This window comes from Osmerus eperlanus, chromosome 2, assembly GCF_963692335.1.
Source record: "Osmerus eperlanus chromosome 2, fOsmEpe2.1, whole genome shotgun sequence".
NCBI classification, from domain to species: Eukaryota; Metazoa; Chordata; class Actinopteri; order Osmeriformes; family Osmeridae; genus Osmerus; species Osmerus eperlanus.
In genome coordinates, this window is record NC_085019.1 from 12,080,452 (window position 1) to 12,224,630 (window position 144,179).

General features: G+C 41.4%; 2 protein-coding genes and 1 long non-coding RNA gene across 4 annotated transcripts; 1 reads left to right on the forward strand and 2 right to left on the reverse strand.

Moving 5' to 3' along the window:
* Positions 1–10,105: 10,105 nt before the first annotated feature.
* Positions 10,106–82,041, reverse strand: ift70 (intraflagellar transport 70). Of its 2 annotated transcripts, none has more exons than XM_062452596.1 (19): positions 81,852–82,041; positions 81,322–81,387; positions 53,680–53,889; positions 53,455–53,511; positions 51,150–51,285; positions 50,817–50,921; positions 50,442–50,570; positions 34,410–34,459; positions 34,046–34,198; positions 29,603–29,668; positions 29,378–29,431; positions 29,086–29,151; positions 27,283–27,359; positions 26,913–27,123; positions 13,458–13,529; positions 11,649–11,752; positions 11,323–11,401; positions 10,723–10,852; positions 10,106–10,576 (listed from the first exon to the last, which is right to left on the reverse strand). In XM_062452596.1, exons 1-19 carry the CDS (start codon positions 81,903–81,905, stop codon positions 10,440–10,442), a joined length of 1,956 nt encoding a protein of 651 aa, XP_062308580.1. In that variant the 5' UTR covers positions 81,906–82,041; the 3' UTR covers positions 10,106–10,439. The 2 variants fall into 2 exon arrangements, with proteins under 2 accessions (XP_062308580.1, XP_062308590.1); XM_062452606.1 differs by having other exon boundaries at positions 27,283–27,353; positions 81,852–82,040.
* Positions 82,042–91,708: 9,667 nt separating this feature from the next.
* LOC134037840 (uncharacterized) lies at positions 91,709–92,878 on the forward strand. The gene is made up of 2 exons (XR_009932591.1): positions 91,709–91,843; positions 92,551–92,878. It is a non-coding gene; the product is annotated as an uncharacterized LOC134037840 (long non-coding RNA).
* A 9,654-nt stretch (positions 92,879–102,532) lies between these two features.
* Positions 102,533–116,928, reverse strand: fbxl16 (F-box and leucine-rich repeat protein 16). Its single transcript, XM_062452912.1, has 7 exons — positions 116,546–116,928; positions 114,400–115,102; positions 112,292–112,534; positions 111,345–111,610; positions 108,315–108,399; positions 106,962–107,025; positions 102,533–103,133 (listed from the first exon to the last, which is right to left on the reverse strand). The coding sequence occupies exons 1-7, from the start codon at positions 116,635–116,637 to the stop codon at positions 102,985–102,987; spliced, it is 1,602 nt and encodes a 533-aa protein (XP_062308896.1). The 5' UTR covers positions 116,638–116,928; the 3' UTR covers positions 102,533–102,984.
* Positions 116,929–144,179: the final 27,251 nt, after the last annotated feature.

Below are 144,179 nucleotides of genomic sequence, written 5' to 3' on the forward strand. Positions count from 1 at the left end.
TTGCATAATGTTCATTGAGAGGCGTTTATCCTCTGATACATGAGCATGTAAGCTACATCATCATATGACTCGGATGACGTTTCATACGTTGTCTTGACATCTTCCCAACAGCACATTGTGACCTGAGTGTCATCTGCTAGATACCAAGTTCCATCCTTTCGTACATATGCTGTGTAATGTCCACAGTAGTGAGTACCACGGTGAGCTACAACTGCGTATAACTCGTAGCCAGCGTCAACAGTCCCTTCCGATTCTTTTGTGATACATTTGAAATCCAGAGTTTCAGGGAAAGTAAACCGTTTATTTATTTTAACAATGTTAGCAGTGTCACTGCCAATGTTTATAACCCGGTTGATCCTCACACACACAACCGTGTGTGTGTGAGGATCACACACACTGTCACTACATTACTTGTTATTTCAATCTGACTGTGGCTGTCGCAGTTTTTGCAATGGTAGTCACACGTTGTTTGTGTGTTATCAAAGTGTTGTTCGATGTATTCCTGTAGTTTGTCTGGGAGGGTTTCTTCGATCGACACAGGGATTGTGTTTGACTTACTGGTTACAGACTTGACTGTGTTACAATGAAGACAGCGAAGACGATCCTCATTCTTAATGGTCCACAATTCCCCTATATTTTGAGCATATCTATCCACTAGAGCATTGATGATGCATTTGAAGACAACGTCCGAGTCGACAAAAGATACTCCGCTGTAAGATGCCATCGCGTCTACAAGAAGGCTTGGGTCGCATGGAAACTTGTTGTCTTTGCCCATGTTGAGGATGAGACTCTTTAACATTCTAGCTACTCTATTAGGACGTCGATAGTCCTGATCATCAACTTGTTGAATAAGATTCTGTAAGTCACGTGTAGCGTAGAGCACTTGAACAACACTGTTGACACTACAATAACTCCCAGAATTAATCTAGTTGCGCATATTTGAAGATACACAGACTTCTTTCCAGCAGTAGAAGCAGTGATCGTACTAGAGCAATGACACAGACTGTAATTGGGTGTGCTTTGCCTTCGGCAAGGGCACAACCTTTGTTCTCTCATATATATATTATTATTATTATTTTTATTTCTTTTTGCCCCTCTAAAACTCAGTCAATATTTGGCCTACATACACAACCTAGGTGTCAAAAGTTTCATCTTGGTAGCCATTGAGTTGCTTCTATTGGGATTTACGTTCCGTTGCATGGTTTAGGCTCAAGTTAAGTTTTTGTGGCGAAAAGTGAAGCTAACGGTGGCTAACTTGCTAGCCACAGTCACAGACGTTACTAACGTCACTAACGTCACGAAAACACGCGTGACTACCTTTGGCAGAACATTCGTTTCGCATACGAGAAGGGAAAAACTTAAAAGGACGTTTAAATCATAGAGATTAGGTCAATTTTTACACCGGTCTGCCAAATGTATTCGTTGATTCAGCTATGAGGCTGCCTCTTGCAGGGGAAATGAGAAGACATCATATTTCATTCTACACTTAACTCGTATTTTGAGTTGTAAATGAGCAGCAAAAAAAAGATGCCTTTAAATCTATGTAATCTTTGTAAATAATAAGTAGGCCCTATGCATTTTTATATAAAACATACAGAAATATCAGTTGTAAAAATGTCATTAAAAAACGGACCCCTGTGCAACCGACGCAAGCAAGCACACCCTACAATTTCCCCAGAAATTGTACCCTCTCTAGTTATTATTTTTATTTTTTAAATTTATTTTTGCCCCCCTAAAGCTCAGTCAATATTTGGCCTACATAGACAACCTAGGTGTCAAAAGTTTCGTCTTGGTAGCGATTGAGTTGCTTCTATTGGGATTTACGTTCCGTTGCATGGTTTAGGCTCAAGTTAAGTTTTTGTGGCGAAAAGTGAAGCTAACGGTGGCTAATTTGCTAGCCACAGTCACTGACGTTACTAACGTCACTACGTCACTAACGTCACGAAAACACGCGTGACTACCTTTGGCAGAACATTCGTTTCGCATCTGTTAACTTGGGGGATAGCTAGGCTAACTATAGCTTTACTGCAAGGCAGCTGCAGAAACGCCACAAGCAAAGAGGCCAGGGTGATAACTATTTACTCATTTTACTTTGTGATGTGTAACGTACAATATAAGCTGATATTATTAAGGAAGTACATCTACTTTCGGAAACAGTAGTCTACTATTTCACTGAAGTATTAGCATCATGACATTAGCCCGTGTTTCCCGGGCAACACATACTACAGTGGTCTATGATGTATCTGTTTTCAATCGTTAAAATAAACATTCCTCACATATACATTTTCGTTGTAGGATTTATTCTGACATTAGTAAACGATTTGTTGGTGAAATTACCATTACCTGTGGTTTCAAACCAGTGTAGCTCACTGCAACGCTGTAGCTTACGCGAGACACACTACAAAAACATCTACAGTACACAGCTGTTTAGGAAGTCAAACGGCGACAGAACATGTTTGGCACTCCCCTTACTTAAATCAAAAGTCTATCTAACTACTAACCTGAACTTCATTGCCACAGCCTAAACGTTGTCAATCTGTTCATGAAAATAATTAATTTCAGCCTAAACCGTACAACGGAACGTTAAATCCAATTCAACCAACGCAATCGCTACCAAGACGAACACAGCAGTAGTCTAGTACTGTACCGTAGTAGTACAATTTACCGGGGCAGCTTCTCCACACAGGGCTATATTGCATTTTGCGTTGTTACTGACAATGATCGCTACCAGTGAGCTTTTTATGAATGAGCGATTTTCCACTAAATAAATGTCAAGCTTATTTACGTTTTGGGGGGCATATTTTCAGTTAGCAGATGGTACTGTTTGAATCGCGAATCCATCTTCTACTGCCGGGTAACGTCGTAGAATAATCTTCAAAGGGGGTTCTTTATTAATGAATGAATGCAATGAGTAGGCTAAATGCCTGAAAATATCATGAGAAGGGAAAAACTTAAAATGACGTTTAAATTATAGAGATTAGGTCAATTTTTACACCGGTCTGCCAAATTTATTCGTTTTGATTCAACGATGAGGCTGCCTCTTGCAGGGGAAATGAGAAGACATCTATTTCATTCTACACCTCACTCGTATTTTCAGTTGTAAATGAGCAGCAAAAAAAATGCTTTTAAATCTATGTAATCTTTATAAATAATAAGTATGCATTTTTATATAAAATATACAGAAATATCAGTTGTAAAAATGTCATTCAAAAACGGACCCCTGTGCAACCGACGCAAGCAAGCACACCTTACAATTTCCCCAGAAATTGTACCCTCTCTAGTTGTAAGAGTTGTGTGTAAAGAGTACGAGATGTCAAATTCAATATATGTGATATACATTTAATAGTCTGTTAGACTGAAAGTCGCAACGCTCTGGAAGAGCGCTCTAAGAGATGTCACTCCTCCCTGTGTGTTCAATAGAACCATGAGAATTTTCATCCTGTAGTATTCTACAGTCAACTCATCTACAGGCCCGTGTCTCTTAAGCTTTGCGTACATTATTACAGGGGCCCACTTTGACATACTCTGCGATACTGCGTTGTGTGTGAAATAACTGACATTGTCATCAGCTAACCTAGATTGTGGCAATCGATCTACATCGACAACCCTGGATAGTGTCGAGTTATTGAGAGTCACCTTTGTGAACCCCTGTGTGCAATCCAGTGTAGTCACTTCAAGTCTCGATGATCCAAATACTTTGACTCTCATCCGTAAAACTATGTTTCTAACCACTTTACTCAGCTTGATGTCCCCCACACATTTCGTCGTCTGGTCGCATCTGAAAGTCTTCGGCTCCCCATACACTAGCACCTTGGCAGCGCTCCTAGTATGCGGGGATTCCTCCTCACCTATGCATGTCAGCCAGTTAGACATGTCAGAGGAATAATCCCGTAACGTGAAAACGTTACCATCTAGAGTTGAAATGCACGGCATTACCCTTTCGCCAAAGTCTATGTTGCTCAACCACTCTATAGATGTGGTCAGCACATGCAAAGCTGACTTTCTGTCATTCAAACCACTCAGCCATTTACACAGATTCTAGCTGGGTAGGTGCTTTGTCACCATACTAGTACAGAGACGAACCAAGCTCCTACAGTCTTTACCAAACAGGGAAGATTGGGACTTGCTGAAATTCTTACTCAGGTAAGAGACAATGTCAATCATCACAGCTCCTTTGCTAATGATGACATCCTTCCATTCTGTCATGTGAGTTGGCAATAACTTCATATCTAAGGAAACCTTGAGTGTGAGAAAGACTTGTAGCATAAAGGCGTATACAGAGTTAGGCGAGTCCACCTTGGTCCAGTCGGTTACAAACTTGCAGCCTTCGAACAACTGAGCATATTGGAAGATGAACATCTCATTCCGGCCAGAGCACTTACATAATTCATCTCTGGGACCGGCAAATATAAGAGGGTAGATTTGGGTCAAGGTCTGTGAATAAACAACCACGTTGTCTTTGAAACGTATCACCTTCTCATCCTGACTTTTGAGAATAACCATAGTTGTATCTAGCTCCCCCTCGATCCTTTTACTGGGTGACGTAAAATCACGTCACACTGCGGATTGGACACCATCAGCCTGATGGTGTCCAGAGCTGACTCTCAAACTCCCCTCCTCTGGATATTCTACGCAAATCTCCGATGCCATCTTCGAACACCCAACCTCGACTGGGTCATCAGTGTCACCAGCCTTGCGTTTGTTATACTTGCTATTGTCTGAATCTTTGAGTTGTTGTACATTCTTTGATCGCTTACTGCTGCTGGAAGGGTCCGCTGTTTTGTTATACTTGCTATTGTAAACATATTCAAGATCTTTGGCCTTTTTCGAGTACCAGTTGTGAGGCTGGATGAAATCAGGAGGTAACCTAATGAAATCTATACCGTAATATGCCTTGATGTCAGATCTTATCACTTCAACGGGGAACCCCGCATGGGATCTCTCCGTTATCAGGTTAGTGAGTCCATCAGGGATACAGTCGTCGGCAACTATGATATCGGTTGGTCTATACCCCCCCCCACCTGCACAGACAACGGAATCCGTTTTGACGGTAGATAAGCGGCGCTGACATCTTGATTCAAATGCTGGTATCTAGTGAGGTTGAGTAGTTCTGAAGGAGACAACCTCTCTTGAGGGAAAAGTGTAATGCACAACACTCCCATATCGACAAATGGTTTGTCCTTTACGGTGCAGCCCATTTGAAAGAGCTTTTCCGCTATCATCTGCATGGTGGGTCTGCTGTCTTTGTGTTTTACGTGGATGATGCGGGCGTTTATAGCTTTCATATAATCCATTTCGAACGTTTCATCATTCTCTGGGTCATAAACCCCGACCAAGTTGGACACATTTTCAGCGTATGTTTTTTTACAATAGCTTTCTTCTGACCCCTTGTATTCTACCATTTACATTTACATTTAGTCATTTAGCAGACGCTCTTATCCAGAGCGACTTACAGTAAGTACAGGGACATTCCCCCCGAGGCAAGTAGGGTGAAGTGACAACGTCATTTTGCACGGCCGGGAATCGAACTGGCAACCTTCTGATTACTAGCCTGATTCCCTAACTGCTCAGCCACCCGACCTCTACCAATGGCCAGCCACTGTGTAACTCCAACATCACGCAGTACTAGCTGAACATGTCACTCCCAGTAGCAGAGTTCAAGCACCAGAGCACCTCTGGGGCCATGTTAGTACGGTTAACCCGCGGTTAATCTGGGATAGAGAAATTACAAGCCGTGCCAAAGTCGCTAATTTTGAAAGTGAAGGGAATGGGTGTTTGACCCGGCTGGTAAAAAAAACAATACGTTTCTGTGGGTGAAATCCCTGTGCTGGATGGTTCTAGATCTCAAGTAAGCCAGCCCTCGAAGAGTGTCGAGTTCAACCGCTGGTATGACAGAGGTGTCATTCATACGCCACATGAATTCCTGCAGCGAAAAGAGGGCTTGTTCCATGATTAACATGGCTCGACCTCCCAACTGATAACCCGGAATTTCACACCAAAAGCCTCCGAATGTGCGCAGGACGTTGGGATCTTTCATTGAGACGCCAATCATAACCTCTTCCATCTGGGAAGCGATGTGCGCGTAGCCATTGAATTCTTTGTCTATGAATGGAATGCTCCAGTTCACCATTTCTGGAAAGAGATTGGTTTTTGCAACAAGGTCATTGTCAATTTTAACAGTCACCCCTAAGCCTCCGCGGCCCAACATGTCAAAGTCACATTTCGACCCATGGGCTCTACCGACATCAGCGTATATTTTCCACGGATCAGCTTTTGCAGTTGACTTTAAAGGTTCCCAGTTTCTCCCAAAGTTGTCCATCGTCACAATTGGTATCCTGGGGCTGGTCGTCTTGTAATTCGATGGTAAGAAGCCATCTATCACTGGATGCGACTGCTGAGAAAGTGGACGGATCCGCAGAGAAGGACATTTTGTGAAGGTAGGAAATATGAGTGTGTGGATTCTTGGTTATTGCCCGTGTTTGTCCTAGCAGTTTACCCAACTCCTGCGTGTACGGAACCACTGGATTACAGTTGATTACCAAAAACAACACAAGGGAGTTGTACTTAGAGGCCTCAATTGTCTTGGCATAGTCTTGTTTTACATATACAACTAGATAATCTTGTCCTAGGACCTGAGGTTCATCAGAGATACTAACCACTCCAACGTTTGTGAGATTACACTGGTTGACAATCCTATTAAACCATTACGCTATCTTCGTTGTGGCTGAAGGTGCCATCGCTGGGTTTTATTCCAAGCCAGTCTAGCTCACCTGCCACGTTGCTGTAACACAAGGTCTTGACGTGATAGAGATTGTAACGTTCTACCAGTTCTAGCAACCTTTCGGCGTTGCTCCGGGTTCGATTCTTCAGCTGAGACATTCCCGATCGGACTTCAAGACTATTGGCATGCCGTAATTGTCTCTAGTACATCTGGGTAGTAAATAGAAGATGAACGGTTTAGTTCGCAGGGATATTGTGTTCTCTGAACACGCTTCAATGCCACTGTTCGAATGTCTGATAGTTGCAGGTGCTCCGGCTAGGGGGTTGCTTCAAGATGCCACATTCAAAGACCGTACCACGCTCCAGACGACCTTACAGGTTTTGCGAGATATGTGGCAAAGAGCCGATATGATGTATACAGGGTTCTAAATGAACACCCGCCAACCCGCCAAATGTGGGTTAAAATTCATTTTGGCGGGTGTTAATGAAAACTCACTAGCCCGTTTGGCCGGTGATACATGAGGCATTACATGAATGATACATAAGGCTATGTTCTCGGCATGGTTCTCGGTCATTTATCCCCCTGGCAGTACTTCCTAAGTTTCCCATGAACACTGTGCCGTAATGCTACGTGATAACGTTTTATACGCCCATTGGCTGCGCGCAGTTGAAGTGAAACCGGCGCGAGAAACCGTGGAAACGAACGGAGCGTCCACCAGAAAACACAAGGAAGAAGTAAAACGAAGCATAGCGGATCATAGGAGGTAATAAGAGCTAGCTAGAGTAGTAAAGTAAAGTAAAAAGTTAACTTAATGCGGCGGTGGTTAGGATAAACTTCTGGGGGCGAGAAGAGGAACGAGGCAGGGGATGAGGATTTTGATAGCACTAGAGAAACGAAGAAAAGAAAATGTAATGCCAAATGGCTGACGTGTCGGGAATGGCTTGTGTTTGACAATTAAAATGTTGTCATGTTTTGTAAGGATTGCCGCATGTAGTCTACGCATAAGAAAAATGATGTTGCTTACTGACACAGTCTTCTGTAATTTAAATACACTGTTCTTAATAAAGAGTATATTAGGTCAGTTTAATTAATGCCTGCTTAGGACAAAATGTTACTGTAAATGCATGGGCAGGAGTCAATCTCATGGGGTTTCATGGACGTTTTAGCCATTTACAATAAATCGTGTCCTTACTTAGTCACGTGTTGGTGATTTCACATACCCTCGCATCATACTTCTGTGCTTCATTTTACTTCATTTTCTGTGTTTTTCATGCCAACAATGTTAATAAAATTATCAAATGCATTCAGTGAAACTCATAATTGTTCTTATTTTCACCGGAAAGAATTTGTCTAGTGGAAATTCTGATTGCTGATTGACTGATTCTGATTGGCTCTGGGTATATACATCCAGGGTTCTAAATTAACTTTTTTGATCACCAGATCTGGAATCTCTCCACCGTATGGAATGTATTAGCATAACATCTAACGAAATACCCATCCTTGATCAGATAATATTAGATGTCCGTAAACTCTCCAGATACTACATATATCTATTGTTCCGTTACTGCATGAGCTCCGCGGGACCTACGATCTACAACTATCGGGGTTTCACGATTAACCAGCTCATCAGCGAGAAGTCAAGAATATCACAGCTCCCTTAGTGGATATACCTGGAAGCTGGCTAGAGACTAAAGTGTGCACAAACTGCCCTTCGGCTCCACCTATCCCAAAAGGTAACTCAATTAATGACTTTCCCAATTTTGCACCCCAGCAGCCAGCTCAGAGACAACCCCAATCTGTAGAGAACCATCTACATCTACCACACCAGCTTCCACGTCAAACAACGACAGAGGTCAGGGATTACCACAGAGGGGGGTATGTCAAGCAACAGGATGTATGTATCCCGTTGCAACGCAACACCAACCATACAGCCAGCGGGCGTCACAATTTAAACACTTAAGTAAACCTACGTCAAACAATGTAACCTTTAAAGGGTGTTACAATTCTGACATTGACTGCGAGGACCAGTGTTGATATTGTAAACATATATAGCATACTAACATTGTGTGTACCAATGGAGCATTCTCTAAAACGTACATCTTTGAATTTGTCTAACCCCAATTGCTGACTGGACACGGCTGGGCACTTGACCTCAGTTGGACACTAGACCACAAACGTTTTACGGAATATATAACATGCCATTAACACTTTCCACATTACAAAACCATATGTAACAATGGCAACAGGGAGGGGGTTCAGACACGAGTCAAAGTCACCCCTTGAAAACTTAGCCCTCAGCAAGCGCAGTAGATACATGGAATGTGCCGTGTGTTTAGAAGTGGTATTCGATAAAGCCAATCCCAAGGACTGCGTATTTGGCCTTCTACCCAACTGCAACCACTGTTTTTGTGTGGCGTGTATTCGCGCGTGGAGGAACGGCAAACCCCCTTCACAAAATTTGAAAGCGTGCCCAGTCTTTGCAGTGTCAACGTAACAATAAACATTTGGTCCCGTCAAAGGAGAGCAATTACAGAACGAACAGGAGACAACCAAAATTAAACCGAAAGGCCAGTACTTAGACTAGGCCTATCAAACAAACTCCGAACTAAATGGACCTTGCTAAAACGTACCTTATTTTACCCACAGCCTGTATTCGGGGCCAGGCCTTTATTTGTCCGTATCGACCACGCCCCCGGCTACTATTTGAAGCCTGGCCTCTAATTGAATCCCGGTCTTTATTTGATGATTAGGCTATTCACATTTTTTGGTGTTCCTTTTTCTTATTGTTGCAGTGGATATAACAATTATACATTGATATGTGGATATAATAGTTCAAACCTTTCAAAGTGCCAATACATGAATCTGTATAAGCCCGGCATGAGGTGTGTAGCCACACAGTGCTTGTTTAAAGCTGTCATAACCGGGTTCATAGGAAGATTAGATAGATACTTAGGAACTTCAGGAACTTCAAGCAAGGCGCAAAGTCTGCGTGGTTGACACACCTCTTAATTGCCCACTGTGCGTTCCATAGTAAACAGTAGACTGTTGCAGATGAAACGTATCGAGTTGACAAACAAAACCCAAATGCAGATAAATACACTGCACTCCTACACGCATGTCTTAGAAACAAGACTGTTCTACTCAACATATCGTTGCTGGAACTTTTAATTAGCGTAAAATTAATTAGTTATTTTCTGGTTGAAAGGTTGATAATCAGAAAATGTTCAGCAAAAAAGAATTACAGAATTTGTCATGTATCATGTTTTGTTTTCAATTTGCAAAGTCACATTTGTGCCTACTGAATGCAACCCTCTTCCATTTCTGTAACTTGGGACTACTAAAAAGCAATACCTGCATATTATTTGATAGATGAAGACATAAGACTATCGTGTACATACATTTTTTATTCTGTAGAAAAACAACATAAAAAAACAACAATGGTTTGTATTATTACCGGTTTGAACATGTTTTAAATAACTATTTGCCAAAACGATCCCAACTAAACTAACAAGTACCTAAACTATACAAGTGCATGAGAGAAGTCAAAGCAACTATCAGAACCTCCCTAGACATTTACTGATATGGACTGGGAAGAGAAATGTCAAGGTCCATTGTGGTAGTTGTCTTCTATTGAAGATCATAAAGAATTTTTAGTTTGTACATCCCAAATTCTATCCATGCCTTGGTATAATGACATCATTCATTTCATTCCATTTGATTACTGGTTCCATCCAATAACCTCATAGAACAAAGCCTTGAGCAGGCGTGACTCGTAGGTGACCGTGTTCTTGCCAATGTGCACGTGGTCCTCCTCCAAGGGCTGCTCGATCATCGCTGGCTCATTTTTACCATACACTGCAGAAGCAAAGAGAGTCAGGTATAGAGATGAGGAAAGCGAGAGAATGTGAGGGAAACACTTCATTCTCAAGAGGACGGTTGTGGAAATGGAAAAAGGCTTTGCCTTTGGTGAAAAGTCTATGTGTGTGTAAGCAAGGTCGTACCTTCGCAGTGCTCCAGGAACTGAATACCCTCCTGCACGACAGAGTCCCTCAGCATAATCATGTGCTTGGCCATGTTCTCCAACAGGGAGAGGAAACAGCGCTTGGCATAGAACCATGTGTCTGTACCCAGCTTGACACCCCAGAGTGAAGAACCAGTTAGCGAAGGGGAAGAAAGTGAAGTTCATGGACTGGGTTCTCAAACAGTCTGCTTGATCTTATTCACACAGTTTACCACTGAGAAATAATTCCCTTTCATAGACAATTCAATTGGTTTGAATGTGCTAACTCCAACCACCGGCTACCTTGGCTGAAAAACTAAATGCACCCTTGACAACGATGAGAACCAAGGGGGACCCAGGTGGCCTGGTGACAAACGTGTTAGTTGTGGGTTAACTTCCTGTAGTTTAAAATCCCAATATAAAATCCCACAATTGTGATTAACACACAAGTCCTGACACTATTTTTATACCCTCCCCCACAATCCAGTGCGTTTCTTCTGCACAGTGCTCTTTTAATTCCACAGCAGGTTTCTGAAATAATGGTTCAGACCATGAGTTATACTGACACCTCTGATAGTCAACTATAAACAAGATGTCCAACCTTCTTGTTGTAGGGCTCCAGGCTCTTGATCACGCGGGTGATGCCAAAGTCATAGTTTCCCTTGGCACAATACAAGGTCCTGGGAAATAAACGTGGATTTAAGATGGCAGGCCACGGCTGTAGTATGTTCTATTTGGGACTGCATAGTTGGGGGTGACTTACAAGGTGTAGGGGTAAGGATAACCAAAGTGTACACATATCAGAACTACTGTACCTATCTCAGCTATAGGTGGGGTTCCCAGTGTCTGCTGTGGTCGACTTTGAAATGAGGAGGCTTTGATGATGCTTCATCTTCGTCAAAACAGCCAACATGTCAAAGCACTTACCCGATCACAAGGTTGACTATGCAGAGGTGGAAGACCTTCTTGTCTGGGTCATCATAGGAGATCTGCTCCTCCTCTTTCTCGATCTTCCTCATCAGTTCTTCTGCCTGAGGTGATTGGGCAAATTTTTTTACAGTGTGTACATCTAACTCGCATGCCCCTGTCCTGGTTAGTGTTTACACAGCCCTCAAGCACTTAAGCAGAAATAAAAGTGCATGCATGTCAGCGGAGGCCAGGCCCGGGGTGGGTAATCGGGAGAATCGGGAGAGTTCCCGGTGGGCCGCTTCACTTTTGGGCCGGTGAGCCGCTTCACTTTTGGGCCGGTCGAGGATTTTTTTTTGTTGACATTTATCACGTTAGTCTATCTTCTCTTAAAGTAGGCTACACACGTTCCGCATTCTGACACCGCAGCATCTGCATGGGTTGTACCATGTGAGGGAGTTCTCCCCTCCCAAATAGAGTTGGTTGGGTCCATAGCCCGTCTTTTCCAAAAAGTTTTCTCAGATAGGCTACCGATAGCTGGGCCGGGAGGCCCTACCTTAACGATACGCGTCAGGGGGGATGGATGGGAGCAGGGCCGGAGTGATGGCATCACTAGACAAGGTTTTACCAATTGAAAAACGTCTATGTTTATTTTACATAAAGCTCAAAAAACTATTTTGCGCTCAAATAATGGCCAACATTTTTTGCTCGCGCGATGTGCGCGCTCGCATTAAGTGTGGAAGTCCCTTGCATCACATCAAACCAATACGTCCTAGGTCTAAGCCCCGAATGGGCTAAGCCCCGAATGTTTACAACGTCTCAAAAATTGTATCAATATAAAAAATATGATCCCTTTCTGTAATCATGATACCCCCCAGAAAAGTTCACTGCACCCCCAGTCAAAGCAGGCTGCATCCGGCACTGTTTGGTATACAAAAAAAAGTGGGCCGGTCTTGGGCCTGAAACTCCCGGGCTGAAAAGTGGCCCCACTCCGGCCCTGGCGGAGGCTGGTGACCCAAAAAAATTGAGGAGGACAAGAGAAAAAACAACCATGTTTGTAGCAATAACCCAACTAGCAACCTAATGCAAATGTACAATTTGCAGATGGCTGAGCGGTTAGGGAATCGGGCTATTAATTAGAAGGTTTCCAGTTTGATTCCAGGCAGTGCAAAAGTACCTTGTCCTTGGGCAAGGCACTTCACTTGGGGGAATGTCCCTGTACTTACTGTAATTCGCTCTGGATAATAGCGTCTGCTAAATGACTAAAATGTAAATGTAAAATTTACTATTTACCTAGGGTAACGTAATACATCTGAAGTGTATCCCCATCTTCCATAACTCTAAGTAGCAAATATAATATCATCATACTGAATAGAAAAAATGGGCCAGGTGAACGAGAGGGAAAGATGCATCTAATCACTGCCGGCATGGGAATGAAGTGAACAACACATTTTACCCTCATAACACCCTCTGTTTAAAAAAAGGAAAAACAAGATACAGATAATAACTTAATTAAATTCACCCATACACACCAGCCCATGAGCCCATATCAAGGTTCAAACTTGGGCCCTCTGACCTACAGTACGAACGCGACGACCACCTCTGTAAACATCACTTTCAGCCAGCTACGCCACCGAAAAGCTAGCTCTTTGAAGGAGAGGGTGTACGGTATTTATACTGAGGGGTAAGTTTAGAAAATTCAATTCAGTTAGACATGCACACAAACTAACGTTTACAGGTTGTAATGCTGATACAGCATGCACACACCCACAGAGGTGTACAGGTACTGTGCTACGTGTACACACACACACGTGACTTTTACAAATGTACCTCTTCATTCTGGCTGGTCATGATGTAGGATACACAAAGGTTTGCCAGGACCACAGCACTAACATTTAGGATCTGTAACAGAAAAGAGCAAGTCAATAAATTAGATTGAAGCAACAACATTCAACAGCTTACTGTGGAGGTGTGATAGATAATGACTGTAAACGGCACTCCAATTTGTGCAAAACGAAAACCTCTCATGCAAAAGACTTTGAAAGATCAGGGCTGCGTTTACAGATAACGATTGATCTTAGTTATTAAGTGTTCTCTACGAGCAAAATAACAATTGATCGTTATATTTTACATGAATTTCCCAAACATGCTCTTAACAAGAACGGACATACCTGTCTCTTAAGAAAAACTTAAGAAGCTTTCTGGATGCAGAAATGTTATTGTTCTGTCGCAATTTCAATACTTTTGTTAAATAAACTTTAACCAAAATAATTTATTATTCACGGTACACAAAAACGATTATTTACTGTTGGTACAGAAAACATTTGACATTTATCATAATTATTGGGTGTGCTTTGCCTTCGGCAAGGGCAAAACCTTTGTTCTCTCACTTATATATTATTTATTATTGTAGCATTCTCACTATTGTTTTCCTGTTTCTCCTTATTATTGTTGGAATGCTGCTTCAGCATTCCAAGTATTGTTCTTTGAATCTTTATTCAACTTATTTTTATTATTGTTGGAATGCTGCTTCAGCATTCCAAGTATTGTTCTTTGAATCTTTATTGTTGGAATGCTGCTTCAATGCTGCAATATTCATAATATTTTTAACATGGGTTTCCAATGGAGTTTTCTTTCAAATCCTCTCAAGCTTCTTTAAACTTCTTCAACTTCCAAATCCTTCTTCTTCCTCAATCTTTCAGCTAGAGCCACCATTTAAACTTTAAAATGTTGACAAAACCCTAAACTATTTTTAAATAATTCAGCTTTTTGATATCTATTCAACTTTTTTCAATATCACTGATTATGTTTCATGACTTTTTCAAACCGTACGTGAAACCCAAGAGTGCAGACTGAAACGCTTAGAGTGGAGGCCTGAGCTTCGGATGTCGTTGAAAAAATATTTCTAGTTTGCCAGCATTGCCACAATTTTCGCTCTTCATGCTTCATTTTTGGATCAATAGATAGCTAATTTTGTGCTGGTCGTAGACAGTTGTCTGTTGAATCCAACAGACGTACACATTTGTTCAGAGCCCCACGAAAGCGAGACAAAGTCCAACTCTCGCCCCATAGAGACCAATGCAAATCTGGTGACAAAATCGTCAGAGAAAGCAAAAAGAACAAGATTTTGAAACTGCCGGTAGAGTCGTATTTCTGACCGCACAGACATATAAAGGACATCTCTGGTTTCGGCAGAGTCTTGGGTCTCGGAAAATATCTAGGTTAACTTGTTTGAGGTGTGGATTCTAGCTACATTTCTGTTCTCTGCCCTCAGCGCGTTAGCAATCATAGCTGCACCATCACCGTGGCAACGACAGACACGCACCACTCAGTCTCTCACACAGGTGATTTGTATTAGCTGATTAGTGGAGTCACAAGACAGAGCTATTCAGTCAACTCGTCTCATTAAAAGACTAAGAGCACTATAATTTCAGCTACTAAAATGAATATACTACTTCTACTACTTCTACAGTTTAACAGTTCAGCTTTCAGCTTCTCCCGCATTGTAGGCTATTTAAGCTCTTAGCTTTGTTAGATGATGCAGTTCAGCTTCCACACTGCCTCTTGAAATTCTACTATTTCTTCGATTGCTTCACACCGAGGTGAAATCAGTTTCATATTCGAGATTCAACAGACATTCATATTCGTACCTCCGTTCAGGCTCCGTGTCATATTTAGGGACCGGGGTAAAAGAGTTGACAGTCCGAATGTTTCTTCAATATCTTTGTCAAAATCCAACATACAAACTTCAAACTTGTTGCACATTCTTCTACTACTGACTGACCAATTTGTACAACCTTTGGTTTGGTGATAATGTTGATTATTGATTAACCCATAGCCAATAAATCAATAAAAACACTAATATTTCAGTATTTCCTCAATATCTTTGTCAAAAATGAACATAGAAACTTCAGACCAGTTTCACATTATTCTACTCCTAGCTGACCAAGTTGTCCAAGCTTTAGTTTGGTGATAAAGTTGATTATTGATTAACCCATAGCCAACTTTATCACCAAACCAAAGCTTGGGCAACTTGGTCAGCTAGTAGTAGAAGAATGTGCAACAAGTTTGAAGTTTCTATGTTCATTTTTGACAAAGATATTGAGAAAATACTGAAATATTGGTGTTTTTATTGGCTATGGGTTAATCAATAATCAACTTTATCACCAAACCAACGGTTGGACAACTTGGTCTGCTAGGAGTAGAAGAATGTGAAACAGGTCTGAAGTTTCTGTGGTCATTTCTGACAAAGATATTGATGAAATATTGGAAAATGTGTGTTTTTCTTGATTTATTGGCTATAGGTTAATCAATAATTAACTTTATCACCAAACCAAAGCTTGGACAACTTGGTCTGCTAGTATTAGAAGAATGTGGAACAAGTTTGAAGTTTCTGTCGTCATTGTTGACAAAGATATTGAGGAAATACCTAAATATTGGTGTTTTTATTGATTTATTGGCTATGGATTAATCAATAATCAACTTGGTCACCAAACCAAAGCTTGGACAACTTGGTCTGCTAGTATTAGAAGAATGTGCAACAAGTTTGAAGTTTCTATGTTCATTTTTGACAAAGATATTGAGGAAACAGAAATATTGGTATTTTTATTGATTTATTGGCTATGGGTTAATCAGTAATCAACTTTATCACCAAACCAAAGCTTGGACAACTTGGTCAGCTAGTAGTAGAATAATGTGAAACAGGTCTGACGTTTCTGTGGTCATTAATGACAAAGATATTGAGGAAACACTGAAATATTGGTGTTTTTATTGATTTATTGGCTATAGGTTAATCAACAATCAACTTTATCACCAAACCAAAGCTTGGACAACTTGGTCTGCTAGTATCAGAAAAATGTGCAACAAGGTTGAAGTTTCTATGTTCATTTTTGACAAAGATATTGAGGAAACACTGAAATGTGTTTATTGATTTATTGGCTATGGGTTAATTAATAATCAACTTTATCACCAAAACAAAGCTTGGACCACTTGGCCTGCTAGTATTAGAAGAATGTGCAACAAGTTTAAAGTTTCTATGTTCATTTTGTACAAAGATATTGAGGAAATACAGAAATATTGGTGTTTTTATTGACTTATTGGCTATGGGTTAATCAATAATCAACTTGGTCACCAAACCAAAGCTTGGACAACTTGGTCTGCTAGTATTAGAAGAATGTGTAACAAGTTTGAAGTTTCTATGTTCATTTTTGACAAAGATATTGAGGAAACACTGATTTATTGGCTATGGGTTAATCAATAATCAACTTTATCACCAAACCAAAGCTTGGACAACTTGGTCAGCTAGTAGTTGAATAATGTGCAACAAGTTTGAAGTTTCTATGTTCATTTTTGACAAATATATTGAGAAAATACAGAAATATTGGTGTTGTTATTGATTTATTGGCTATGGGTTAATCAATAATCAACATTATCACCAAACCAAAGGTTGGACAAATTGGTCAGTCAGTAGTAGAAGAATGTGCAACAAGTTTGAAGTTTGTATGGTCGATTTTGACAAAGATATTGAAGAAACATTCTGACTGTCTACTCTTTTACCCCGGTCCCTAAATATTACGCGGAGCCTGAACGGAGGTACGAATATGAATGTCTGTTGAATCTCGAATATGAAACTGATTTCACCTCGGTTTGCTTCACAACGTTCAAACTTATTCTCCCGCATTGTATTTAAGCACTTAGCTTTGTTAGATGATGCAGTTTAGCTTCCACACTGCCTCTTTTGTGTGACTCACACATTTTTGAAATTCATTTCAGCTTTCAGCTTGCGGGTATTTTCTAATTCTGTAGCCTCTGTCAATAACTGTCTCTGGAGTGGGGGGTGGGGGCTTCATATCCAACAAATTACACCCCTGAACTTTTAAAACAGATCTAATGGCCTACTACAATTGTAAATATCCTATGGCTTCTTCTCCAATTGGGCCTCGATACACTGCCATCTAATATTTTCTGCCCATTCTGCACAGTTTTAAGGGACTTTCCACACCAGCACCCTTTGCCCAGTTCCCCTATTCTGCCCTACTACAAGTGTTTTCCAACACCAGTTACAATCAACCCTGGGCAGGGGCGGCGGCAGAGAATTTTTAATGCAGGTGTTGAGGGGGTGCTAGCAGTCACAGAGCCAGAGGGGTGGCCGGGGTGGCACTGGACCCCCGTGATATCGGACTGGCCCAGGTGCCACCCCAAAATGTAATACGCTATCCCTGGCAATTGGATGCTGATTGACATTAATTTATCTTGTTAAAAGAAGCGTTTCTTTTGACATCTGGCAGCGCATTTTTTCAATCAAGAATATTTCCACAGTTCACCAGTCAAATCACTACGCCAGCGTAGGGGTGTCACGATACCAAAAATTCAGTAGTCGGTGCCAATACCAGTAAAATAACACGATTCTCGATGCTGATTTCGATACCACGTAAAAAAAATCTTTTTTTAAGATTCCATGTACTTGAACTTCTTTATTAACCCGTAAAGGAGTAGCGTCGCACATATGTGATCGTTCGAATGCGGGTCTCACATATGCGATTTCGAACATTCCAACTGAATATTTTCCGATTGACAAAAACTATGCGACAAACGCTTTAGTATGGCTTCAAAATGTACAAATGAGAAGGCTAATTCAACCAATCCGTCCGACTCCGTCTGTCCGTAACGGAGTCTGAGAAGTATAATTCGGCATTAACAAGTAACACTAGCATGGTAGTAGAATTGCTACGAGTATTATGCTAGCTAATTTAGCCAGGAAGCTAACGAAAGCTAGCTAGCTACTGTACCGTTTCGGATAAAAATAAACGACTTGCGCTGTGTGGACCGTCGGAAATATTTAGAACTCGCACGTCTAAAATACTACGGTGCTTAAAAAAAATGGGCATCGTCGGTGTTTTGACATTTTAGAACCGGAAGGTATCGGTAGTATCGGTTCTCGTGACATCCCTACGCCAGCGTCTGATACAGCGCCAGCGACGGAAGACAAGAGCATCATATTACAGTTATCGTTTTAAGGTTTAGCATTGGGGTTGAGGCTTCCTGAACAAAATGTTATGAAAGTTGAGTTGCTGGGCCGCAGAGCCCTAGAAAAAGATGCATATTGGCAATTTGGTTCCATAACAGATTCAGATAAGAGAAATTTATCTGTTTTTGTTTAGCACTTAGCACTACCTTAGTAGCTAACAGCGCAGTTCCTACTGTGGTGTAGTTGATTGAATTTCGTTTTTTTAATTTTCATTTATATAGCACACTTTTAAAACAACAACAGTATCATTTAGCCATTTGAAATCTATTGCAATGACCTGACTAGGTCAGAAAGGAACAATCGTCCAGGCATAAGATGAGGTTCCAGAATTGACGTTTATTAACCACAGGGTACACAGGCTACTAGTAAGCCAAACAGCTGGTTGGCCCTAGCCCACGCCAAATGAAAGAAAGGTAGCCCACAAAACAATAGTGACCGTCTCTTGTGAAACCCAGACGTAACAGAAAGATCAGACGCTAAACCTGGTCTTAACTTTGAATGCGCCAACCCCCCTCCATGCCCCATCGCCAACCACCAGGATGCCCGACATCCGAACATTCCGAGCATTCCCGTGATTGGCACACAGCAGGTTGATTGGTATGTCGGACCCCGCGAACACTACTGGTAAACAACCAACTAACAGCCTAACATATAACACACGTCTTTCTGTGTGGGGGCCACACTATTTTTGTACTTTAACTGCTAAGATTCCTTGATGAGATGCCTTATCAATCTATTAACGTTACAAAAGATTAACACTGCAGTCAGATAGCTACCCTGTTTGCTATTGTATAATGCCTGTTTTAAATACGTATTTCAGAGTAGGGCTAGCCATGATCTAGTAACTTAAAGGCTGGTAGTTGATTGAAGATAATAATGGGGATATGTTTAAGATTGAGATTGGACTCAAATGTGGGTAATTGGATGTGTAGGCCATTAAAAGAAAGGGTGAGATAGCAGACTTCTTCAAAAAGCTAAGCAAACAGGATCAGGTGGAAATAGACCCCAGTCCTTGCACCACCCCAAGACCTCAGAGTATATATTCATGAAAACAGAGTGACCAAAGTCTCTCTAGTTTGTGAGTAGCCTACAGTACAGTGTGTAAGAAAGAAAAGAGTTGCAATTCAGATGTACAAACACAGTGTATTCATAGTAAATGTAGAATTTGAGTAAAGTAACCCTAGTGGACCATACTAGGCCACATTGAAGAACTCAGGCTTAAGTGAATTTGAATTTCTATTTCTCATCAGCAATCATATTAATAATTTACACTGCTTAGATGCCAGGCTAAGGTTACCATATATAAAAGTCTGGTTCCGATGTAAACACCAGGGGCCTCATGTATAAAAGATTGCACAGCTTACCAGAAGATGGCGTACGGCCAAAACTTGAAAAGTACCTACGCACAGAAATATGTATAAAACCATTTGTACGCCAGGTCCTGCGCTCCTTTCCTTTATAAATCACAATCAACGTGAGATTGACCGCACGTGAACGAGCCACTGACCCCGCCTTGCCTCCTCCCATAAATGAATATGCAGATTGACTATAAATGAGCTCCTGAGGTCATTTCTTTGTCTGAAACAGGAGCTAAAAACCAAGGAGTGAGCGAGGGGCTCGTGGGAATTTTCTTTACTCAAAGTTGTCCTGAGGGCAGAAACGTTTGTGATTGGTCTAATCTGACAACCAATCGCAAGAGAGAATTGCAGAGGCAATTTTCTGTTTTCAGGGCAGGGAGTCAACTGTCTCCTCTGGTCTCAGGGCAGGTTGTCTGAGGGCAGGTGAATCCCTCCTGGTCTCAGGGCAGGTTGTCTGAGGGCAGGTGAATCCCTCCTGGTCTCAGGGCAGGTTGTCTGAGGACAGGTGAATCTCTCCTGGTCTCAGGGCAGGGCAGGAACTTTTTGGAATTACTGAATCTCGTCCTTAACAGTCCATACTGCATTCTTAGTTTGACAAAAAGCATTTTTGTGTTTGTTCAGGGATGTTGGATTATACCCCTGTGGTATTTTCTAAGCAATGGGAATCCTAAGTGAAACAACTATAAATGTAGATATAACAGCAAAACAAGAAAGAAATTAACAATAATACATAAACAACAACATTTTTTGCAGAGAAGTAGGAAAAGTACTTGCCCAGACTATATTACAATATGAAAGATAAGGAAAAATGAAACTGTAATAAAGAATAAGGAGACAGTTTGCAGAGACAAGGTGTCTCCGTATGATTCCAATAGATTTGTTTATTTTTCTACTAACACAGTCAATATGTTTCCTCCAACTTAAAATGTCATCAATAATAATTCCGAAAAATATTGTAGATGACACTTGAGGCATCTCAAGAGATTGAATTTTAATTTTAGTTAAATCCTTTGAGTAAGATTTTTTATCGGAAAAGGGCCTTTTGACACATTGGACAAATCATTAATATAAATTAGAAATAATAATGGTCCAAGAATGGACCCCTGTGGAACCCCACATATTAGTCTAGCTTTGTTTGAATGACAACCTTTAACACAAACAAACTGTCTTCTGTTGGCGACATACCTTTTTAACAATTTGTATACAATGTCATGGAATCCATATTTATGAAGCTTTTCTAATAGAATGTTATGGTTTACTGTGTCGAAGGCTTTAGAAAGGTCTATGAAAATACTGCACATAAATTCATTATTGTTAAGTGCAGAAATAACCTTATCAACAAGGTAAAGTAAAGCCATATATGTTTAATGAAACCATACTTTTGCTTGTAAAGAATTGAATTAGACTATATGAAACATAATCCTTTTTTGTACGATTTTTTCTAGTATTTTTGAAAAACAAGGCAATATAGATATGGGTCTATACTTATTGAAACAACATGGGTTTTCAGCTTTCAACAAAGGAATAACTGTCAATTTTTTAATCTTCTGAAAACACCTGTTTTCAAAGACAAGGTGAAGATGTGAACAAGTGGCTGCAGTATTGACTGTTTCACCTATTTGACAAGAAATGCAAAAATGTTGCCATGGCCAGCCGAAGATGTTTTGAGATAATCAATTATATCACTTATTTCTTGAATATCTGGGGGTGTAAAGTTAGAAATAATGGGGACATTTGTTGGAATAAAATCCAGTGGATTGGCATGACAAGTTGGAATATTGTCAGCTAAATCCTGACCAACGTTCACAAAGAATTCATAACATTTTTGAGCGATATCAACCGGTTCGTCAAGAGAATTGTCACCATCCAAAAAGACTGAAGGAAACTCATTGGTAGTATTTTCTCTTTGCAGCACCTGATTTATTACTTTCCACATATTTTTTATATCATTTGAACACTTCAGAAATGTTTCACTGAAATATTTCTTTTTTGCAGATATAATGGTATGGGTATAATTCTTTCTACAGGATTTATATGCACCGTGAGTAAGAGGAGTAGGAGTTGAATGATATACAGATGTACAGTTTCTTTTTTTTTTTTTTCAGTAGCTTAAGTAAATGTATTGTGAACCAGGGCTTACTAACTTGACAGTTTTTCTTGGTGGAACTAGAAATTGTAAAACACTCATTGAAACTAAGGTTAATAACTTTCATAAACTTCTGATATGCCAAATCAGCGTTATTTGTCTTCCCATGAAATACTGTTAAGAATATCTTTAAATTTAGAAATATTGGATTTGCTCATAATTCTTTTCTGCATAATTTTCTTAGAATGTTTAGCTCTCTTAATCTTGATTACAGAGTAGTGAAAAATGGGAAAATGATCAGACAAGTCGGAATACAAGACTCCAGATTTGGGCCGAATCCCAATACTCTGTCTTCCCCCTACCCCTTAAGGCCGAATTATACTACTCCGACTCCGTTACGGACAGACGGATGGAGTCGGACGGACTCGTTGAATTTATAGCACTCCGAAGGCTGTGGGTGCTGAAAACAATTAACCGCCAGATGAGTAGGTGGCGCTGCACTGCGATGCTAGCTAGATTATCGAAAAGTCGGAGCAAATTTACAAATGAGCCGTTTCATCAATAAAATAAGCACATTTTCAGCAACTACACTGCCCATTTCTCGTCACATTTTAATCCAGATGCTGATTTACATGTACTGTTTAGCTGAAATATGAATTGTAAAATCTTACAGCAATGTCGGTCAAAGGATTCTGTTTGTCTTGTTGGTCACGGCAACCCCGCCCCCGCCCCTGACGCAAGCGGTTCTTAATACGGACCAATCACAGCCAAGGGGTATCCGTAAAATGACGGACGGACAGACGGATAGTCAGGAAAATCAGGAGGTGCACGTAGAGCTCTCCGAGGGGCTCGGAGAGGGCGTTCCACGTCGGAGAGGGCTTTCCCTGTGTCCGTGTCCGTGAAAACGGAGTAGTATAAATCGGCCTTTACCCCTAGCCCTTAGTTTTGCGCGTTCCCGTGAGAGTAAGTGGTGTCCCAATACTGTTTTTGATCGAGGGCTAGGGCTAAGACGAAGGGGTATACACCCCTTAAAACCAAGTGAGCTCGGGAGCTTATTTGAAACCAAGCAGTATGTGAATACTGCGCTACCTGCAACAAAGGCGGACAGATCATCCAGAGAGTCTCATACATGTAATATTTTCGGCTTAAATAATTGATAAAAAAATTATGACAGTGTTGTTTTGTGCTCAGTCCTGTACATATGTATTTGCAACAATGTTCTTAATTGAAACGTTTTTTTAAATCGCTAGTTTGCTACACTAACGTTACATTGCTGATTTGCACAACAGTCCCGCATTTCTCTGATTAGCCTTGAATGGACTCCATGCATGTCTACAGTTTTAATTAAACTCCATTAGCAGCGAATTTCAAAATAATTTTGTTTGATATCAGTGCATAACACTACTTGCTTTGGAGACATCGACGTAACCAAGTGGTGTCTCATTTCATAGGGCTATGTAGCCCTTACCCCTCAGTTTCGACACAAGGGCTAGGGGTAAACTAAGGGCTAGGGGTAAGGGGTAGGGGTAAGACAGAGTATTGGGATTCGGCCTTGCTTCCTTCACTCAGAGAATTGGTTAAGATGTTATCAATCAAAGTCACTGAATTTTCTGTAACTCGTGTTGCTGTATGAATAAGGGAAAAAGTAACTACAATAAAGAATATTAAGAAAATCTCCCGTAGGAGTATGTAGTCGATTTTTTAGAAGGTTTATATTAAAATCGCCTAAAATGTAACAAAGTTTATCCTCATTGTCTATCAAGTCAAGAGAACAGCCCAGACTGTCCCCCCACACACATCCCTTGTGGTGTGGGGGGTTTGAGTTGTCAGCACCTGCCTGGTCGTCGGTCGGCCAACGCTGGACCTGGTCGCGAGTCTCCCGGTCCTGTCCTACATCTATAAAGTTGAACAATGGATTTTGGTGTTTCAAAACCCATCAACACTGTATGACTATGTTTAGCCTGTGTTCTGCTCCTCTCTCTCACCAACCGTCTCTGGAGGAGGGGATCCCTCTCTGAATTGCTCCTCCCAAGGTTTCTTCCATTTTTTCTCCTGTTGAGGGTTTTTCTGGGAGTTTTTCCTTGTCTTCCCTGAGGGTTTAGGTTGGTTGAGGGGCAGTTCTATGGGCGTATGTGAAGCCCTCTGTGACATGCTTGCGTGTAAAAAGGGCTATACAAATAAATTTGATTTGTCATTGAAAACTTTAATGACAGAGTCAGGTGGGCGATAAATAGCACCAACAATAACATTCTTTCCACCAGAGAGCTCCAAAAAAACAGATTCCACCTCATCCCTCTCTGACTTCAAAGTGAGATAATCCCTCATTTTGAAATCATAGTCACTATGAATAAACAGAGATACTTCACCTCCAGGTCTATTACCTCTCACATGGTGAACTGAGTTGCATTTTGGTATTTTAAAGAAGTCTCTTGAGCCATGTTTCTGACAGGGCAATAACTGAAAAATTGTGCTTCAGTAAGTATAAATAATGAATTAATTTGTCATAATTGCTAGGCAGACTTCTTATATTCAGATGAAAAGTAGAGAATGTATTCCGTGGCAGAGAAACACATAAATCATTAAACTGAGTTGCATCCTAAAAACTACAGAGGTTAGATATATCAAGTGATGAAATTTTTTAAAATCTGGGTCAACATCAAAATTATAGGAGTCACTGGTAAAGGGATCAAAATGTGTAAAGGTCTGGCCCTCCAGATCAGATGTGTTGTAGACCATAGTGTATGTAAAGAATCATGTATACAGATACAACAAAATCTAAAAAAGAACTTAATACATTCCTATGTTGGAGACTAAGGAGCCGGACTCTGAACAATGCGTTGTTGATGTGGGTTTTGAGTAGGTGGATGGACAATAAGTTTATCGTATCTCAAATAATGTCACCTTTCTCTCTCGAGCTGCCTTCATTGCTGGGAGTACATATACCTTCAGCATGCACTGCTTCAAAAATGCACCCTCTGAAAACAACTTTGAAGCTCAGGCAATTTCTTCAGCCACAATAAAGCTAGCTTTCACTGCTGCGTCATTTTTAGCTGTAGCTTTTGTGAACATATTCTGCAGCGATTGCAGTCCGCCTTTTAATTCTTTGACAATCTGCTGTTTTTCTTGGAGACTAAATTTGGCATATTTATTTCCATGTTTGGTGTCAAAATGCCGACGGAGATTGTACTCTTTAACGACCGACATCGCTTCATAACACAAAATACAGTTTTTTCTCCTTGAAGCACAAATTTGAATTCGCTTTCCCATCTTTCTTGAAACTGCCTTCCATCTGCATCAACTTTTCTTTTCCTGGACATTTTGATATCAAAAGTAGATATTTATCAACTCCTTTTGCTGGGAAATTGCTGTTAAACACTGCTATCTAGAGGCGGGATGTCGTCACTTTGCCGTAACAATCGAAATGCATTGTGAGAGATGTAGTTTATGGTCAATGCACACTGTAAATACACCATTTAAGCTCCTGCATAAAATGATGTGGCGGGCCACATTTGGCCCGCGGGCCTTGAGTTTGACATGTGATCTACGCCATCGGTTTTCAAACGGGGGGGGGGGGGGGGTACGCAAACTCTCTTCAGGGGGTATGCGCAAAAAAATCCGTAAGGGCGCACAATGCATTGTATTTACTATAATTTGGCAATCTAATACATATTTAATCTCTCTGTTCTATAAACTTCAGATGAGTTGATGATTGTTTCAATTGCGTGCTGACGACCAATGTTCAGTGCACACATGTCAAATTTACATATTCAATTGGCCCTGTTTTTAAACAGAAGTCATATTTAAATATGTTACAAACAACTGGGCAGGCCGACTTGGTGAAAGTCTAATCCCTCCTCCGTGTTTGTACCAGCCAATTGTGAAGTCGGGTTTTTGCAATTTCCTGATTGTTTAATTTCAAAATACATGACCAATTAAAAGCCAAAGTTCTGCCTTGCAGACACATTTTTACGATTATTTTACAAGCCGCTATGCACTGTATGCCTGATGTGAAAGATGAAGAGTTGTGTACGTGGTGGACTATACTATTTCGAATGGGGTAGGCAGATTATAAAGTTTGAAAACCCCTACGCAAACATAGCAAGCAATCTTCCGCAATATATGCAAACATCGCAAGCAATCTTCCGCATCCTTGTAAAAGGTATTGGACAGATGGAGTAGAGCATCATTTTCGGGCTTTACCCTTTGGTTTTATAAGGTTCAACGTTTAGCCTACAAAGACTTAAATGTCTTTGTAGAATTTGGCATGAAAGAGTGTAGCCATGCAAGCAAAGATGCCAGGTTGGTTAGAATTGTGAAATGTTTATTGTAGGCCAACAGAATCGAGTATTCACCCGTGTAATAATTAATCTAGCTCAATAAAAATATTGAACTAAGTTTTCTTGTGATCCCATAAACGTACTGTTGAAAGCTACATATTAGCTCTTTTTCCGTGGCACACTGCAAAAGTTGGAAAAATTATACTCATGTGACACACCACCACATCCAAATCCGTCCGAGTGCAGTAGACTAGCCAACATTTTTTTTAAAGAAAAATGAATATATCGTCATTTACACCGTTACCATCCTTGCTTAAAAATTATATTGTGATATAAATGTTAGGCCATACTGCCCAGCCTCATTACAGCTTTTGTATTTCTTTAGAAGTAACTTAAGTATTAGATTATGGGTCAAGTCCTCATATAGCCTAGCATGATAACTAGAAACATTGACTGGGTTGGTTAAAGGCTACAGAGGTAGTGACCAATGGCAGGTTAATTGATCGTTCTCTCCCGAAATGGCTGCCGTCAACTCACGTTGTTGTAGTGTTTCTTGACGATGGGCTCGTAGAAGCCGATGGCCTCTTTATACTTGTTCTCCTGCATGAAGAGCACGTGGGCCACGTTAAGATTCCATGTGTCGTGCTCGTTGCAGAACTCCACCGATTTACGGAAGATCTTCTCCACCACGTGGTAGTTCTCCCTGTTCCAGTAGATCTTGGCCTGAGCCATGAGGACTGGGATATACCTGCAGATGTGCACATTAACACAAACATTTGCTCAATGTACCGTGAATCAGAAAGAAGAGTAGGCAAAACAAGTCAGCCATGCTAATGTAACATTAGTATGTGTACGCTAACACAAGTTTTAGTTTGCAACAAACTAACAGCTTCGTTTTTCTACTCACTTCTCCAATATCTCGTCATAGTCTTGCAGAACCTTTTTTAAGGCTTCATCGTCACGAGCTAGCCGGGCTTCCTGCACCTTAGAATATTTTTTTAAATAACAATCAGGGCCGGATGAAACCTAATGCTTTTTTAAACATAGCCCGAAATGTTTCATCTTTGATGTTTCCATGTGTGTACTACCGTATTTCTTCGAATATACGCAGCGGCATTTATTACACAATGATAATTTTGGGTGCAGCGTTTATTCGAGGGTGGCATTTAATTAGTAAGAGATTTAGAGAATTGCAGCTGCGGTGCGGCCATAGACAAACAAAGAATAGACAAGGAGGTCAAACACAAAGCATAGTATAAAATGAAGCCGCGCGTGTCTACATTGTGTAGAAATCTGAAGCAGCATGCCGAAACGTTCTTACACTTTAGCTTTCAAACAGAAAGCTGTGCAGAAAGCACTCACCAGCAGCAACAGATCTGTGGCACGCGAACTTGGGGTTGATGAAAGGCGAATTCGCCAGTGGTGACATTAGCTACCTCGCTATATTGTAGGCTACAATTGTCGAAATTACATTATAATAATGTATAATTTGTTTTCAACCAATGTCATAATTTTGAATTATATAATTGCATTCAGAATAATTAACCCTTGTGCTGCCTTCGGGTCACATGACCCAAAGGTTCATAACGAACCATCGTTGTGTTTACCCAATTTTACCCAATACAAAAACAAATAAAAATAAGGTCTTAGACAGCCATACGGTTAAAAGAAAATGCTTCACTTTGTTTTTGTATGCGGTAAAGTTGTCGCAATACGAAGGTGGGTCACAACTCTTACCAAATAAAGTCACTTAACCCTTGTGTTACCTAGAACCCGAAGATAACACAAGGGTTAAGTGACTTTATTTTGAAGGCCTTTTGGAACGCTTGTAAGTGAGAGAGTCGACAAGCTAACAGCAAGCGAAGCACGGACAATTTAATGCTCCGATAAAAGTTTATGGTTGTTATCGGATGTTAGCGATCTAAGGAAACTATTATTATTATTATTAACTAAACTCTATTCCCTTGTGTACAGCATGCAGCCAACGAGGTATGTTGTTTTGTGTCTGTATTTTACATTGGTGAACGTTATTTATATGCTGCGCATGTCATTGTATGTTCATATTAAGCTAATGTGGTATTTATTTACTTGTTATACTGTGGGTTTAGTTTCACGGTGGATTTGGAGAAGAAGCTTCAAAGCTGTAGCAAGAAAGCCATTTGTGTCTGCCAGTGCTTCGAGGGAATTATAAAACACTTGTGATTTACTTGTGTGATAAATACTGTGTTTTAATTTAACCAATTAGATAAGCGTTTTCAGATTTTTTTGGTGCGGCGTTTAATCGAGGGCAACGTTTATTTGAGGGCGGCGTTTAATCGAAGAAATACGGTATTTGTCTAAAATCACTGCTAATGGGAATCCAAACACAAAAAGTCACTTTGAACTTGTCTACAGTTACAGGAGGCAAATGCTCCCAAAACACATACTGGAAAAAACTTTTTTTATTTTTTTGAAATGCATGCTCAGAACACATTTGGCATCCCCATCCTCCATAGTAAAATCTTATGAGACTTCAAATACGCCAAGAAGTTTTCTTACCATAGAACATAGTATGCTTGAGTAGGAGCTATTGAGAACAAATCTTCATTGCGAACACTGCCATCATGCACACAGCAAGATTCTTATTGGTGACTTAAAAATTCATTTTGGAGCTAAGGTATCCCTTATAATAATGAGTGTGTCTAGCCAGAAAAAGATGGAAAAATTTAACCTGTTTTCCGAGCTTGCGCAATTGTTCTGTGAGCTTGGCGTTCATCTCGTCAAACTTCCTAAAGGCCTGTATTGGTTAAACACAAGAGAAGCACATGTGATTCTTAAATGGAGAATGATTCTCAAGTATAATCAAATTGAATGGCTTTAAATTTCTTGACAGAAAATACACAGTTCTTGTCGGATAAAACTAGCCCCAAATTGCCTATGAATGAATGGCATTGGGACGAAAAAAACATAAACATAAACTTGTGTGTCTGTTTTAGTGTGTCATGTGTGTGTGTGTGTATTACCTCTTCTGGGGCTGTCTGGCAGGTCAACATGGCGTCTAAAAACTCATACAAATACTGAAATGACAAACAATACACCATATGAACCATCTATTAACACAGACTTTCTTGCTCCATCCAATACCACTAAGAAGTGAAGGGTGAAAAATTAAGAATTGTTTGAGGAAAACTAAGGTTAGATATTAAAAAAGGAAGAATGATCAAATACAAGATAGGTGTACTTCATACCGGTGAGAGGAACTTGTAGGTGAGGTGAGGGTTTTCGGCCAGCACATCGGCAGCTAAGTCAAAGTACTAATAGAGGGAGGGATGAAGAAAGAACAGGGGGGTAAGAGAGAAATAGGCACAGGGAGAACACAGAGAACCCAACAGAGACAGTAATACAATTTTAACTAGAGAGGGTACAATTTCTGGGAAAATTGGGTGCTTGCTTGCGTCGGTTGCACAGGGGTCCGTTTTTGAATGACATTTTTACAACTGATATTTCTGTATATTTTATATAAAAATGCATACTTATTATTTATAAAGATTACATAGATAAAAAAAAAAAAAAATGTGATGCTCATTTACAACTGAAAATACGAGTGAAGTGTCGAATGAAACGGATATCTTCTCATTTCCCCTGCAAGAGGCAGCCTCATCGTTGAATCAAAACGAATACATTTGGCCGGTGTACAAATTGACCTAATCTCTATGACTTAAACGTCCTTTTAAGTTTTTACCTTCTCGTGATATTTTCAGGCATTTAGCCTACTCATTGCATTCATTCATTAATAAGCAACACCCTTTGAAGATTATTCTACGACGTTACCGGCAGTAGAAGATGGAATCGCGATTCAAACAGTACCATCTGCTAACTGAAAATATGCCCCCCCAAAACGTAAATAAGCTTGACATTTATTTAGTGGAAAATCGTTCATTCATAAAAAGCTCACTGGTAGCGATCATTGTCAGTAACAACGCAAAATGCGATATAGCCCTGTGTGAAGCTGCCCCGGTAAATTGTACTACAGTACAGTACTAGACTACTGCTGTGTTCGTCTTGGTAGCGATTGCGTTGGTTGGATTGGATTTAACATTCCGTTGTACGGTTTAGGCTGAAATGAATTATTTTCATGAACAGATTGACAAAGTTCAGGCTGTGGCAATGATGTTCAGGTTAGTAGTTAGACTTTTGATTTAAGTAAGGGGAGTGCCGAACATGTTCTGTCGCCGTTTGACTTCCTAAACAGCTGTGTAGATGTTTTTGTAGTGTCTCGCGTAGGCTACAGCATTGCAGTGAGCTACACTGGTTTGCCACAGGTAATGATAATTTCACCCACAAATCGTTTACTTGTAATCTAATGTCATAATAAATCCTACAACGAAAATGTATTTGTGAGGAATGTTTATTTCAACGATTGACAACAGATGCATCATAGTATGTGTTGCCCGGGCAACAGAGGCTAATGTCATGATCCTAATACTTCAGTGAAATAGTAGACTACTGTTTCTGAAAGTAGATGTACTTCCTTAATAATATCAGCTTATATTGTACATTACACATCACAATTGTGTGTCATATCACAAAGTAAAATTTGTAAATAGTTATCACCCTGGCCTCTTTGCTTGTGGTGTTTCTGCAGCTGCCTTGCAGTAAAGCAGTTATCTTAGCTATCTCCCAGAAGTTAACAAGCTGCTAAACTAATGTTGTGCTAGAGGTAGTCACGCGAGTTTTCGTGACGTTAGTGACGTAAGTAGCGTCATTGACTGTGGCTAGCAAGTTAGCCACTGTTAGCTTCACTTTTCGCCACAAAAACTTAATTTCTACTTAAACCGTGCAACGGAACGTAAATACAAATACAAGCAACTCAATCGCTACCAAGACAAAACTTTTGACATCGACGTTGTCTATGTAGTCCAAATATTGACGAAGACTTAGGGTTGTGAAGAGAAACAATAATAATAATAATATATATGTGAGAGAACAAAGGTTGTGCCCTTCCCGAAGGCAAAGCACACCCAATTAAAACTCACACTGGTGCCAAAAGCACAAGGCCACTCCGCCAGTGATCCTTTAAACTCCAATGCCACAGGGAGAGGGCAAAGCCCACTGCAAATCTCTAGCTCACAGCATGGGCTCTCGTAACAACTTGGTAAAACAGCATGCAGCAATACTATGTGGGACACCCCACTATCTCAATAATGGTGGATTCCAACATGACAATGCAAGCCACTTCAAACATCTGTAAAGGTCATGGAAATACAATCTGGGTCACGATCATACACAATCAACACAACGTGTTCACGTTAGAGAAGGTGGAGTCGGAGGCTGATGGAGGATCAGATTCGATTTCCCTGGGGGAGGTCACTGAGGTAGTCAAACAACTCCACAGTGGCAAAGCCCCGAGAATTGATGAGATCTGACCAGAAATGCTGAAAGCTTTGGATGTGGAGGGGGTGTCGTGGATGACAAGTAGGGTTGGGTATCGTTTGGATTTTTACGATTTCGATGCCGAACCGGTACTTTTAAAACGATTACGATTCTTGAAAAAGTGAAATGACATCAAAGAAAGGCTCTTTTATATATTTTTTTTTTATTGAAAATTATTTAATTGAACAATATATTAACTTTTTAAAGTAGCCTACTTAAATATATAATAAGTATTCAAACTTTATCAGTTCTTATGCAGAAAAATGACCATATTTGCTTTCTCTTGCAAGATACAACACCTCTCCTGACTTTTGACATGTACTGCACAGGAGCAAACTCTCTCAGGTGGTGTCAAAGAGGCCTGTACACACACGTATGAGTTTGAAAGGGCAGACAAATTGGGGAGGTTGTCCCGGGACCAGGGACTGATGTCCGCAAGCTGTCGAACACGGTGCATCCCTCTGCTTTAAGAAGTATCCCGTGTGTCGCCGCATGTTTCAATACATTTGACGTGCTTCCCCCTTTGCACGTAATCGTTTTGAAACATTTGTTGCATTTTGTGATGTCCGAATCCTTGGCTGTGAAATACTCGACCACCTCGCTTTAGGCATTTTAAATGCATTAAAAGTTAGCTAGCTAATGATAGACCAGTGTAATATGTTTACTAGCGATCACATGCAGTGAATGGTTAATATGCTTTTACGTCCGTTTTGGTGAGCCCAGAGGGAAAATATGGCATTTTAAAAGTAGCCTACATTTAAGGTAGCTAGCTAATGGTAGACTACAGAGAAAGTGTGATATTTTTACGTCCGTTTTGGAGCGACAGAGGGAAAATATTTCAGTCGACACATTAAGTGGAACCGAAATGAGGAACCGAAATTTGAGTTCTAATCTGGTCCGATTCCTACCAGTTGCGTAGGAACCGGGTTTCGGTACCCAACCCTAATGACATGCCTCTTCAACATCGCATGGAAGTCTGGGACAGCGCCTAAGGAGTGGCAGAATGGGGTGATGGTTCCCCATTTTAAAAAGGGCGACCAGAGAGTGTGTGCCAACTAAAGGGGTATCACACTTCTCAGCCTCCCTGGTAAAGTTTACTGTAAGGTGCTGGAGAGGAGGGTTCGGACGATTGTCGAACATCGGATTGAAGAGGAACAATGCAGGTTCCGCTCTGGTCGTGGAACGACGGACCAGATCTTCACTCTCGCAAGGATCCTGGATGGGGCCTGGGAGTATGCCCATCTGGTCTACATGTGTTTTGTGGATTGGAAGGAGTATAACCGGGTCCGCCGGGAGATATTGTGGGAGGTGCTGCGGGAGTACGGGGTGAGGGGGGCCCTTCTTAAGGCAATCCAATCCCTGTACACCCAAAGCAAGAGCTGTGTTGTCTCGGCACAAAGTCAAATTCGTTCCATGTGGGGGTTGGTCTGCGCCAGGGCTGTGCTTTGTCACCAATCCTGTTTGTGATATTCATAGACAGGATATCGAGGCGTAGTCAGGGTGGGGAAGGGTTGCGGTTCGGTGGGCTGGGGATTTCATCAATGCTTTTTGCAGATGATCTGGTCTTCCTGTCATCATCCGTCTGTGACCGCTGGCACTAACTGGATCGTTTCGCAGTCGAGTGTGAGGCGGATGGGATGAGGATCAGCACCTCTAAATCTGAGGCCATGGTTTTCAGCAGGAAACCGATGGAGTGCTTACTCCGGGTAGGGAATGAGTGTTTACCCCAAGTGAAGGGGTTCAAGTACCTCAGGGTCTTGTTCGCGAGTGAGGGGGAAATGGAGTGTGAGGTTGGCCGGAGAATCGGGGCAGAATTGCATTCGCTCTATCGCACCGTTGTCACGAAAAGAGAGCAAAGCCGGAAGCCAAAGCACTTGATCTACCGGTCAATTTTCGTTCCTACCCTCACCTATGGTCATGAAAGTTGGGTCATGACCGAAAGAACGAGGTCGCGAGTACAAGCGGCTGAAATAGGTTTCCTCGGGAGGGCGGGCATCGTCCTTAGAGATAGGGTGAGGAGTTCAGTCATCTGTGAGGAGCTCGGAGTAGAGCCGCTGCTCCTTTGCGTCGGAAGGAGCCAGTTGAGGTGGATTGGGCACCTGGTAAGGATGCCCCCTGGGCGCCTCCCTAGGGAGGTGGATGGAGGTGTGTCCATCCATCGTCAACCGCAGATAAGCGGTTGACGATGGATAGACGGATGAATGGACGTTAGAGAAGTACACAGAGCAACAGTTAAAGTCCCATTAGAGTATGGCTACCTCATATCGGCAGTAGAGCAGCAGCAGGTTTCCAAAGGTGACAGGGGGAAAAGGGATTTGCTGCAGCAGGAAGGCCAGCTTCTCAAAGCCCTCTGACGGCTTCTTATCCATGTTCATCAGAGCCTGGTTGTGCAGGGTCACCGGGTCCAGCTCCTGTCCATACACACAGACATGTTCTATCTAACACACACTATATACAGAATACTTATACATGCTTGCATGCGTGTAGCACTGGCGTATCGAAGGGGTGGCAGAGAATTACTTGCCACGTAGTAGGATAGCATCTTGCTGTATTAAAAAACACACACCTAAGGCTGAGGAGGATAGAGAAATGGGCGAGGTCGCGCACACACACACACGGTACCTCGTCTGATCTGGGGGGCATGTCCGTCAATGCTTCTTGCGCGCCGTCATCTGGAGAGATTTCAATATCAGGACAAAGTCAGAGTCACGTTCAAAGTCAGACCGTGTTATTTGGTCAATCATAGTCTGTATATACTTTGCTTTATACAGCAGTGTTTCCCGCACAGACTAATTCTTGGCGGTGCATCACAGAATCAACACCGGCCGCCACGTATTGCGTTTCGTTATAATTTTTAACATTTTGTTATGCTATTTAAAACATGCAGCGTATTCGTTCAGCTGCATTTCCTTTCTCTGCTCTCCCTGTCTCTCGGTCACTCATGCGTCTCTCTCACGCACACACACACAGTCACAACGTCAGCACACGTTAGCAAAGACACATAGATCCGCCATTCTCGACTGACAGCGATATCAGCGAGCCCTCAGCATTAGTACCATAGCTAAAAGTCTAGGAAAGTTGAGGTTACTTTTCGCTAGGTACAGATGAACATGTCTTTATCTGCTAGACAAGTGGGTTCCTCTTCGTTCTTTTGGTGAGCAATCTCACATGCCCTTCTTACCGGCGTCATGGAGCCGACCAGCTAAATAGTTATTTAGCACTAGCGTTGCTACCTGCATATACCTACAGCTGGCAGCTCCATTTTTCTCTTAGATTCAGACCTAGCCCCGGTAAATTGTAAAGCTAGCTAACTAGAGAGCGTATAGTGTCTTGCTGAGTGAACACTGGGACCGCCATATTGACTGCGAGTAATCAAGGCTGTTATTTATATTGTGTTTAGCTAAAACTTGTCTCACGGGTAGAGCTTAGGGGCAGCAGTTAGATAACTAGTATATACTGGTCAAAGAGTAGCTAGCCAGTGAGTCAGTTTCGGTTTCAGGGTACTCGAGCCGCCTTTTGTTTGACAGTAATTGGGGGCGTTGTATCTGGGCATTAGCATATTTAAGGCGCCTAGCACTGCAGAGGCAGCCTCGTCTGGCAGACTCGGCGCACGAAGACTCGGTCGAACAAAGACAGGGAGTCTACCTGCGGGAGTCGTCCGAGGATGGCCAAAGAGGCGGATCACCTCTTCTGATAAGCATCACCCTATTTATATTCTATTCTACCTAGAACATATTCATAGCTAGCATGTGTTTCCTTAGAATTCCTGTTCATTACACTACCCGTAGACGTAAATATGTCACAAAGTATATACGGTCAACTTCTAACCTTCACTACCTATCCAGATCTTCTCCACCTGTCCTCTCTCTTTCTGTAGGGCTCTGGAACTGCCAGTCTGCTGTGAACAAGGCAGACTTCATACATACGCCCTTGCGCTGACAGAGACATGGATCCGCCCAGAGAACACTGCAACTCCAGCTGCTCTCTCCGTCTCTCCGGGCGGGGTGGTGGGACAGGTTTGCTTCTTTCCCCACATATTAAATACACATCCACACCACTCTATGTTACTGCCAAATCATTTGAACACCATTATGTGATGCTAACTGATCCTATCAAAGCATGCTTAATTGTTCTTTATCGCCCACCAGGACCGCTAGCCGGCTTTGTGGAGGAGCTGGACATGCTCCTCAGCATCCTCCCGGATGAAGGAACCCCGCTGATAATCCTCGGGGACTTCAACATCCACCTCCAAGGAACGCAGGCCGTCGACTTCTTGTCTCTCCTGACCTCCTTCGACCTGACGCTGCTGAGCACACCGGCGATCCACAAGGCAGGCAAACAGCTAGACCTCATCCTGACACGTAACTGTATCACTGACTTAACCTCTGTAACCCCACTGCACATTTCTGATCACTACTTTATCCAATTCTCTGTCTCTCTCCCTCCAACTCCTCCTACCTCCCCTCCCCTCGTAATTTTCCGGCGGAACCTCCGCTCCCTATCCCCCTCCCATTTCTCCTCTATTGTAACAGCCTCCCTCCCATTGATGAGTTCTCGTCCCACCCCACTAACACTGCCACCAACACCCTATTAACCACTTTAATTGCATCACTTGACTCTCTCTGTCCCGTCAACCAGGCCTGCACGATCTTCTCCCTCCTGCCCGTGGCTTACGGATGTTATTCGTGAAGAACGGTCTACCCTTCGGGCAGCTGAGAGGAGATGGCACAAGTCCAAAGACGGTCTGGACCTTGATAAGTACCACTCCCTCCTTAAATCCTTCTCTTCTCACATAACTGGTGCTAAAACCCACTACTTTCTGAACAAAATTTACTCTGCTTCAAACCCCCACAAACCTTTCTCTACCTTCTCCACCCTTCTTAACCCACCTCCCCCACCCCCCCCCTCCACCCTGACAGCAGACGACTTCCCCTCTGCCTTCAAACAGGCCAGTTACCCCTCTACTCAAAACACCCTCCCTTAACCCTGCCGTCCTCCAGAACTACAGACCAGTATCATTGTTACCCTTCTTTTCAAAAACAATTGAACGTGCTGTATCTAACCAACTGTCAAACTTTCTCTCTCAGAACAACCTGCTTGACCCCAACCAATCGGGCTTCAAGACTGGCCACTCCACAGAGACTGCCCTCCAGTCTGCCAGAGCGGCTTCAAGGTCGTCCGTCATCATTCTGCTGGACCTTTCTGCAGCGTTTGATACGGTTAACCACCAGATCCTGCTCCCCAGACTTTCTGAGATGGGCATCACTGGCACTGCACTCCAGTGGATCTCATCCTACCTGTCGGGAAGATCCTACCAGGTCTCCTGGGGAGGCAAACTGTCAGGCCCTCGCCAGCTCTCCACTGGTGTCCCACAGGGCTCCGTCCTTGGACCCCTCCTCTTCTCTCTGTACACCACCTCACTTGGACCAATCATCACCTCCCATGGCTTCACCTACCACTGCTACGCTGACGACACGCAGCTGTACCTGTCGTTCCCCCCGACCGATCCGGAGATTTCAGCTAGGATTGAGGCCTGCCTCACAGACATCTCCACCTGGATGACCAAGCACCACCTCCAGCTGAACCTCGCCAAAACAGAACTTATCATCATCCCAGCCAAACCCTCCATCTCCCATGATCTCTCAATCACCCTGGGATTGGCGACGGTGACCCCTTCATCCTCTGCCAGGAACCTTGGGGTTACCATGGATGACGAGCTCTCCCTCACAGCCCACATTGCTGCAGTCTCCCGGTCGTGTAGATTCACCCTCTACAACATCCAGAAGATCAGGAGATACCTGTCTGAGCACTCCACCCAGCTGCTAGTCCAAGCACTTGTCCTCTCCAAGTTGGACTACTGCAACTCGCTGCTCGCCGGTCACCCAGCATGCGCAACCCGCCCTTCAGAGGATTCAGAACGCAGCGGCCCGCCTGGTCTACAATCTACCCAGACGCTCCCATGTTACCCCGCTCCTCATCTCCCTCCACTGGCTACCCATCATGGCCCGCATCAGATTCAAGACCCTGGTACTGACCTTCCGAGCAGTGAACGGGACTGCACCCGACTACATCAAGTCTTTCCTGCAGCCTTACACCCCCACCCGCCACCTACGGTCTTCTTCAGACAACCGCCTGGTGGTCCCACCGCTCAAGAGCGCCCGGTCCCAACACAAGCTTTTCTGCTGTCTGGCCCCCCAGTGGTGGAACCAACTCCCCACCTCCATCAGAGACACTGACTGTCTCCCCACCTTCAAGAAAAGGCTCAAGACGCACTTGTTCCGGGAGTACAACGGTACTTAGGACTGGTTTGCTGGACCCAATGTTAGTTTCCTCAAGGATCACAATGACTCTTGCTTAGACTCTTGCTTGTAACAGCTGCTGTGAAACGATAGCATTCAAAAACATTCCCCACTGTGACGTCCCAACGGGGCTCCATCTTTTTTTGCTCTTTGTCACGCCCCGACATTTACCTACAGACCAGCCCACCGGTGTTCTGGCCCAGGCCAGGAACATAGGCTAAATGGAGGTTGCGTAGATCTCAGACACTAGTTTATCTGCGCGTGGCTCTGTGTAGCCTACTTCCACGGGAATTGAAAGAAGAAAGTTTTCCAAGTTTTTCTAAGGATATTGAAAATGGACCACGGTCGTCCAGGCTGTACAGGGAATGCTGACAGTCATAGTCTTCCCACGGAACCAAACACTCGACGGGCATGCCTGATGTTTGTCTATGAGAAGATCCCTGTGAAGTTCGACACTCATTTATTCATTTGCTCGAACCATTTCACCAAAGACAGTTTGAATGAAAATCTTGGACAATTTATAGAAGGATTTGCTAAGCCGCTGTTGCTGAAAAGAGGTGCTGTTCCAACAGTGCTGTATGATTTTGTCGCTAACAGTTAGCCTATTAGCAATGCTAACGTTTGCTGTATCCAGCATAGGTAGAATTCTGTTTCTAAACACATCAACACACCTTACTTAGCAAATTACTCTAGCTGTAGTCGGCATTAGAAGGAAAGCTTCCGAAAAATACCCAGAAAACGAATAGCAGTCTACCCTATTGCTAACGCCTGTCTCGATTATCTATTTGAAAGAACTGGAGAAAGGCAGGTGCTAGATACAGGATACGTTAGCATTGCTAATAACGGTTACCGACAAAATCATACTACAGCTTGCGGTTGTGATGAACATAAGGTCGGAACGCACCTCTTTTCAGCAACAGCTTCATAGCAAATCCTGCTTTACATTGTCCCAGGTTTTCAAACCCGTCCATGGTGAAATGGTTCGCGCTAATGTGTCGAGGGTCGACCTGCACAGGAATCTTCTACGCTACGGTATAGACAAACATCAGCCATGCCTGTCTAGTCAATGTTAGCTAGACTCTAGCTCATCTGCTTTTTATTAACGCTGATTTGCAAGGAATGCTAGATTGTAGGGAGTCAGGTGGCTGAGCGGTTAGAGAATCGGGCTAGTCACCAGGTTCGATTCCCGGCCATGCCACATGACGTTGTGTCCTTGGGCAAGGCACTTCACCCTACTTGCCTCGGGGGAATGTCCCTGTACTTACTGTAAGTCGCTCTGGATAAGAGCGTCTGCTAAATGACTAAATGTAAATGTAGATAGCGAAAATATCTAGACTGTAGGCATGTAAACTAGTTTAGCTTGCTTACTCAAGAGCATAGGTAGAATGTTAGATGATTTATCCTAGTTTATTGGCAATGGGGCTAACGTTATATCATGTTCCTGACTGTGTCTCATTCAAATAAATAACCCGTGTTGTCATGTACATCTACAATTCAAGGTGCATGTTTGTCCAGATCTATTTTTCAGCAAGATAGCTAGAGCTAACTGAAGGTGAGTTGAATCACGATAGTTTGTTTGCTAAGCTGTAGTGCTAACGTTACCCACCTAAGGCGATCCTGTTTGCTTCCACAACAGAAGTGGAAACAACTAACAATCATTTGAAATTTTATGTAGTCAATCTGAACCTTTTCGAAGCCGTTCGGAAGCGACAAAAGGACCACCTTTTGGTGGTCCAGCCATTCTGGACCACCATCCGGCGACTCAGGAGGGGGAAGCAGTGCACTGTCAACGCTGTATATGGTGGGGATGGTGCGCTGCTGACCTCGATGGGGGACGTCCTGGATCGGTGGAAGGAATACTTTGAAGACCTCCTTAATCCCACCAACACGCGTTCCGACGTGGAGGCAGAGTCTGGGGACATTGGGGGGGGCCCTTCTATCTCTGGGGCTGAGGTCGCCGAGGTGGTTGAAAAGCTCCGCGGTGGCAAGGCCCCTGGGGTGGATGAGGTCCGCCCGGAGTTCCTTAAGGCTCTGGATGTTGTAGGGCTGTCTTGGTTGGCACGACTCTGCAACATCGCGTGGACATCAGGGACAGTGCCTCTGGACTGGCAGACCGGGGTGGTGGTTCCCCTCTTTAAAAAGGGGGACCGGAGGGTGTGCTCCAACTTTAGGGGGATCACACTCCTCAGCCTCCCTGGGAAAGTCTATTCAGGGGTGCTGGAGAGGAGGGTCCGTCGGATTGTCGAACCTTGGATTCAGGAGGAGCAATGTGGTTTTCGTCCTGGCCGTGGAACTGTGGACCAGCTCTATACCCTCGGCAGGGTTCTGGAGGGTGCATGGGAGTTCGCCCAACCAGTCTACACATGTTTTGTGGATTTGGAAAAGGCGTTCGACCGTGTCCCTCGGGGGCTCATGTGGGGGGTGCTCCGGGAGTACGGGGTACCGGACTCCCTGATCGGGGCTGTTCGGTCCCTGTACGACCGGTGCCAGAGTTTGGTCCGCATTGCCGGTAGTAAGTCGAACTTGTTCCCGGTGAGGGTTGGACTCCGCCAGGGCTGCCCTTTGTCACCGATTCTGTTCATAACTTATATGGACAGAATTTCTAGGCGCAGCCAGGGCGTTGAGGGGGTCCGGTTTGGGGACCTCAGGATCGGGTCGCTGCTTTTTGCGGATGATGTGGTCCTGTTGGCTCTCTCACTGGAGCGGTTCGCAACCGAATGCGAAGCGGCTGGGATGGGAATCAGCACCTCCAAATCTGAGGCCATGGTTATCGACCGGAAAAAGGTGGAGTGCAATCTCCGGGTCGGGGAGGAGATCTTGTCCCAAGCGGAGGAGTTCAAGTATCTCGGGGTCTTGTTCACGAGTGAGGGAAGGATGGAGCGCGAGATCGACAGGCGGATCGGTGCGGCGTCCGCAGTGATGCGGGCTCTGCATCGGTCCGTTGTGGTGAAGAAGGAGCTGAGTCGAAAGGCGAAGCTCTCTATTTACCAGTCGATCTACGTTCCTACCCTCACCTATGGTCACGAACTGTGGGTAGTGACCGAAAGAACGAGATCGCGAATACAAGCGGCCGAAATGAGTTTTCTCCGCAGGGTGTCCGGGCTCTCCCTTAGAGATAGGGTGAGAAGCTCGGTCATCCGGGAGGGGCTCAGAGTAGAACCGCTGCTCCTCCGCGTCGAGAGGGGCCAGTTGAGGTGGCTCGGGCATCTGATAAGGATGCCTCCTGGACGCCTCCCTGGTGAGGTGTTCTGGGCACGTCCCACTGGGAAGAGGCCCCGGGGAAGACCCAGGACACGCTGGAGGGACTATGTCTCTCGGCTGGCCTGGGAACGCCTCGGGGTCCCCCAGGAAGAGCTGGTGGAAGTGGCCGGGGAGAGGAAAGTCTGGGCCTCCCTGCTTAGGTTGCTGCCCCCGCGACCCGACCCCCGGACAAGCGGAAGATGATGGATGGATGGATGTAGTCAATCTGTTGAAAAACGTGTTGTGTAGACACAATAGATTTATTTGTTTGTTTTTATTTCAAGTCTCCACCTTCGTTGTTTCAGTGAGTGCTGTGGCCGTGTTGCGTCTTTGCTCCGCAGCTTCACTCTTTGTAAACCAACCAATCAGCGCGCAGGTCATCTATATATTCATGAGCATACCATAAAAGGAGAAAACCTAGCCTTTTTTCCCGGGAAAATTTCACTGGATGTATAAGGGGGCATAGAACAGCACCTGGGGCATTTTCAGCTCAACCAATATTACCTACCCTATTCGGAGACCTTAAGGAACAGTGTGAAATACCCAAAAAACCCGGTCAATCGCCCCTTTAAATTGTTGTACTCGCTGTGAAATATTTTTTACCGTTGCTTGCTTTTCTACAGGTACACTTGCACTTATAGCTATTCATGTTGTTTAATTGTAACTTGTTTAACTACATGCTCTTATGGTTCTTCCCTTTGGCACTTATTTTGGTTGTTCACAATACGTGCTTCATGTTTTGGATACCCGCAATGTTTTTGGGGCTATCTTGTTGTTATTATCAGTGATCTATGCACTTTGTAAAGCTCTCTCTTGGAAGTCGCTTTGGATAAAAGCGTCTGCTAAATTAATAAATGTAACTACTACACTTCTGTAGTAGTGCAGTAACTACTACACCCCACAATTTCCCCAGAAATATTTTCAGATTTCAACCAGTGCTGCTCAAGCAGACAGGGTCAGGGAGAGAAAGAGATAGATTCGTTAGGCATTGAAGAAAGAGTAGGAGAGGAGGACCGCATCCAACATGCTGCTGTGAGAGAGCCAGCTGAAGCAACGGGTGAGGTGGACAAACAGATGTAGAAACAGGCAGGTAAGAAAGCAGGTCTCAGGATAAGGGAACTCATTTATATTCTTCCGTTTCTGGCAGATATGACTTGAATGGGGTGTGAATTTTGTAAAGAGTGTTAAATGTGTGTATTTTGGGTTGGGCGTGTGATTTATTTTTTATTAATATTATTTAATATAATAAAGTTCTGTGTAACAAATTATTAACGAAGGAATCAAGGCCGTAGCCATGGAGTTAACATTGGGGGGGACGAATTACTTTTTTTTTTTTTTTTTTTTTTTTTTTTTTACATGACAGTGTGCGTGGTTGCCTGTCGTAGCGTAGGACATTTCTATATTTTTTTATATTTTTATATCAATATATTGGGGGGGACATTTTGACCAGATTTGAATATTGGGGGAAATTTATATTATGATTACGGCCTTGGGTCCGTGTACTTTGCGGCCAATGGATTTTCGTTTTGAAATAAGAAAACCAAAATCGGGAAACGAGCTGTTTCCCGACTACCATTTAGAAATAGGAAAACAAAAAACGGAAAACGACCCATTTTCCATTTTGATAATAGAAAACGGAAAACAAAAAAACGACCCGTTATCTGATTGTCTTTGATGTGCTTAAACATGGAAATCGGGAATTAAAATAGTGTGTGGAAATCTTCTTTCTCAATTTTGCGTAGATTTTTGTGTTGTGACCCTGAAGTTGCTCCCACGAGCTTGACAGTCACATATTCAGGATGTCAGCAGAGGGCGCATAGCAGAGCAGATAAACGATAAAATTGCTCGCAGAGCAATCGAGCTTCAATGCAAAATTGGATTACATCGGACTGAAGCATGGTTCCAGAGTCTCATCAGCCACCTCACAAAATAAAGAAGGTTCTACACCAAATTTGAATATTTTTCTAAGAAAGTCAGCGATGGGATATATTTTATAAATTATTTTAAAGTGAGTCTCTTTGACTTTTGGGGAAATGGGCCATTTAATGAATTTTTTTTTATTTTTTTATTTTTTATGGACAATGCAACCATATTCGGAACCTGTACACATTAGTTCGAATCGAACTGGCAACCTTCGGATTACTAGCCCGATTCCCTCACCGCTCAGCCACCTGACTCCCATTTACTGTCAAATAAAGTACAATCATTAATAAAAACATTTGGTAAAGTTGGTAAGGGTCTTATTCTTACATATAACAATGTGCTTTGAACTAACTGTAATAATGGTATCGGTATTGCTTTACAGATCTTGTTGTATTCTCTATAAGTACAGTTTAAATTATATTTGTCGAAGAAAGCTATATATTACAAAAGGTTACCAGACATCTATAACATCATTCACAAACACAATGCCCTTTTCATACCAATCATATTTAAACAATGATTTCCTATTGATTACAATGACCCTATTGTTCCATAAGGCTCAAATTTGTTAAGATAGAAATTTTTAGGCTCGAAGTTGAAAGGCTCGAAATGTTTAAGCTCTAATTTTTGGGGGGGCTCAAATTTGAGCAACCTGAATTGCCGAGTCTTGAATTTTTGGGTCTGATTTTTTTTTTTCTTCATTGAAATATATGAATTCGGTGTTGAAGCTTGAAGCCTTACCCAATTCAACTCAAAACTCGAATATAATACCATGAAAAATGAATGTTATACACATGTTTTTCTAGGGGTACATCCAGGTGTTTTCTATAAGTGCCCTTTGGAGACTCCAAAAGGACCCTGGGTAACCATGGCCACATACCTAGCATAAAAAGGCTACAACTTTTGAACTCTTTCACCTACAGTCATAGGTTTGGGCTCTAATGAAAGGTGACACTTCAGATTAACCATTAGTGTTGCTGAAACAGAGTAACTGAAGCTTTTTACCTGACTTTTTACCTAACTGAGTGCTTTTTACCTTCTTGAAACTAAACTGTGTGCATATAAAAGAGTCAAAACAAGTGCTATTCAAAACTCACCTGTTCAAACTGGCATACTCTATAACTGGACCCTGTGCACTTCACTTGTTTTTATGTTGATGTTCTGTTTTAATGTTGTTTCTATCTTTCATGCTTTTATCTTTCATCCTGTATTCTTTTATTGTAAGGTGACATTGGGTGACTTGAAATGCGCCTCCAAATAAAATTTAAAAGCAGACACACCAAACTATTTACATACAGTGAATTGTGACACTAATTATTTACAAACAATTTCACAAAATGTTTTGGGCAACATGCCAGTCATTGTAGCAGTCACGTTTGGGGACAAAGCACAAAGCCACATCACAGGTTGAGCACTTCACTGGTGTCTTTACACCACAGTGCCTGCACTTCAGCCGACCAGCGGTGCTGTCTCCACTGATATGCACTGGCATGTGACTAGCTGTGGGTTGAGGCACGATGGAAGATGAGGGACCGGGTGAGAGGTGAGACCCCAATTCTGCCAGCTCAACAACAAGGGTCTCTCTGAAGGCCTTCTGGGTCAGAGGTACCTGTCCTTTTCCTTTTGCAATGTCTTTGTGAAGGAGGAAGGCGTTTACAATCCCAATGTCCAGGAAATGATAGAAGAAGGTCTTGTACCATCTCTGGGTCTTGTGGAGTACTTTATAGTATCCTATCAGTGCATCAGAAAGGTCCACTACACCCATGCACTGGTTGTAGTCCTTTATCACTGGCGGAACTGGGATGTCTTTCAGTACCCAGCGCTGATCTGCACCTTTGACCTCCTCTGCACCGTGTCCTGTGCATGTGCCGTGTGGAGCGTTGAACACAGGAAGACGTCCCTTGTGTCTCGCCACTGGACAAAGAGGAGGGAGTCGTTCCTGATCCAGCGAATACTGCCGCGGGGAGATTTTGTATCCAAACTGTTCACTTTTGTTTTCGGGAATCCAATTCTGTTTGTACGGATGGTTCCGCATGCCCAGATCCTCTTCTGAAGGAGGTCTCGGAAAAGGGTGGGACTCGTATAGAAATTGTCAACAAAGAGCTTGTACCCAGTCCCCAGCAACTGTGTCAATTAGCTCCATCACTGACTCATAACTCAGACCCTTGCCACTGTTTCCCTGGAGCTTTCCCTCGTATACAAAAAAGTCCCACGTGTATCTTGGAGTCAGCCAAAACAAACAGTTTGTATCTCCAGCGAACAGGCTTATTTTTCATATATTGTTTTAGGCCAATGCGGGCTTTGGAGGCAACCATCCTCTCGTCAATGGCAATATCCTGGCCTGGGTGATAGTTCCTTTTGCAGGCCTCTCCTGGTAAACTGGGTTGATCGTGCAAAGACGGTTGAAGGCTGCTGTGCCTCTCCTCTGCTCATTATTAGCATCGTCCGCCATGCTACTCAGGTGAAGAGATCGGGAGATTCGGAGGAACTTCTTCCCGGTCATTACCTGTTTTGGGAACGGGAAGCTGTGTAGTTTACCCCCTCGCCAGTAATCAGTAAATGTAGAGCATTTTACTAAACCCATGTAGATGACCATGGAAATGAAGGTAAACATGTCCTGCAATGTTAGATCAATCCAGGGGTGAGTGGGTGTTGAGTGGTGAGTTGAGCCAAACTCATTGGTGTTTAGAAGGATAGTTTGTAAAACTGAGTTGGTCCAAAAAAGTTGGAAAAGCTGCAAGGCTGTGTAGGTCGCTGTTCGGATGAGCTGAGGTCCAGGTGACTTTGTATGCCTGAATGTAGGCTGAGGAGGTGTTATGTCTGGAATGTCAACATCATTCCATCTCTCTCCAGACGGGCTCGTTGACGCTCCAGCTTTGGTTCTGCTGCCCCTCCCCCGTCCTCTTCCTCTTGGCCTTCTCCTGCTGGCAGAACTTCTGTGGGGCGTTTGAGGCTCATCACTGGATGAGCTGCTGCTGTCCTCCTGCTGTACGGGGCCGCTTGCCGAGTTGAGCAGGAGTATCTGGCTCGTAGTTCTCATTAGATGTTTTCCCATAATGACAAAATAAACAAACAGTCAGTTACAAAACATTCCCATCTTTTCTGTATTCTACATTTTCACAGGTTACTGCCTCAAACATCAGCAGTTCACACACTGAAACAAAGACACACACACCTCCCCCAGATTCATTTCACACCTTGAAACAAAGAGACTCACACACCTCCCCCGATGCAGTTCAAACATTGAAACAGAGAGACACACACACACAAACTTCTGTTGTAACTTATTATACTATACAGTTAGGTCCATAAGTAGTATTTAAGTATTTGGACATTGACACAATTTTCATCATTTTGGCTCTGTATACCACCACAATGGATTTGAAATGAAACAATCAAGATGTGCTTTAAGTGCAGACTTTCAGCTTTAATTTCAGGGTATTTACATCCAAATCAGGTGAACGGTGTAGGAATTACAACACATTTTATATGTGGCCCCCCCATTTTTAAGGGACCAAAAATAATTGGACAAACTAACATAATCATAAATCTAATTGTCACTTTTAATACTTGGTTGCAAATCCTTTGCAGTCAATGACAGCCTGAAGTCTGGAACCCATAGACATCACCAGACGCTGGGTTTCGTCCCTGGTGATGCTCTGCCAGGCCTCTACTGCAACTGTCTTCAGTTCCTGCTTGTTCTTGGGGCATTTTCCCTTCAGTTTTGTCTTTAGCAAGTGAAATGCATGCTCAATTGGATTTAGGTCAGGTGATTGACTTGGCCATTGCAGAACATTCCACTTCTTTGCCTTAAAAAACTCTTTGGTTGCTTTCGCAGTATGCTTCGGGTCATTGTCCATCTGCACTGTGAAGCGCCGTCCTATGAGTTCTGAAGCATTTGGCTGAATCTGAGCAGAAAATATTGCCCGAAACACTTCAGAATTCATCCTACTGCTCGTCAGCAGTCACATCATCGATAAATACAAGGGAACCAGTTCCATTGGCAGCCATACATGCCCACGCCATAACACTACCTCCACCATGCTTCACTGATGAGGTGGTATGCTTTGGATCATGAGCAGTTCCTTCCCTTCTCCATACTCTTCTCTTCCCATCATCCTGGTACAAGTTGATCTTGGTCTCATCTGTCCATAGGATGTTGTTCCAGAACTGTACAGGCTCTTTTAGATGTTTTTTAGCAAACTCTAATTGCTCTTCCTGTTTTTGAGACTCACCAATGGTTTACATCTTGTGGTGAACCCTCTGTATTTACTCTGGTGAAGTCTTCTCTTAATTGTTGACTTTGACACAGATACGCCTACCTCCTGGAGAGTGTTCTTGATCTGGCCAACTGTTGTGAAGGGGTTTTTCTTCACCAGGGAAAGAATTCTTCTGTCATCCACCACAGTTGTTTTCCGTGGTCTTCCGGGTCTTTTGGTGTTGCTGAGCTCACCAGTGCGTTCTTTCTTTTTAAGAATGTACCAAACAGTTGATTTGGCCACACCTAATGTTTTTGCTATCTCTCTGATAGGTTTGTTTTGATTTTTCAGCCTAACGATGGCTTGCTTCACTGATGGTGACAGCTCTTTGGACTTCATATTGAGAGTTGACAGCAACAGATTCCAAACACAAATACCATACTTGAAATGAACTCTAGACCTTTTATCTGCTCCTTGTCAATTAAATAACGAACTCCCTTTATGAGGGAATAACATACACCTGGCCATGGAACAGCTGAGCAGCCAATTGTCCAATTACTTTTGGTCCCTTAAAAAGGGAGGGGGGGAACATATAAAATGTATTGTAATTCCTACACCGTTCACCTGATTTGGATGTAAATACCCTGAAATTAAAGCTGAAAGTCTGCACTTAAAGCACATCTTGATTGTTTCATTTCAAATCCATTGTGGTGGTATACAGAGCCAAAATGATGAAAATTGTGTCAATGTCCAAATACTTATGGACCTAACTGTATATACAAATATATAGCTTTTCTGGTGCTAGAAGAAATAGTGTGCTTTGGCTATGTAAAAACAATGTTATACCATGACAAATTGAGCTATCTGATCTGATTCAGTGAAACAACATATATGTATGCATATAAAGTTACAAAAACAATTACGAAAACAAAATGTTGCTGTGTGTTTGTTGTTTCTTTGTTCCATGTTTCACTAAATAAGATATACTAATAGATATGGTATAAAACATTGTTTTTACAACTCCAAAGTAGCTCTATTAGTATCTTATTCAGTGACAAAGAAACAACTACAAATGATTACAAACACACGGCAACATTTTGTTTTTTGATTTCAAACTAAAGCTTATTTGTGCGGAATATACAGTAAAATAAGTTTTATAATATAAAACGAAACTTACTTATCCAGTGTAATATCTCCTCCTCAGATAAATTGTCTGATAAATCACTTTCACGTCCAGTAACTTCTTCCAGAACTTCTGTGAGAGAATACTTGGATTTCTGCGTCTTCTTTGCCATATCCAACTGCGTCAATTCGCTGTATGACCTTACTTGCTCAGAGCGCACGACGCACAGACAATATGAACCTGCTTACGCAAGAAACTTTAGCTTATACCCGTTTTCACTTCCCTGGAAACCCCCATATAATTGTTTTCAGAATTCGATTGGCTAAAGGACGTGTCAGTCATTTCCACGATTAGTTTTGATTGGGCTGAGCTTTAAACAAAGAAAGAGAAGGTGGGTTGTGATCGCCCGACAATTCAGATGAGGCACTGGTTGGCTGTTAAAGGCCTTGGCCAGACAATGGAAGCTCTGATTTGGTCAATCTTGGTGTCAATCGGAAGGGGAGAGTTCAACGGACATTTTGATGCCTTCATATCGTAAATACTGCAAATGTTTACTCCTCGACAGGTCTGCAAACGCCTTTGTAAACCGAAATTTGTTAAGACGTTTGTTAACTGAGACCGTAGATAGAGGTTTACAAACAAATCGTTTTAACAAATCGAGGCGACAAAGCGTTTGCTGACCTGTCGAGGAGTGAACATTTGGTTTCTTATATACTACAACAATACGTGGGAAGATCCCAAATCAAACACGTCGAATCTGGAGCAGACGCCATGTTGTCAGAGCAATCAGCTGCACTTGCACCGGTGACGTCACTACATCTCCAAGGCAACATATCAACAACTCTGTGGAGTTTCAACAACACAAATACTTTATTTGGTGAACAGAACAACTGTTTGGCTGAGATGTCACAGAAATTAACTTTTTGACAATGTACCGATGTACCAACTCTGTAGAGTTGGTACATCTGCTACATCTGCTACAGTTGCTACATTGCTCGAAGGCAACCGCTTGTTGCTAGGTCCGTAAAAACGTTTATTGACCTCTGCGAACTTTCAGGAGGTATACAAACGTATTTATTAACTTTTGAGAATGTCTTCTGGACCAATAAGAACAGCGTATTGGTCCAATTATTACACTAGTATATTAGAAACTCCGTTGCTAACCGGAGAAAAGACACGTTGTGAACACGTTGTTTCTTCCGTCGGCTAACTTGCATAATGAAACAAAGCATAATGGCTATTTATGAATGTAAAACATTGTATTTGGACGAACTACTTGACATGGTTAGATACTTTGGACCCTTGGGAATGTACGCAGATCAAGTTTTGATGGGTTGTTTGCATACCTGGACGACACTGAACCTTTGAGGGTAAGTAGAAACGTTTGGCTTTGGCGTTGTTTACAAATTGGTGACTGGACAAAGACGTTGACTATACTTGTTGTTGTAACTCGATCTTGAAATGGTTTACATATCTACAAGCACAAGAATCGTAGCTTTCCAATGATGTACAACATGTGTAGCAGTTTAAAAAATATATTTGTTAAAAGTGAGTGCGCAGTAACTGGGGGAGGAGGGGGCAGCGTTTCGGGCCCGAGGGCGGGCCAGGACCGTAGTCAGGTAAAAAAATAAAATCATACTTTGACATTTCATTCCATATTTCTGGCCTACACTTGGTATTTCTATATACTCATAATGCAGCCTGCTTCATTGTCATTTGATGATTGATTGTGTATTGTGTATCCAATTTAGCGTAGAGGGCACAGAGGAGCTGAATGAGGTCCTGTCTGAGATCCTTCAACATATGTGGGGGTGGAGTGTCCTTGGGAGTAGAGGGTGGCTTTTGATCTTGGTGGCGGTCAGACACTCACTGTTTTTTAACTGGTACTCGATGGCGGCCTTCAGGTTAAAGCCCTCGATCAGGGCGGTCTCGTGAAGTCCCAGGGTGTTTCCCACACTCCTTACATCGATGCCCTCCGTGGTCATGCCCACACTCAGCTCTGAAGACGTACACACACACACAGGTGCACCAGCCACACACACACATTTTCAGGTCACATGCAAGTACACGGGTCACACACACACATATGCATGGGCCACAGAAACACACACACAGACAGACAGGTCTTGCACACACGCACGAGGGAGTCAGAAAACACAAATGCATCGACAGATGAAAGGAGAGGATACCCGCATAACACGATCCATCCCTCTAAAACAAGACTAAAGATGGCCGCTGCTTTTACCCGGGTGCTCCCTGATGCCACGCTCTATGATCTCACTGATGTACTTGAGAGCCTGAGCATACTGCTTCATGCTGTAGTAGCACAAGCCGATGTTGTAGGAGAGGTCTGGGACAGACAGTGGGGAGAGATGAAAAGGAAGACAGAGAGACAGGAGGGCAAGAGGTAGAGACAAATAGATCAAGAGAGGAATAATAGTTACTTTTACCATCATCCAAGTGACTTGTGTTTTATGTGAAACGGTCGCGGATGCGTTGTCGTGCATTACAAATGGTGCTTTTGTTTCTATCCGTCAACTGTGTGTATGTGTGTGTCTGTGTATGTGTATGAGGTCACCTGGTTGGTAGCCGAGCACCTGCATGGCAGACATGAACTTTTTGCAGGCCTCCTTGTACTCGCCCTCCTGGTAGAGCAGACAGCCCATGTCAACATCATAGTCCGGGTCGTCCTGGGGAAGCTGTTCCACCAGCGTCTGGAACAGACGAGGGGATGGGAAGACTGAGACAGAAGAATACGCTGGAAGTTCTGCAGACCTTTCTTTTTCTCTCTTTCATTTTCTTAATCCATCATTTCATTAGTGCGTCCTGTCTACTATTTTCGGCCAACCCTTTCTCACTTTACTGGCCAATGGAGAGTCCACCTGTTTTCATTAAAGCTCTATAATGTGATGCATTGAACTGTACAGTGAGGGGGAAATGTATTTGATCCCCTGCTGATTTTGTAGGATTGCCAACTAGCAAAGAAATTATCAGTCTATAATTTTAATGGTAAGTTTGTTAGAACAATGAGAGACAGAATAACAACAAAAAAGGAGGAGTAGAGCTGAGGATACAGGCAATGACAGCCATCATCACCAGTCTTGCCCTGGAGAGGCTTTGGCCAGAGGAGAACAGGCCTTACACGATGAAACCAAGGGTAGTGAATATCCATAAGCAGGGCTTGAAATTATCTTTTTTACTTGGTAGCATTGGTGCTCCCAACTTTTAGAAGTTAAGAGCACCAACAAAACTTTAAATTATCCTATAAATACATTCTGAGCCACTCGCTATCTGAATCGTACTGTACTAATGAAGCTTAGCGCAAGTTCAGTTAGGCAAGACCGATCCCTGCACTCGGGCATACTCGATAATGTTTCCCACTAACTCCCACCACTAAGAACGCTTTCCCTCTTTCCTATGTCAGACTGTCATCTGGGTTTCAGTTCGCTTAGCGCTCCCGTCTATCAATCAACGCTGTCAAATCTCCCCCGTTGCTGTCAGCCTATCACAATGATCCCGTGCCTTTAAATACGATTCTCTCCCTGTTTAGTTTGTCCATGCTATCAAGTGCGCGGCCCTCCACCTCCCCGTCACCACCCGGTGCCTTGTCTCTGTTCTTCAACTCCTTGGCTGGGTCGTCGGCTGTCACCAGCGCCACCAGTGTCTGGACTCCGTGGGGGATTCTTCTTCGGATGTTGGGCATGCGCCCTTTTATCATTAATTCCCCGGGGTCTAAGCTCCAAACACTTGTAGTACATTTATCATTCTGTAATAAACATCACTTTACTCATCCCAGGTCTCTCCTGATTGAACTAGTGCTTTCTTCCAATCAGGCATATTTCCCTTCTGGGAGATTTTATTTTACAAACTTATCTAAAAATACAATCAAAAATATTTTAACACATATATAGCTTAAATAAATGTTATTTATTTATTTTCTTTACTGAAGTTACGTTACCAGTATTTTCACTGAGTTCGCTATAGTATAGCTAGCTTGAGTAACCTTCAGTCTAGTGATACCTCTAGCTAAAGTTACTATACTAGCTCTATTCACGATTAATGAAATATAATTAGTTGGCCATCAACATCACAAACTATAAAATATAGCTAACTTCACGTTAGCTATCTAGTTTAATGTAAATTTTCACTTGCACTATCTGGAGGTTCTATACTCTGCCCTGTTTGCCACTGCCAGGCAGAGCTGAGAGTACGAAGTGCTCTGCTGTACTCTCGCTGTTGTTTATTAGGTTGTCATGACTTTGTGAGTGATTGACTTCCTGTCACTGTTCAGTTGCTCATCCTCCAAGCGGAGAGAGCAGCAGAAGACAATTTGTCGACGAAGACAATGTTTGAGTTCCGTGGAGCGAACAGTTTGTGATATTTCATAAAATTCAGAAGCAGCGGTGGCAATGATTTTGTAGCGGTGGGGCGCCGCTGCAAAATGCATGGAAACACGTATTTTTCCATCCGAGTTCCTGGTGAGTAGGTACTTATTGTAATTAGCTTGTAACATTCCATGTTACAGGAGATTCAATCTCAGGCTGAGGTGATCCCTGACCTAGCCCTCCGAGAGAGGAGCGTGAAGCGAGGTACTCAAGTCTGACAGACAGCTAGGGAAAAATTACAAGGACAGGACATGACAGAGCTTTCTACTTTGATATAGGCTAAACAGAGCCTACAAAACGTTGTATGTTGTAGTAACAGTTACAAAAGGAGAGGGAAAATATGGAAAGAGAGAAAAGAAGAGGAGAGGAGAAAACAATGTCTCCAAAATAAAAGGATACATACAGAATGAAGAGGGGAGGGAAAGAGTAATATACAATAATCTATCATGTAAAGATTAAGTAATGCAAGTAGATCATTAGTAACTTGAAACGTTTCACCTTTGCTCCAGAGTACTCCTCCTCACCATATTTGATAGCTGCTTGCAGTTTAATCATCTGGGTGCCAAATTAATACAATTTGGGTCGGAAAAAAACAAGAAAAAAACCAAGAGAAATAAAAAAAGATAACTTACTCCATCATTACATCAGTAACAAAACGGCAGTCGTTATATAAATAACAATAATTACTCTTAATGTACAGGTGTGTTTTAAGACCTACATTACCTTAGTATGGCTGCTGGGGTTGTCCAGGAGGAAGGTGGCCTTCATTGCCTCTGGGTATGCACAGGCCCCATACAGTGACTGGGCGTAGTACAGTTTGTATTCCTCCACCTCGGGGTGAAGTTGGGTCAGCTGCTCGTAGCACTCCGCCGCATTGGTGAACTCCTGCATGTGATAGTAGCAGTAACCCAGCAGAGACAAGGCTGCCCTGGACTGGGAAAACACACGTGGTTTATGCAACTACACTCACTCAAGAGTGTCTATATACTTGCAGTTAAGTTGTTTAAGAGTTTAAAGAATGCCTCCACAGGTCTCTAGACTGCAACATGTGCGACCTGTGGAGAAATTAAAACATGTTGCACCAACACCGTCAGAATATATTTTGGCAGATTGTAATCGTAATGCAAATATAGAGCTCTGCTCTACCAATTAAGGCTTGGCAATTCGCGAGACACACCTACAAGTGTTTTCGTTGGCCAATTCCCATCACAGACTTGGCAAAGGGGAGCCAATTGATACCAAGTCCCCACCCCTCGCACCTCGGCTTGAAGTGGATGTTGGTGGTACTGCCTTTCCGATTAAGTACCCGGCTCGTCCGGTCGATTTTATTGTACTAACTCTAGTCAACATATCCAAAACTATGTTGTCCCGCCCCCCAAAAAAGAAAAATCTATTCTCGAACCTGGCTCATACCACTAGCTTTTTCATAGAATCATTTTTGCTCAATCCAACATGGGTAAACTAGTACCCCATTTACTTGCTTACGCCAAGAAAAGTTTCTGGGAACTGTGCTCGCGGGTACGAACAGGGCACAAGCACAAAGGGGAACATTAGCGAATTGCCGATTTACCTGGAGCTGACTGAGCACAGGGAGAAAGGGCTTGATAATCTACATTTGCCTGTCCTGCTGTAGCCAGTTTTGCAAATAGTTGGCACACATACATGAAATGTTGTTTATAGAGTTTATTCCTGTTATTTTAAAGCAGATTTTTTATATATATATAGCTGCAAGCAGCAATGCGGGTTCCTCCGCAAAATGGCAAAATATTATTCAAATGTACATTGTAGAAGGTCAAGAGTTGGACAACAAGAGAGCAAAACAACAACAACAGGCTGAATGGAGATTCAAACTCAAGAGCATGTGGTTGCAAGTCAGCCTCTTTCCTCTGCTACACATCAACTGTTGAGTTTATATGAATAGAATAGCCAGGGTAATAGCTTTGGTCAGCTTTGGGACAAAGTTTCAGCAGCTGTAATTCATTGATCTTTTGACATATCAAGATGAAATTGCTATGGTACTTCAGAATGATGTCATCCTGTTTAACTAAACAGATAATCAAAATTATGACAGGGTCAAAGACTGGCTGAATTTGAACCTATGACCTTGCACTTTATAGTACACTGTCTCAGCCCATTGAGCTATTCTCAGTATTGGGAATTGTCATGGTCAGTTACTATATCAAAAAGTAAGCTGTTTCTCCTGTGGTAAGCATTGTTAGATTCGGTCAAAGTTTAAACAGCTCTAATTCAATCATATTTTGACATACCAAGGTGAAATTGTTTATGGTACTTCAGAGTGATGTTATCTTGAAGCCTATCAGGTTTGAAAAACCATCAGTCAAAATTATATTTGATTTATTGACACAAAGATATTGAGGCCATGTGGAAATGTACATAAATACACCCCTTTCAGCCATTTTGTATTGCATTTCTTATTCCATTTTACCCTATATAAAGACATTCTACACATCTGTAACAAATTCCAAGTCGATTGGATATATAGTTCATGAGGAGAATGGTTTCGAAGGTTGTACCACATTTTGACAGGACAGCAAAACCTAAGTGATTTCCCCTGCGCCCCATTACTCCAAAATGCCTGAAAATTGGTATGCCTTATTTCTTATGGGGAAAAAAAAAGCCATGGACCCATAAGGTCCGCCATGATAGATTTTGCTGTACTGTCCAAATTTGGTACAACGTCCAAAACCTTTCTCCTCATGAACCATAGATCCAATCGACTTGAAATTTGTTATAGATGTGTTAAGTACATGTCTTTATATAGGGTGAAATGGAAATGCAATACAAAACGGCTGAAAGGGGTGTATTTATGTAATTGTACACATTGCCTCAATATCTTTGTGTCAATAAATCAAACTTTGACTGATGGTTTTTCAAACATAAGAAGGGTTCAAGATGACATCACTCTGAAATACCATAAACAAATATGCAAGCAGCAATGAGGTGGCCAAGCAGGTAAAGCAGGTAAAATGAACGAAAAACATTTTAGACATCCTCAGAATAGGGTTCTGAGTAAATGCAGCTTTGAATCCATCAAAGATTTGCTGATACGACCCAACTTCCTGTTTGCCGGCTTTGCCGCAGATTTTGATTGGCTGTACCGATCAAACCGTTTCGAAAATCTAAAATAATTTTGATAGTTTGTGTGAAGATTGCCATGACTATATACAGCTAGACTACAGGTAGCTAGCGACTGCGTTGTACCTGGCTACCTTTGCAGTGGCTTACAGTCTAGTAACCAGTGACATGGCAGGCTCATTGGCTGGATTCGAACCTCTTACCCTTTCGAGAACACCAATTTATCCTAGTGAGCTATTCTCAGTGCTGGAAATTACTGTGTTCAATTACTGCGTAAAAATATAAGCAGTTTTTCAACTGGCAAGCGGTTGTCACATTTGGCCCAAGTTTAAACAGCTGTAATTCAGTCCTATTTTGACATGCCAAGGTGATTGTGGTCTGAAGATAATCTATGCCAATTTTTTATTTTATTTTTATTACGTAAAATTGCAGCCGCATCAATTCATCTGGTATCACAAGTTAACATGCGTCAGGGAATCGCCCCTTAGCGGTTAGATGACACAACCTTTTGTGAACCTCTTTGGAACAGGGTCCCGAGCACCTGTACCAAGTTTGATGTCAATTCAGCAAATATTTCCTGAGATATGACTCACTTCCTGTTTTGGCGGCTTCATCGCCAACTTTGATCAGCTTTACCGGAAAAACAGTTTTGAAAATCAAAAACCATGTGAAAACGTTTGTGAGGCTTGATCTGAACATAATTGGTGCCAAATTTTTGCTTATTGCAGCACCACCTAGAGGTGAAATGGCATGACCTATTGGACCTCTTTAAAACAGGGTCCCTAGTCCTTATATCAAATTTGGTGTCAATGCAGTAAAGAGGCAATTTTTTCAATAGAATAAGATTCGACAAGAATTGTAGGAGGAGTAGCGAAAAAACGCTTTTCCTTTACATTCAAAATGGCGGAGAATCTATATAACTGGGTATGATGTCATAGAGTGCGTTGAACTCATCTTGATCCAGGGAATCCAATGATACCCCATTGGTGGCGCTAGATGGTTGTAATGGGAAACATGAAACTTGGTGAAATTGATGAGGGGACTGGTCCCAAAGAGTGTGCCATAGACTTCTGACCATGTGACCATGTGGTTGGGGCTGCCATAGACTCCCATGACAGATGTGTAATAATAATAATAACTAGAGAGGGTACAATTTCTGGGGAAATTGTAGGGTGTGCTGCTTGCGTCGGTTGCACAGGGGTCCGTTTTTTAATGACATTTTTACAACTAATATTTCTGTATATTTTATATAAAATTGCATACTTTTTATTTATAAAGATCACATAGATTTAAAAGCATATATTTTTTGCTGCTCATTTACAATTCAAAGTACGAGTGAAGTGTAGAATGAAATAGATGTCTTCTCATTTCCCCTGCAAGAGGCAGCCTCATAGTTGTATAAAAACGAATAAATTTGGCAGACTGTTGTAAAAATTGACCTAATCTCTATGACAAACATCCTTTTAAGTTTTTCCTTCTCGTGATATTTTCAGGCATTTAGCCTACTCATATTGCATTAATTCATTAATTAATAAAGAACCCCCTTTGAAGATTATTCTACGACGTTACCGGCAGTAGAAGATGGAATCGCGATTCAAACAGTACCATCTGCTAACTGAAAATATGCCCCCAAAAACGTAAATAAGCTTGACATTTATTTAGTGGAAAATCGCTCATTCATAAAAATCTCACTGGTAGCGATCATTGTCAGTAACAACGCAAAATGCGATATAGCCCTGTGTGAAGCTGCCCCGGTAAATTGTACTAATACAGTACAGTACTAGACTACTGCTGTGTTCGTCTTGGTAGCGATTGCATTGGTTGAATTCGATTGAACGTTCCGTTGTACGGTTTAGGCTGAAATTAATTATTTTCATGAACAGATTGACAAAGTTTAGGCTGTGGCAATATAGTTCACGTTCGTAGTTAGATAGACTATTGATTTAAGTAAGGGGAGTGCCGAACATGTTCTGTCGCCGTTTGACTTCCTAAACAGCTGTGTAGATGTTTTTGTCGTGTCTCGCGTAGGCTACAGCGTTGCAGTGAGCAACACTGGTTTGAAACCACAGATAATGATAATTTCACCAACAAATCGTTTACTTGTAATGTAATGTCATAATAAATCCTACAACGAAAATGTATTTGTGAGGAATGTTGAAATGTTGTGAGGATTGAAAACAGATGCATCATAGACTCATCATTGTTGTATTCTTAGATTGTTTAGTTATTAGAAATAGTTAAACTTTTGTACTTTTACTTAATTTAAGATCTGTATATGTTTAGTGTTTTGCACCTCCCTGCCACAGTAAATTCCGTGTTTGTATAACATACATGGCGGATAAACCTGATTCTGATTCTCTGATTCTAGACCACTGTAGTATGCGTTGCCCGGGCAAAAGAGGCTAATGTCATGATGCTAATGCTTCAGTGAAATAGTAGACTACTGTTTCCGAAAGTAGATGTGGGCCTACTTCCTTAATAATATCAGCTAGTATTGTACATTACATTTCACAATTGTGTTTCACATCACAAAGTAAAATGAGTAAATAGTTATCACCCTGGCCTCTTTGCTTGTGGCGTTTCTGCAGCTGCCTTGCAGTAAAACTATAGTTAGCCTAGCTATCCCCCAAGTTAACAGATGCGAAACGAATGTTCTGCTACAGGTAGTCACGCGTGTTCTCGTGACATAGTGACGTTAGTAACGTCAGTGGCTGTGGCTAGCAAATTAGCCACCGTTAGCTTCACATTTCGCCACCAAAAATTAACTTGATCCTAAACCATGCAACGGAACGTAAATAAAAATACAAGCAACTCAATCGCTACCAAGACTAAACTTTTGACACCTAGGTTGTCTATGTAGGCCAAATATTGACGAAGATTTAGGGGTGCAAAAAGAAATAATATTAATAATATATATGTGAGAGAACAAAGGTTGTGCCCTTGCCGAAGGCAAAGCACACCCAATTAGAATGCCAAAGGTCTGCAATGTTGTAATTGCTGCAAATGGAGCATTATTTGACGAAAGCAAAGTTTGAAGAACAAAATGTATATTTCAAATAAAAATAATTATTTCTAATAATAATAATTAACCTTGGAAATGTCTTGACTATTTTTTCTATTCATTTTGAAAGTTATTTGATAAATAAAAGTGTGAGTTTTCATGGAAAACACAAAATTGTCTGGGTGACCCCAAACTTTTGAACGGTAGAGTATATGTGAGAGAACAATGGTTGTGCCCTTGCCAAAGGAAAAGCACACACAATGAATATAGCTTTAGACATCCTCAGAAGAGGGTATCGAGTACACACAGCAAGTTTGGTGTGAATCCATCAAAGATTTGCTAAGATACAACCCAACTTCCTGTTTGCTGGCTTAACGGCACATTTTGATTGCCTGTACCGGGCAAACGGTTTTGAAAATCAAAATAACATGTGATAGCTTTTGTGAGGCTTGGTCTGAATATAATCTCTGCTGAATTTGGTGAAGATTGGACAACATGTGTAGGAGGAGTAGAGAAAAAAACTTTTTTCAATTAATTCAAAATGGCAACCACATCAATTCGGCTATTATCACAAATTATTATGAGTCACACACGGGATGTCCCAAGATATCATGAGACAAAGGAATCACTTAATAAAGGCAAACAAATCAATAGTTATTGGCCAAAACACATTTTTGCTTCCTGCGGCCACGCCCAATGATCACATGACACCAAATTGTGTGGACATCCTCAGAAGAGGGTTCCGAGTCATCATACCAAGTTTGGTGTTGACATCTCAAAGATTTGCTGAGATATGACCCAACTTCCTGTTTGGTGTCTTTGCTGCCGATTTTGATTGGCTGTACCGGACAAACGGTTTTGAAAATCAAAAATCCTTTACATTGTTTTGTAAGGGTTGCTGTGACGATGATGTGTGCCAATTCTGGGCAAGATTTGACAAAAACTGAAGGAGGAGAAGCGAAAAAACGTTTTTCCTTAAAATTCAAAATGGCGGAAAATCTATATAACCGGAAATTGACGTCATAGGGTGTGTTGAACTCGTCTTGATCCAGGGAATCCAACGGTACCTCATTTTTGAAAATCGGTTATACGGTTCAAAAGTTACGTGTGTAAACACAAGTCCAACTTTGACCCGTTGGTGGCGCTAGAGTGCTCGAATGGGAGACATGAAACTTGGTGAAAATAAAGAGGGGACTGTGCTTAATGAGTGAGCCAAATTTCACAACTTTTTACCATATGGTTCTAGGGGCTGCCATAGACTCCAATGGGAGAAGTATAATAATAATAAGAAAAGGTAGAAACACTTAAGTGGCTTCGCCGCTTCGCGGCTTGGCCACCAATAAGAAAAGGTAGAAACACTTAAGTGGCTTCGCCGCTTCGCGGCTTGGCCACCAATAATAGCTAGACAGGGTACAATTTCTGGGGAAATTGTAGGGTGTGCTTGCTTGCGTCGGTTGCACAGGGGTCCGTTTTTGAATGACATTTTTACAACTGATATTTCTGTATATTTTATATAAAAATGCATAGGGCCTACTTATTATTTATAAAGATTACATAGATTTAAAAGCATCTTTTTTTGCTGCTCATTTACAACTCAAAATACGAGTGAAGTGTAGAATGAAATAGATGTCTTATTTCCCCTGCAAGAGGCAGCCTCATAGCTGAATCAAAACGAATAAATTTGGCAGACCGGTGTCAAAATTGACCTAATCTCTATGACTTAAACATCCTTTTAAGTTTTTCCCTTCTCGTGATATTTTCAGGCATTTAGCCTACTCATATTGCATTCATTCATTAATAAAGAACCCCCTTTGAAGATTATTCTACGACGTTACCGGCAGTAGAAGATGGAATTGCGATTCAAACAGTACCATCTGCTAACTGAAAATATGCCCCCAAAAACATAAATAAGCTTGACATTTATTTAGGGAGAAATGGCTAATTCATATGGAGGACCAAACCTGCCAAAATTAAAAATAAATAAATAAATGTATAAATAAATGTATTTATACATAAAAAAAATGTAAATATATAAAAATAAATGTATGAAAACATCTTAATTACGTATTTATTTATTTACATGGCCATTTATTTCTGTATTTATTTATTTTTGTATTTCTGTGTACATTTATTTCTGTATTTATTTATTTCTGTGTACATTTATTTCTGTATTTCCTTGTCCTTAAGCTAATGAGGTAAGCTGTCAATCAATGTATGTCACGGTGTCACCTTAACCCCATTGGTTGATCGGTATCAGAGTACGAAGATGGACTTTCCATGCCTGGGGTTGCTATGACTACCTTAGTAAACAAAAGACTGCACACACGCAATAGATAGCGAGATATGAGAGTTTTGGCTAGCTAACCTTGCTAAAAAAAAGTGCTAGTCAAGATGTTTAACTTTTTCGCGTTGAGGCTCTGGATACCAATTTGTACCATTTAGCTGCCTGCAGAGTCATAAAGAGAAAGAGTTGCGTGAATTGCCTTTACGTTCATGGTACTGTACTGTACTGTAGGCTAGTTAGAACTAGAGCGAGCTAGCATCAGTTTCAAACACAGCAGCATCGTCGTTGAGGAACAGTTGTACTGTACTGTATGATGGAGTTGTGCCAAGGTAAGAATGTGAAAGTTCTTGGCCCATTTTCTGGCATCTAGTACATTTAACATTTCAGTATCTTAAAGTGCCGAGATTTTTTGATGCTAGCTAGACATGTAGAAGCCAGAACGTAGCAAAAACAATGTGCTACGAAGTGAGTGATGACCTGTTTATGTAATGATCAGTGTAGCTAGCTAATTTAGTGCACTATTTATATTTATTGAGAAACTAATGCCTACAAACAAGTTTGTGTGAGAGGAAAGCTGTATTTAATTATTAATCCGTAACTGTGGTCGCTTATTTGCACCATAGTCTGGGGGTTGGTACAGTAAGAAATTGGATGATATTATACAGTGTCAAGGAACCATCAAAGAATATAGTACAACATGGTTAATCTATTCATAAAGTGAATGTTTACTAAGCAAACTATGAGTTAGAGACCATTGTAACATTCAGTCCATCATGTGATTATCATTACAGCTTACTGTCTGTTTATGTGTGTGTGTCTATGGCCCTTGCAGTCTGGCATTGCTACTGATGTTGATGTGAGCTGAAAAGGAAGCCCAGTGCCTTGGAGGTGGATGTCAGACCACTGGACGAAGGAGCGCTGGATGGGAGACCACTAGTTGAAGGAGCGCTGGATGGGAGACCACTGGATGAGAGATTTCTGGCTGAGGGAAAATGTGATGGAGTGGGCTGTCTTATATTTAAACCACAGTATTTTTGTCATTACTATGCTTTTAATTGTGGTCGTTATTGAGTTTGCTCCTGTTGACTTTAGCAAACCACCTCTTTCTCCTCTCACTATCAGCTGGGAAGCCGTAGCCTACATCACGACTCCCTATTTGGAGCATGCAATACATCCCCATGCATCACACCCAACCATTATGAAATCCATGATGCTAGGTGCAAGACCAAGACAGCGCGGTGTAGACAAAAGCGTTACCTTTATTGTGTCACCCTTTACACTCTTTTCATAGCAGAGACTAAAATAACATGTGTACATATTTGAATAGTCATGTTGACTATCATGTAGTTGTACTGTAGCCTTTCACAACCAAGTCCTTGAGGTTTAATCATTGTGCACTACACATGCATAAAATGATACTATATAGTAGGGAAAGATTAAATAAAGATGCAGAACAAACTACTTGTTTCCAAGTTACATTTAATGACAACACATGAAGGGTATGAAGAGATTCTTAAAGAGATTCTTGAAGACATTCTTAAATTGGAATACAGCTCCTATTGCATCGGTTGATTTTCCAAATCCTGTTGATAATGACATGTGCAGCACGCTCCCTTACAAATGCACTGCTTGAACTATGAGTATCGGTGTACCTCAGTAAATTAGAATATTGTGGAAAAGTTTGTTTATTTTGATTAGTAAATTCAAAAGTTGAAACTCATATATTATACAGATGCATTACACACACAGTGAAATACTTCAAGCGTTCATTTTAATTTTGATGATTCTGACTTTCATCTAATGAAATCCCAAAATTCAGTATCTCAGAAAATTAGAATATTACACAAGACCAATAAACCTAAGGATTTTTAATACAGAAATGTCAGCCGACTGGAAAGTATGTTCATATAGGCATTCAATACTTGGTCTGGGTTCCTTTTGCATGAATAATTGCATCAATATGGCATGGAGGCGATCAGCCTGTGGCACTGCTGATGTGTTATGGAAGCCCAGGTTGCTTTGATAGCGGCCTTCAGCTCGTCTGCACTGTTGGGTCTGGTGTCTCTCATCTTCCTCTTGACAATACTCATAGAGTCTATGGGTTCAGGTCAGGCAAGTTTGCTGACCAATCAAGTGATACCATGGTCATTAAACCAGGTTCTGTTACTTCTGGCAGTGTGGGCAGGTGCCAAGTCGTGCTGGAAAATGAAATCAGCATCTCCATAAAGCTTGTCAATGGAAGGAAGCATGAAGTGCTCTAAAATGTCCTGGTAGACGGCTGCATTGACTTTGGACTTGATAAAACTGTGGACCTACCAGCAGATTACATGGCTCTGCAAATCATCACTTGGAAACTTCAAACTGGACTTCAAGCAACTTGGATTCTGTGCCTCTCCACTTTTCCTCCAGACTCTGGGACTTTTATTTCCAAGTGAAATGCAACATTTACTTTAATCTGAAAAGAGGATCTTGGACCACTGAGCAAGTCCTTTCCCTTTTCTCCTTCGCCTGGGTAAGACGCTTCTGACGTTGTCTCTGGTTCAGGAGTGGCTTGACACGAGGAATGCGACAGTTGTAGCCCATGTCCTGGATACATCTGTGCGTGGTGGCTTTTGATGCACTGACTCCAGCCTCAGTCCACTCCTTGTGAATTTCCCCCAAATTCTTGAATGACCGTTGCTTCACAATCCTCTCAAGGCTGCAGTTATCCCTGTTGCTTGTGCACCTTTTTCTACCACAATTTTCCCTTCCACTCAACTTTCTATTAATATGCTTGGATACAGCACTTTGGGAACAGCCAGCGTCTTTAGCAATGACTTTTAGTGGCTTACCCTCCTTGTGGAGGGTGTCAATGATTGTCTTCAGGACAGCAGTCTTCCCCATGACTGTGTAGCCTACTGAACCAGATTTAGAGACCATTTAAAGGCTTAGGAAACCGTTACAGGAGATAATCAGCTGATTAGAGTAGGACATCATGAGTCTACAATATTTAACTTTTTCAGTCAAATGTTCTAGGATACTGAAATTTGGGTTTTCATTAGCTGTAAGCCATAATCATCCAAATTAAAAGAAATAAACACTTCAAATGTTTCACTCTGTGTGTAATGCCTCTGTATAATATATGAATTTCACCTTTTTCCACGATATTCTAATTTACTGAGATTCACCTGTGTCGGTCTAACTGCAGAGTATAGTAGTATAACCATGCTTATAAACTAGGCCGCACCATTTCAATGATAGGTGAAATTGGAGCAATGGGGTGGAAATGCCATCACTTTGAAAACCGGACATTTGGGCGTGGCCTGTGGCGCCCCCTATGGTCCGATGTGGCCCATATTTGGTGTGGGGGTACCCACTTGGATGTAGTATCAATGTGCCAAATTAGAAAATTTATGACCAGGGACTTTTTGAGATATTGGGGCGCAAGGAGAAGAACAATAATAATAAGAATACCAATAATAACAATAGGTTCCCTCCTACCGGAGGAACCTAACAAGTAGTTTGTTCTGCATCTTTATTTAATCTTTCCCTACTATATAGTATCATTTTATGCATGTGTAGTGCACAATGATTAAACCTCAAGGACTTGGTTGTGAAAGGCTACAGTACAACTACATGATAGTCAACATGACTATTCAAATATGTACACGTTATTTTAGTCTCTGCTATGAAAAGAGTGTAAAGGGTGACACAATAAAAGTAACGCTTTTGTCTACACCGCGCTGTCTTGGTCTTGCACCTAGCATCTTGGATTTCATAATGGTTGGGTGTGATGCATGGGGATGTATTGCATGCTCCAAATAGGGAGTCGTGATGTAGGCTACGGCTTCCCAGCTGATAGTGAGAGGAGAAAGAGGTGGTTTTCTAAAGTCAACAGGAGCAAACTCAATAACGACCACAATTAAAAGCATAGTAATGACAAAAATACTGTGGTTTAAATATAAGACAGCCCACTCCATCACATTTTCCCTCATCCAGAAATCTCTCATCCAGTGGTCTCCCATCCCTTCCTTTTCAGCTCACATCAACATCAGTAGCAATGCCAGACTGCAAGGGCCATAGACACACACACATAAACAGACAGTAAGCTGTAATGATAATCACATGATGGACTGAATGTTACAATGGTCTCTAACTCATAGTTTGCTTAGTAAACATTCACTTTATGAATAGATTAACCATGTTGTACTATATTCTTTGATGGTTCCTTGACACTGTATAATATCATCCAATTTCTTACTGTACCAACCCCCAGACTATGGTGCAAATAAGCGACCACAGTTACAGATTAATAATTAAATACAGCTTTCCTCTCACACAAACTTGTTTGTAGGCATTAGTTTCTCAATAAATATAAATAGTGCACTAAATTAGCTAGCTACACTGATCATTACATAAACAGGTCATCACTCACTTCGTAGCACATTGTTTTTGCTACGTTCTGGCTTCTACATGTCTAGCTAGCATCAAAAAATCTCGGCACTTTAAGATACTGAAATGTTAAATGTACTAGATGCCAGAAAATGGGCCAAGAACTTCCACATTCTTACCTTGGCACAACTCCATCATACAGTACAGTACAACTGTTCCTCAACGACGATGCTGCTGTGTTTGAAACTGATGCTAGCTCGCTCTAGTTCTAACTAGCCTACAGTACAGTACAGTACCATGAACGTAAAGGCAATTCACGCAACTCTTTCTCTTTATGACTCTGCAGGCAGCTAAATGGTACAAATTGGTATCCAGAGCCTCAACGCGAAAAAGTTAAACATCTTGACTAGCACTTTTTTAGCAAGGTTAGCTAGCCAAAACTCTCATATCTCGCTATCTATTGCGTGTGTGCAGTCTTTTGTTTACTAAGGTAGTCATAGCAACCCCAGGCATGGAAAGTCCATCTTCGCACTCTGATACCGATCAACCAATGGGGTTAAGGTGACACCGTGACATACATTGATTGACAGCTTACCTCATTAGCTTAAGGACAAGGAAATACAGAAATAAATGTACACAGAAATAAATAAATACAGAAATAAATGTACACAGAAATAAATAAATACAAAAATAAATAAATACAGAAATAAATGGCCATGTAAATAAATAAATACGTAATTAAGATGTTTTCATACATTTATTTTTATATATTTACATTTTTTTTATGTATAAATACATTTATTTATACATTTATTTATTTATTTTTAATTTTGGCAGGTTTGGTCCTCCATAAATTCAAGACAAGTTTGCTACGAGCAAGCTAGTTGCGGTGGCTAGCCAAACTTCACTGAGTGAGGGGATTGTTTGAAAGCACCGGAAATGAGAACGTTTGTTTTGACAGAGTTTAGGCTGTGGCACTGAAGCCAGCGACGCACCACACAAGCTTGAGTTTAAACTTTACATACATTCTTTAATGTGACATTACTTACTGTACATGCAAGTCTTGATTTGCTTAAATGTACATGTATGATGCTGCTAGTAGTAGTACACCACGGCACAATACGATACTCGCTGTGCAACAGCACATCAATCCATGCGTCGTTGCTAACGTGTGCTGACGTGGTGACGTAGCTAGCACTGAGTACCCTTCGTTGACTAAAGGCACTTTTTGCCACAAAAACGTTGTAACCTCCTAAACCGTGCAACGGAACGTAAATAAAGATACAAGCAACGCAATCGAGACAAAGACAAATATTTTTACACAGGCGTTGTCTATGTAGTCCAAATATTGACTGATCCTTAGGGGGGCGATATAATAAACAATAAATAATAAATATATATATGAGAGAACAATGGTTGTGTGCGAAGGCGTGAGCACACCCAATAATAAGAAAAGGTAGAAACACTTAAGTGGCTTCGCGGCTTGGCCACCAATAATAATAAGAAAAGGTAGAAACACAAACACTTCTACGGCTTCGAAAAGGTTCTGGACCACCATCCGGCGACTCAAGCAGTGCACTGTCAACGCTGTATATGGTGGGGATGGTGCGCTGCTGACCTCGATGGGGGACGTCCTGGATTGGTGGAAGGAATACTTTGAAGACCTCCTTAATTCCACCAACATGCTTTCCGACGTCTGGGGACGTCAACATGCTTCCCGAATCTGGGGACATCGGGGGGGGGGGCCCTTCTATCGAGGTGGTTGAAAAGCTCCGCGGTGGCAGGGCCCCTGGGGTGGATGAGGTCCGCCCGGAGTTCCTTAAGGCTCTGGATGTTGTAGGGCTGTCTTGTTTGACACGACTTTGCAACATTGCGTGGACATCAGGGACAGTGCCTCTGGACTGGCAGACCGGGGTTTTAGGTTCCCCTCTTTAAAAAGGGGGACCGGAGGGTGTGCTCCAAATTTAGGGGGATCACACTCCTCAGCCTCCCTGGGAAAGTCTATTCAGGGGTTCTGGAGAGGAGGGTCCGTCGGATTGTCGAACCTCGGATTCAGGAGGAGCAATGTGGTTTTCGTCCTGGCCGTGGAACTGTGGACCAGCTCTACACCCTCGGCAGGGTCCTGGAGGGTGCATGGGAGTTCTCCCAACCAGTCTACGCATGTTTTGTGGATTTGGAAAAGGCGTTCGACCGTGTCCCTCGGGGGCTCATGTGGGGGGTGCTCCGGGAGTACGGGGTACCGGATTCCCTGATCGGGGCTGTCCGGTCCCTGTACGACCGGTGCCAGAGTTTGGTCCGCATTGCCGGCAGTAAGTCGAACTTGTTCCCGGTGAGGGTTGGACTCCGCCAGGGCTGCCCTTTGTCACCGATTCTGTTCATAACTTATGGGGGAGTCAGATGGCTGAGCGGTTAGGGAATCGGGCTAGTAATCTGAAGGTTGACAGTTCGATTCCCGGCCGTGCCAAATGACGTTGTGTCCTTGGGCAAGGCACTTCACCTTACTTGCCTCGGGGGAATGTCCCTGTACTTACTGTAAGTCGCTCTGGAAAAGAGCGTCTGCTAAATGACTAAATGTAAATGTAAACTTATATGGACAGAATTTCTAGGCGCAGCCAGGGCGTTGAGGGGTTCCGGTATATTTGGCTACACTGTCCAAATTTGGTACAACCTTCAAAACCTTTCTCCTCATGAACCATAGATCCAATCGACTTGAAATTTGTTACAGATGTGTAGAATACAAAATGGCTGAAAGGGGTGTATTTATGTAAATGTCCACATTGCCTCAATATCTTTGTGTCATTTAATCAAATATAATTTTGACTGATGGTTTTTCAAACCTAATAGGGTTCAAGATTACATCACTCTGAAGTACCATAAACAAATTCACTTTGGTATGTCAAAATATGATTGAATTAGAGCTGTTTAATTTTTGGCCGAATCTAACAATGCTTACCACAGGAGAAACAGCTTGCTTTTTTATATAGTAACTGACCACATTATTTCTTAACACTGAGAATAGCTCAATGGGCTGAGACAGTGCACTGCAATGTGCATGGTCACAGGTTCGAATCCAGCCACAGCCTTTGGACCTGTCGTGATACTGATCTATCTGTTTAGTTAAACAGAATGAGATCATTCTGAAGTACCATGCGCAATTTCACCTAAAAATGTCAAAAGATGACTCAATTACAGCTGCTTAAACTTTGTCCCAAAGCTGACCAAAGCTAATACTCTGCCTTTTCTATTCATAAAATCTCAACAGTTGATGTGTAGCAGAGAGGATAGAGAGGCTGACTTGCAACCTCATGCTCTGGAGTACGAATCTCCATTCAGCCTGTTGTTGTTGGCCAAACATGAAGTCATTTTGCTCTCTTGTTGTCCAACTCTTAATCGTCTACACTGTACATTTTTATAATATTTTGCCATTTTGCGGAGGAACCTGCATCGCTGCTTGCAGCTATATTTAGACATTTCGTTTGAATAGAAAGTTGACAGTAGGCTATGGAAAGTCTGCATTATGGGAAATTGCGGTTAGCAAAATAGCTATTTTGTTTTCTTTGCCAGACGAGAACAATGACGAAGTATTCAAGTTTACAGTTTATTTAATCCGATACAATGCGTTGGCAATCATACTCAAAACATGAAGCAAAAACACTTTAGGCCGATATGGTGAGTTCCATATAGAATAAGCATATATTTCTAAAAACCAAGTGAACTGTATCGTATTTAGGGCTGGGCAGTATGACGGTATATACCGTGCGACGGTAGAAATGTGTCTACCGGGAGAGATTTGGCTATACCGTTTCAACTGCGGTATACTTTTATACTATATTTTTGTATTACACGTGTCAATTAAATGTCTGGTTGTTGTATTGTACATAAGCCATCATATAAATCGCATTCTTGCGATATTTAGAATTGTAGTTTAACTTTTATTTGATTTGCTATTTTCGTTTGACCTTGAAGCACATTTGCGTTGGTCTGACGGAAGGAGTGTATTTTGTCTAAGCTTACCACATTCATGCAGATGCTAATTAATAATAGATTTGATGACCCATTCTGCAGGTAACCAATTCGATTTGCTGTAAAATTATTGTTGTAAAATTACACTGGTGGCGTTGCTAGCATTCTTGATCAAGAAGGTGAAGGCTAACTACTTACTAACTGAGAATGAGGTCATGCGGGAAATATCAAACTGAGGCTTTAACATATCGCCTGAGCTTTAACGAGGTTGATACGCCATAACCGAAGTTAGATATAAATAGTAAAACTCAGACTCCGGTCGCTTTCGCTCATTTTGAAATTTTCGTCGGAGGGCATTACGGATCTGTATTAGGCTGTGAGTAGGTCACCATGCGGATGGCATGACCTGCGCATCAGCCATTCGGAACGCTCGTACTCGTAACTTTTTTGAGTCTTTTGTTTTTAACTCGTGTTGTCTCATGTGAGGCAGTTGTTTTTGTTTGTAATAAATAATCGAGTGTGATGATGAAGTATGGTATGGTTATTTTGTACCATTTCTTAATTGAATTTACAGAACAATTACTATACCGTGATATATACCGTAACCGTGATATAAAATGACTCATACCGTGATAGAAGATTTTGGCCATATCACCCACCCCTAATTGTATTCAGCATTGATTTTAGTTTTCATGAAGTTCACATCATGTTGGCCTATCTGCTTCTTGATCGGATTTGTACCCCATTCTGCCAGTTTTCTGACTCTACTGCAATGCCTTAGCTCAGTGGTTCCCAACCCTGGTCCTCAGGGAACACCTGTCCTGGATGTTCCCTGCTCCAACACACCTGATTCAAATGAATGGGTCGTCATCCAGCTCTGCAGAACCCTGCTTATGACCATTCATTTGAATCAGGTGTGTTGGAGCAGAGAACATTTTGCGACTGGTTGTCGCAAAGTATGACTTGTACAGATATTTGCAAGCGTGCACGAGCCTCGGAGCTAGGAGCATGGCGAGCCACTGTTCTGCGCAAGACCGGACGAGCCGGAACTGCTAAGATGGCGCAGTCCCTTTCAAGCTCTCGCTTATCTCACTGCACCAGGCCACATTTCTACACTGATGTACAAAGCTACTGTGATATACATTAATGATAACTGAGTAATTCAATTTAGACATAAGAACTTAGATTCTTGCAGAAACAAAGCACAAGACTGACTTTGTGTGATAATATTTCTGCACATGCACAATCGAGAGCATCCTGACAGGAACATCACTGCCTTGTATGGGATGTTGATCTTAAATCTGGTTTGCTGGTTCATTGAGTTGGCTCTGATTAGGCTAGGCCTTCTATTAACCTCTTCATCCCTAGGCCTATTTCTTAAGTCCCGCCCCCGAAAAGGCACGCCCAAATCTAATGGAGTATCTCACAAACTACAAGGGCTATAAACATAATGTTGGTATCAAAAAGATGGTAACACATGTGAGATGTATCCCGAATTAGCAATGTGGGTATTAGTTTGTCAGAGGACATGAAGCTAGAACATTAAATTAAATTGTGGAAATCTAAATCTAAAAAGTAAAAAATAAATAAAAAAGGAAACCTTTGCTGAGACCCCCATGACATCTCAAAACTATATACAGTGATATTAGGTCCTAAAACAGGTTCCTTAGTACCCTAAAACAGAGGTTCCCAAACTTGCTAAAGCCCCGTTGGCGGTCCCCAGCAGAATGAGTTTCAATGATTGCGCTCTTGGATATCTCTCACGCTTGGATATCTCTCACGCTTGGATATCTCCCGATTCGATTGGTAAATCGTGTGACCCCTCATCATGTGACCCCTCTATGGAAAGCTAAATATTAGCTGAATTACACGAGAACTGAGAGTCAGGTGGCTGAGCGGTGAGGGAAACGGGCTAGTAATCAGAAGGTTGCCAGTTCGATTCCCGGCCGTGCCAAATGACGGCACTTCACCCTACTTGCCTCGGGGAGAATGTCCCTGTACTTACTGTAAGTCGCTCTGGATAAGAGCGTCTGCTAAGTGACTAAATGTAAAATGTAAAACTGTTTAGGAAAAACAGTTGCTTAGAACGATATAGTCACTAAGGTTCAAGCTAATGTTATAGTTATTAGGAAACAGTGTTTGCGATTTGAAATTACTTCAGAATGTCAACAAGGCATGGAACTATCTTACCGAGTGGAATTAGTCGACCAGACACTACTTTTTACAACAAAAATCATACAAGGTAGGACAAAGTTGTTGTTGTGATTTCAAAATTGTTAAACTTTTGGTGATATATTTATGGATTGTTTCGTGTGTGTTAGTGTTAGCCCAACATGGTTGGCATTTTTAGGAAGGGCTAAATAGTGGCTTTCAATTGGCGTATTGCTTTCGTGGCTACGTTGAGAAATATCTGTTCATTGATCTACTAGGGCTGTCAATATGCTCTTGGTTGACTAAGATTATTTTAGTCGGGCTGCCGTATGGCAGTGTGAGATCTGATTCCCGCTTGTGTCACCATTGCTGAATTAAATATGATAGTCCAGTAGATGTCCAGTAGATGGGGACAAAGACGGCCTGTTTTGCTTAGAACGATATAGTCACTAAGGTTCAAGCTAATGTTATAGTTATTAGGAAACAGTGTTTGCGATTTGAAATTACTTCAGAATGTCAACAAGGCATGGAACTATCTTACCGAGTGGAATTAGTCGACCAGACACTACTTTTTACAACAAAAATCATACAAGGTAGGACAAAGTTGTTGTTGTGATTTCAAAATTGTTTAACTTTTGGTGATATATTTATGGATTATTTCGTGTGTGTTAGTGTTAGCCCAACATGGTTGGCATTTTTAGGAAGGGCTAAATAGTGGCTTTCAATTGGCGTATTGCTTTTGTGGCTACGTTGAGAAATATCTGTTCATTGATCACTAGGGCTGTCAATATGCTCTTGGTTGACTAAGATTATTTTAGTCGGGCTGCCGTATGGCAGTGTGAGATCTGATTCCCGCTTGTGTCACCATTGCTGAATTAAATACATTTTCTAGAGAAATTGTAGACTATATTATTTAAGACAAATAAAGCAACTCTAAAAATATGTAATTTAAAAGAAAAGGTGTTACTGTTTTCCCTTTCATTAATCTGCGCTTAGTTTTTTTGCACAGGGCACAAGCACAATTGGCTACTGAACTACAAACTCTGCCATAGCCTACTTTGTCGGTGTTATTCGTCAAAATGGTGTGTTGCCACTAAGTGTTGAAGAAAAAAATCCTAATGCATCAAAACCTTGAAATGTATTGTTTTTCTTGCAGTTAAGTAAACTCATTGTTATATTTATTTAAAAAAAATATACGATTTTTGAAATTTGTGAATCGATATGAATCGCTAGAAGACTGAATCGCGTTTCAAATGAGAATTGATTTTTTCCTCAACCCCTACTTCCTCTACCAGTAGGCTACTGTGCCTATAGAAAATGCGAAGTTCACGTCACGCCGCGTTGAATTCTGGGTAAATGGCAAAACCGTTTTGTTTGGGCGCCATCTTGTAAGGTCAACGGACATACAACATCAGTGGGCGTCTTGATCAGCACATTTAGAGCCATCAAATATTTCCAGGGAGGGCCCCTCTGTACTGATTAGGGGTGGAACGGTACACTGAAGTCACGGTTCGGTTCATACCGCGGTTCAGACATCACGGTTCGGTACGAGTTCGGTACAGCGGAGGGAAAAGCAAAACAAACTAGGTTCGTCTAGGAGTGAATACGGGCGCATTGAAGATGACATGTAAATTCCAATTGCGTCAGTATTTTTTTGGCCCTATTTGTATGTGTATCTAATGGCTGGTTGACCCTTTGAGGAGTAAGTTCTAAATTTCTTGACTGGTCCCCCAGAGTGAGTTATTTATGCGCGTGAGTTTGTTATAATCTCAACGTTCCAGAAATTGATTATGACGCATTAAAATCGAATTTCTATACAATTTCACCATTTCTCGATTCACATTTGAAAGTGACCTAGTTTGCACCCTGTATTAGTGACGACTACATTGGTTATTTTGTTTATCCCACCTTCTCGTTACGTATTTCTTCCGCTTCAGGGGGCTGGCGAGACCTTCAAAGTTTTGGCTATTATTCTGATGCCAGAAGTACTTGTATAATTCTAATTATACCACCCACATATTTTGCACGATACTGAGATGAAAGCAACTGTTGTATTTCACAAGGTGATGTTTTTGCCAAACTAGCTAGCTCGTAGTGTAGTAAAGTGTCAATCAACAAGTTAGCTGTTGCTAATTTACTAGGCTATGTTACGTTGTTTGTGTGGTCGGATTATAACGAATACAAAATAATTCAGATACACCCAGTCAGTCTAACTTGATTGCTATACATCGTTGTGTTCTCTCTTCCATCTTGTAAACCTACGGAGTTGGCAACCAGACCGTGTTCTCAAAATAAGTTACTGGAAACCAGCAAAACAAAAATTAAACGATGCATTCCTAGCACATTAGTCTGACTGGATGCACCTGCATTATTTTGTACTCATTATAATCCGACCACACAAACAACGTAACATAGCCTAGTAAATTAGCAACAAATGCTGATTGTCAACCATGTGAGCCATTGGCGAGACTGGAGAATGACTCCCAGACCCCTTGATGAAAGGCGATCAAGCAAGCTCATGCAGCTTGGATACCTTCAAACCTTTTTGGTTGGCTTCTACTTTTCTGGGAAAACCTTTCTGGTGAGTAGATTATTTATAACCACAAATTATACACATACCTGTGGCATGATATTGAGATGAAAGCATGACTTGTTGTTTTCCACGATCTGATGTTTTTGCCAGCTAGCTCGTAACTTGCTATGTTTAGTCTAATTAGAGCAAACACAATAATGCAGACCATCCATTCTAAATTGATGGCTAGGTTTTGTGATCTCTTGCTACCATCTACTGCCATTCATTTCTGTGTTGATAGAACATTTATTATTCCTCATTTATTGTCAGGCCACAGTTTAACCCTTGTGTTATCTTCGGGTCATTCTGACCCATCAGTCATTGTGACCCACCGTCGTATTGCGACAGATTTACCGCATACAAAGACAAAGTGAAGCATTTTCTTTTAACCGTTGGGCTGTCTCAGACCCCCCACATTGCAAAGGTTAAAAGAAAATTATTTTAATTTGTTTTTGTATTGGGTAAAATTGGGTAAACACAACGATGGTTCGTTATGAACCTTTGGGTCATGTGACCCGAAGGCAGCACGAGGGTTAAGTATTGCAAAAATGAGAGGCAAGTGTAATTTGTTTGGAAAATCTAGGGGCTATTTGATGGACGACATGTAGAACTAGAGAGGGTACAATTTCTGTGGAAATTGTAGGGTGTGCTTGCGTCGGTTGCACAGAGGTCCGTTTTTGAATGACATTTTTACAACTGATATTTCTGTATACTTTATATAAAAATGCATACTTATTATTTATAAAGATTACATAGATTTAAAAGCATTTTTTTTTGCTGCTCATTTACAACTGAAAATACGAGTGAAGTGTAGAATGAAATAGATGTCTTATTTCACCTGCAAGAGGCAGCCTCATCGTTGAATCAAAACGAATAAATTTGGCAGACCGGTGTAAAAATTGACCTAATCTCTATGACTTAAACGTCCTTTTAAGTTTTTCCCTTCTCGTGATATTTTAAGGAATTTAGCCTACTCATATTGCATTCATTCATGAATAAAGAACCCCCTTTGAAGATTATTCTACGACGTTACCGGCAGTAGAAGATGGAATCGCGATTCAAACAGTACCATCTGCTAACTGAAAATATGCCCCCCAAAACGTAAATAAGCTTGACATTTATTTAGTGGAAAATCGCTTTCATAAAAAGCTCACTGGTAGCGATCATTGTCAGTAACAACGCCAAGTGCGATATAGCCCTGTGTGGAGAGCTGCCCCGGTAAATTGTACTACTACAATACAGTACTAGACTACTGCTGTGTTCGTCTTGGTAGCGATTGCGTTGGTTGAATTTGATTTAACGTTCCGTTGTACGGTTTAGGCTGAAATTAATTATTTTCATGAACAGATTGACAAAGTTTAGGCTGTGGCAATGAAGTTAAGGTTAGTAGTTAGATAGATTTGTGATTTAAGTAAGGGGAGTGCCGAACATGTTCTGTCGCCGTTTGACTTCCTACAGCTGTAGATGTTTTTGTAGTGTCTCGCGTAGGCTACAGCGTTTCAGTGAGCAACACTGGTTTGAAACCACAGGTAATGATAATTTCACCCACAAATCGTTTACTTGTAATGTAATGTCATAATAAATCGTACAACGAAAATGTATTTGTGAGGAATGTTTATTTTAACGATTGAAAACAGATGCATCATAGACCACTGTAGTATGTGTTGCCCGGGCAACAGAGGCTAATGTCATGATGCTAATACTTAAGTGACATAGTAGACTACTGTTTCCGAAAGTAGATGTACTTCCTTAATAAAATCAGCTTATATTGTACATTACACGTCACAATTGTGTGTCATATCAGAAAGTAAAATTAGTAAATAGTTATCACCCTGGCCTCTTTGCTTGTGGCGTTTCTGAAGCTGCCTTGCAGTAAAGCAGTTAGCCTAGCTATCCCCCAAGTTAACGAGCTGCTAAACTAATGTTCTGCTAGAGGTAGTCACGCGTGTTTTCGTGACGTTAGTGACGTAGTGACGTTAGTAACGTCAGTGACTGTGGCTAGCAAATTAGCCACCGTTAGCTTCACTTTTCACCACAAAAACGCAATTTCTACTTAAACCATGCAACGGAACGTAAATAAAAATACAACCAACGCAATCGCTACCAAGACAAACCTTTTGACACCGCCGTTGTGTATGTAGTCCAAATATTGACTGATCCTTAGGGGGGCGAAAATAAATAATAATAATAAATAAATATATATGTGAGAGAACAAAGGTTGTGCTCTCGCCGAAGGCTTGAGCACACCCAATAAACCAGACTTCATGCTTATTCAATATAACAACCTATTGAAATGACAAGACAATAATGTATGACTGTAATGTTTCATAGGGTATTGAACACACCTCTTGTCATACCACTTGACTGCCTGCTGTTGACCGTTTTCTATATATTAAACATCTCCCTTTCTAATTTTACAGGTGAATGTGAATGTTGGCCCGCACAGGAGAGCAAGAGACAGAAAATGTTGAAAGATGGTTGCACTGCTGTACAAATTGTCCATGTATAGTACATGGCCTTCTCTCAGGTGTTGAGCAAGTAAGGTCAGCACAAACCGACTATTCCCTGCTGAACATCAACTAGACCGTCGAGCACTTAATTCCTTGGTGTACCGTACACCAACGATTAATTGGTACACCAATTAATCGTTAATGGAAAATTTGGTTTTTATGTTGTATTCGCAACGGTCGGCGCTCTTGGTTTTCAGCATGCCCTGGCCTGCGGCAGACAGAAGGGGACTTAGTTGGGGGGTTCATTTTGTTCACGGAAGCATTGTTACTTTAAGTTTCTATTGTTGAACTCTTGTGTTTATTTTGATATGTGTAGTGTTGGATGTTACTTTGCTTAGTTTGATTGTTCACACTGAGGGTGAAGGTTAGCTAGCTAGATCGCTCGCAGGGCAGATGCAGTAGGCTATCGCAGGATGCAGCCTATGAGGTTTATTGCTAGTTGAAAGAAATAAATGTTTCCCATTGCAAATAATGGTTTGAGTATTTTCGTGTTCCACCACCTCTTTTCACGTAACTGACAGCTGCAATACGTTAAAACCAGACGTTATGTCTAAACTTGCTCGCACCTGTGAGCCCAAATATTTTACCGCGCTTGCACACATATTTTTGGGCGCACTGTAGTAGAGCCTATATGTATGATTATTTAAGGGAAATCATGAGAAAACAATAACATTTCATGCATCAATGTTTACAATAATCTCCGTAGGCTACATCTTCATTTTCAACCACTTGTATTACAAGATAGAGGACAACTTAGTGCATATGAAATATACATAATTGTGGGCAATGTAGAACAGCAGCCAGATTATAAATATATTATTTGGTTAGAAAGATATGACCCTTCTAGTAATTAGTGGATAAACCATAATTCTCCATAACTAAAAAGGTTTGACTTTCTTTGACAATCCAATTGTCCAAACAAGTTATAGATATTTAGCTTAAATGATAGCCTACATAGTGTAGCTAGCTAATGTTTATTTAGCAAGTTTCACAGAAATCTGCAAACAACGAGGCATATACAGGCTACTACGGTCAGTAGCTGCCTGTCACAAACTCAGAAACCGGGTCGTGTAATTTTGTCCTGACTCCCATTACTCCAACAAATGCTTCGTAATAAAAAAGTTTAGATTTTTAATTTACAAAATTGACAACATATGTTAAGAAACGTGTTTTTACTCGAAATATTGCCTCAGTTTTCAATTTGAAGCAGTACATCTAACACTGTAGGACATCTCCCATGCCATGGTATCCTCTCTGACTCTGCTTAGGCAAAAGATGGATAACGATACATTTATTAATTCACGCCCATTAACCAAATTAGATGTGCTTTTAGTTTATGTTGTCACGAGTATCTGGCAGTTTTCTAGGGCTGTCTCCGACTAAGATTTTCTTTGGTCGACCAAGACTCGACTAAACACTTCTGAAAATCGACTAATCGAAATTTGAAACGGTTTTTTTTTCTATAAATGTCACAATGTTTTTCATCAAACCGTTTTGTGTGATGTTTATCCTCACTGTTTTAAGAGATAATATGAAAGAAATACATACGTAAGAAGGGAGATTGACAACTAGACAAACATAAATGTACAAACATTTTCCTGATCTGACTCAATGTAGCTGCTGGACATTCCAGATTCAGCCGCTATAAAATAAGCTAATTACTAATAATAAGTCTGGCGTCACTAGTCCTGTTGTTATCGAATGCCGATATAATACAAAATACCTGATTGGTTATTATGTATTATCTCTTACAATGTACTACAAATTAAAAATATTGTTTGTTTAACATGCAAATCGTCATAGCGCGCTGATCACTGCCTGAAAACGTGCAGCATGCGAACTTACGTAGAAGCCGAGTGGGGAACGGTGCGGTGCAACAGAGAAAGATTTTCTTGTCTTGGCCGGAGAAGATAATGTCATTCGATTTGGATGTGATTCTTATAATAGGCATATTCATTTTTCAACCCAGCGCGTTAGCATGAGCGAAGTAGGCCTAGGCCAACTTACGTTTTTCAGGTGGAAGGCTACATCATATTCGACGTTGAACTATGAAAAATAAACCGTTGTTGGCATAGTTTGCATTCAATGTTCGAGTCACCCGGTACTTTGTAAATGTAAATGTACTTTAATGAAATGCTGCCATACCACAGATTTCTTTGCCATTTTGACTAATAACACCGACAAAGTAGGCTATGGCAGAGTTTGTAGTTCGGCAGCCAATTGTGCTTGTGCCGTGTGCAAAAAACAAAACAAAACAAAGCGCGCAGATTAACGAAAGGGAAAACAATAACACCTTTTCTTTTAAATTATATATTTTTAGAGTTGCTTTATTTGTCTTAAATAATATAATCTACAATTTCTGTAGAACATGTCTTTAATTCAGCAATGGTGACACAAGCGGGAATCAGATCTCACACTGCCATACGGCAGCTCAACTAAAAAAATCTTAGTCGACCAAGAGCATATTGACCAGAAAATCGACTAGTCGACTGAGTGGGGACAGCCCTACAGTTTTCAGAAATAAAATTGGTGATTGGACGGCAAAGATATTGAGGCAGGAGCCATGGGAATTTAAGTTCCCATATTCGGACAGGCCGGTTGGAAAGGGCGTGTAGCCTGCAAAGATGGCGGCGATCCCAAATATGCAACAAGGTGTGACGTATCGTTAACCTACAGTGACGTAACTTCGCATTCTCTATACAGGTCACGAAAAAAACGATCCAAAGACTCGTACCCGAAGACACTGTCGGCAGAAGAACGAATCATTGACCCAAAGACACGGATCGGCAGAAGAACTAATCTTTAACCTGAAGACACGGTCAACAGATGAACGAATCTTTAACCCGGAGACTCAGTCAGCAGATGAACTTATCTTTTACCCGATGACACGATGTCGGGAGGTGAACGATTCATTCCTTCTTTTGGGTACCAGTCTTTGGATAATTTTTCACGTGACCTGCATAGGCTCAGAAGAGGAAACAGAAAAGATTTGTTTACCTCATTCACTTTCGCGTGACTAGGTTTAGTAAGACGTGAATGATATTCGTTCACAAGTAATAATTACAGGTTTTGTTATTTTAACTTTTTTGTACTTTACCTACAGTTCAGTGCAGTGTAATTGTTTGCCGTGATAATTAAATGCTAGTGTGATAATAAATAACTATTTCAAATCATACAAACTGTCATGATGCGTTATTTTAATGCAGGATTTTTTTTTTTTTTAAATAGCAGGTTTACATGCACTAACATATACATGAGAATATGATACTTGTTTGCAATGGACGTATTCAGTCCCCCTCTCCCCCCCACTGATGTTGAGAGGGCCTGGCTTGGAAAGTAGAAAATTGAAAGGAGGCTGTTTTTCATGGTTTTGGAATGTAACCTTAGTTCTACTGATGGATGTATTTATGCTGAAGGATAAAATGTTACTCTTGACAATTTTTGTGCTTCAAACTTTGTGGTAATATTTTGGAGAAGGCCCTTTCCTGTTTTGGCTTTATTAACCCTTGTGCTGCCTTCGGGTCACATGACCCAAAGGTTCATAACGAACCATCGTTGTGTTTACCCAGTTTTACCCAATACAAAAACAAATACAAATAATTTTCTTTTAACCTTTGCAATGTGGGGGGTCTGCGACAGCCCAACGGTTAAAAGAAAATGCTTCACTTTGTTTTTGTATGAGGTAAATTTGTCGCAATACGACGGTGGGTCACACGGCTGATGGGTCAGAATGACCCGAAGATAACACAAGGGTTAAGCTCCTATGCACAAAGCTAGGTCCATACAGAAATATTTTGTTGAGTTTGGTGTGAAAAAGAGTAAGAGTTTAAAAAAAGTGTATTCAGTACAATAAAAAAACTTGTAGCCTAATAATTTGCAATACATAGGGTTAAACAAATGCGTTCTGATACAGTGAGCATATCTACGTTACAATGTCGCACAAAAAAGTCAAAGTTATAGCTTAATTTTTCACATCACTGATCCTTGGTTGTTATTAATTATTAATAATGGGCTGATAATAAATTGCCCAAAAATCTAAACTGCTACAGACCAGTAGCCACAATCAGCCCCATTAGGCATCTATATAGCATTCTACTATCGGTTAAAGGCTATAAATATAGGCTATCATTAGTGTTATAGTTGTTTAGCCTATATGTAGCCTATGTATTATCATAATAAAAAAATATAAGAAATTGGCCTCTCCGTGTGGTCATTTTATATTAACTATTTATTCATTGAATTTAAAGAAAATGTGCCATATCGTGATATGTATAGTTATTGGGAATTCTTTGTTGGGAGGGTCCAGCTGGGGCAGGAGAGAGGTGGGAGCAGATAGTCAGTTGGTTACAGCTACAGTTGGCCTGGATGGATGTGGTTCCTAGACGCATGATACAACTTCAGCTAGCTAGCTACTTACCTTCATCTGTTTCTGAAGTTCATTGCTTAGGATGTTGATGGCTTCTCCATACCGCCCATCCTTGATCTATGCAAGAGGGTGGAGAGGAAGGTCTGACGTATGTGCTGACAGCTAGCTACAGTAACTTTCTAGCTAGCTCTAGCTTGCATGGTGATATGCCGCCGGCGCCGCATGAAGTCGAATACTCCTAATGTTGTGGCATGACCCCACCACTGACGTAGCTAACATTACAGCTGGCTAGCCAAACGAAAGTTAATACTGTAGCTTGCCCAATTTTGAAGTGGTAAAGAGTGCTACAGAACACCAGCTAGCTAGTTCGCAAGCCTGTCGTTGGACAGACAAGTCTGTCGTAGGACGTACGTCATCTCACGTTTGGAATTGGGAGAAAAACTAATACATTACTATAATACAGTATGTACCGCCAGCTAGCTACAGTAGCTCTAGTTAGTCAACGTTAGCACTATCATTATCTTCCCCTCAGAACAGAAGCCAAATAACAGCATAGACCACCATTCTGTAACCATTCTCACCATTCTGTAAACTGTGCCCGTATATTCGCCGTCCTTAATATTTGTTAGCGTCATGACTTTATCTTTCGAAAACAAATAATACTTTGTAATTTTCGTTTTTTTACTGCTCCACCTTGCTAATCGTATTTGTTTCCTTTGTGAACGCACACTGCACTTAGCAACGGCACCGGAAAGCGTATTGCCTCATTTCCGTCAGCAGGTACAGTATGTGCCTGTAGAGCCGGAGAGCTCATAGATATATATAAAGGGTAGATGTCTTGTCCGCGTTGCCGGACAACGGAGTCGAACGTCCGCACATGGCAGCCATCTTGCTACAGTCAACTCGCTCACCCATAACATTGTGTTGGTGCTACATGTACTTTTTAAATGACCATAACTTGCTCAATTTTCAACCGATTTTTAAACGGTTTGGTTTGTTATCAACGTCAGAGATGTCGTTAACGACCAACACAATGTTATGGGTGAGCGAGTTGACTGCGATCACTCCCAGTCATGGGCGGAAATCCCGGGGGGGACAGGGGGGACACGACCCCCCCAATCCTGGGAAAAGTATGATTTGTCCCCCCCCAATAAATCCCTGTAAACATAACTATGTCATTTTCATAACATTAATAATACGCAATGAAAGCGTTTTGCTGATTATGGACACAATGGCGCTTCTGTAAAAGTTTAAAAAGATTGCGAACCCCGCCCTTGGTCCCACAATGGTTTGATCCACAGCCGCCTCCCCCCAGCCCTCAGCAGTGCTGCAGGTGCGTGTATGAAAATCTGGCAGTAACTGTTTGTGTCATTGGTGGCTGATGTCCAGTAAGTAGTTGTAAAGGATTGGTTTGACAATTTATTTCTACCACTCAATACAATAAAACATTCATAACTGTCACAATTTCCCTGCATTGGTCATGTTAGCTAGTTAGTTAAGTAACATCACCTGCTTTTTGAATTAGTCAGTGAGAGAAGCTAGCAATGCAATAGTAGTGTTCCTTATCTGGCAAGGTGACTGAGTGTCTACCATCTGAAATGCACGTAACTAACGTGAGTTAAATCCAGTTAATCGCACCATAGCGATTTCACTTTATGTTGGCAGTGTTTACTTGGCATGGTTCACACATAGTAGCTGCATTTGCATAGCTAGCGAACTAACCGATGGAGCAAACATTAGCTAGCACCTATTCCATTTATGTGGTGTCGTCAAAAGATTTGGAAGGAAATTTTGCTATCGTCTGTTTAATCCAAGACCAGCATTGATATTGTAGTTCTTCGAAATCCCTTTGCCAAGGTTAGCGATACTGAACAGAACTACACTATATTCTACCATTGTCATAATTATCTTAAATGGTTTCGTTGCAAAAGCTAAATCGGCTCTAGGGACTTTGAAGCACACGATCTGGAGTAAACTGGCGATAGCAAAGATGATGGCAAATACCACACAAGCGGAATTGGTGCTTGCTAGCTCTGCAAATTCAGCTATTCTGGGAAGCCAGCCAATATAAAACCAAAACATGAATTATATTAAAATGAAAATGACACTCATACAGCTGTCAATCCTTGTCAATGCAATCCGTTTCACCTTTCCTAGCTGACTGTCTAGCTGGTAGATCGAAGCCCATTCTATGAGAATGGTAATACATGATAGAAGCCCATCTCCTACTGTAAATAACCTGCACATTTTGTGTGCGGTAGAAAAATGTCAGAAAAAAGGAAGATGGACATCAGAGAATTTTTCAGGACACCCAAACGCAAAGTAATAACCCTAGTGGCCTAATCTCAAAGACTAGTTGATAAAATGTTCATAAAAATGATGTGAAATGCTAATTGAATGTTTCATAATGATGTCATTAGGCAGAGCAGGCACCAGGTGACACACAGAGAATAGAGCTGGGGACAGAGCAGGCACAGGGAGTCAGGGAGTCTCAGGTAAGTTGGTTGAGTCTCAGTTTGGCAACATGACTTCTTTAGACTTAATTGGACAATGCCATGGATACCCACAGTCTTTACTTAAAGTAGTGACTGAACCAAGATTAGTTTGAGGCAATGGTATTGTTGTTGTGATTAATTGTGTAGTTTTGGGTACTGGTAGTTAGGAGGATGGCAAACACCTTATTTCTTTTCTAGGAGACAGACAGTGAGTCAGTGAGGTTGGTGAAAGGGAAAGAGCCAGGGAGAGAGACTTCTGATGACAGTGTCATAGCCATGGCAGGACCGGGGGTCAACCTTTTTGACAGCAGCAGCAGAAGCAGTATAGGAGACAGTGGCACAGCACTATCTAGCTACCTCAGTGGCACAGAACCATATCAGCCACACCCAGAGTTTATAGAACCGCAGACTCTTGCCAACAAAGTGTTAAAATTTCAAGAGAAATGGTTTAGCGATTTCCCCTGGCTACATTATAATCCATCAATAAAAGGTGTGTTATGTTTTCACTGTAGCCGAGGGTTTTCAAGCCAACCATCTTTTGGCCAAAAAGCGGATGCTGCCTTCATTAGCGCAGGATTTAGGAACTGGAAAAAAGACATTGTAAAATTCACAGCACATCAAAACTGCCAAACCCATCGCCACTTTGTAACTGTAACAGCACACCAGCTAAATCCAGTCAGTGCCCAGTTATCCAGCGCGTGGGGTAAGCAGCAGGAGAACTCGAGGCATTGCTTGATGAAAATAGTTAGTTCAGTACGGCATGTTGCAAGACAGGGACAAGCCTTTAGAGGCCACACCGATGACAATGGGAATTTATACCAGATTTTGAAACTTAAGGCAGAAGAGGATGATCCCATTTTACTGAAATGGTTAACAGAGCGTAGCACAATGTACACAGGCCCAAAAGCACAGAATGAAATTCTGAACATCATGGCCAATACAGTAATTCGAGGCATTGCAGCTGAGATTAGATCTCTTCCGATTGTACAATTCTCAGTAATTGTTGATGGTACTCAAGATGTCTCTGGTGCTGAACAGGAGAGTGTCTGCCTGCGTTATGTTGACCATGACCTTGTCCCTCACGAGGAGTTTATTGGGCTATACAGGGTGTCGGAGACAACAGGCGAGGGCATTGCGAAACTGGTAACTGATGTGTTGTTGAGGCTCAATTTGCCCATGTCTGGCTTACGTGGGCAGAGTTACGATGGTGCCTCAAACATGGCAGGAAAATACACAGGTGCACAGGCAATTGTGAGGAGGCAGCAGCCATTAGCCCTGTATGTGCATTGTGGAGCACACTGTGTGAATCTGATTACACAGGCTGGCTGCTCAGCCTCCCCACTGATCCGGGATTCTCTGTCTTGGGTCCATCAGTTAGGTGTCCTCTATGGCCAGTCAAGAAAGTTTAAGAGCATGTTTGAATCAATTGCCAGGACCGGAGATACACATCTGACCACCCTGAAACCCCTATGTCCAACAAGGTGGACTGTGCGGAATACTGCAATTAGAGCTGTGCTTGGGCAGTATGAGCGGGTACTAGGCAGCCTAGAGGAGATGGCAAAAAGTGCATCCAAGACAGCAGCAACTGCCAGTGGCTTATTTGAGCACTTCAGCAAAGGCAAGACTGTGTTGGGCCTCACACTTGCCTCTGCTGTTCTTGGAGAGCTTGAATGCCTAAACATTTCACTGCAGAAAAAAACCCAGACTGTCTCTGGTATGCAGGCTGCAGTCGAGTGTGTGCGGACATCTCTTAGGGGTAAGCGAAATGATGAAAGCTACCTTGCACTGTATGAGAAAGCAACAACGTTGATTGACTCCAATGAATCAACCGAATCCATTGAGACAAACTCAAGACGATTTGCTGGGAAAGCAGTGGATCACTATAGGGCAGAATTTTTTAAAGTTTTGGATGCTGTGGAGGTTCAGTTTGGCAGCCGTTTTGACCAGAACAGTCTAAACGTCCTGCAAAAGTTGGAAAGAGCACTTCTCACAGGGGAGTTGGATGAGTCTCTAGATCAGTACCCTGAGCTGAACATGGATTCTCTTTCAGTGCAGTTGCCTCTCTTTCGCAACAAATACCCCTTTAGCAGCAGTGGAGAGGCAGCAGAGGTCCTCAGGAGGCTTCCAGTGGAGGTGCGGGGGTTGTTTAACCAAGTTGAGGTGCTTATCAGAATTTTGTTTATGGTGCCAGTGTCCTCTTGTGAGGCTGAGAGGAGTTTCAGTGCACTCAGCAGGTTGAAGACTTGGCTACGGGCTAACATGGGTCAAGAGAGACTAAACAGCGTTGTGGTCTGTAATGTACATAAGGACAGGTTGGACAGACTCAAGAGGGAAAATATCTGCCAGCAATTTGTTGGATCCAGTGAAACCCGCAAACATATGTTCGGTTCTTTTGATCATTAGTTGAGTAGTGTGTATAGTATGATTTGTTCTTTTGTTTATAAGTTTTCAGTTTTTAGTACATGACAGTACACTTAACAATATATTTTAAAATGGCATACTTTGTGTGACATACTTGTCCATCGCTGTTGTTTGAAGAGTTGACACTGACTGAACAACAAAGTATTTCTGAAGGATATTTTGGTTGATTTATTTGGCTTATTCTTTGAAGTAATTATTTTGCTTTTAGAACTGTACTTATTTAGAGATTTCTGTTCTTGTAAAGCTATTGTAGTGGCACATTTTATAATTAAATAAATGTATCATAAAAAGTAAAATAAAGATTCGATTCTGGGCCAGACTTTATGATGGTTCAATGGAGATTATTTGGAGACTGCACCATGCCCAATGTAATTACCCAATGTAATTACATAAATTGCACCCATACAGTGTACAGTACGTACTGGCATTTCTTGGTATTGCTGGTTGTAAATACTGTACACCTGCATTAATACTTGACTGATAAGAAACACTACATAACTACATTTGAACAAGTTGAGACAACCCTTCAGTTACTTACTATTAGTATTGTCCCCCTCAAAAATTGCTCTTGAAAAAATTTCATATAATTGTCCCCCCCAAAGTTGATAGCAGATTTTCGCCACTGCTCCCAGTGGAACTCTGGTGGAACTGCAACAAAATTCGGTACAGGGGCTTAATAGGGAGTGGGCAGGCTTTCCTTAAAGATCCTGTAAAGTGGACCTGGAAACAAGTTTTAAGTTCGCCACACCACAGAATAATGTGTTATTAACTACCCATCCAAATTCGAATGAAAAAATAACACCGACAAGTATGTTAAATTAGGCTTTGAAATCGTGAAAAAATCATTAGTCTTCTCTGCTTGAGACTGGGAAGGGCGTGTCGCCTGAAGGAGCTGAAGCTCCGCCCCTCGCTGCCTAGTGCCTACCTCCGACCCAGATAATGGACGCTATGTCAAGCCGAACAAAACCATATAGAATTAGAATTTATTTGTTCAATGAGTGAAACATACAGATGCATATAAATGAAATGTTCCCCTGAGCTGTAACACAGGAGTAAACATTTACAGCAGAGACAGCAGACAGTGAGCTCTCCAACTACTTCTAGCACATTAGCTACCATTTCACCAAAATACCATCATTCTACACCGAGTAGCCTAATATCAAGTTAGCGGTTTGCACTAATTATAGCAGAGATTACCTCTGGAAAAGTTATCTAGTATAATTATAACAAGCACACAGAACTGAGTGATGAACTGCTGGCGGCGGTGGATGGTCCAGGTGCGACCGGAGGATGAACGGCCGGGGGGGCGATGCTCGGTACGGCTCCGCACTGCAAGAGAAGCTGTGTATTGGTGAACCTCGTCTGTCTCTGGTCCATGTTAAAACTGTCCGCCGTGAAATGGTCAGTGGCGCAGAGGCGGCTGTTGGAGTTTATCCGAAGCTTTCCATGAGCGTGGCTCTTCACAAAATCTATCCACCTATTTTTCCTTTCATTATCAATAGGGAACTTAAATGGCGTTGCAGCGCAGCTGGAGTTCTTGCATCCAGGGAAGATTCAGTTGCCGGTGGTGGGAGACATCCTGAAGCTAGCTAGCTAGCTGATGTAAGCTACAATAACATCAAATCAAATTTAAATAATGCCCATATACTCACTTGGAACACGTACACCTCTTGCATTCAGATGACCACGCATTAGCTTGTAGCCAGTGTTTGGATGTCTTCTGGAATTTCACTTATAATATGGTCTAACTCCTCATCATTCACAGCTGAATAGAGGTCTGTCTTTCTGCACAAACAAAAACAAATAACATCAAGTAATGTTACCTTAAACGTAATATTCTTTCTAAGTGGATGAGAGCGGCAATTCATAAACTGAAAACTAAACTTATTGTAAATACCTTAAACCGTTTAGTTTCATGCGCCTCCTGATGGTCCTCTTTGACACTCCGAACATCGCTGCAATTTGACCAGCGGGTAATCCACAAAGAACTTGTTGCTCCAGAACTGCACTCGCTATGTCAAACGCCAAACGCCCCGGTCCCTGTGTGTGTTGGGCCGGATGCAGCCTACCAGAGAAGCGGTGGACTACTTCTTCTAAATTTGCAGTCACTCTATGGTCAATATCGTAGTCGGAAAGTGCGGAAATTACTCCAATAACTTCCTCTGCTTTACTGGCTACACGCTCTGGGTCAGCAGACCCTGCTTCCACATCCTCTGCTAAATCTAAAATTTCTCTCACCAACTCCCTAGAAAGTTCACGGAGATCCTCCATTGTCACTATCCAGGCACTCTACTTCAGATCAAAGTAATGGATCAGACTAGATTCGCACTAGCGTAGATAACACAATTAATGAAGCACAGCAGCACAGCAGCACAGTACAAATGTAGCATGAAATGTAGCATGAAATGTAGCATTGGGAAATGGAGCATTGGGAAATGGAGCATTGGGAAATGGAGCATTGGGAAATGGACCATGAAATAGTGAAATAATTATATATGTATTTTACATAAAATGAATTGGTATTTTAATTAATTCATGACACATTTAAGAACACATTTATGTATTTAATGTCTATTTTAATTAATTAATGACACATTTAAGTAATTATTTAATGGTGTATTTATTTATTTAATGGTGTATTTATTTAATTCATTGTGGCACTTTTAGTCCTCCATACACACCGCCCTCATCGAAACATGTAATTCAAGAAAAGCTGTAGCATTTAATTGAAGAAATACAATATAAGACATTATTTGTGTAAAAAATCTTGGGTGCCCAAGACTTATGCACAGTACTGTATGTAGTTATGCTAGTTTAAGACCACAATAGCTATGGAAATAAGAGTGAATGGAATTAGGAGGGCAGCTTTGTCAACATACACGTTCTTGTTGTTTGTGTATAATTTGAATATGAATGTGTACACAAAAGCTGGGGACAGTTCTACTGTTAGAGGGGCCAGTTATATTAAACATTATGGTTGTCATATAGTTTTCTTCCCAGCATTGCAGGCATTTACAGGCAAAAGCAGTGGCGCCCCAGAAATGTTTCATAGGAGTGACGAAAAAGAGAAGCAGAAAAGTGCAACACCCTCCCACTACCATTATCTCTAATTCACTCTCCTGAGTCTCATCTATGTTGTATGCCTGCAAACTGCTATAGTAGGGGCCGACACGAAAGTTATAAAGTGTGGGGAGGGTTTGACAAGTGTGATGACTGTATTTCTCACAGATACCATGGGCTTGGACATGGAGTTGGACCAGTTACTATTCACATTGACTTGATGGGTGTGATCTGTGAAGAATGAATGGCACCATGCAATGGTGAAGGGCTATAACCCAGGGTTGATTGTAACTGGTGTTGGAAAACACATGTAGTAGGGCAGAATAGAGGAACTGGGCAAAAGGTGCTGGTGTGGAAAGTCCCCAAAAACTGTGCAGAATGGGCAGAAAATATTATATGACATTGTATCAAGGCCCAATCGGAGAATAAGCCATAGGATATTTACAATTGTAATAGGCCAATAGATCTGTTTTAAAAGTTCAGGGGTGTAATTTTTTGGATATAAAGTCCCCACCCCCCACTCCAGAGACTGTTGGTGACAGAGAGGTGCAGACTATCAGTTAAACATAGTCATGCATTAAGAGTTGGTGCATGTCAGTTTATACAGAGGTAGCCTTTCAAACCTCTAGGTTTAAAAGAAAATTCTCATTGGTTAGAACTCTCTCTCTTTTATACATTTATAGTTGGATTCGACATTTAACAGACATTTCATTCATTTAGCAAGTTCTTTAACTCAAACAACCATAACACAGTACATATCGTGTACAAAACTGAAGTCAGATTTGGCGAGATTGCTAGCTTGGATGTTATCTTTACTTATACCATGGTCTGGGTGAATACTCGATTTTGATTTGTTACAGGGGTGTCCGTTATCAGGTGATAATGTACACCCACTAAGTAGTTCCAGTAAAATAGTCTGTTCTCCATTCTAAATTATTGTGCAGGCTACACAGTATGAGCCTGTACAAAGTGTCTGAAATAAGTAACCATAACAACAGGGACGCAGTCAAAGCCTCCGTTTACAATTTTGAAAGACTTTAACAAGCTAACATGAACTTACAACAATGGGTGACAATTTTTCCTTTTAACCTATTTGGAAAATGTTACTTTTCTGAATTTACTGTGTGTGTGTCACGCAACCGCTCATCTCACATCACATTCACTATTCACCTCGCTACTGTAGTCTAGTCAATCTACTTCAGACAGGCTGCGGCCAACAGGACAAGCCGATTATTTTGTTAGTAAAAATCTTTATTTGATTTGGGGACAATGACATGGCTGGATAGCTGGCTAGTCTTGTTGTCAAACTGCCTACTGTCAAATTATAATCACCGTTTGGAGAATATGTCAACTTTGATGCGATCATCTCACATCCATTTACTATTCACCTCGCTACACAGGCTGCGGCCGTACTGTAGCCTAGTACAGTACTAGTATATGGCCGATACTTTGTTCGTGAAAATCTTGATATTGATTTGGGGACAATGACATAGCTGGCCAGCAAGATAGTCTTCTTGTGTACTGTCATATTAATTTTTACTGTTTGTCAACCGTACACAATGTTATTGCCTTTAAATCTTGCTAGCATAACGTTAGCATTCTGGCTAATAGCTCAGTCAAAGGAAGGCCGGTATGAGTTGTAAACGGACTAGAGATATCAGAGTTACCGTTGAAAAACTATTTTTTATTGCAAGACGCATGAAAACATAAATTAATGTTTGTAAAACAAATTCATTGGCAAGTGACAAATCTAACCAATCAACACCGAATTCACATATGAATTTATTTCAATGTAAAAAAAATCTGATCCAAAAATTTAAGGCTCGGAAATTCAGGTTGCTCAAATACGAATAGTAAAATTGAGATCCCCAAAATAAAAAAAATAAAAATTGAAGCTGCAAATTCGAATGGTGAAATTATATAGGTAGAGCAGTCGAGCCTCAATGACAGCAGATGATTTGCACTGTCCTAGCACAGTTTTACTCATGGCTGTTGTCATTTGTATTGAATGAGATTCCGGATGAGATCTACTCAGGCAAAGTTGCCACATTTGCGGTTTTCTTGCTAAATTGGCGAACTTTCAAAACAGTTTCACGGGTGAAAGTGTACTGATAGCGGATGGCATGTTTTTGGGCTACTTCTTAACATCATGCAGCCACTGCATTTATGCCTTGGGTGATCTGTGCTGGGAGAGAGGAAAATAGCACGGATGGGTAAAGTGTGTGGGGAGAGCAAACAATAAGAGTTCATAACCTACACACACTTCCTTTAGTAATGTGTCTCCTCGCTTTCATAAAGTAATAAGTACCTCGACTTTGTTTATACCATGGTCTGGGTATTGATGGCACTCCTACTAAGTAGTTAACCCTGTAAGACCCCTTGTTGTAATATTACGTCACCTTTAGTTGTACAAAAAACACATTTTCCAAAAATACCACATTTTCATAGCCATTGGGTCTTATTGTATTGCCTTGCAATGCCATTGGATACTAAATGTGTATATAGATATGGCTATAAGGCCATGAACTCATTCCACCAGCCAACTTTCCTGGAAGCGAATCTCCTTGGTTCATTGGACTGGATATATCAACATTAAAGTAAGTAAATTCCATGAAATAATTTTTTGGGTGATTGTTAGAATATGTAGTTCATGTAAATACTAAGTTATTGTGGAATTCATGCATCACATTTTATTTTCAGCTTGTTTTGTCTTTGTTGTAATTTTACAACGTTGGGTCAAAATGGTAGCTAAAATAGCAATTGCACCTTGCACTCTACATGGAGACATTACACTTCTCGAATGTGCAGATACAGGATAAATACTTACAGAAATATAATGTATTTGAAGATTCACACTTTACAAATGGGTTATTTGTTATAATTTTCAGTTTAGACCAGACTTGAAGATTTGTGAATCAATGTTATTTCTATGTTAGAAGTTAAATATAGTCAACTGTTTTTTAAAATCAGTACTTTGCTTGTTTGCCCAAATATCTGCTTGTTGCACAAGGCAGATACTGTTTGTGGAATGCTTTGGAGGATGGTTGTTCAGGGACAAGTGTAAATGTTTTGGAATGTGGGGGTTGCATGTATGGTGCATTGTTCAAGGACAGGTGTGAATGGTCTGCAATATGGGGATGTAAGAGGTCTGGGGGGTTGTATCTTCCTTTTAGAATGTTAAATAGAGAGCACATTAGGCTAGCCAGACAGTATTGTGTGCCTTCAGTGGAATGTATTGCATGAATAAGATTCATTTGCATTGAAATTAGGTATACTTGAACATACTCTATTATTTCCATTTCAGAATGACACCAACAAGGAGAGTTTACTTCAGTATGCATGATGTCATTGATGCTATCCAAAATGGAGAAAGTGATGTTGACATGGAATCAGACACCAGTGATTCGAGTGATGAGCAGGTGGTTGAAAATGTTGAGGAAGTGGAAAAAGAGAATCAGAGACCCACTGATTGTCCAACTAATGATGATGATGGTAAGGACATCGAGCAAACCAACACAAGCCAACCAAACCACAACATATGCGCTATCAAGTGATATGACAACAGGGCAGTCACACTTGTGTCATCCTTTGCTGGCATTGATCCTGTGCAAAAGATTCAACGCTGGAACAAAGCCACCAAATCTTACATTGAAGTTGAGAGACCTCATATTGTGGGTGCATACAACAAATACATGGGCGGTGTGGATTTGCTGGACTCATTTGGAGCCAAATACAAGTTCCTCATGAAATTGCGCCGCTGATAGTTACATCCTCTGGCACACTTATCATTGCTGTGATCAACGCCTGTCTCCTCTGCAAACGGGACTGCAAGGCTCTCAATATTCCCAAGAAAAAGATGTTGAACAGGAGACTGTTTCAGGCGCAACTAGCTTCCTCTCTCATCCTGACAAACACAGCTGTCAACACACCAAGGAGAGGGTGGCCATCTTCAGCCAGTGGGAGCCCTTTGACATTGATAACTGTGACACCTCTGAGACCTGTGACTGCTCAGAGGAGACCATCCTCAGGTAATGGGGGTCCACCAAATGGGGTCCCAGCCAAGAGGGCATATGAACCACCAACGGATGTGCGCAGGGACATGGTCGCACATTTCCGGTGAAGACAACGAGAGGACGCTGCAGACACTGCATAAAAGGATATTCTAATACGCTCTGCAGAAAGTGCAATCTCCGTCTCTGCTTTTCAGAGGAAAGGAACTGCTTTTGGGACAACCATTGCATGTGAACAACAGACCCCGGGGGCTTTGAAGTTTTCATTCTGTTTTTATAATATTTATCTTTTTTTTTTTCTTCATAAATTCTGATTCATCAAAATATGACTGTTGGGTGATTATTATTAATGAAATGTAGTGTTATAGTGCTATGTAAGCAATCCACACTCCAAATTAACCATTAGTTGTTTTGTGTATTTGTTCTGACAGTTTGAGAGCAAATGCTGAAATTCTGCTCCCAACTAGGCCCAACGTTGCATTATTACATTTCCCTAAAAACTTACAAAAACATATTTTTTTAATTATTCCTTCTTTATCTTTGTCAGAAGACTCTAACAACATAATCTGACAAAAAAAAAAAATATATTTTTATGTTTGGATCTTACAGGGTTAAAGTGAAACTGTTCTAAAAAAGTGTGCTGGCTACTTACATTTAGTCATTTAGCAGATGCTCTTATCCAGAGCGACTTACAGTAAGTACAGGGACATTCCCCCGAGGCAAGTAGGATGAAGTGCCTTGCCCAAGGACACAACGTCATTTGGCACGGCCGGGAATCGAACCGGCAAAATTCTGATTACTAGCCCGATTCCCTAACCGCTCAGCCATCTGACCCCCTACTTACTATCAGTGCCGCTGTGCGTCGGACAGTTCTGGCCTCCCCATCGTCCCCTAACATATTTGAGGCCATTACAATAATTGGGTAGGCAAAGACAAACATTAGTTCTTTCACATCAGTAGTTATGTAAGATGAGGGATTTCTTGCAAGGAAAAGAGGAAAGAATGAATTGTTCTCAGAATCTGAACATGGCCTACTCCATTACCACCACGTTTAGTCCTGATGTTCAAATGTTGTGTCACTCTTTCTGACTCAAATTGCGGGACAGGAAGGAACAATAGAAAAAATGCAGGACACAGCGTTCATTTTTTTTTTTTACAACTTTTACTAAAACGGTGCAGACTGGAACCAAAACATCTCAAAAACAACAATGCTCGTCTAACAAGGCACTGCAGCCATAAATCAGAGTTAACAAAATTTATTGTAATTAAGAAGAAAAAAAAGACGTATTATTTACAGAAAAGAATGAACCCCATTCCCCGAATCCTGCCATACAAATCTTTTACAACCCTGATGTTTCAAATCATGAATAAATACACCAAACTGATAGTTGTTAGTTGGTGGCAGAGATGTAACTCAAAACGACATGCACTCCACAGCCAAATGTAAACCATAATTCATTTAATGGACAATCAAGGAGGGTAGAATTGATCAAATTACTGCCATGGTTTAAACTTAAGTTTTCAACATGAAGTGGTCAGTCAGTTGAAATTTGTCTTTGAGATTTCCCACAATTAAGAAAACAATTCAAGTGTTACACTTGCAATAACGCCCATAGTCTTGCTTCTGCTTAAAGTACATTTGTTAGCTTAAAGAAATCTTCTGTATTACAAATATACATGCTCATGGTTATTTTCACTCTCCCATAGAGCAGAGATCAATCCTTCTCGATGGCTGCTAAGTAGACAATAGGCTGCTCTTATTAACTTGTCCTTTAAATCCAGATTCACTTCATTTTGAAAAAGCACTCTCTTTTTATCAGGTTCAATATATTACCTTGTTACCCCTGAACTCTACCACCATGAAACCCTTAGCATCATCCTCTATAATTTTACCATCATGGTTTTGTTATCAGTCATTAGTACAGTTTTACATTTTATGAGTTGGTCTCCTGTAACATGTAAAAATACAGAAAATGCCCTTTAAAAAATGTTAAACAATGAACACCAGAAACATAAGTTGTTTAACCCTCGTGCTGCCTTCGGGTCACATGACCCAAAGGTTCATAATGAACCATCGTTGTGTTTACCCAATTTTACCCAATACAAAAACAAATTAAAATAATTTTCTTTTAACCTTTGCAATGTGGGGGGTCTGAGACAGCCTAGCTGTTAAAAGAAAATGCTTCACTTTGTCTTTGTATGCAGTAAATCTGTCGCAATACGACGGTGGGTCACAATGACTGATGGGTCAGAATGACCCGAAGATAACACAAGGGTTAAGTATGTTAAGGTAGTGAAAGAAAGAGGGCATAACAGCTTAGTGGCCTTAACATGGGTTATGTCAAGATTACATACAGGCTATACAGAAATATCCAGTGTCAAAATGGTGACGATGGATTTTGAACTCTGTACGTTTTTGCTAACGATTTGCAAGGCAGACATATTTAGCATATTTTTAACACAACCTTGCCACGAATTCAGAACCACAATTCAATTAAGTTAATTTGAGTTTTCAGTATCCAGAGATGGGTGCATTGACACAATCTCAATATGCGCTACAGTTTTGTTTCTTTAACTTGTAGCACAGATACACACAAACACACACACGACTTTGTGGTAAGCTCTGCGTTTCAGAATTTTTTTTGCCCATCTCCAGTGCTCTTTATAACCACTTCAGTATCTGAATTAAGTTTTTCCCCCACATTGATGCTCACAAAGGATAATTCACTACCCTTTTCTCCCCATCCCATTACCTTTTGCACTTTGTACCAATAGATATACAATGTTACAGTTCATGTTATTAAGTCTGATGAAAGAAGGGAAAATGAATAACATGCATAAATACAATCCCACCACAATACTTCCCAATTTCATCAACTTCACAGAAGATGACAGCCTATAGTTTAGGGACAGATGTGAAGAGTTGATGTAGACAACATTGATTTAATACTCAGATCTTTTGACTGAAAAGCCTCCTCTGACAATAATGTTTTTTATTTGTTTATTTACCATTACATAAGATTGATACCAGGGGCGCACAATTGGCCGACCTCGGTCGGTCGAGTGAAGGTTCTATCTGGGCCTCGACACATTTCTCATAAATAATTGTTAAATTAAATACTGATGAAGCAACCGTTATTTTCAATGAACACATACTGCGCTGACTCCCAGCGCTGTCTGAAGTCCCAGACAGTGCTCCATACTACGATGTGTTATCCTATTACGTGCATTATTTAAATCACATCATGAATCTCAAGACAATCAAAACAAAAGTTTACAGTGCATGTTAGTAGAGACAGTGAGAGAAGCAAAAGCTGAAGCGAGAGAAGTTGTAGAATTGCGAGCGCAAAAGTCAGGAAAGTTAATACAGAAAATCAAACTTTCAAAGAAGTGGACAGACAAATATGCCTTTATCCTTATCGCAGTGAGTGTCAATACTTAGTTTATCAGCTATAGGGCCTACATACAAAAATGACGCACCAAATCATATCGCACGTTAGACACAGGACTCAAGTCTCATACATTCACCGTGTGACTCATGCATTTCAACCAGCTCACATCTCACACGCCATATCTTGTATTTAATTAAGGGATAACTCAGGGCCGGCCCGACCCAATAAACAAACTAAACATTTGTTTAGTGATTGGTTCAGGGTGCCCCCCAAAAAACACAACAAAAAAAGGCCAAGGGCCCCCTACACTATTTTAGTTTGGGGCCCCAAAACCCTAGGGTCGGCCCTGGGATAACTTGTCCCGCTACATAAAATGTATGGACGAGGCGCAGGCATACAGAGGGACGTTTTCTGTCGAGTTGATAGTGGTCTAGAGTTATACAGAGTCGATCAGAAACACCAGCACCAGATTTTTGGTAATGGTTTGGACCTTTGGGGGGAAAAATGTTAGTCAATAGACCTCTTTGAATTGTAATTGTGCACCCCTGGTGTATACGGTATACTGTACATATATTACCAATGTACTATTAATTTATTACCAAGTACTCTTCTTGGAAATGGTTCACTGTCATCAGCTCAAAATGGTGGCAGGAAGAGAAGAGTTGAATTAATCCTGGGTCAAGTACCAGTTAGAGTCAAGTACCCATATGATTTACTTGAAGAGTTAGCATATTTGGAACTGTTACTGCAGATGTTGGTGTTCTCTGTACAGTTTACCCTGCTTTGCAATTGGTATTTTAACTATGTCTAAAAAAATAAGCAACCATTCAGACCTGCATATATTTCAGAATACAAACCCCACTGCCAGCCTGGGAAAACTAGCTTCCCCATTGGAAATGTACTGGTTTGAATCTCTTAAATCGGCATACACCGTCCGCAAGACATTACACTTAGCAACATAACAAGAACAGCTATGGTCAAGAAGCAGTACAAATACTAAGTGTCAGTTGCTTTCAAGCCCTATGTACCTCTTGTCAAGCCTATCAGTGATGGCTGATCATTCAAATAAACTACCCAACACAACATGCCTCAGCATTAACACAAGGTAAAACACAATGCACACACAGCCTTATTCTGTAAGCGGTACACAGCCATTGATTCATTGTACCACTAGCCCAGAGTCTCTAGATACTGATGTCAAAGAGTATGTCAAACCTTAAATATCCTTGGTCTATGAAAAACACGTGTAACATTTATGCCTCAATATACTGCTGCAGCTTCAACTCCAGCTCCACACTGAATGTGATGCCTTGTGTGTCAAATGTTGGAGTAAGAATGGGTAACAAGAGATTGTTTCCTTGGCTAGCACCAGCACTTTTTGCCTTACAACACAGCAACCTTAAGATCACTCCAGAACATTCCAAACCCATGACAATCTTGATTTAAAGTAATAAATAAATCACAAATAATTGATTTAATAAATTAATAAATAAATAGTTTAAGACAATAATTCACAAACAAATCATCCCTGATGAATGAGTAAACAAAACAGAACATTCCCTTCACAAAAACAATCTTGCTAATGGATTTCAGGTAACTTCAGACACCAAGCCTAGCAAGCATCAGAGGTGTGTCATATGCAACATAGTTAAATTGGGATTAACATTGGGATGTAATACCTTTAGATCATTTATATCATACCTGCACCATCAACCCTTTCCTAAACATAGCATATCTTTCTATGAAATGTACTTCTTGATGACTGTATGCCTCAATACAGAGTTACTCTCTCAGCCCCTTTCCGTCAGACCAATAATGGATGCCAACAGAGTACTTAAATCCACATATCCAGTTCCTAAGACTGGCTACCTCAACAAATTCACTTTTAATCGTTGTGTTGCAACAACTTTACGCAATACAAAAACAAATAAAAAGCATTTTCTTCTGAGACAGCCCGACGATTAAAAGAAAATACTTTACTGTTTTTGTATGCAGTAAAGTTGTTGCAATACGACGGTGGGTCACAATGACCCGAAGAGAACACAAGGGTTACGTAAATGTTGAGGATAAATTAACTGTTTATGGAGTTTTAAGGTAACTGTCCCTGGACCCCTCGTTTGGAAGGGGAAAGGCCCCCCTGTGTTGTCCCTACACTAAGACAGCAATAGCAATAGGACAATGTAAACAGGGACAACTAAGTAACTTATTAGGTTCTACTATGCTGGTCATCATCTTGGGCAGACAACCCTTTGGTAGGAAAAGGGATGGTGACTGGACGTGTGATTTACACAATCTGAGTCTAGTTAAAAAGTATTTTTCCCTTACTATTCTCATCTCACTCTCAAGGCACCTTTCCTTTGATACACTGCAAAAAATTGCTTAAATGTGATGAACACCAAGCTATATTAAGAGACTGTATTTAGCTTGACAATATTTCTTGTAATAAATATTCACATTATTAATAATAAACATCTCAAATAATTAAAAACAAACAAAAGAAAACATTAAAATGTCAGTTATTTTAACAACTTCCAATGAAAGTCTGCTTCTTTAAACAAGACTATTCATTTGATATTTGCCACTTCACAAAGTTTTCTGTGGGAAAATGTTTGCTTGATTTCAAATGTTCCCTCAAAGTCTTACATTTGATTAAATTCAAGCTATTTCATTAAAATAGCATACTGATATATGCTTAAATATTCTAATGATGACCAAAACATAATATGCTTTACTCTAGAGAACATACTTTATCTAATATAATAATTAAAAAAATACAGTGTAATACAGGGGTATGAAAAATGAAGTCCCATATGTCTAAAGCTCATTCTAAGTTTCATTTCAAAGCGATGCTTAATGGTCAGTTTGCATTTGGCATACACACAGAGGTGCAGCAGACATGTGTACAGTGTGTATAAGTGACTGATACAGTGTGTATACAGTGAGGGAAAATATGATTTGATCCCTTGCTGATTTTGTAAGTTTGCCCACTGACAAAGAAATGATCAGTCTATCATTTTAATGGTAGGTTTATTTGAACAGAGAGACAGAATAACAAAAAAATCCAGAAAAAGGAATGTCCAAATTGTTATAAATTGATTTGCATTTTAATAAGTGAAATAAGTATTTGACAAAACATGACTTGGCAATCACAGGGGTCAGAAGTTTTTTGTAGTTAGCCACCAGGTTTTCACACATCTCAGGAGGGATTTTGTCCCACTCCTCTTTGCAGATGTTCTCCAAGTCATTAAGGTTTCGAGGCTTACGTTTGGCAAATCGAACCTTCAGCTCCCTCCACAGATTTTCTATGGGATTAAAGTCTGGTGACTGGCTAGGCCACTACTAGCCTGGCTCTGCCCTCCTACATACTTCCGCTCAATTTTGAATTTGCTTCTGTACTAGGTCGGGCCATGAGGTACGTAAGTCAGATGTCTCCGGTTATTTCTACCGGCCAATCAGCGAACAGAGGGAGTGGCTGAGAACGATGACGTTGATGTTGTACGCTAGTTTGTGTTGTAGTTCCGTAATGGCGGCGGAGAAAGATGCGAGCGAAGCCATTCGGTCCGTTGTAGCAACGCTGCCGAATATCCATAAGCTAAAGCCGGAGTAAGAACAAGTTTTGCTGAGTTTTGTTGGTGGCCATGATGTTGTGGCCCTCCTTCCCACGGGGTTCGGGAACAGTTTGATTTTCCAGCTACGGCAGCTAGCTCTGTTACAGTAGTGGTGAAGGAATTGGCTAAGGCGAACGCTAGCGATTGGTTATGGCAGCTCAGAGTGGCTCTGGGCAGATCCAATAATTTTAAACTTCAACAGAGTACCCGCCTACAAGGAAGTCAACGATTGTCAATGGAGCGAGGCCAGACTCTCTGTACAAATGAAATGTACGAGAGTCTGGTTAGGACCAGGCTAGGCCACTACAGGACTTTAATGTGGTTCTTCTTGAGCCACTCCTTTGTTGCCTTGGCTGTGTGTTTTGGGTCATTGTCATGCTGGAATACCCATCCACGACCCATTTTCAATGCCCTGGCTGAGAAGGTTCTCACCCAAGATTTGTAGGTACATGGCCTCGTTTATCGTCCCTTTGATGCGGTGAAGTTTTCCTGTCCCCTTATCAGAAAAACACTGCCAAAATATAATGTTTCTGGGCTGATTCCTCACCGTTCTCATGATTGCAACTCTACGAGGTGAGATCTTGCATGGAGCACCAGACCGAGGGAGATTTACAGTTCTTTTGTGTTTCTTCCATTTGCGAATAATCGCACCAACTGTTGTCACCTTCTCACCAAGCTGCTTGGCGATGGTCTTGTATCCCATTCCAGCCTTGTGTAGGTCTACAGTCTTGTCGCTGACATCCTTGGACAGCTCTTTGGTCTTGGCCATGGTGGAGTTTGGAATCTGATTTATTGCTTCTGTAGACAGATGTCTTTTATACAGGTACCAAACTGAGATTAGGAGCCCTCCCTTTAAGAGTGTGCTCCTAATCTCAGCTCGTTATCTGTATAAAAGACACCTGGGAGCCAGAAGTCTTTCTGATTGAGAGGGGGTCAAATACTTATTTCACTCATTAAAATGCAAATTAAATGTATAACTATTTTGACGCGTTTTCTGGATTTTGTTGTTGTTATTCTGTCTCTCACTGTTCAAATAAACCTACCATTAAAATGATAGACTGATCATTTCTTTGTCAGTGGGCAAAAATACAAAATCAGCAGGGGATCAAATAATCTTTTCTCTCACTAAGTGAAAGACGTTGCGCACGCATGAGCGTGCATGTTTGCACACTGTAATGAACTGTACTGTGACACTTTACAGCTGTAAAGCATGTGACAATAAAACCAACTAAACCATCCATCCAGGTGCCAGTAAAACCATCCTACTAAAAAACCATTCCTGTGCATCCAAGTAAAATGGTGTCCAAAATGGTGTGAGAACAGCATCACAGCCACACAACAACACATAGGAAACAAAGGTTTAGTTGCCATGTCATCATTTGAGAATGATCATTATTCATCAATATTGAAGTCAGGCCGAAAGCCACTAAATATTAACTTGACACAAAGAAGGACTAAAAGTTGCTTTTGGAAGAAAGAATTTAAAAAAAAGCCAAGCTTGAAATAAGATAATCTATTGTATGTACAGTTTGTGGCCAAGTCATTTTCCCCTCTCTCCTGACCTTTTGTTTTCAACCCAGGATCTGATCAGATGACCACAATTTTATCATCAATTGTAAACCTGGAAGGTGGCCGCTGGGACAAAGAAAACAAACTCCCAGTGTTTGCTAGGTACAGTAGCCCCCCCCCCCCAACCCCCCGAAAAAAGTTAATAAAATTGCCCCCCAAAAAAATTTCTTTACAAAAAAATTATAATGAGAATAACATCAAACAGAGGTCGAAAAAAGAAAATGCATGACAAGAAGCAAGTTAAGCGTGCAGCTTCAATGCTTAAAATCTAATTTTTCTTGACTTGAACATTTTATATTTTTGGATCAGACAGAAAATTGAAAAGAGTTGTAGTCCTGAAAGAAAGGTGTGCAGGTCCAAACATGGTTGACACCCAGCCTTACCGCCCCAAAATGTCAGACACATTTTGCCAAATCCCTCATTCATTCATTCATTCATTCATTCTCTCTTCTTTCATTCAATCTTTCTTTCTCTTTCTTGTGTTCGTCAGTCTTGCCTTAAAATAATTCAATCTTGCCTTAAAACGAGAGCTCTACTCGCCTTTCAGACTTTTATGAAAAATAATGTTTACACAGGACAATGGGAACCCCAAACCTAGATCTCATCTTGTTGAATTACCTGTTTAATTTCCCATGGATGCATGTGGGTGTGTTCACAGTGATCCACAAATCACACTTTTCCCTTTTTTCTCCCATCCGTGGGGTGTGTCTTGATGAAATCCGTATTTGTACTGAACATAAATGCTAACGTATTGTCATCCCTCGTAAATCCACAGGATGTTCCAATTCCATCCCCTTTTTTTGTTTTTCTGTAAATGTTATTTGAACAGTGTTTCACAGACACTGACATTGAATGGCATCCCCACGTTTCCCTTCTGGTTTCATAACAGGAGAGAGAACTCCATCCATTCAAGAATCATCCATCATCATTTGCTGGGGTGAGGGATGAAATATTCACAATCAAATGATATTCTAAAATATCATTCAACTGTGTCCAATAAAATGATCTGTCTGGCGGTCCGTGGATAGATCTTTTTGAGTTGGGGGGAGAGGTGAAGGGGGAAGACAAGCCACAGGCGCACAAGGAAGGGTGGTAGTGTGGCTGTCTATGTGGTTGTCATTAGGTGGAGGAGGAAAAGGAGCAGGAGAGGCTGGTGGGCCTACTCAATAACCATGCAGCGAGGCAGGTGCTGGGAGTAGTACTTGAAGAGCTCAGCTGTTGCCCCAGGACAGTTGGTCAGCTCCAATTCCTCCAAGTCCTGGAGCTGGATTAGACCGGATAAGCCAGTGGTGGTCAGGAGGGGACAGCCTATGGGAGAGAGTGATGAAGAGAGGAAGAGATGACAAGAGAGAGATGGTTAGCTACACCCATCTATTAACGCTTGCAACTTCTAGAGTACCTGTTTCCAGCATGCAAAACTGGATATCAGCAGCAGGGGGCAGATTTCCTTTCAGCAATCACTGACCTGACTTTTTAGCGAACAGCTGTGCAGGAGCACATGAAACTCAAATACAATAACAGTAACTATTATTATTATTATTATTATTGATTCTTTATTCATTAGCATCCCATGCTTCCCATGCATCCCATGCTTCTCTTCATGCCCTTGCGCTGACAGAGACATGGATCCGCCCAGAGAACACTGCAACTCCAGCTGCTCTCTCCGTCAACCACTCGTTCTCTCACTCACCCCGCTCAACCGGGCGAGGTGGTGGGACAGGTTTGCTCCTTTCCCCACATATTAAATACACATCCACCCCACTCTCTGTTACTGCCAAATCATTTGAACACCATTATGCGATGCTAACTGATCCTATCAAAGCATTTTTAGTTGTCCTCTACCGCCCACCAGGGCCGCTAGCCAACTTTGTGGAGGAGCTGGACATGCTCCTCAGCGTCCTCCCGGATGATAGAACACCGCTGATACTCCTTGGGGACTTCAACATCCACCTCGAAGGAACGCAGGCCGTCGACTTCAAGTCTCTTCTGACTTCCTTCGACCTAAAGCTGCTGAACACACCGGCGACCCACAAGGCAGGAAAACAGCTCGACCTCATCTTGACACGTAACTGTATCACTGACTTAACCTCTGTAACCAAACTACACATTTCTGATCACTCCTTCATCCAATTCTCTGTCTCTCTCCCCCCAACTCCTCCTACCTCCCCTCCCCTCGTAACTTTCCGCCGCAACCTCCGCTCCCTATCCCCCTCCCATTTCTCCTCCATTGTAACATCTTCCCTCCCTCCCATTGACGAGTTTATGTGCCACCCCAATGACACTGCCACCAACACCCTGTTATCATCTTCTCCCTCCTGCCCGTGACTCACGGATGTGATTCGTGAAGAACGGTCCATCCTTCGGGCAGCTGAGAGGAGATGGCGCAAGTCCAAAGACAGTCTGGACCTCGATAATTATCACTCCCTCCTCAAATCCTTCTCTGCCCGCATAACTGATGCTAAAACCCACTACTTCCGGAACAAAATTAACTCTGCCTCAAACCCTCACAAACTTTTCTCCACCTTCTCCACCCTTCTTAACCCACCTCCCCCACCCTCCCCCTCCACCCTGACAGCAGACGACTTCGCCTCCTTCTTTGAGAAAAAAGTGGCTGACATTAGCAGTCGGTTCCCTGAACCCACCTTTCCTACCCACTCACCCTCTATGACTGACCCAACTAAATGTCTAAACGCTTTCTCTCCCCTGTACGAGGCAGAGATCTCTGACCTCATTCTCTCTCATCGCCCCACCTCCTGTCCCCTTGATCCAGTCCCCTCCCCTCTCTTTCAAACCATCTCTCCCTCCATCATAACTTTTCTTCTCCATGTCCTTAACTCTTCTCTTACTTCCGGCACTTTCCCCTCTGCCTTCAAACAGGCCAGAGTGAGCCCACTACTCAAAAAACCCTCCAGTAACCCAGCTGTCCTCCAGAACTACAGACCGGTATCACTACTACCCTTCTTTTCTAAAACAACTGAACGCGCTGTATCTAACCAACTGTCAAACTTCCTCTCTCAGAACAACCTGCTTGACCCCAACCAGTCGTGCTTCAAGACTGGCCACTCCACAGAAACTGCCCTCCTGTCAGTCACCACGGCCCTCCAGTCTGCCAAAGCGGCTTCGAGGTCATCCGTCATCATTCTGCTGGACCTTTCTGCAGCGTTTGATACGGTTACCCCGCTCGGTTACTCCCATGTTACCCTGCTCCTCATCTCCCTCCACTGGCTTCCCATCACGGCCCGTATCAGATTCAAGCCTCTGGTACTGACCTTCCGAGCGGTGAACGGGACTGCACCCGACTACATCAAGTCTCTCCTCCAGCCTTACACCCCCCCCCCCCCCCCCCGCCACCTACGGTCTTCTTCTGACAACCGTCTGGTGGTCCCACCGCTCAAGAGTGCCCGGTCCCAACACAAGCTCTTCTCCTGTCTGGCCCCCCAATGGTGGAATCAACTCCCCACCTCCATCAGGGACACTGACTGTCTCCCCACCTTCAAGAAAAGGCTCAAGACGCACTTGTTCCGGGAGTACAACGGCACTTAGGAATGCTTGGCTGGACCTGATGTTAGTTTCCTCCAGGATCACAATGACTCGTATTGAGAGACTTGTTGCTCTTGTTGGTTAGTTGTAACGGTTTCAAATTCTTGTACTCGCTGTGAAATATTTTTACTGTTGATAGTTTTTTCTACAGGTAAACTCTTGCACTCTTGTGGGGAGTTTCATGTTGTTCAATTGTAACTTGTTTAACTGCATGCTCTTATGGTTCTTCCCTTTGGCACTTATTTGGTTTTCCACAATGTATGCTTCATGTTTTGGCTGCTCGCAATGTTTGGGGCTATCTAGTTGTTATGATCAGTGACCTATGCTCTTTTGTAAAGCTCTCTCTCTTGGAAGTCGCTTTGGATAAAAGTGTCTGCTAAATGCATAAATGTAAATTAGTGTGCATATGGGTTTTCAGCTTTCAAGGGTCACAAGTGTTATTTTCCACTGGTCAAAGAAATTTGATTAGTTAACCCTCGTGCTGCCTTCGGGTCACATGACCCAAAGGTTCATAACGAACCATCGTTGTGTTTACCCAATTTTACCCAATACAAAAACAAATTAAAATAATTTTCTTTTAACCTTTGCAATGTGGGGGGTCTGAGACAGCCCAACGGTTAAAAGAAAATGCTTCACTTTGTCTTTGTATGCGGTAAATCTGTCGCAATACGACGGTGGGTCACAATGACTGATGGGTCAGAATGACCCGAAGATAACACAAGGGTTAACTACTGATTAGTTAGTCAGCTGAAAAAGTGACAGCTTTAAAATCCTTCTGAATTAAGGCCTCGGTATACTCTAGTTTCGTATGTGTACGCATGTACGTAAAAGCTACGCATGCGGCATTGTTCACATACCACTGCATTCTTTATGTCAGTGGTTCCCAGCGCGCCCCCCCCACCCCCCCCAAAAAAAAAAAAACCAACAACGTTGTTTTTGTCATGCCCCTGGCTGTGACGCTGTTTTCTGTTTCTCTTTTCCTTTGTGTTCTCCTCCCTCCCTTTCCCTGTGTGTGCATGGGCGGAGTCTCCCGGGACAATCAACAATCTATGTGGACCCTGCTCACCATCCAGACTCTGCCAGATTGTTAACTCCGCTAGAACATAGAACATTAAAGACTACCTTTTGAAACTTTTTGCCTCACAAGTCTGTTTTTAAGGTCCGACCATTGCTGTACCATAACAGTTTTGTCTCCAAGTGGCGTCTTGGCTTGTTCGGCTTCAAGCTGTCACAAGCTAGCACTTTAAGACAGACAACACCCTGCGGTCTCTCCTCATTACCAAGCCCAAACAAAATATGCAATTCAATTGAATGGGTCGTTATCTAGTTATGCAGAAGCCTGTTAACGACCATTCATTTGAATCAGGTGTGTTGGAACAGGGAAACATCTAAAACGTGCAGGACAGGGGGTACTTGAGGACCAGGGTTGAGAACCACTGGCCTAGCAGCATGTCAGATTTCACTTAAGATTAAAAGTGGTGCTGCGCTTCTGAAGAATTTAGATTTCTAATCTTTTATCTCTTTAATCAAGTTAAGGTTTACTGGAAAAAAGAGGGCTGAAGAGAAAGGGAGAAAAAAAAGAGATCGAGAGGATACCTGCAAGAGAGAGTAGGCGCAGACTCCTCATGCCAAACAAATGCTGCAGACCGAAGTCCTGCACCTGTACATGAACAGAATCAAAGAAAGCAGGATGGATTGATATAAGATGAGGCATCAGAAATGTATAACTCTTTAACCATTTGCATCTGTATCAGTATCAAACAACGTCTTATTATTTAAATGTTATAAGACCGAATGGTGAGTGTGTATCTTTGTGTGTGGGCCCAGACTATATACATTATGTGCATTGTGTCTGTTAGTCTTGTCACAAAAAAACAGTACTCTGGTACCAAGTTGGTAAAAAAACAACAACAAAAAACTGTTTGATACCAGAAATTCTGAAGGGGGGGGGGGTTTGTAGAGCGGCGGCGGGGCGACCACCATGTAGAGACAGAAATGACATGCCGTTGTGTAAATAAGATAAATAACATAAGGCCATTGAGTTTGTTTAATAAAAGAGCAAGCTATAGACCTGTTCTATAGGAAAGGTAACCTTAAATGACTTATTTTGTGATCGGGCGCTATATAAAAAATTATAATATTGGGGGCGGGGCGCCCCCAATATAATGGTAGGGGAAACACTGGGGTCTACCCGGTACCCAAGCAGCTTTGCCCCCAAAAAATCTCACCAGAAGTTGCTAGTGGTTCTCTGAAAGATCGCAAAAAGAAATTGACACTAGGGAAGGCGAAAAGTCTAAATCTAACGACAAAGTCGATAAATTGGCAACACCGGACAAGCAGCTAATGCTGCATGGGCTCCACTAAAAGTTGGCGACAAGAATAGTGGAAGAGCCACGTCTGGATATACTTTGGGTGTGAGGCAGATGACAATAAGAACATAGAAAATCACCAGAAACCAATTTGAAAACATCAGTTCATGTCTTTATGGTTTGCAGAATACCACAAATGCAATACCCAATACTGGTGCATACGAAAGGAGAGGGCACAACAGGGTTAGGCTTTTAAATGACATAGTTTGCCCAAATTTGTGTTTTTGGAGTTTCTACTTCTACTTTCTACTTATTTTCAAGTCAAAATTTCTATTTTTGAACTCTACAAATGATCTCTAAGTCATCTGCTGAGTTCGCTTAATGTCTACACTCAGTCCACACACTTTTTTCGTTCAGGCCTAACATGCATTGTGATTGTATTAATGTTCTGTTGTTCTCATAAGTAGGCTACAGCCTTAAATATTGTAGGTGACTGTTACTGTAAACAAATGAGAGTTGTTCAGTAACCTTTTTTTGCTTTGGTATCGATGGTATTGAGTACCGTGAAATTTAACTGGTATTGGTACCGACTACTGAAATGTTGGTACAGTGACAACACTAGTGTGTGTGTGTACAGTACCTGACAGCACCAGCGCAGGTAGAGGCTCCTTAGTGAGGACATAGTGGAGAGGTACCCTAGACCTGTGTCTGTGATCCGTACACACCTGTAAAGCAAGTGAGAGAGGAGAGACAAGCAGATCAGTTAGTAAGAGTGCAGTCAGCCATTCTTTTACAAAACACAGATAGCAGTAAGCACATTTGTATCAAAGAGATGGAAACCAAATGTACTGTATCTCTATGGTTAGGGTATTGATGCATTGTAAAACAAAGGTCACTAATATAACTCAGTTGTTAAAATGACTTTATTCTCATAATTAAAAGGTAGACTGTTACTTCATCATATATTGAGGAGGAGTACAATAACAAACTAGAGAGAGTACAATTTCTGGGGAAATTGTAGGGTGTGCTTGCTTGCGTCGGTTGCACAGGGGTCAGTTTTTTAATTACATTTTTACAACTGATATTCCTGTGTATTTTATATAAAAATGCATACTTATTATTTATAAAGATTAAATAGATTTAAAAGCATCTTTTTTTGCTTCTCATTTACAACTCAAAATACGAGTGAAGCGTAGAATGAAATAGATGTCTTCTCATTTCCCCTGTGAGAGGCAGCCTCATAGCTGAATCAAAACGAACTAGAGAGGGTACAATTTCTGGGGAAATTGTAGGGTGTGCTTGCTTGCGTCGGTTGCACAGGGGTCCGTTTTTGGATGACATTTTTACAACTGATATTTCTGTATGAAATGCAAAATGCATACTTATTATTCATAAAGATTACATAGATTTAAAAGATTTTTTTTGCTGCTCATTTACAACTGAAAATACGAGTGAAGTGTAGAATGAAATAGATGTCTTCTCATATCCCCTGCAAGCGGCAGCCTCATCGTTGAATCAAAACGAATAAATTTGGCAGACCGGTGTAAAAATTGACATAATCTCTATGACTTAAACGTCCTTTTAAGTTTTTCCCTTCTCGTGATATTTTAAGGCATTTAGCCTACTCATATTGCATTCATTCATGAATAAAGAACCCCCTTTGAAGATTATTCTACGACGTTACCAGCAGAAGATGGAATCGCGATTCAAACAGTACCATCTGCTAACTGAAAATATGCCCCCAAAAACGTAAATAAGCTTGACATTTATTTAGTGGAAAATCGCTTTCATAAAAAGCTCACTGGTAGCGATCATTGTCAGTAACAACGCCAAGTGCGATATAGCCCTGTGTGGAGAAGCTGCCCCGGTAAATTGTACAGTACAGTACACTACTGCTGTGTTCGTCTCGGTAGCGATTGCGTTGGTTGAATTTGATTTAACGTTCCGTTGTACGGTTTAGGCTGAAATTAATTATTTTCATGAACAGATTGACAAAGTTTAGGCTGTGACAATGAAGTTAAGGTTAGTAGTTAGATAGACTTTTGATTTAAGTAAGGGGAGTGCCGAACATGTTCTGTCGCCGTTTGACTTCCTACAGCTGTGTAGATGTTTTTGTAGTGTCTCGCGTAGGCTACAGCGTTGCAGTGATACACTGGATTGAAACCACAGGTAATGATAATTTCACCCACAAATCGTTTACTTGTAATCTAATGTCATAATAAATCCTACAACGAAAATGTATATGTGAGGAATGTTTATTTTAACGATTGAAAACAGATACATCATAGACCACTGTAGTATTTGTTGCCCGGGCAACACAGGCTAATGTCATGATGCTAATATTTCAGTGAAATAGTAGACTACTGTTTACGAAAGTAGATGTACTTCCTTAATAATATCAGCTTATATTGTACATTACACATCACAATTGTGTCATATCACAAAGTAAAATTAGTAAATAGTTATCACCCTGGCCTCTTTGCTTGTGGCGTTTCTGCAGCTGCCTTGCAGTAAAGCTATAGTTAGCCTAGCTATCCCCCAAGTTAACAGATGCGAAACGAATGTTCTGCCAAAGGTAGTCACGCGTGTTTTCGTGACGTTAGTGACGTAGTGACGTTAGTAACGTCAGTGACTGTGGCTAGCAAATTAGCCACCGTTAGCTTCACTTTTCGCCACAAAAACTTAACTTGAGCCTAAACCATGCAACGGAACGTAAATAAAAATAGAAGCAACTCAATCGCTACCAAGACGAAACTTTTGACACCTAGGTTGTCTATGTAGGCCAAATATTGACTGAGTTTTAGGGGGGCAAAAATAAATAAAAATAATAATAATAATATATATGTGAGAGAACAAAGGTTGTGAAGCACACCCAATTATGCAAAAAGCACACCCAATTATGCAAAATGGCAGGTAAAGTGGGGTGGACATTTGTGCTGAAGTTACTTCTTCCGAGCAACGAGGGAGACAGAATTGATTGATCTAAAATTGTTGACTTTCTGTGACTTGATCTACGTTGATGATCCATATCAATGATGATCCTTGGACCTCTCTCTGGTTTCCGCTTTTTTCAGTAAGTACTGTACCCAAGAAATAGTTCGATGTTGCACTTATGATATGACGTTGAATTTGCAGAACTGTTGCACTATTGTAGTTGAGATGTTAATATTGCACAGTATTTGAGATATTATTATTGTTCGCCCTGCCTGGCAGCTGAGACATAGTTACCTTGTTCCTTGACTGACCACCAATTTTGCACAAACTATGGTCTTTTTTAAATTAATATTTTTCAGCTTCATTGTGATGGTGACAGTGGAAAGAGAAAGAAAATGTAGGGGAGAGAGAGCCTAAGTGGAACGCTCTCTACCCGAAGAGCCACCAGGCCCAGCCCCCAAAATGATGCTTGATCTTCTGATGTCCTCTCTATATGCACAATTTTGTGTGTCACTTTGGATAAAAGCATCTGCTAAATTAATAAAATGTAATGTAGTGTGAGAGATTTTCAAGGATCCTGTCTATACAAACTTTTGCCCTGTGTGAGTTCCACACATGTGGATACAGATACATTCAGGCAGTAAACCCTTACCTCCAATCACTCCCCAGACATTCTCCATCCTGTTCATTATATCCAGTGCTAGTCCATACACCAAATCTTTACCATAGCACTCACCTGTCAAGCACCAGTTCCTCAAGCTTATGCAGGTCGCAGGCAATATACTCCAGAGCCATGTCTGTGATGCGCGGGCACCAGGACAAGTCCAGACTGCGGAGTTTACGTAGGTTCTCAGCCACTAGTTCCACACCATCGTCCGTGATCTTGGAGCAGCCAGAGAGGCTGAGTGCAGTCAGATTGGGCAGGCTGTGCACCATGTTGACCACGCCATGGTTAGTGATCTCCCAGCACGAGTGGAGCCGCAGAGTGTGAGTGGTGTAGCCCTTGATGGGGAGTGAGAAACCGAGTTGATGATTATCTGCATTAATCTGGACACTGTTGATATTATTTACCCTCTAATTGTTTTGAGGAGGTATTTTATCAGAAAGCAGCATTAGAACTGAGATAAATGCATAATGCTATGTCTCATCTAAAGACATTTTGACAAATTGTTGTTTCTAGCTAGTTTGAGGAAATGTCTGCCTGCTAATTTAAGACGTTATTAAAGACCATGGCCAATCTGCTCCAACCAAGTTTGCCTATGGCCAGTGTTTTGGGTCCTACAGTACCAATCTCTCTACTGATAGCTTTTGCCCAAATGAGATCCTTAAAACAAATATATGTTTTTTTCTATTTCAAGGAAAATCCTGTGTGTGTTCCCATCCGTAGACATCCTAAAACAAATAATTATACAATTAACAGTTTTGCTGTAAAACCTTTTTCAGTTCATTATACATTATTTCATTATACCATTTTCAGAAATTGAGGGATGGACCCACAGGCTTGTCTGGGGTATAAGGTTCTAACATGAATGTATTTTCTGCCTGGTGCAAATAAGCACTTAAAACCTGTATGTAATGGGATTTGGCATTGCTTATTGCTGGTGTAAGCTTACAATCCTTATTGTCATATAATATATGATTTATTGAGTGATCAGAATACAGTTGATGCAAAAATGAGCTTACCTGTTTAGCTGTGAAGTAGGCCATAGCTGTGTCAGTGACATGATAGGCTTGCAAGCTGAGCTCTGACAAGTTGGGCAGTAGCTGGGAGATGGCAGCAATGGCGTCATCTGCTACGTTGATGCAGTCGCTAACACTAAGGGAAGTTAGCCGTGCATTAAGACTGGACCAAAGGCCTGCCTCTGTGAAGTCGTTACACCCAGACAGCTCCAGGTGCATTAGGCCCTGCATCTGCTCCAACATCACCTGCAGAGAAAAAAAAACATACATAGGATGCACACACATAATCAATGTTATGGTGTCGTAAATGTTTCAGGTGCACCTTCTACAGACCCAGCTAAGGACACAGACTAACGCTAAAGACAGCTACTGTACATTCACACACTTTCATCTGAATGATGTGGGGGGTCCAACTTTCTGTCCCCTCTTTCACATGTATCGATCTCTTTCCCTTCTCCTCTCTCCAAGAAATGGAGAGACAAATGTTAAAACCACAGCACTTAGTTATGTTTATTCATAAATACTGTAAATTATCAGGAAAACAACATTCAAACAGCAAGCAACCTAATTATGTTTTGGAAAGCATTTTACAAAGGACTAACCATACGTATAGTCTTGTGCCCCTTGCACATATGGCATGTAATTTCATTAAAGTCATTAAAATAACTTGCAGAGTTAAGGGAGGTTGAACAAGTACTTCAGAGATGACAGAGAATTTCAAGATCTGAGAAACATAGGTACCAAAGCAACTGAGAAGAACTGTCATCACCAGCTGCATCACGGGCAATCTATAAATCCAGAAATCTATGTGTGTGCCACCAATTTTATCACAGGCACTGTGCACGATCTATAATTCAAGTAATCTGTGTTTCACTGGCATCTTAATCACTGACTGCATCACCGGCGTTGTGCACTAGTACACAAAAACAGTTGAGCAGGCTGCACTCGAGAAAGTTAAGTATAAAGTTTCTGTCCATAACAAGGTATAACATTCAAGTAGACAGGTGCAGTGTAGAGCAAACGAATAAAGACCCATTGTTGTTCACAAAACCTTGCTCTAAATCAAGTGACCACCAGGTGGATCATGTGACATGGCATTCCAAAGGGCTTACATAACAGGTGGTGACCCAGCAGAATTCCTCTTATCCAGAAATAGTCACAGCAGGCAAGTTCTAGTTTATCATTTGTGCATGGATGTAGATGTGGCGTACATAAACGCTTGAAATTGTGACCATTTTGGTCGCATATTCTCCCAAAATTGTGTCTGTGCGACCTCAAAATATATTTGAGAGCATTTGTGTGAGTGCAAATAATAGTTATGTGCGACCTGTTTTAATTTCTTTACAAAAGGCTCGCTAATTAGCCTACTGCACAGTATGTACCTGCTGTGAGCTGATACAGTGGTCCACCATTCAATCCAACGTTACATAACCAATTGTACTTCATCTTTACGTTCTAGACTTCAATGCAGATTTTAGATTTATAATCTAATATTAATATTAGCCATCAGTCACTCCTTGTCACTGCGCTCAGTTGTCACGTGACAGGGAGCTAACTAGCGCGCAAAATAAATCTAGAACATAAAAATTTTAGTTGTGGTGCTCCTTTAGGTGGGTTCTCCTAACTTTTTAAAGTTAAGTTTTACCACCAAGTAAAAAGGTTACATTTAGTTTAGTTTAATCATGCCCATTTGTCAGTGGCCAGGTAACAAAATGTGTGGCATAAAAATGTATGCATATGTTAAACTAAATTATTTTTAATGTTTAGGTATAAATATGTACAGAACAGCAATCACGTGTAATCAATATAGTGCCTACCAAGTATCTAAACAGGACTATACATATTTACTTAAACATCTGAATGTTTAAGTAAATATAAGATAACTGCCCCTCTTAAGCCTGATTTAAATGAACCCTGACATAGTCAGTCTTATTTTCAGTGTTGCAGGTTATAATACACTTACACAACACAGGGATGTGGTGCAAAACATTGATAGTATATAGTACAATGTTACAGGAACACCTCAGGACAAACTTTCAATGCATTTCTTTCATTCTCTTCCACAGTCCCCACCAAACCCTGTCGGCTTCCAGGAACACCACTAAACTCACCTCGAGACCTGCATCTGTTATAGTGGACCTCTTCAGACTGACTGACTTCACACCTTTCTTTGACAGAGGGTAGTTGTCAATGAACTCGCATATGTCCAGATCCGACACTCCCACCAGGCAGAAGGCCTGGAAGCCCCTAAGGGCAAAGGCTTGCAGGCTGACAAACTCCTTTTCCCCACTGGGCAGCATGGCATACAGCTCCTTGGCATGGAGGATGGGCGTCACACCATCCCAGAACTTTGGCTGGTATAGCACCTTCCTCCAGGTCTTACACACCTGGGCCAGTATGCACTTTTCAGCCGTGGTGAAGTACCACAGCAGCCGGTTTAGAAGCTTCTCGTCCAGGACCAGCTGGCGCTCCAGGAGCAGGGGCTTGGTTAAGGTGAGGGGCAGCTGGCGCAGCTGGGAATGCTTGAGCCCCATCAGGGGGCTGCTGCCATCCAGGTCAGCCCCCGGGAGCGAGACAGCAGTAGGGGGCAAGGGGTTGAGGGGGTCAAGGTGATGATAGGGCATGGGGGATGGTGGGGGCAGGATGGAGGGCACCGAGGAGGACTGGCACAGGCGGTTCTTGGCGGCAGGTGTACCCTTGGTGATGCTGGCGCTACCCAGGCCGTTAGGTTGGGGGGGAAGTTTGACCATGCCGTTTCGAGTCATGCAGGGAGACTTGAGCTCGCTGGGGGTGGACATGTTCAACATTGGGAACCTGGAGAGAGATGGGGGATAGACAGAAAAAGCTAATGTATAGTGAGTATATACACAATAGAGTGACTCAGAGGTGTTTAGCAACAGACAGCTCAGTGCCAGTGTAATGTCAATTTCAAATCTTTGGAGCAGCACGCTACTTTCCAGCCAATTCTGTTCCAGCAAACCCTGTTCCAGCCAATGTCCTTCAGCTAGGCGAGCTTTCCTCCTTAAATTTTGTGAAACCACTGTCAATCAAACTTCTGGAGGAGGAAAGTATGCATGTTCAGACAATAGTTGGGGGCACGGTTTCTCTTAATTGATCAGATTGATCTTATTTCATGATCTTATTTCGTGAAACTTTAGTATGTCAAACTGGTGTCTACTAACTAAGTAGTAGACACCAATTATAACTAATTATTACAGTGTCTTTTTTTGCACACTTTGTAAAACATAAATGTAGTATGATCTTTGTAAATGTAGCTCTTTATTAGCTAGCTACAAGTCATTTTCTTTGCAACATATTGTGTGACTTCTAAATCTCGGAGTTTCCATCTCTGGGTAGGCTACTGCCCACAACAGTCTGCATATTAAAGGCTACAATTATAGCGATTCACTAAATTATATAAAAACAAAACTTCAGAAACAAATGTCGTTGGCTGTCATCGTTGCTTTTTGCCACTATAGGCCTGCTGGCCTAACTAACTACCATTAGCCTAGTATTCCATAACAATTATGTAACATTTATTGTCAAATTAGGCTGGAGCTGCACCTAGCGGCCAGCACACGCTTTTCCCTACAACGTTGTTTTCGACAAGCTATTGTTTAAGTAGTCTACTATTGATTCCGCAGTAAACAATCCATGAGGACATTGCATTTTGCGTTTAGATATTATAGTTTTACTTTGCGACACCCCCTTAAAGCTACAGTATAGTTGAAATACTGCGATAGCCTTTAGTCGACTGCTTTGTGCTAGCCCTATAGCAAAGGAAGCATCACTGCTATTATGTAATTATTTAGGCTGTTGTGGTCTACATTAGCAATTAACAGGCCACTTGGTCTAGTCTGGTTATTTTCCCATGAACAAAGCTGGGTACCCTTATGTTGATAATAAGACACGAGAAAAATTGTGAAAACAGACGCACACAATACACTTAACTCCAGTAGGCTATACTATTCTGTCATGATTGTGGCGATCTGGCCTATGGGCAAACGTATAATGACAGTTCAGTTAAATTGTCTCAATTCACGGCACGGATGACACAATCACAGGGGTTTCAACGATGCTGACCCAACTATAGCCCAAGACAATAGGCTTGTCTATAACATGTAGGTAACGATAATCACATACAAATAGCACGGACAGGGCAGCAACTCTAGCAAGCAGGGATGCTCGCTCCGCACCGCAAAACAAAAAGACTTGTGCGATGCCCAGTATCGTCTGAATCCGCATTGCACTCCTTACCTTTCAACAAAACCGTTACGGTTCCCAGTGTGTCGCCTCGTATCCAAACGAAACAGGGCTCTATATTTACAGCATCGCCATGACATCAGCATCCGTGGGGAATGGCGGAGAAAAGGATGTTGTCAAATTGTTGCGGTGCCATTCTGATAACGTGCACTAGGTTATAGCGTTGAATGCGACGATAAAAGAAAAATACTGTCATTACTGTGTGTATAATTGGGAACATGGTCTTTCCTTATCCGCACATCATATCCACAATGTCAGCGAATCGAACAATCTAAGATTCGCCAGCAACAGCAAACATAAATAGAAGCCGGTATGGGCCTTACCAGCCAACCTTACATCAGCAAAACGGAACACAGACAGCTTGGAGGGAGCTGCGGTAGCCTTGCCTCCTAACACCGCCTTTCTTCATTGGCATACCCTTTCAACCCAAGCTGTGACGCTGGCAGAAATACTAACAAATCGTACACACAATAATTTAAAGTAGCACATTTGCACCATTGTTTGTATTAGTCTACTTATAATGTAAATGAATTGTGTTGATTATGTTTTATTGGCCGTTGAGTATAGCTTTCTATTTACTTTCGTTTTTTAAATGAAACAGCGCTTATGAAATTGTCCGGAAAGCCAATTAACTAATAAACTAAATGGTCTCAATCTCCCAGGCATATCAAAGCTTCAAACAAAACAACTTCCCTTTTGTTGTCTTATATTCTTTCACATTTCAAACAATTAACTTGAACACTATCCAATAGATTGTTTTCCTTTCAGTAGCAGAGTAACCTACACTTCTGTTTGAAAGGGGGTCTTCAATTTCAAGTTCAGCACCAATGATAGCACACAATGGCCCACCTCCAGACCGCCCGACAGAATAGAAGTTTGTAGTTTGTAGGAATGCTTGGCTGGACCTGATGTACATTTGTATTTTTTGTAATATTTGTATATTGTAATTTACGGCAACTTATATTTTATTTTATTGTATATTTAATTCTATTCTAATCCCACTTAGTACAGCTAGTTTATGTACCCTTAGTATAGATAGTCCACATATTTAAATTTTAGGTATATGTTTATTGTATGCACCTTCCTGCCAAAGCAAATTCCTTGTCTGTGCAAACTTTCATGGCGAATAAATCCCATTCTGATTCTGATTCTGATGTTAGTTAGTTTCCTCCAGGATCACAATGACTCGTATTGAGAGACTTGTTGCTCTTGTTGGTTAGTTGTAACGGTTTCAAATTATTGTACTCGCTGTGAAATATTTTACTGTTGATTGTTTTTTCTACAGGTACACTCTTGCACTCTTGTGGGGAGTTTCATGTTGTTCAATTGTAACTTGTTTAACTGCATGCTCTTATGGTTCTTCCCTTTGGCACTTATTTGGTTTTCCACCATGTTTCATGTTTTTGGCTGCTCGCAATGTTTGGGGCTATCTCGTTGTTATGATCAGTGACCTATGCTCTTTTGTAAAGCTCTCTCTTGGAAGTCGCTTTGGATAAAAGCGTCTGCTAAATGCATAAATGTAAATGTACCAAAAGTACAATATATTGTACTTTCATCTTCACCATTCAGAATCACTCATCATTCTTTTCTCTCACTTAACGCCCATATAGACATAGCACTATGAACTGAGGACACACACAACCGGGCAAGGAATCATCAAGCAAGAGAAAGAAGGGGATGCAGCTTAGTAACCCATGGAACAGTCCAGTGGCCCACATTATATTGCCATCATGTCCACTTTTGTTCACTGAATAAAACCCACACCAGCAGTGCTTTCCAGCAGTCACAGCAGTATGGACCTTCTGTTGGATTATTTTGTGGCTTTATTAATAAACTGAGGTTGATCAGAAAATACTGGACATAGCCTGAAACGTAAGCAGTTAGAAGTTTAACAAACAAACACAAAGGTATACATTTGCGGGCCTGGCTTAAGCGATAATGCACACACACCAAAGTGTTTCAGCAACATAGCCCTTGACTGAGAGCCGTGGTTTAGGCCACCTACTGTACAGCTTATATTGTATCCTGTATTTATAACCCATAGATAAGTGTAGACTCCCACACTAGCTTTTCCTGGGATTCTGTTAGCATAACCAACCACCATGGCTGTCTACAAAGGGGCATGGAAAGAAGTACTGTACATACAAGGACATCGCTAGACAATTTTTACTGGGGCATGTGCCCCAGTATAAATCTGCTGTGCCCTAGTAAAATCTGAGTTTTAACAATTTACTTTATTAGTCAGTGCAATTATTTAGATGATTTTGATCATCCTGGAAAAAAGAAATGCACTATCCCAATCAACGTTGTAAAATCAATGCAGTTTAACCGTGTACACAAAGTGATGCGTGCTTGCAGAATTCCATGTCCACAGCAGCGGCACACAGAAGTCCAGGGGACAGATATACTAAGACACGTAACCGTGAAAATGGGCGCAGAAACATGTGTATGGGTGTTTCTACGAGTTTCAGATTTATTATAAAACATGTGGGGTGAGAATCTGGTATCTTCTGCGCATTTAACCCTTTGATACACAACATGGGTCTAAAGTGACCCGGGAGAGTTAACATTTTCTATATCTTCGCAAAAAATATATTTAATCATTCAGTATTCCAGGTATTCCTCAATTAACTTCTTTTTGGTCATCACAAGTCCTTATTTTCATTTTTTATTTCTTACTTTTGGAATCAAAATATTGTTTGTAACACTACCCCTCTAATGCACAACATGGGTCTAAAATGACCCGCATTCATTTCCTATGATATTTCATGTATGGCTGAGTGTGTCTTTGCCATATCTTTAGAAATCATCTAATTTCATAATTTCATATTACAAGTATTCATTAAATATCTAGTTTTTTATTGCCACAAATACTTATTTTTCTTCTTTCTTTTCTTAATTTATAAACAACCATTGTTTTTGTGTTACTACCTTCAGTTTACAGACATGGGTCAAAAATGACCCATATGTATTCCTATGGAGTTTTATAGGAATTTTTGATATTAGTTCATTTTTGCAACTTGGAACATATTTACTGTGGATAACTATTCACCTGTCACACATTTCACAACTCAACACAGCTGCTTTTAGGCTGGGAGATGTTCACAAGTGACATCATTGATGAGGTCCTGAAATGCAACAACTTTGAGACGAAGAGCTGCAACAGCAAAAGGGAAAGAGTGGAGAAGTATCAAACAGGAATTCATGGCCTCTATCAGTTTGACCCTCCTTGCAGGGGAGGACAAGAGCCTAGATGTGGCTTTTTTGGATCCAATTGCAAAATTCAATGTATAAAGCCACCATGGGGCTGAAGAGATATGATATCACCAGCTTCACTTTTGATGACAAGAGGAACAGGGCTTTGTAACAAGAAAAACATCTCATAGCAGCATTCAGGTATGTGTGTGACTGTTTCCTGGCTAATTGCAGAAGACAGTTCATTCCCAGTAACTTTGTCACCAGAGATGAGCAGTGTGTGCCATACATGCCCGGCCAGCAAGCGTGCAAAATGTGGAATTAAAATATTCTGGATGTGCGATGTGAGGGTCCCATATGTGGTAGACCTGAACATTGTGGGGACTCTTCACCATAACAAGCCGAACATACGAGTCACAAAGACATCCAAATGAAGGGAGATGCCAAGTTACAAATTTTTTCATGGTTATGTTGCCATTTAACCCTTGTGTTATCTTCGGGTCATTCTGACCCATCAGTCATTGTGACCCACCGTTGTATTGCAACAACTTTACCGCATACAAAAACAAAGTGAAGCATTTTCTTTTAACCGTTGGGCTGTCTCAGACCCCCCACATTGCAAAGGTTAAAAGAAAATTATTTTTATTTGATTTTGTATTGGGTAAAATTGGGTAAACACAACGATGGTTTGTTATGAATCAAATCAAATGTATTTGTATAGCCCTTCTTACACGCAAGCATGTCACAGAGGGCTTCACATACGCCCATAGAACTGCCCCTCAACCAACCTAAACCCTCAAGGAAGACAAGGAAAAACTCCCAGAAAAACTCCCAACAGGAGAAAAAATTGAAGAAACCTTGGGAGGATCAATTCAGAGAGGGATCCCCTCCTCCAGAGACGGTTGGTGAGAGAGAGGAGCAGAACACAGGCTAAACATAGTCATACAGTGTCAATGGGTTTTGAAACACCAAAATCCATTGTTCAACTTTATAGATGTAGGACAGGACCGGGAGACTCGCGACCAGGTCCAGCGACCAGGCAGGTGCTGACAGGTGATGAACCTTTGGGTCATGTGACCCGAAGGCAGCACAAGGGTTATTTTGGATTCAATGGCAACATGACTATGGTGAGCTATGTGCTGAAGAAGGGAAAGGCTGTTGTCCTTCTGAGCACCATGCATGATGGCAAAGCAGTAGATGACAACCATGTTGTGATCCAGTACTGTAACAAAATAAAAGCAGGAGTGGACACAATGGATCAGATAGTTTGCACCTACTCATGTAAGTGGAGAACACAGAGTTGTCTGGCACAATGTGCTGGATGTTGTCACCCTCAATGCCTACACTAACTTCTACAATAACACCATGATTACCATGGGTGGTGTGACCAAGCAGCAGTTCATCAAGGAGCTAGACAAGGACCTTGTCAGGCGCATGAAGGCCAAGTCACAGCTCCAAAAGTATATTAAAGAGGTGATGGAAAGATGTGGAGTAAAAACTAAATGCAACTACCACCCAGCCACAAAAAGAGCTCTTGTCATCAAACTTTATGAAGCTGAGGATATCCTCAAATATCTTTAGCCCCATGGTGGCTTTATACATTGGATTTTGCAATTGGATCCAAAAACTCTCTCGCAAGGCCACATCTAGGCTCTTGTCCTCCCCTGCAAGGAGGGTCAAACTGATAGAGGCCATGAATTCCTGTTTTATGCTTCTCCACTCTTTCCCTTTTGTTGCTGCAGCTCTTCATCTCTAAGTTGTTGCATTTCAGAACCTCCTCAATGATGCTGTCACTGATGAACATCTCCCAACCTAAAAGCAGCAGGGTTGAGCTGTGAAATTGTGGCAGGTGAATAGTTATTCACAGTAAATATGTTCCAAATTGCAAATATCCAAAGTTTCTGAAACTTTCGTCCGTCAAAAAAAAGTTTGGATCGGGTTCGATTTAATGCGTTTTTCGCATCCATAGCCAGCATTTTGATAGGTTTTTGGGAAATTCAGAGCCACAGAATGTTGAGGCTGACGATTGCGAAAAAACGCATACGAAAATTTCACACTCAGTGTGCAAGGGCCTTAAGATCCATCATTATCGGGAAACGCAGCCCACGTTTGTTCAGTTCACTTTTCTTTGTTCGCAAACAAGAGAATCACCGAATGTCGAACGAGAGAATCTTCAGTGATTCGTTCAGTGAATCTCTTCAGGCATGCAAACTCCTCACCTTTAGGTGAGACTCACCTTTTTGAAACCGAAATGGGTAACCTACGTGATTCGTGCAGATCCGATTTGAAAATATTGGGGGGACGGGACATTTAACCACATGTCTTTATGGTTAAGAGAAGATGACAATTTTGCTCTCAAAGTGCACCAGATTGATGCGTTTAACACATTTGAATACATTTTCTTCCGGGGGAGCACGCCCCCGGACCCCCGTAGAGGGTCGGGAGTTCGCCGTATCCTTCTCACATTTTTTTACCCCTGACCTGTTTGCATGCTTGTCTCTTTCACGAACGAGAACGAGAGTATCGTTAAGGGATTTGTTCAGTGATTCGTTCAGTGATTCTTGTTTGTGAACAAGAGAATCACTGGATCTCGTGCGCGAACAAGAACAAATTAAACGAATCAGTGAGTGCCCTTGGTTGATATTGTGCTAAGCATAATAGCCTACCAACTGCAGTCTGCAATGTGTATGACGTCCTTTAAAGGTCCCATGACATTCTGTTTTTAGATGTTTTTATATAGGCCTTAGTGGGGTAATACTGTATCTGAAGTCTCTTTCCCGAAATTCAGCTTTGGTGCAGAATTACAGCCACTACGAGCAGTCCCACAATGAGCTTTCCTCAGGACGTGCTGTTTCTGTGTCTGTAGCTTTAAATTCTAATGAGGAGGAGAGAGGCAGGGCAAGGTGGAGGTGTGCTGGCCTGTGTAGAGACAACAAGGTAAAATTAGTACTCAATTTATTACTTTGTATATATTCCAGGTGCAAGAAGATAGAAGGTAAACATTTTTAGTCTCATCTGATCACCCTGGTTTGCAAAGGTGCACACTCATAATCATTTCAATGAGGGGAAAGGCGGATATTGCAAGCGCCATTACACCAACAGAAGAACGGTTATCCAAATAACAAAGAAGGGTACAACACTCGCGTTACAGTGTGTGTATTCACACACATACTTGATGCTAACTACCTTTACATTAGCAACACTGGGCTGTTAGCTGTTAGCTGCAGAGCTAATGTTACAGCCACACTCCAAGGGTAACAAGCTAGGTAACCATATACAGTAAAGCAACAAAATTATATAGCGTTAGTTATCTGAGGTTTGTAGCTGGACCAAGGAGAGTTTGATCCAGACTTTAATTTCAGACGGTCAGCAAGGCCAGCTTTGTATTGGCCCAAGTTGAGGAAACAGTTGTCGCTGAAATGTTTGGCACAGACATACAAAACTTTGGGAAGTTGTGTCGGCGCATTTCCAGAGAAAATAAAATTAAGACACTGATTCTTCAGAGGCTCAGATGAAGGAACTAAAAAAATACTTTGGTTTTCATTTGTACATCCAAACACTGAGCAACTGTTCTTGTACTTCGTTCGTTTGCAAGCCATGATGTCTCTCGAGGAAAAACCGATATCGCACTTGCATGGTCGTAGTAGCTCAGTTTCTCATGGGCGTGCCAAGCAGAAAAAGGGGAGGTAACCTTCCCTCTTATGACGTCATAAAAAATACAATTTTTTTTGTACACCCTTCGACTGGTTAGCTCCTGCGATTCCCAAACAGCAGAAATGTAGTCGTTAGCTAGCTCTACAATTTACCAGGGCTAGGTCTGAATCTAGGAGCAAAACGAAGCACAGCTGCCAGCTGTATGCAGGTAGCAAAATGGTGTTCACTTATGTACTGAACCAGACTATTTTACTTACTGTAATATAATCCTAAACCGTGCAACAATACAGCGACGCATTACACAAGCTTCAGTTCAAATATATTATTTCATGTGACATTACGTATTGTACATTCAAGTCTTAAATTGCTGAGCAAGAGCGCAAACACAGGCAGGGATACTAGTACAGTAGCAACGCTAGTGCTAAATAACTATTTAGCTGGTCGGCTCCATGACGCTGGGTAAGTAGGGCTTGTGAGACCAGTGGCGGTTCTACATTGAATTACACCCAGGGCGAGACGCCCTTCGCGCGCCCCCCCCCATTGAAATCAAAAGGCTGTTATGGTAAGACCGATTATGTTCTATACAACTAAAACAGCCTGGGGTCAAATTGACACCAAACATAATAGGAGGGTTACATAAACATGCCCTTACACGCTAAATGTCTGTTATTACATGCTATATTACTATAACTTTTAGGGAGGAACACTTTTAGTTATGACGTTAAACTATACTTTGTCACAAAATATAGTTGTAGCAAATAGCAAATGTTCGTCTTTGAAACTACCTACAGATTTGAAAATTCCGTTGGCTAATTACAGGGCCTAACCTAAATAATGAAAATAAATAATAACTTAACTTGTAACAGTTTTGTTGCAAAGCACACTATTATGGTGAAATGTTATCTCGTATTTGTTGAGTTAAAACCGAAATTGTTGTTGCATAGCAAGCATCATAGAAAAAAGGCTAACAAACGTAAGAGTTAGCCTATACCCACCAATTAACATTAGCCCTTCATTCATGACATAGATACCGTAATAATCATACAGAGACATATTTGCATACCTTTATCTTTTTCTCGTTTCTCCTCTTCTTTTCTTTTTTTTTCGAAATTGGGCACCTGATGGCTTACTTGACCTTTTCCTGTCCATCTTCTTTGGCACTCAACAGTCAACAGATTTCCCATGCCCCCAACACTGTCACTCACGACCAGAAGTCAAGACTAAACCAATTCACCTTGGTGACCACAATCGTTTTGTGTTACATATTTTTATTAGCCATTTCACACAATTAAAAAAAACAAAAATGTGCAGGAACTTTAGGCCTATATTTATAATATTATGAATTGTCCGTTCCATTTGGGAGACCCAGTCAGGTGAGCTGTCTGTCCCTCTCCCCTTTTTTCACACAGCTTCTGTGCACGGCACCTTCTCAGCAAGCAGGGGTGCCTGCAGCTGCCTTAAGGGGGCGCCAATTTGCCAATTCCCCACACAGTGAAATGATAGAAAAGAGAAAACCGCTTCGCGGCGCAGAGAGATTTATTTTATGCTTGTGCGCCCCCCACGTGACATGAAAAAATGCCGCCCCGGGCGGCTGCCCGGTCCGCCCGTGCCTAAAACCGCCCCTGTGTGAGACTGCTCACCAAAAGAACGAAGGGGAACCCACTTGTCTAGCAGATTAAGACATGTTCGTAGGTACCTAGAGAAAAGTTAAAAAAAAACTCCCCACCGCCACGAACACAACCTCGAATCTGTCAAAGCATCTTCAACGGCAACATGCTAACTCAAGACTATAGCTATAGATCCCCAGACCCTGAGTGACACTGACGCCGATAAAAGGTTGCCATTGACATTGTTGCCGACACCAGCCAAGCAGCCACGACTTGACTTTCAACATCAGCAGGTAGACAACAAGCAGAGATAAACAGGCTTGTAGCAGCTTAATAAAGAATATATTGTGCTTATTAAAGTTCTGTCTTATGATCTGAGAAGTGTGCTCAGGCTTAAACATGGTGTCTCACACAGGGTGTGGGAAGCAGGCTGTTCTTTGTGTCTCTATCTCTTCATTTTCAGAAACAACCTTGAAACCGGGTGGAGACGGTACCCGAGCAGGTGGGACGCGTAGGCAAGAACAACTCCCTGATGCACGAGAGAACAAGCTCAACCCTCTTTTCATCTTTCTGTTTTAATTGCACTGTATAAATATATGCTGGGGAGGGACAGATAACCAGTTGGACTTCGTGAACCAACCCAAACTCTGTTGCGGGTAGGGAAACGTAGACAACCCCAGAGCTCTGTACTTGTTGATTTCCAACTGCTGCATTAAAGCTGATATTATCGGACCTCTGCGACTCCAGACCACTCTTTCTAGAACACAGATTTGTGTCATTGAATACCATAATTACATATTGGAATAGACACAAAGAATTTCAATCCTTCAATACATAGTAGAGGAAATGTTGCCATTTAAAGTTTTAAGCATTATTTTATTTTGAGACATTTTGCTTACTGCCAGTACTGTAGCCTTGTAATGCTTGACAACTTTTAGGTTGATGTTCACAACTTTCTGGTCAGCTTTGTGGTATTAAAAAGCATAAAAGAGAATTTGAGTTGATTTGGGCATATATATTGTTATTTGGCAAGTGCATCTCAGGTGATGTTACGGAGTAATCCAAAAGTAATGTAACTAGTAGTGTAACTAGTTACTTTCAGCAGTGAGTAATCTAGTAAAGTAAAGCATTACTTTAAAAAAAGTAACTAGTAATGCGTAATTTATTACTTTTTTTGAGTAACTACCCCAACACTGTTTAGCACTGGTGAAATAAACTTTGAACAGTACTATTGGCATTCTACCGACTGAGGCAGATAACACAGCTAATTAACGAGCTAGCATCAGCTAGTTTCCCGTTACGTTACACCAGAGCAGAAAAATATTTCTCTGGGGAAAAGCCGATTAGCCTACTACAGGTCTCTCAAATCTTACGCATTTGCTGTGAGACTCACACATTTAAACCATTTCTCACGCCGAGAAGCGCAGATTTCTGTGGAGTTGATAGTTGTCTCGAGTTATACGGAGTTAAAAACCAGACAATAAGAAATAAGAGTATTCTGACTGGTTGCATCACAGTGTGGTATGGGAGCTGCACAGACAGGGACCTCAAGGCCCTACATAGTGTGGTCCGTTCTGCTGAGTTCATCATCGGCAGGAAGCTCCCAGCCCTACAGGACAGCTACCACACACATTTACATTACATTTATGCATTTAGCAGACGCTTTTATCCAAAGCGACTTCCAAGAGAGAGCACGTTGCCTCAGGAAAGTTGGCAGGATTCTAAGAGACTGTTACAATCCATCCTTCAGTCTTTTTACCCCGTTGCCTTCTGGCAGGCGTTACCGCAGTATTCGGTCCCGCACACGCAGACTGGACAACAGTTTCTATCCAAGGGCCATCAGGCTTCTGAATGGACATTGATATGGACATTGATTCACTTCATACTAGTCACTTTACACACTGTCACTTTCAGCTACTGGTTGCATTATCAGTAACATTGCACTACTGTACTTCACTGTACTTCGCCATCAGGCTCCTGAATGGACATTGACATGGTCATTGATTTACTTCTTACTAGTTACTTACACACTGTCACTTTCAGCTACTGGTTGCACTATCAGTAATATTGCACTATTGTACTTCACTGTACTTCACTTAGTTTATAATAGGTTTATAGGGTTAGCAATAGGTTATTACGTGTATTTAGGGTTTAGTATATTGTATTATTTATATTTATCTGTATATTTAGGAGGTTTACTTATTTAAGCTTAGCATAGCTGTAATTTATGTTCTGTGTCTATGTTATGTTATGCCAGGTGCTTGCGTTGTCTTGTCTTAAGAATTTCAGTGCCCAGTCTGACCTTGTGTTGTTCTGTGCATCTGACAATAAAAGACTTGAACTTCAGATGTTCCTTTGCAAACTTCTGATGCTGAATTTTGTGGTGAGGGCACACCAAAGGTTTTCTTCTGGTGACTCTTACATGAAGGTCATACGTGCAGGTGTTACCACACCAGTGGACCATCACCCCAGAGTCTGCTAAATGTTCCTGAAGGTGAAACTGAGTTTTTGATTAGCCTTTCAAGCAATCCTACGAGCAGTTCTCTCTCTGAAAGTTTTCTTGGTCTTCCAGACCTCAACTGTTCCTGTCATAGAATTGTTCTGCCACTACACTGTTAATTATCTTATCTCTTTTCACCAACAGCTTCAGAGCAAATCCTGATTTTAATTGGTCCCCAGTTTTCGAAAGTGTCCTCGGTGAAATGGTCCGAGCAAATTAATACTTTAGCGTCGTACTTAATAGGGATATTCCCATAGATAAACATCAGCCATGCCTGTCTAGTGTCTTGTTCTTTGGGAAGATGGTGAAAAGTGTCAGGATTCCCGGTACAGCCTGGAACACTGCATTTACAGCGCTCCATTTTCAATATCTTGAAAACGTATTATTTTTAGTTCCTGTGGAAGTACCGAGCAGCGCGCAGTTAGCTAAAAAGGTGTCGGAGATCTACTTTCCTGGACCAGAAAACCAGAGGGCGGGTAAATGTAAATTTTGGGGCTTGACAAAGTTGATGCTACAAGTTGTGACGTCACAACTTGCACTGTTTCAAAAGCTAGCGTTTGCAAGTTGCAGTTTCAAAAAGTGAAATTTTGATAGGAAAGAGGTTTCAATGGACTTTGAGGTTCACTGTATGTCTATTTTACACACCAAACTGTCATTTTTCAACTATGACAAGGTCAAATTGGTTTTGCAATCAATCGCCCCTTTAATCAAGTCAAAGCAATACGATACAGTACTGATAGCACAGATTTTTGTAATGTTTGCATGAAATATCTGCCATTTGAACCATTTGTTATTTAAAATGTAAATTTAATTTACATTAAGTGACAACATGCACAATGCTAGTCTACATACCTGCTAATTAAACTCACCGTTGAAACAGACCTTAGGCTATATTTTTCGAAACAATAACTACTCATTTTAAGCATGACTGTGTTAAAAATACACAATAACATGTTGTTCGCCAAAATCCTTTCAAGAGGAGAACTTTAGTGGAGAAAATAGAAATAAAAGAGCTAGCCCATATCAACCTGACATCAAAATTACTGAACAGGCGAGCGAAAAGGATAAATCATACACAAGAGGTTTCTCCTGCAATTGGTACAACAGAAAGGCCTGGCTAGCTGGATGCAGTCATGTCAATGCCTTATCTAGCTTCCCGTGCTTGCTTTTTAAAACATTCGGAACAGATACATAATGGACTGTTACAGGAGTTAGGGACATGAAACATTTATATGAGAAGATAAAAAAACATGAGTGCACAAAGGCACACATGGAGTTCTTATCGCTACGCAACTGGACGAATTATGTCACCGGATTGGGGTGAGGAAACACATCAAAGAAGTGGATAAGAACAGGCTCATGTTCTATCAAAGATAATTGATTGTGTTCAATTAATCTATAAATCCTTAATATTTAGTCTTACAGTAATAGTTTCCTAATATTACCAGAGAGAGTGGCTAAAGGGCCCAGATTTATGTGGTTTCCAATATTTCTGAACTGAGTGTAATGATAATATTGATTGTCCACAAATATGGACATTTGTCTATAGCTGTGTGCATTAATTAAATAATGACTATTTCACAGAGCACTTGTATCCTGCAGTTTGTGTTCAATTGTATTAGGATGGTTACTGAATTGACTGAATATTTCACAGCCACTGTACACACTTATGCATTCAATTGTCAATATATAAAAAAAATCCTGTGTCTTTGGCAGCAATAACTATATTGCTTTTAGCCTGGGTTATATACATTTACATTGAGTCATTTAGCAGACGCTCTTATCCAGAGCGACTTACAGTAAGTACAGGGACATTCCCCCTTGTGAAATGTAGTTATTTGAAATAAAGTTCCTCCTAGTTAGATTGGGGGAAAAAAAGAGTTGAGACAACCAACTATTTCTTATCATTCTGAAATTTTAATGTATTTTACTTTTTGTTATTCATAAAATATACAAATTAAATTCATAATATACAAATAATTATTTTAAAGAATTTGTATTCCAATATACTGAAATAAAAAAAATTAAATACACCAACTTCAAACAAATTACTGTTTTTTCTCAACAGATACAAAACCCATTTAAATTTAAAACAAATATTTGTCTTTTATGACTATAGAAATACAACCTCAGGCTATGAGATGCAATGGATCAAGAACAATTTGGCTATGCACACAATTTCCTCTTTCCAAGCTCCATGGTCCCCAGTGACAATTCGTGTTTCTATTTCCATGTGTCTATTCAAGCTATGTAAATAATGCATTCAAGTCTTCCAAAGACTCCTCACCATCCATCATGATTCTTTCCTAACTGCAATGTCTTCTTTTGAAGCAGCTGAAGTGTTTGTGTGGCTAGCTTCACTTGTTTCATTTACAGTGGTTTGGCTGACATGCCTGGTCAGGCTAGTTGCCACATTTAATTTGTTGTATTTCAGAGTGAAGGAAGTCGTATCGAGGATGTGCTGCTCCACATTTTCTGCATCTTGTAATTGATAGTCGCAGGGAGTCAGGTGGCTGAGCGGTTAGGGAATCGGGCTAGTAATCTGAAGGTTGCCAGTTTGATTCCCGGCAGTGCTAAATGACGTTGTGTCCTTGGGCAAGGCACTTCACCCTACTTGCCTCGGGAGGAATGTCCCTGTACTTACTGTAAGTCGCTCTGGATAAGAGCATCTGCTAAATGACTCAATGATAATTATGGTCCACTTCTTGCATATATGTGTGCAGATCAAATGGGGGTAGTGATGACTATTTCTTCACTCAATTGTGGCTTCAAAATCACGGTGCCGCTGATACTGGAAGTATAGGCGTCAGCTTTTTGCAAGAACTGGCATTTATCGGTGTGACTTCACCTTCTTGTTGAAGGTAGGCTGCCTCCTACCACATCTACAACACTGTCTCCTTTCGTCTAGTTTTACACATGTGATGTTACCAGTGGTTGTTGTTAGACTTTCTTTTGTTTATTCAAGTGGAATTCCATATACACTTGCTGGCACATTGACATCATCGATATCTTTAAAGATCATGGCTTTAGTGCACGTCAGATAAAGCGTTGTCATCTTTCGTGTCGATAGGTTTGTCATCTGGTAGGATTTGCCCATTTTTAAGGCCTCTATCTGATTGTGATATAGGAATAGTTTTACTTTGGATGGCTCATCTGCTACAATGCACTCAACTTCAGTACCTAAACCAATCTCATTTCGTGGCTTGCTTTAATGTCCATCACTTTCACGTGAATTTCTCCAATCTGTAAATAAGACAACATTTAGTTTAATTTATTGACAGATTGTTTTACATTTCAAATCAAATCCTATTTGTATAGCCCTTTTTACAAACAATGTAACAGAGGGCTGCACATATACACCTAGAACTTACACCATGGTATGGCTATAGGGCCGATACTTCCTTCAGGCTAAGCTTCTGGTTTTCGTTTGGCTTCTTGTTTGGGAAGTTGAGTTGAGTTACAGATATTGTTTGTCTTTTGACAAGGACATTGTAACTGTCCTTTCCATGTTGCGATCCATTCAAGTCTGCAGAACATAAATAAAAAAAACAAATATTAGTAGGCCTACTGCATCAATCGAATTAATGAATTCCTAATATGAACGCCTTAAGAAATCTTTTTTTTCCCCTCTGCAGGACACTAAGCCTTTACAAAATCACACGCATTTGGCGGGTCGCGGTTGCAAATTTTAAAATGTATGAAAAATATGTCAACATAAATGTAATAACCTGTAGGATTAATGTACTACATACGATGGTGTATTAGGGCCATTGTTGGTTAAAAAAAAATAATTCAGAGCTGGGGGGTACTATTGAAAGAAAAACGCATACATTTGCGAGAAAAAACTTTTTCTGAGATTATAAAGTCAAATTTTCAAGAAAAAAAGCCAGAATCTTTTCAAGGAACTTCATCACTTCACTTTGCATGGTCAACCTCATCACAGCACAGACGCCGCTTGCCATGTATAAAGCCTGCAGTAATGGATGACCTAATCAAATTATACTTTTCAATAGGATTCAGAAATACTCCAGATTTTAGTCTATTCAGAAGGAAACATCACACTGATTTGGATGAGGTGATAGCTTTTGTGCATCAGGAACTACAACACAATGTACAGATACAAAGATATCGCTGGTTACATCTACGGGCAATTCAAACGGGATTCGTGGTTCAACAGGACACAATACGACAGATCATCAAATGAGTCGATCCTCAAGGTGTGGATCTTAGAAGAGCGCAGCGTCTAGGCTGTGTGCTGTTGAACCACGCACCTATTGAAAAGTATAATTTGATCAGGTCATGCATTACTGCAGCCTTTATACATGGCAAATATACCTCTTTTTTTTTTTTTACAAAATGACGTTTTTTTTTTCGCAAATGTACGTGTTTATACTCCCCGGAATATTACCCCCCTCCTCCGGCTCAGAATGATTTTTTTTTACCTACAATGGCCCTAATATGCTGTCATAACTACAAACTCTTAAGGTAATTATACTTACTGAGAGTTTTCTTTACATTCATCAATTTCACTGGTGTCTTGTTTACAGACGCTTTCTCGAAGGCGTCAATGCTTGTCTGGTAAAAAGACATCTTTCCTCTGTGAAAGTCGTCTCGGTTTTTTGTAGGACACAAGTAAAGTAATTTGTGTTTTTTGCTGATTTTTTTTATCGGACTAACGTTATGCACATAAGCAGACACAATGTTGTCGACAGTGAAGTATACCCATTTTAGATGGAGTTGCCATAGGCCTATAAAAAGTCAAAGCTTTTAGCTGCAGCAGATCTACCCACTAGCCTACTCAATCAATGTATTTTCATTATTTATTTTAAAATATTTACATTTTGAGAATTGATCGGATATTGTTTTTATTGGGGTAAACATGGTTGGCCGTTTTACGACGGCATATTAGGGCCATTGTAGAAAAAAAGAAGGAAAAAAAACAGTCACAAATTTGCGTGAAATAAAGGCTTAATTTCTGAGATTAAAGTCGTAAATTTGCGAGAAAAAAACTTGGAGACTCTTACATTATAAAGTCAAAAAAAAAAGAAAAAAGGAAGGAACCTCATCGCTTCACATGCATGGTCAACCTCATCACAGCACAGGCGCCGACGCTTGCCATAATAAAGCCTGCAGTAATGGATGACTTGATCAAATTATACTTTTCAGATTATTATTTTTAACCTACAATGGCCTTACGCCGTTGTATCGTTTACCAGCGTCATGAAGTTAGGTACTTCACACTCACTGACACATCGAAGGTTGAGACTTGAAATAAAAACATACAAATAAATCCATTGTGTCTACACAACACTGTTTTCAACAGCTTGACTAGATATCATTTGAAATTATTTTGTTAGTTGTTTCCACTTCTGTTGTCGAAGCAAACTGGATCAATTTAGGTGGGTAATGTTAGCACTACAGCTTAGCAGACATCCCAACCTGCAGAGACTCATTTCAGGGAGGTGGCTCTTCTCTCGGCATGACAAAGGTACAGACCAGAGCCAAAAAAGGTGCACATTTTTTTTATTGTGAGATTTGCATAGGAAAGAGGTGTCAATGGACTTTGGGGTTCACTGTATGTTCATTTTACCCACTGAACTGTCGTTATTCAACTGTGACAAGGTAAATTCAGTTCTGCAATCAATGACCCCTTTAAGGGCATTAGCTTAGTTAGACAAGCATTGTACGGAGTTCTATTGTTGTGTTTGTTCTGTTTTGATATGTGTAATGCTATTGTCTGTAGTTGAGATAATTTGAGTGTTCACCCCAGGGGCGGAGCAAGGGTTGTGTCTCAGGGGGGGCGGAAACTGATTGGGGGCCCCCCTGTTATTAATATTTTGCAGTGCAATAAAATATAACAATAAAAACCAGTAACCAATGGCAACCTCTATTGTGAACAGAACATATTAGCCTATATAATAAATGTGTTCAGTCATCATAGCCCCTACTGTGCGAACAAAATGTAAGTCTAGGCCAGTAGCCTCACATTCCGCATTCATTAGAATCTCTCACACACAGTAGGCCTACACAAATCCATGCATAAAATGGGTTTAATGATCTGTCCATTTACCAAATACATTATATTCAAATTCAACGATAAGAGGTCATAAGCCCCCCAAAATGAAGTTAAAGACAGTAGCCTAGCCTATAGTCATCTTAACAGTGACAACTTATAATAAACAAATATAGACCTATATAACAATTCTTTCAGCAACAATGTGGATGAGCTACACGCGAACCAAGCCCCCATGAGAAAAAAAACGAGTGCGCAACACACACGCGTGACGCGCACTGCAGTAGGCCGCCTACAGGCATGCTACAATTGAACTAAAAATCCATTAGACTACAATCATTTTCTTTTCCGAACTGACATGTATTGGGATATTCAAAACCAGCAAACTCATGGCTTACACACAGGTCAAAACAAAAACACATTATTAAACTTAAGTGTAGGGCTCTCTAGAAATGTGTTTTATTGCACCAGTTTTATTATTTTCTTATTACTATGCTATAACTTAGTTCCAGACTCAGTTTCCCAGAGTCCTAACGCTTATATTCTAGCTATGCGCAGTGATTGGGTATAAGCCAATCAGAAATGAGAATAAACATGTCTTTTAAAGATCCTGTAAAGTGGAATTAAAAACGAGTTTCAAGTTCACCACACCACAGAATAATGTGTTATTAACTACCCATCCAAATTCGAATGAAAAAAAAAACACCGACAAGTATGTTAAATTAGGCTTTGAAATCGTAAGAAAATCAGCAGTTTTCCCTGTTCGAGACTGGGGGGGCGTGTCGCCTGAAGGAGCTGAAGCTCGGCCCCCTCGCTGGAAGGTGCCGCCTCTCTCAAGTAAGCTACCTACGAACCTAATGGACGCTATGTCAAGCCGAGCAAAACAGTATAGAATTAGAATGTATTTGTTCAATGAGTGAAACATACATATGCATATAAATGAAATGTTCCCCTGAGCTGTAACACAAGAGTAAACATTTACAGCAGAGACAGCAGACAGTGAGCTCTCCAACTACTTCTAGCACATTAGCTACCATTTCACCAAAATACCATCATTCTACACCGAGTAGCCTAATATCAAGTTAGCGGTTTGCACTAATTATAGCAGAGATACCTCTGGAAAAGTTATCTAGTATAATTATAACAAGCACACAGAACTGAGTGATGAACTGCAGGCGGCGGTGGATGGTCCAGGTGCGACCGGAGGATGAACGACCGGGGGGGGCGATGCTCGGTATGGCTCCGCGCTGCAAGAGAAGCTGTGCGTTGGTGAACCCCGTCTGTCTCTGGTCCATGTTAAAACTGTCCGCCGTGAAATGGTCAGTGGCACAGAGGCGGCTGTTGGAGTTTATCCAAAGCTTTCCATGAAATCTATCCACCTATTTTTCCTTTCATTATCAACAGGGAACTTAAATGGCATTGCAGCGCAGCTGGAGTTCTTGCATCCAGGGAAGATGCAGTTGCGAGTGGTGGGAGACATCCTGAAGCTAGCTAGCTAGCTGATATAAGCTACAATAACAGTACAGCAGGAGGAGCCATTCAGTGATCTGACGTAGATGGGGCGAAATGACGTAGATAGGGCATTTTTTGGCTCCGCCCATTAAAACCTGATCTGAAAACAGAAGAGAAACTGTTCTTCGGTGTAACTCCACATTTCAGTGTGACAAAGTTTTAGCGCTTTGCACATGCTTTCAGGAACTAATTTCACACGTATATAATGTACTTAGAAGCAAAACATGGAATTTACTTTACAGGATCTTTAACTATACTAGTTTTCGACTTGGAGGGGGTATCCCAGAATTCGACAGAACGAGGGACGAGGGAGCTACGTTTGGCTGCTCGGCTAAGAACACAAATGTTTTGGAGACTTTGGGGAGTCAGATGGCTGAGCGGTGAGGGAGTCGGGCTAGTAATCTGAAGGTTGCCAGTTCGATTCCCGGCCGTGTCAATTGACGTTGTGTCCTTGGGCAAGGCACTTCACCCTAGTTGCTTCGGGGGGAATGTCCCTGTACTTACTGTAAGTCGCTCTGGATAAGAGTGTCTGCTAAATGACTAAATGTAATGTAATGTGACTTAAACTGTTGGTTGCCTAAGTATTGTACGGCAGTTACGAATTGTATGTGCACGATATTTGTTTAGTCTACATTGGTCTAAGAAAAGAAAGTGTTTTTCTTGTTCGACGGTGAAGCTGTGTTTCCCGACCACGAGGACAACGAACATCGGAAAGCAAAGATTGCCTACATCGCATGTGGCTTTCCTGGACTGGACATCATTTTTACTGCTTGGTGTGCGTTGGCGAGAGTTTTGCCATATTCGGGTGAAGGTAGCGTGAGTACTTTGACAAAGACAAAGTAAAGCTAATGAAGGATAGAGATATGGGACTGTGTCACATCAGCCTTCGCTAACTATTGAGTTAGCCGACTGACATGGTTCACTGACTCAATCGGATTCCACAATGTGCACCAACGTGTCGACTGGGCCCCAACGAATTTAGTATCCAAGCTTGGTTAGAATAACAAAGGTGTCATTTCTGTTTCATTTCAACTGTCACATATGGGTTATTTGTTGGTAAACTGTTAAACTGTTAGTGTGAAAGGGTATACACTCAGTCTGATTTGATGTTTGATAAGTGGATGGTATGTGATAGTTGTTGTTTCTGAATTCATATTCAACCAAAATCCCTTAAAGGATAACCAATAAGACAGCAATAAATGTTATGATTTAAGTCTCGTTACATGGTTGTTAGTCTACCAATCTCTGAATTCTCTAGTTATACTTGGTAAACAGATTTCACTTGTCGAATCATCCTTTAGCTGGCAACCCAGGATCCTGTTTATGTTATACGACTGTGACTCTAGTGTGTCAGGAAAAAAACACTAGAAAGGGGTTACATAAGTTTTACAAAGGCAGAATATATGCAGACATGAAACATAGGCCACAACAAATGCCCTTGCCTATTTAAATCATAATCTGTCTGTTCTTATCTTTAGTAAATCTGGCGATTATTTTGTTTGTCAATCTCGATTGTTGAACAGCCGCTCCTCTCCTATGCTTGATCGCAAGACTCTTTATTAATTTCAGACGGCTGAAAGTCCTCTCTGCCTTAGCACTGTTTATCGGAATTGTCAAGTAAATGCGATAAAGAATGGCAAGGTTGGGAAAAGCACGGTCCATGTCGTTGTCAATGAGAAATGGTAGGATGCTGTGTGTGTTTAGTTCATGTTTTTCCATGCTCAGTTCACGGTACATAGTATGAAATCATCAACCACATCATTGGCCTTAGACAGATCCTCCGAATAGAACTCCGCAAGCGCTCTAACTTTCCGAGCAGCATCAGGGTGACAAATGTTTCAGGTTCATCACAGCAAATTTCTCAGCCATTCTCCTGAAATCAGCAAAGCGATGCTCAAACTGCGAAAGTTTACTCAACGTCTATGCTACTGTACGTCTACAATGTCTATGTCATGTAAACAAATTGAAAATGTAGAAAGATACAATCAACGATTTGTTGCCATAAAGAAATTATGAAAAAAACAAACAAAATGTTTTTTCTAAAATCATAGATCGCGGGGCCCCCTCGGGGGCGGGGCCCAGGGTTTTCGGCGCCCCCCCCTCCGCTACTGGTTCACCCTGATTGTGAATGTTGTCTAGTTAGATCGCTATCCAAGCTGTGCAATGAAAAAATAAACAGTCGGTTAATAAACAGTCGGCCTATATACCAGTGCGGCCTAGACTCCGATTTATAAACACGAAGTTCCCATTCTGGTGGGATGCAGCTTATACAAAATGCGGCCTATTTTCCGTAAAATACGGTATATTAGCCTACAATCGGTGTGCAGTGCTTTAGCACTTTTGGAGGGCGCCAGTGGGAGAATAAGGCGAGCGGGAGTTCAGGGATCATGCCGATTTATTGGCCCATAATGATGGTTGATAAATCGCTATAGATATCCGAGAGACAATTATTTTGGATTTCTGTACTGATTGAGCTGGGCCTTGTGTTGGAATGGCCAACAAAAGTCAAGCACATTGACTGTAGTCAATTGAAGTTCTCTGCAACTGGGACCTTTCAGCGGCAGCTGGCAGACAGTTCAGGGATAAGACAATCCACCCTCAGTCGTGTGATGTCATGATCCGCTTGTCGCCAAGGTACATTAGATTCCCTTACACTGCGTTGAGTGTAAGGGTGTCTTCCCGAGTTCTCGTTTTCTCCGTATGCATACTTTCATGGATTTAATGAGACAGAAAGAGAAAGAAAGAGGCGCAGGTAGGAATGGAGAACAGGAAAAACTGAAAAGCCTCTAAGGCCAAAGGTAAACTGGATAGAGAACTCACTAATAATCAGATAGCAAAAGTACAAACATCCTTCACTTAAGTAGATTACCGATACTCATGTTTAAAGATACTCAAGTAAAAGTTGAAGTACTGACTACACCTTTTCACTCAAGTAAAAGTAAAGAAGTATGGCCTCTGACATATACCTAACGCTGCGTTCACACTGCAGCGTTTTTTAATGCTCGGAATCGCTCGCCTTCCCACAGTACACCACGCTTGGGGGCGTGTAAGACAAGTTAATACAGAGTTGTAGTTCTCTAAGGTCACTGTTGTAGTCATGGGCAAGCGTGCAGATTTGGGTTCATGTACTCACAATATCGATCAAAATACCACTTTTACACAACATTTATGTAAGTGCAAGATTTTACTAGTGCAAGATTACAGTAGAATACATGTTACGCCACCGGTCACTCAACCAGTCGTTTGTAGGCTGGGCTAGCGAGCTAGCAGTGGCACAGAACAGTCACGTAATGTGACGATACTGAATTTAAAAGTAGGCTATAAAAACACACTAGGAACAATGACGACATCGGCAACCATGCACCATGCATTATTAGTTTAATGTAATCTTTAAATTCAGGCTTGTCACATTAGTAACTTTGTTCTGAACAGAACTGGGTGTGCAGACACATACGAAAAGTTTCTCCTCCATCTTGAAATTGTGAAACCTAGAAATGTTTATCATGACCAACGGTTGCTATGTTACAAGAAACAAGAAACCAACCCAATTGGCCAACGCTAGCATTTTCACGCTCATCATTTACATAAAGTTGAGAAAATCCAACTTGCAACGCTCCGCTCCGTTCGCCTACCCACAATGCCCTGCGCGAGCGTCAACACCTGGTTTCATTGAAAATGAATTGGAAGCCGACGCCGCGCGCCGCCCGCTCCGCTGCAGTGTGAACGCACTGTTAGTAAAACGTAGGCATTACTACTACCTAAGTGTCACGCTGGTAACTGGACCTCACATAGGGTTGCCAACTTTGTCACTATGAAATACGAGTAAACGGTGGTGCCGCAGCAGTGCAGTTAAGGTTTATTGTGAATATAGGCCTACAGAGTATTTTTTGAGCCATTTGTCATAACGATACCTATTTGGTGAATTGCTGCATTTACTTCTTCCGCATACTGATGCGCGTGAGGGGGGGCTGTGAGTGGACGATGACAAGTGTCGGTGATCATTCTCAAGTGTTCTGATAAGCCAGTGGTTAGATCAGTGTAGCAGTCAATAAATGGGACAAGGGAGGTCACGTATCGGGACAAATTACGGGACAGTTGCCAACCCTAATCTCACATAATACATTACAATACAAAAAGACACTATAGACACACAGCGCATTCGCTATGGCAGTGTTTTTAAACCTTTTTTGAGCCACGGCACATTTTTTACATTGGAAAAATCTTGCGGCACACCACCGACCAAAACTTTTACAAAATGACACTGTAGCCTAATACAGTATATATAATTGGGTGTGCTCAAGCCTTCGGCAAGCACAACCACTGTTCTCTCTCATATATATTTATTATTATTATTTATTTTCCCACCACTAAAAAAACTTGGTCCCGATTGAGTTGCTTGTATTCGCACGAACGTTCCATTTGAAGGTTTAGGCTTGAATTATTTTTTCTTGTGGCAAAAAGTGCCTTGTTGTGTTTTCCGCCTGGCCTGGAAGGACAGCCAAATGGAGTACAAGCAAGTCCTCATCAGGTCCAGATCAGAATATTTCTCTAAGTTGATTAGTAAGAACAAACACAACACTAAGTTCCTATTTGATACTGTTGCAAAACTCACTAAGAAAAGTACACTCTGTGTTAGTTCAGATCTCTCTCCCAATGATTTCTTAGACTTCTTTGACCAAAAAATCTATGCAATAAGGGACAAACTACAGACTAGTCCTGGAGGAGTGGCCATCAACACTGAACTTTCCTCTATACCAAGCATGCTGCATGTTGAGGCTCTCACTCACTTTAACCCTATTTCTATGGAAGCGTTCATCGAGCTGATAGACTCCTCGAAACCCACTAGCTGCCTTCTCGATCCCCTCCCTGCCAAACTCTGTAGGGAACTTCTCCCTATTATTGGACCACCCATGCTTAGTATTATTAATGAATCTATTGTAACTGGCCAAGTCCCCAACGATTTCAAACAAGCTATTATTAAGCCCCTTCTTAAAAAAACAAACCTGGATCCAGGTTGTCTTAGCAATTACAGGCCAATTTCAAATTTGCCATTTCTCTCCAAAATTTTAGAAAAGGCTGTGGCACAACAGCTCACTGAGCACCTCTCCTCAAATCAGCTTTATGAACCTCTCCAGTCTGGATTTTGTCTCCACCACAGCACTGAAACTGCATTAGCCAAGGTAGTCAATGATCTGTTATTAGCCTCTGAAGTGGGCTCTATCTCTGTCCTGGTTCTTCTAGACCTAAGTGCAGCTTTTGACACTGTGGATCATGAGATTCTCCTGGAACGTATGGAGAACTATGTTGGGATTTCTGGTACGTCACTTAAGTGGTTTAGATCGTATCTATCTGATAGATCACAATATGTCCATTATGATGGCTGCTCATCCAGGAGCTACACTGTAAAATAGGGAGTACTGCAGGGTTCAGTTCTAGGCCCTCTGTTATTTTCACTCTATATGTTGCCTTTAGGAAACATAATTAGAAGCTCTGGGGTAAATGTTCACTGTTATGCAGATGATACTCCGCTATATATGTCTATAAAGTCTGGAGAATTTCCACATGCTATGGAAAAATGTGTTTCTGGGTTAAGAACTTGGATGACTGCAAATTTCCTTCTTCTTAATTCGGATAAAACCGAGGTTCAAATTTTCGGTCCTAAAAAATACAGAAATAATGTATCCAATCTGACCTTAGACCTTAGACGGCGTCAAAGTCTCTCAAAGCCAGTTGGTAAAAAATGTAGGAGTCACAATGGACCCAGACCTTTCGTTTGAGTACCATATTCAGCAAAGTACCAGAACTGAATTTTTCTATCTACGTAATATTGCCAAAATACAAAAATTCCTCTCAAAGGATGATGCGGAAAAACTAATACATGCATTTGTTACGTCCCGATTGGACTAATGCAATGTGTTGTTCTCTGGCCTCCCAATTACCTACCTAAAAATTTTACAGCGGGTGCAAAATGCTGCTGCTAGACTATTGACTAGAACAAGAAAGTTTGATCACATAACATCTACTCTTGTCTCTTTACACTGGCTCCCTATCCAAGCCAGAGCTGACTTCAAAGTTCTACTACTAACCTACAAATCTCTGCATGGTTTGGCACCACTGTACCTCTCCGGTCTCCTTGCACCCTATTGCCCCGCAAGGACACTTAGATCTCAAGATGCCGGCTAGCTGGTGGTTCCCAAAATTAAGAAAGAAACTGCTGGAGGTAGGGCGTTCTCATATAGAGTACCTCTTCTCTGGAACAAATTACCTGTCTCAATTAAGGAGGCTGTAACGGTTTGGACATTTAAAATTAGGTTAAAAACGTTATTGTTTAGTCAATTATACGATTGTTAAAGGTAAGTATGTGTGTATTTATTTCTATGTAAATCTGGGGTGTGTGTTTGCCTATGTGTGTATCACATGTAACTTTTAAATTGTAATTATAGCTTATATGTTCACATTGCCCCATCTGGATGTTACATCTAGATGTTACAAATAAAGTAAATTTGTTACTGTATATTGTTACTGTTATAGTTTCCGTTGCTGTATATTGTTACTGTTATTGTTTCTGTTACTAGTTGGAGGCAACGGGGGACGGGTTGTTTTCATCCTTATTCTATAAGTATAACTTATTTTAGAGTTCTTTCCCCTGGAACAGATTTCATGTTCCAACCGAGGGGGGCTGTCGCTGTCTTGGTGTGTGGGGCTGCATCAAATAACCCTTTTTTTGCTCTGTTAAATTGCTGCACCAGTCCACACTTGACCGGTGGGGATCTCATTCTATTATGACTCAGTGGCGGCTGGGAAGCCCCCGCGAGGCGGGGGGGCCCCCACGCCCTAAGTGCCCCGCCCTGCATATCAAAAAACAGACTAATGGCCAATATAAAATATATATATATATATAAACAAGGAAAACACTTTGAGGGCGCTCATTGAGAGCCCCAAGTTTCAACTGCCAGGTAAAGGGATTCCGTAATGTAGGCAACGTAACAGATCTTCATCCACTTCCATGGGCTAAATAGTCTCAAAATCCCAGAATCTGGCAACAATGGCTTTTGCGCATCTTACGTGCCTTTTGCGCCATTACGCCTATTGAACGCGCACATTAAAAAAATGCTAATCATTACGTTCTGCTAGATGACGGTAGAGACATGAGTAAAAGAAAATATGCAAGCGGTGCCCAAAAGCGCAGCAATAAACTGTTGTCTGAACAAGGTCGAACAAAACGAAGATTACACACTTATTTAGACCAGCCAGAGAGGAATATTAAAGACATCTCCACAGACGAAACACTACCGCAGCCGCAGGTAGCTAGCAGCAGCACGTCTTCACCAGCAACCAACAGTAAATGTACTTGCTTAGCCTACTTATTGGCAAGAATAAATGTTTTCCTTTCCTCCGTTGATTGTGTGTTATTTCGGCGATGCTATCCTTGGTGCTGAACTATCAGAAGGCAAGCGCTGTCTTTGGTTTTGAACAACGACAAATGTGTGGCGGCCTGCAGAAACCCTTCACATCGTGAACATTTGGGTCTTTTGGGTATTATACATATTTGGAAACTACAAACTCTCCTGAATACAAATATGTTCATATCACTCAGATATCTTTATCACAACTGAAGTTACATCATTTTAAAGTTGACCTGTGTCAAAAAGTTATAAGCTAGAAAATTGCATTCAAAGATTCCACTCCGTTTCATTATAATTCTGTGGCGAATATGGAAAGAAAATCATTTTGTTCGTAATCACGTTGTGAATGTAAATGTCAGTTTAAGTATAAGCTACATTAATAACTTCTTAGCAAGTTATTTTTAGTTGTTTGGAGATGCTGCAGCACTCAAAAGAGCAGGCAAACTAAGCATTTGATTTGAAATGGCTTGGAAATCTTGCTAGCTGACATGTCCAAAAACCGTTGAAATTAACAGTTTTTAATAAGTAAATATATACTTTTTGTACATTTTGTACAAAATGTACATTTTGACAGAAAACGATTTTCGATCTTTTATGGCTTATAGCCAACAATGATCTGCCGCGACATCCGACGGGTTTCCGCAGGACGCCACACAAATAGGCTGCTGTTGTGCTTTTGTTATTTTTAAACTTTTTTATTTCTCTCTCACATATAGAGGCTATATTTAAAGGTAGACAGCAATGTATAAGATAGGATGGAGATACATTTTGAGTGGATTTAGGGGAGAGGCCTCGAGCTCCGACTTTGCGGGGCCTCTGCAAAGTCCCGGCCGCCACTGTTATGACTGTAATTGTTAGCTGCTCCTGGCATTCTCTAATCCCTGCTCTCCTCTCTCTGCCCCCCCCCCCCCCACACACACACACACACATCCATTGTGGTGTGGGGGGTTTGAGCTGTCAGCACCTGCCTGGTCGTCGGTCGGCCAACGCTGGACCTGGTCGCAAGTCTCCCGGTCCTGTCCTACATCTATAAAGTTGAACAATGGATTTTGGTGTTTCAAAACCCATTGACACTGTATGACTATGTTTAGCCTGTGTTCTGCTCCTCTCTCTCACCAACTGTCTCTGGAGGAGGGGATCCCTCTCTGAATTGCTCCTCCCAAGGTTTCTTCCATTTTTTCTCCTGTTGGGAGTTTTTCTGGGAGTTTTTCCTTGTCTTCCTTTAGGGTTTAGGTTGGTTGAGAGGGGCAGTTCTATGGGTGTATGTGAAGCCCTCTGTGACATTTTTGCGTGTAAAAAGGGCTATACAAATAAATTTGATTTGAACCATCGCGAATATTCCCATTAAAGACTGTAAAATATCTTGGCATAAACATTTCTAAAAATCCCTTAATTAGACAACAACACAATTTCTTGAATAAGGTTGATAAAGCCATAACTATATTTAACCTATGGCTTCAGAGAGACCTTTCAATTATAGGTAGGGTCCTCCTTTCGAAAGCAGACGGGCTCTCTCGCTTTGTATACCCATCTCTTTCATTGTACGTCAGTGATATAACTATAAAAGAGATAAACAATATTTTCCAAGATTTCATTTGGAAAAATAGACCTCACAAACTGAAAAAACGCCAACTTTGTAACTCTAAAGAGGAAGGCGGATTAGATGTCTTAGATTTCAGTAACACAATATATACTTTTAGAGTTAATTGGCTTAAAAGATGTCTTTTGAATCCTTTATCAT

Bases quoted from the DNA above. Each gene is read 5' to 3' on its own strand.
- ift70 (XM_062452596.1), bottom strand. From the start codon at position 81,905: ATGACGCTAACAAATATTAAGGACGGCGAATATACGGGCACAGTTTAC. The intron at 51,286-53,454 runs GTGAAACGTTTC...CGTCTGTTCCAG, and splicing joins AGGAGTACTCTGGAGCAAAG to ACGCTGGTGGAACAGCTTCC. The intron at 11,402-11,648 runs GTAAGTGCTTTG...TTTATTTCCCAG, and splicing joins ATAGTCAACCTTGTGATCGG to GACCTTGTATTGTGCCAAGG.
- fbxl16 (XM_062452912.1), bottom strand. From the start codon at position 116,637: ATGCTGATGTCATGGCGATGCTGTAAATATAGAGCCCTGTTTCGTTTG. The intron at 107,026-108,314 runs GTACTGTACACA...GTTCATGTACAG, and splicing joins ACCTGCGCTGGTGCTGTCAG to GTGCAGGACTTCGGTCTGCA. The intron at 103,134-106,961 runs GTATCCTCTCGA...TCTCTCCCATAG, and splicing joins GCGCCTACTCTCTCTTGCAG to GCTGTCCCCTCCTGACCACC.